The sequence below is a fragment of the Poecilia reticulata genome, chromosome 8 (genome assembly GCF_904066995.2).
Source record: "Poecilia reticulata chromosome 8, P_reticulata-male-v2, whole genome shotgun sequence".
NCBI classification, from domain to species: domain Eukaryota; kingdom Metazoa; phylum Chordata; class Actinopteri; order Cyprinodontiformes; family Poeciliidae; genus Poecilia; species Poecilia reticulata.
Window position 1 is genome coordinate 4,209,557 of NC_088837.1, and position 110,807 is coordinate 4,320,363.

General features: G+C 39.2%; 1 protein-coding gene and 2 long non-coding RNA genes across 5 annotated transcripts; 1 reads left to right on the plus strand and 2 right to left on the minus strand.

Moving 5' to 3' along the window:
* Positions 1-273: 273 nt before the first annotated feature.
* Positions 274-90,434, plus strand: trpm4a (transient receptor potential cation channel, subfamily M, member 4a). Of its 3 annotated transcripts, XM_081609655.1 has the most exons (29): positions 274-393; positions 10,678-10,739; positions 14,062-14,224; positions 15,119-15,296; positions 15,956-16,136; positions 23,003-23,172; positions 23,290-23,467; positions 24,454-24,518; positions 26,263-26,481; positions 30,361-30,463; positions 40,140-40,258; positions 40,591-40,893; positions 45,378-45,479; positions 48,886-49,014; positions 49,213-49,342; positions 51,850-51,995; positions 53,209-53,321; positions 56,251-56,355; positions 56,449-56,498; positions 65,830-66,062; positions 78,870-78,985; positions 83,355-83,487; positions 84,216-84,390; positions 84,949-85,114; positions 85,189-85,370; positions 87,337-87,469; positions 88,368-88,440; positions 88,667-88,760; positions 89,044-90,434. In XM_081609655.1, exons 5-29 carry the CDS (start codon positions 16,004-16,006, stop codon positions 89,067-89,069), a joined length of 3,396 nt encoding a protein of 1,131 aa, XP_081465781.1. In that variant the 5' UTR covers positions 274-393; positions 10,678-10,739; positions 14,062-14,224; positions 15,119-15,296; positions 15,956-16,003; the 3' UTR covers positions 89,070-90,434. The 3 variants fall into 3 exon arrangements, with proteins under 3 accessions (XP_081465781.1, XP_008413217.2, XP_008413218.2); XM_008414995.3 differs by lacking the exon at positions 14,062-14,224; XM_008414996.3 differs by lacking the exon at positions 14,062-14,224 and having other exon boundaries at positions 56,449-56,495.
* Positions 3,690-42,864, minus strand: LOC145552454 (uncharacterized). Its single transcript, XR_014088515.1, has 3 exons — positions 42,798-42,864; positions 28,863-28,982; positions 3,690-4,293 (listed from the first exon to the last, which is right to left on the minus strand). It is a non-coding gene; the product is annotated as an uncharacterized LOC145552454 (long non-coding RNA).
* On the minus strand, positions 20,849-22,326 carry LOC145552453 (uncharacterized). The gene is made up of 2 exons (XR_014088514.1): positions 21,479-22,326; positions 20,849-21,356 (listed from the first exon to the last, which is right to left on the minus strand). It is a non-coding gene; the product is annotated as an uncharacterized LOC145552453 (long non-coding RNA).
* Positions 90,435-110,807: the final 20,373 nt, after the last annotated feature.

Genomic DNA, 110,807 nt, shown 5'->3' on the forward strand with positions numbered 1-110,807 from the left:
TAATTGTAATAGCTGAAGCTATGTGTTGACTCTAGACATCGTTCTTTTTTAGGTCCAAAGATAACTTCAGTTTTGTTAATGTTCAGCTGGAGAAAAAGCTAGTTAACCATGTCTGAAAAGATAATGACTAGTTTTTGTACAGAATGTTTAGCAGTATGTTTTACCCAGTTTTCACGCTTCCTCTGTTACTGTTTTCCTCCTGAGGTGAGGGGTGTGGTGTCTGTGTGGGCAGAACCGGATGGAAGCTGTGGGAGGAGCTGCTGGACAAACAGAGCCGAGTCGGAGCTTTACGATCAGATGATATTCCGACGCAGCACAAGCATGGTGGCTCAGCTGGAGAAAGACAGGGAGGGAGGCGGAGGAAAGGCTGGGACCAAGAAAGACAAGGATCAGGTAGGAGCGAATGGGGCAACATTTAACACCCATCCTGTGCCTGTCTGGGGGAAACAACATCCCATTCCTTCTGAGTCAGCTGCAGACAGGCTGAAGAGGGACACAGCTGGGGTAGAAAAAATGTTTCTGGGCTGAAAGGAAGTTAGAGTGACTTAAGTTAACTCACACAAGGTTTTTTCCTTCACACATATTGCAAAGTAGTTGGTAAGCTTGTTAAAGAAGTTCAATGTATAAACGTAGCAAAGGGCATTGATCTGTAAAATGTTTTTGTTGTTGCTTTAGAGTCCCTGAAAGAAATTAAAGTATTCCATTGTTCTAAAACACTGGAAACTGGGTGATTACTTGTTTTTGGTAGGACCATGAATGTGTAGAATAGGGTTACAAAGATACCTCCAAAAATGTATTTTAAAGGATTTTCACAATTTTCAAATTTTAGTTTCTCATAGCAGGCAAAGTAAGGATTCAACTGGATAACATTAAAAGAATTGAATTCCAACATATCCTCACTTTGTGCATGCATGTCAGCTCTTGTACAAACATAGTCATGTGACTTGGAAGAACTTTGCCTTTGTACAGGTAAAAGCAGAGATGTAAGTACTGTGGCTTGGAAAAGTATTCATACCTTTCAATGAATACTTTCATTTGTTGGAACAGGACAGTTGACTATGATGTGATGTTTGACTTTGCCACATCGCGGCCTAAATTCCCACATCCGGAAAAGTGCCAGTACTGGAGGCCAAGTTCAAAATCAGAACTTTATCCAAGGTGGTAAACTTCCTGCTAGGTGTAGAATATTGGTGCAAGAGAGTTTTCTGTAGGTTGGGGAATTGTACAAGTGTTCAAAATTTCATGCTTCTACAATAAAATAGGGTGAATGCAGACGGTGCGACTTGAGTGAAAACCTTAAAACATGTCAATTTCACATACAACTGATGCATGTAAATAGTCATTAGTAGTCCAATTACTATTTTCAGAACAGGTTTAGGACTACACAGTCAATTTACTTTTGCTAAAAATAATAAACATTTACATTATAAAAGGCCGTCATAGCTCTTTTGCTGCTTGAACTTAGTAAAAATCTGCTTGCAGGTTAGCAGCAGGTAGTGCCAGCAACTGAAACATATCTGTTAGGTTAAAGGTTTTTATGTGAGATGATGACTGAGTGAATGAAACATGTCTGATAGTTGTGTGATACTGCAAGTTTGGAAACTAAATACAGGACAAACTGGTCCAATTGTTGTGCTTATGAAAGGTTTTTCTTCAGCATCATTGATACCTTTTGTAAAGTTCCACGAATCTACTTTCACAGAACACTCAGTTCTGTGAAAACTGAAACAATCCACCGGATGGCATACAGCAGTAAACCGGTAGAACCAGTTTTCAGTCACAGTAAACTTTTAATCATGTCTAAACAAAGTGAAGCTATGAAGCAGTAATAAAAGATCATAGCATGTTAAGAAAAATGTTTTGCAGGCCAGAAATGCATGTGTACCAAAAAAAGCCTGAAAAAACATTACATATTGCCTCACATGAAACCAGTCTTGCCTTTACTTGAATTAGTTGTAAAATGTCTCATTCTGAAATGTTTCTGAACGGTTTGTGCTGTGTGCTGGAGCCACACCCTCCAACCACCCTTTTCTCTCCCGTGTGTGTTCTTTTAAAAGACAGCGGTTGGGTGTGTTTGATTTATGGACTGGGACCAGGGCTGAACCAAGCCACAATTTGAGGCGCTCTATTTCTGCTAATAATGTGGTTGGCTGCAATCAACAGTCAGATGATTAGATCAATCACACTAAACTTATTGCAATTCTGTCAGTGTTCGTTATATTATGTCCTATATGCATGTATAATATAGGATACATTTATTGGCCAGCCGATTTATCTGCACCAATTTTCTTAACTTTGGAGGACCTGTGATCGGCCAAAACTTCCATTCATCTGAACCTGATCTGATCTATTTCAGCAAAGGTTTTAAAAGAATGTATTCTGCTGTGCAGTGAGAGGTTTGACTGACAGACCCACCCATCAGGTCATTCCTGGATGTTTGCAGTTGACAATAGTGACCCCACTGTTGCAAACTGAGTGACTTTATTGCTATATTTAGCAACATATCAGAGAATAAAAAATGGCATCAACCAAAATTTTTTTTATATATATATTTTTTATGTATTTGTTTTTTAAATTACCTTTATTTAATCAGGTGAACCCCATTGAGATCCAGATCTCATTTTCAAGAGGGACTTGGGCAGAAATCTGCATCATGCAGCAACCTGGTTACAAAATAAAAGTAATTAATACATATGCACAAGTATAAAACAATATAAAACAATTTAAAAACAGTGACGCTGTTTAAAAGAATCTCGTTGCCTGTTTTTAAGAATCACTCGAAATGAGTCCAGTGAAACCAGTTCTGACATGTTGAGTTCAGACTGGAGCTGATTCCAGGCTGAAGGAGCATCACACTGACAGCTTGCTTCCCTTTTTCAGTTCAGCAACGTGGAACATGCAAAAGAAAAATGTTGTTAGAGCGTAAAGAATGAGAATTAATAGATCTATGTAAAAGAGAGTTTAAGTCTGCTGGAGCCAAACCCAGTAGAGATTTATAAATCAGGATCATCAGGTGATTGTTTCTCTTAAAGGAGGCCATTCAGCTTCTGCATACAGTTCACAACGATGTGAGAGACTCTGCTACCGGTTACAAACCTTAAAGCACAACGATACAGTATTTAGTGACTGAAGGCATTTGGTCGAAGCTTTCATATATAAAACATCTCCATAATCCAGGAGTGGCAGGAATGTTGCAGCTACCAGTTGACTTCTAGCTTTAAGAGGGAAACAAGATCCATTTGGTAATATAACCCAATCTTCATTTTCAGTGTTCGTAACAAATTTGCTATGTGATTTTTAAAAGAAAGCTTTATTTTAAATTGATCTAAAATAAAACCAAGATATTTATAATTACTGACAAACTCAATTTGTGTCCCTCCAGCAGTGGAGGGATCTCTGATAGTTTCCTAGAGTGTGAAAAAACCATCACCTGTGTCTGATCCACATTCAGAACCAACTTCAGTTTGTAAGCAGGTTTGAACTATAGTAAAAGCAAACACTGTATTACCTGTATAAAATAGCAGTAAATCACTAAATCATCTGCAAAAAAATGATAAATAGCATTTGACAGATTTTCCCACAAGTTATTTATATAAATAGAGGATAAATCAAAATCAGCAAGTAAGGCTTTTTAAAGAGATTGCTTTAATTCACCATCGGACAGAAAACTGCAATAGGTTCACCCCTACTTAAGATGGAATACATACACACATATTTATGACATACTTTGAGTAAATTAATTTCTCTCAGGTGTAATTACAATAGCTAAATATTTTATTTATACCAGGTGAGTCTTTCTCACCTGAAAATGTGGACTGGTACTGGTCTGATTCTGTGGCTTCAAGTAATCATGACAGGAGAAGTTTCACATAACTTAGAAGTGAATGAAAAATGTTTGCTGCTTAGCATGAAAATTCATGTGGCAAAAACAGACAACATACTGCCAGCTACAGCTTAGAGTAGCTCATTCATGTAGTTGCCATGTAGCTTGACATGTTGCAAACTGAGTGAAACCATTTTGCTAGACAATGTCAACATTGATAAATTGTAATTATCAAACATGTGATTTGAACCCCATAAAATCTGAGAAACACGTAGGGCCAACGAGAATAAACTCATTTAAAGTTAATGGAAACTCTTTTGTTTGTCTCAATTCTTCTCTTTGGAGCTCTGCCTTCTCAATGCTCGTAGCTGCTTTTTCCTGAAGGCCATCCATCCAGGAGTAGCTGTTAACGTCGATGGTTCTCCTCATCGATCACCATCATGTCAGCCATGTGTTCCTTCTCCTGTTCCCTGGGAAAATTAATCAAGCACAAATTCAGAAACGCTTCAGAAACGCACAAACGCTTATAGCACAAATGTGTAGATCAATAATACTAATAAACAGACAAGAGTTCTTCAGTTTTGATCAATTTATTTGGCCCACGCTGTGTGTATTTATTTGGAATTGTTCTCTCAGAAGCAGCCAGGCACTGACACAGAAAAACAGTTACAAACTTTCTTCTCCCAGAATTACAAAATTCCAGCTGACCAACTAATACTACTTCCGCTACAAAACAAAAAGTGATAAGATATTCCTTTATTAATCCCGCAGTATTTACATTGTTACAGCAGTACAGAGGACAGAGCAGAACCATCTATAAATACAAAAAAAATACAAGTGGATATAGAATTACTGAAACAGTATTGTATGAAATATAAAATAAATAAATAAATAAATTCCAGGTTGATTGCTTGTTGTGGAGAGTAGTGAACTGCTGAGAGCAGCGGGTGTTGTACAGTCTGATGGCAGCCGGAAGAAAAAACCTGCAGTATCTTTCCTTCACGCACTGAAGGAGCTGCTCAGTGCTGTCAGAGAGGAGCATGGGGGGGACGGGTACTGCAGCATGGGGGGGACGGGTACTGCAGCATGCGCTGGAGCTTCGTCCTCATTCTGTCTGCCACCACCTCCACTGGGTCATGTAGCACACAGCTCACATTCTGTAAAACCTCTGAAGCTGAACAAAGATAACTAGGCAAATAAATATATTAAATAAATGAATAAAAGGAATAAAAGAGCGTTTTATCCATAACTTTTAAAAAATTATAATTTAAATCAAATACTTCTAGGATGCAACACACAGAAGGAATTATTTAAAACAGACATATTACTTTATATGTATACACACATTCTTTTTTTACCACTCAGACATAAACAATTCTAACTGGAATGCTCACGTAAATTAAAGACAAAACATAATTAGTTCAGTTGTAAGTTTTAGACCCATACAGCCCTGGATAAAATGCTACTCTTGTTTTCTTCAAGTTTATTGTTCATTTTTATCTCCTGCACAATAAATAGTTAGTAACTGTTTAATTAGATAATTGATATCTACCCAGGTGAAAAAAAAGGTATACTTTAGTATATTTCAAATATACTTACATTTGTGAAAGTACACTTTAAGTATACTAAGTATTAAGTTTACGACCTATAAGTATATCTGAAGCTTACTAAAAGTATACTTGTACCAATTTTGAAATTAGAACTTTAAACACACTTAAACATAATTGTACAAAAATACACTTTTAGTATATTAAATAAAAGTATACTTTAAGTGAACAAAATATATATTTGCCCAAGTGTAAATATACACTTGCTCAAGTATATTTAAAATATATTTTGTGCATTTTTTAAAATATATGCTCAAAATAGAATTTTTACAATTCACTCAACACCACTTTAGATTATTAATTTCAGTATGTTTTAACTTACACCTCAGTGTAAATTTTAGGCTAATAAAGTATGCCTTTTTAAAATGTTCTTTATTTAATCAGGTGAACCCCGTTGAGATTCAGATCTCATTTTCAAGAGGGACCTGGGCAGAAGTCTGCATCATGCAGCAACCTGGTTACAAAATAAAACTAATTAATACATATACAGAAGTATCTGTTTTTAGGCACCTTTAGTGTGTTTAATGTGATACGTAGTCATACTTTTTAAGTACCTAGAAAATATGAATTTTTAAGTGCCTTAATAATCTTTTACTATTTATTAAAATTGCATACAATAAAAAAATTATAATCATAATGTAAATTTTAAGAAAGTACCCAATCAATTTTCAGATGTGTGATGTAAAACCTTATAATCAACGGCATTAACTCCAGTTCATACTCCAGACCAGATGGTGGCAGTATTGCACACTTTCATTTATTTAAAAAAACGCCACAAAGAGAAAAAAAAACTTGAATGCAGGCAACATAGACATAATATAAGGATAGACGTCTCATGGCCGCTCTCGCCTATTGTCGTTGAAGAGATTTAGGGCGGCCATCTTGGAGCGGTACACCACTCCGCTCAGCCTTATGTGTTTAGCAGCACAATGAAGTATCAATGCATTTAATCGATCCTAACACACTTTTTTGTTACTGGAAACCATATTCAAACATCTATCAAAGCTAAATTTAAGTATGTTTTTAATACATAGTTCAGCATATTTAAATATGCTTAGTGGCTATGACAATAAAATAGGAATGGAATATTCTGATATTGATGAATGATGACCATATTATAAAGCACACAGCCGTTCATAATTTCCATCCATCCATTTTCTTTCACCCTTGTCCCTCAGTGGGGTCGGGAGGGTTGCTGTTTATTACAGTAAATATTACTTTACTGTATTTATGTCCACCGTCGAGATACCAGCTAATATTAGCCACAGTGCTTGGTGTAATACGGGTTCAGCCGCTATGAAGGATAACTGAGATTCTGTAAATCTAAAAAAATTTATTATTCTCTAACATTGACTTAGATTATCTGACACAAGAGCCTATATTAGAAATGAAACAATATAACACATATTATAAAACTTATATTATGTGTTATAACATTCAATAGCAAAGTTTACACAGGTGGTAAAGACTATTATTTAAATGTAATTCTTTCACTAGTAAGATACATCCCAAATCTTCCGTTTTTGTTTGGAAGGTTTCCTAAAGACACGATGTGAGGAAGAAGAGGGAGAATCTATAAAGAGAGACGGATTCACTGCAGCACGGATGAATCTCAGCAGCTGAGGTTGATGACTTTAAAATGTCAGTAATAAAACAAAATATTTGAATTACCTTGGACATCTTGTGTAATTAATCTCTCCATGTAATTTTAGCCTAAAACAATGTAAGTACTGTAGTGTAGTTATGCATGTAATGTACAAAGTATGAATGAGTAATTATTAAAATTGTACTTTATTAGCAGTAAATCAAAAGTAAAAATGAAGTGTTATTTAAATACATTAACATATTTTCTGCACTATAAGGCGCACCTTTAATGAATAGCCTATTTTAAAACTTTTTTCATATATAAGGCGCACCGCATTATAAGGCGCATATAATAGACGGTACAACTAGGGTTGCCACCCGTCCCGTACAAATGTGGATGTGTAATAATAAAGAAGTGGTCCCCGAGTACTTTATATAGTAGTCTGCCCCAGTCATTGTTTCACTCACGATGTTGGTGTTGTGATATTGTGCCCAACTGCTTTCTGGGTAACACAGACCAACAGCTTCCATGACACCTCAGCAGAGCCACAGGCTGATGGTCTCCATGCTGCATTGAAGGCTGCAAAAGGATTCCTGACCAAGTATTGATGCATAACTGAACATAATTATTTGAAGGTTGACCTTTTTGGTATTAAAAACTTTTCTTTTTTTGGTCGGATAAAATATGCTAATTTTTTGAGATGGGAATTTTGGGTTTTCATGAGCTGTATGCCAAAATCATCAGTATTAAAATAATAAAAGACCTGAAATATTTCAGTTGGTGTGCAATGAATCTAAAATATGACAGTTTAATTTTTATCATTACCTGAACTTTCTGACAATATTCTAATTTTTTGAGAAGTACTGAGTGCCACATGCGCCGTTGCTTTGCATTGAGCCCGGACTATTGGTGGTCGGGGAAATGACACAATCAAGCAAAGAATTTCCATAAAGGACGCAGTGTTTTGCTGTTAATTGCAAACTCTACGACTGCAAGATCAGGTCCAAGGAAATCACGTTTCACACGTCATTAAAAAGTTTTAATTAAAAAATAAAAATTGGGGAGTAAGTTACTATGCCATTGTCGTGATCAGTGTTTCTGTGCGTTTATTTTTGAGTTTTTCTGTGAGTCCTGTCTCTGCGTCTCCCCGTTGATTGTCTCCCAGCTCGTCATTCGTCGCATGGCTTTGTTAGCGTCTACGTTGCTTTCCCCTCAGTAGAACTGTTAAGTCCTGAGGTTGTTTGTTTCCATGTCCAGTCCTTTGTCAGTTGTTACCGGTATAAGCTACGTGCTAATTTGCTGCCGTGCTGCCTGAGCCAGGACTGTGTTCTTCATCATTAAACATCATCATCTTCACCATAACCTGGGTCTCAGCGTTTTATCCTCACCACCACCTCAACCACACTCCATGACAGAAGGATCCGACCAAACCGGTGAGGAACGCTCAACATGAACCCGACGGAGGAGGAATGGTCTTACCTGGAAGACTCCATTAAGGGCTATGTGGAGGCCCTGGCCAAGCCGTATTCTGCCTGGCGTCGGCTTGGTTTCACCACCCGAGTGGTACTACAGTTGGAGTACTGGGCTCCGCGGCTGCCGGTTGTGGGCTTGGAGGAGCTCCTGTTGGAGGCAGAATGGGAACGCCAAACAGCTCTGGCCATCATGGCTGACGACCCTCTGCCTCCTAGACCGGATATTCCACGCTTCCGCCCCGCCACTCCAACTACCTCTGCCTGTCCGTCTCCTGCCGTTGCCGCTGTTCCGACCACCGGACCTCCCACGAGAGGTCCACCTCCTGTGCAGTGGTCTGTGTTTGAGCTCCTGTTTGGATTTAGTTTTGTTTTCTGGACTCTTGCCCTCCTGCCGTCGCCCCTCCGCCCACCCTGTTGGGTTGTTTTGTTTTTTGGTTTTTGGACTTTTCTGTTGGGCGTCTGGTAGCCGCCCCTTGAGGAGGGGGTACTGTCGTGATCCGTGTTTCTGTGTGTTTATTTTTGAGTTTTCTGTGTGATCCTGTTCTCTGTGAGTCCTGTCTCTGCGTCTTCCCCGTTGATTGTCTCCCAGGTGTGTCTCGTTCCCGTGTTAAATTATAGACAGAATGGTTGATTTTTGGTTGAGGACGACAACTGATGGTGGATCAACCATCCAATTGTAGCCAAGTAACCAATGTGGAAATTTGTCATTGAATCAATGTTTTGTGGTTGAAATCTAATGAAGGATCAACATCTGTTGATCCAACATCGGAGCTCTGGGTGAAAGCATTTTATTACTGAGCAGGGGATAATCAGGTTTTAAATTAAGCTCTGTTCAGGATAGTGGGTAGTGATTCCTGTCTGTACATTTTCTTAATTGTCCATAAAAATTATTACCGACTGTTTGTGTGTGATATATTGACACAAAAAACATCTACAACTTACTACCAGGAATGAAGCGGTCCACCCACACTATTTACATGAGGCTTGTGGCTGTTGGCCAACAGCTTGCAAACAAGCCTGCCAACACAAAAGGTTGAGACAACCTTTTGTGTTGGCAAAAGGTTGAATTCACGGTTAAGGTTGATGACTGACCGTTGATCAACCATCAAACAATCGTCCAATTCTAGCCAAATAAGCAATGTTGAAAATATGTCATTGAATCAATGTTGTTTTCTGGTTGAACTCTATTGATTGAAATGCCAACGTATAATCCAGTGTGTTTCAGCACTGATCCTCCAGGCACACTGTCCTGCAAGTTTTAGGCATTTCCCTAATTCAGCACACATGATTTTAATTGATGGCTGATTAACAGGGTATTACTGAATTGCACTCATGCAGGCCAGTTTGCCTTGAGGACCAGTGTTGGGGAAAAACTGCTACAGAACTAGCACTAAGATCCGAAATTGTTAACACTTTATTTGACAGGGTGTGCATAGGACTGACATTACAGCGTCATAAGCATGACACAAACTGTTAACATGAAGGAGTTTTTATGAATGTCTAGGACTGTTCTCATGAAGTGTCATTCGGTAAATAATTAAAATTTTAATGCAAAGTTGTTTCAAAATTTGCATTAAAAGGCCATTAAAACTGCCAACTTTGCCTTATTTTTTATATGACACTTTAATGCAAATGGGCACTTTTAACGGACTTTCAAATCCGATTACCTGCCTCTGTAACGAGTCGGCTGCACTCTGTCACAGCCTCTTCCGCATATGGGCATTGTTCTGGGGACAAATTGCCCCGGCTACATATAGATAAAATTAAATATGATTAAACATTTTACAGTTGTTTTTTTGCTTTGTTTTTTTAGTTTTCTAGGGCTAGCAGAGAAGGCCCTCCTTGCTCTCACAGTTCACCACTGTTATTCATTAAATATGCATTTTATAAGGATCACAATCTCCTCTCTACATTTTGGTCTGACTCCAGTACCATTGAACAAAACAACTTCAATTTCAAAACAACTTCAGTCTTCTGTGAGGATAATTGAGAAAACCAGCAATTGAAATGCATTCTTAGCATTGCACCAATTTGGATATCTTTTTGTTTTACTTCATTCTTTAAAATGCCTCTACTTTTTAAAATGTTTCTCAAGTTTCTGTGTTATTATTCTGTACTTTGAGATCAACAATAAAGACTAATTAGCTGTACTATTGAAATCTTTCTTTTACATTGTCTTTATGTTCGCAGAGCTGGATTCCCAAGATCATCAACAAAAGAGTGTGCACAACTTTTGTTGAAAACACTTTGAGGTAATTTTCTTTTAGTTTTTATTTTAATTAATGTTTTACTACATAGTTTTTGGTCTAGAGTGTTCTTGATGAGTGTCACTCATAGCAATCATGTCAGAACACTTCTGTAAAGAAAAGTGAAAAAAATAACTCAAAGGTTAATTGAATCATTTAATTATTAGGTAAGCTGTAAAAGCTTATTCTTTTATGGTTTATCTGATCTTCTCAACCAAATTTTTTGTATTTCACAGTATTTACTACGCAAGCTAATCAAAAAAGCATTTTTATTTAAAGCACTTTTATTCTTCTTGATTTCAAAGTTTCTATAGGTATGGTAAAGATTTTCTAATTTCCTTGTAAATTCTATAATCCAGATCCACATGTGTTCTGACTGTCACGTTCAGGAACTGATGGACGTAGGGACTGAACAGCTAATACAAAAACTGGTGTTTATTTAGGAGATAAACTATTTCTTGGTCAGACAGGCCGGGGTCAAAACCAGGGAATCCAAATCAGGGTCAGGGAATTCCAGATCTCGGGATCAGACAGACAGGGGGGTCAGAGCCAGCAGGTCCAAATCCAGGTCAAACAGGTTCCAGATCTCAGGGTCAGACAGACGGGGTTGAAGCCGGGAGGTCCAAAACCAGAGGTGGGGGTCAGGATCGGGGACAGGAGAGGCAACTAGGCAGAAGGAAGAGACGGACAGGTTAGTTACTGGGCAGTTAGCTCAAGTTACTACAGCAGGCCTGAAAGTGTTACCGCTGAGGGTTTCACAACAATCTGACGCCGTGCAGGGGGAAGATCAGTCCTTATATGGCAGCAGCTGGGGATCCGGGTGATGACGATCAGGTGTGAGTGGTTATAGCTCAGCAGCAGCTGTGACAGGTCCCCCCCCTCAAGGCGCCCCTCAGGACAGCCGTCAGTCCCCTCGACAACTGTGGAAGTCACGGACGAGCTGAGGGTCCAGGATAGCAGAACGCGCTACCCAGCTCCGCTCTTCAGAACCATACTCTTCCCAGTCCACCAGGTACTGCAGGCCATGCCCCTGACGGCGCACATCCAGGAGACGGCGAACCATGTAAACAGGGCCCCCATCAACAATCCTAGGGGGAGGGGGGTCAGGGGGACAAAGGTGACTAGAGACAACAGGTTTAATCTGGGACACGTGGAACGAGGGGTGGATCTTCAAGGTTCGAGGAAGGTCAAGGCGAACAGTCACTGGATTGATAATCTTGGTAATGGTGAACGGGCCAATAAAACGAGGTGAGAGTTTCCTACAGTCTGTTTTCAGAGGTATGTTCCTTGTGGACAACCAAACCTCCTGACCAGGTTGGTAACTGGGAGCTGAGGTCCTGTGACAATTGGCCAGGAGACGATTGCGTTCGGCAGTTCGAGAGAGGGCAGCACGGGTCTGTTGCCACAAGCGATGACACCGGCGAAGGTGATGCTGTACAGATGGTACTGAGAGTTCCTTTTCCTGAGAGGGAAACAGAGGTGGCTGATAACCCAAGGACACCTCAAACGGGCACATACCTGTGGCTGTACTGGTCAGGGAGTTGTGGGAGTATTCTACCCAAGGTAGAAACTGAGACCAAGAGGCAGGATTGTTAATGACTATACAGCACAGGGCTGCCTCCAATTCCTGGTTGACCCTCTCAGTCTGGCCATTGGTTTGTGGGTGGAAACTCGATGAAAGGCTCACTGTGGCTCCTAAACCTCGACAGAAGGCATGCCAAACCTTGGATGTGAACTGGGGCCCCCGGTCTGTGACAATGTCCAAGGGGATGCCATGTAAACGGACCATATGGTGCACCAGGAGATTGGCTGTTTCCAGGGCAGTCGGCAACTTAGGTAGAGCTACAAAATGGGCTGACTTAGAGAACCGGTCAACAATGGTTAAAATAACAGAGTTACCTTCAGATGGGGGAAGCCCAGTAACAAAATCCATTGAAATGCGTGACCAGGGTCGTCCTGGGACAGGCAGAGGGCACAAGTAACCAGCGGGTTGTTTATTGCTGGACTTACCCCGATTACAGATGGTGCAGGAGGAAACATATTGACGGGTGTCTTGAGCCATAGATGACCACCAGAAATGACTCTGCAATAAGGTGAGTGTTCGATGGACCCCAGGATGGCAGGCGAACTTCGAAGCATGGATCCACTGAAGAACCTTAGAACAAACACTTTCTGGGACAAACAAACGGTTGGGAGGACAGTCCACAGGGGTGGGTTGTTCGTGTTGAGCTTGGCTCACCAGCTGTTCAATCTCCCAGGAGAGAGTTGCCACCACACATGAAGCCGTAAGACACTGTCTGGTTCCTTTTCCCGAGCCTCAGGTTCAAACTGACGAGAAAGCGCATCAGGTTTGCAGTTCTTGGAACCAGGTCTGAAGGTTAAGACAAAGTTTAATCTTGAAAAAAACAAAAAACAAAGACCATCTGGCATGGCGTGGCGTTAACCTTCTTGCAGACTGAATGTAAGATAGGTTTTTATGATCAGTCCAGACTACAAACGGTTCCAGCCAGTGATGCCACTCCTCCAGAGCCAGCTTAACTGCTAGTAGTTCTCGGTCCCCCACACTGTAGTTGAGTTCCGGAGGGCTGAGTCTCCTAGAAAAGAAAGCACAAGGCAGTAGCTTGTGTGCAGAGCCTGAATGCTGGGACAGAACCACCCCTACCCCAGTAGCCGAAGCATCCACTTCCACGACAAACTGTTTCTCAGGATCCGGGTGAATGAGGACTGGTGGGGAGGAAAACAGTTGTTTAAGTTCCTTAAAGGCCACTGCGGCTTCCGGTGGCCATGAGAAGGGCTGCTTAATAGAGGTGAGGCAAGTTAGTGGCTGGGCAACTACGCTGTAGTTCTTTGTGAACTTGCGATAGAAGTTTGCAAAACCCAGGAAACGCTGAAGTTGCTTACGTGTACTGGGTTCAGGCCACTCAACCACTGCTTTGGTCTTGGCAGGGTCAGCTCTGATTTGTCCATCCTCAATGACAAACCCCAGGAAGTTAACTGTGGAAAGATGAAAACTGCATTTTTCAGCTTTAACAAACAGTTTGTTCTCCAGCAGCCTCTGGAGAACATGACCGATATGCTCCTCCTTGGTCTGTGAAAAGATAAGTATGTCATCCAAATAAACGAACACAAAATGATTTAAGAAATCCCTCAGAACATCATTAACGAAGGTTAACGGTGTAGTTGTGTCAAACGCTAACGCCCAGGCTAAAGCCTGATCCCTCAGCAGTCCCATGAGATAATATATCTTGGATAAATCGGAGGCAAAAGCCATGGGTTGCTGATTAAACACCATCCGACATTGTAACAGAAAACCCCGGCATTTTGACAGTTCACCTTAGAATGGAGGGGGATCAGGAATATACGGACCTCGAGAATTTACTGGAGCGGGGAGAGCAGGAGGATCGGTAGGTGAGGAGACGGGTGGAGGAACAGCTGCAGCAGGAGCAGCAGCTGAAGCGCCCGACGGTCCTGGACTTGGGGAAAGCATCGAGGTTAGTTTGTCTACCTGTGAGGACAACTGGGCGATTTCCTGATGTCAAAAAATCTCCACGGACGAGTTCCAAAACTTGACATGTCTTTCCAAATTGCTATCATTTTCATCAGCAAATTGGCCTTTATCTTTCACAGTAGGTGTTCCCTTATTTTTATATGTTTGGCTTACAAAATAACATTAACAACAACATTGGTGCTTGGTGTATTGAATGAAAATGATTAGTATTCCTGGTCCTCAGAGCACACTGCTTGGTATGTAATAAACATGAACTTTCTTCCTTCTTTTAAGTGCTTCCCTGATGTCGCAAGTTAATGTGAAACAAGTTAATGTGTGATTAATAGGCTTCTGAAACACATGAAGGCATGCAGAAGAGTAAATGCTGTCATTTAAATCAGCGTATTGGAATTAAGAATCCAACTGAGAATCTGTGACACTTGCATAGAGACATCCTTGATCAGTCTGACTGACTTTAACCTATCTTGCAAAGATTAATGCAAAATCTTAAGTCTGTACATGTTAAAATACCTTGAGCTCTAACTGCAGTGAAATAGGCTGCAGATGGTTCACGGAGGAATGATGAGCATAAATATACAGACACTAGATGTTTACTTGTATAAATGTTCCGAGGCATTGCATTATTTCTATTCCACGTCACACTTCACATGACGTGGAATGACTGTTGGTACATTGTATCACAACTTTTAAATATGAATTACGTAATTTACTTTCTTAAACATCATTTTTTTCTATTTATGTCAAAAATCTCTTTTATCGTTTTATATTTGTCACATCACTGTCCATATACTTACTGGTCAGTATGTGGACAGTTTCTCCATGATGGGAGGCTGTATCAGCTACAGAATAACAGATTTATATTTTTTCTATGTGACAGTAACGATGGGCTCTGTCAGTGTGGTGGGGTGCGAGAATTGCATGACTCCGTGGCAACAGGAGACTACTTCGGAGCAGCAATTGTTACCCAGTGGGACAGCCGGCAGCACTCATCTGAATATCCCACAGATGCTTTTGGAGAGTTGGAGTTTGCTGGAGCTGGACGCAGACACAGCCATGTGTGTAGAATTGTCTCAGTATACACACAAATATTCATACACACAGAGTGGGTGGGCTAATGCAGCGCTATCCAATCAGCACAGGTAGAGATTAAAGCTCTTCTTCTGCCCCTAGATTAACACTAAATGACTCAGTCTAGTGCATATTGTCAGATCTATCAAATAATGGCCGGGCGGCATTAATTTTCTGTACCCAATGTACATTTCAAACCACCAATCCACCTACATGAAAAATTATGTTTTACTGTGATGATAAACAAGACAAAGAACATTTCTAAAAACCTACCCAGATGTCTGTGTCATATGACTCACTATTTTAAACTTTCCACAATGTTGGGAAGCAAAAGTTGCTTCACTGATTATGTTTTTCAAGGTTTAATTCATATCTGTGCACTCTAGAGCAGCAAACTGCTAGAACTCTATCCATCCATTATCATACACGCTTATCTCTAGAGGGGTCGCAAAGGGTGCCAGGGCCTATCTCCAGCAGTCAATGGGCGAGAGGAGGGCTCACCCTGGACATCCCGCCAATCCATCAGACTACTAGAACTCGTTCTCATAATTAGTCCTGGGTTGAAGTTTGTTTCCCTATTATTATTTTTTTACACTAGAGATTTACTTCATCCAATAGTGGATTAAAACTATTCTGTTTTTTACAGTTTCTGCGGCTATCATGTGACACACCTCCAAATATCATCTACAATCTGATGACAGCCCATTGGGGCCTGCCCTCCCCCAACCTCGTGGTATCAGTGGTGGGAGGTGAGGGACATGAGAAGATTAAGCCGTGGGTGAGAGATATCCTAAGAAAAGGGCTGGTCAGGGCTGCACAGAGTACAGGTAAGAAGTCATCACTCTGCATGGATCCAGCTTATGTTTAACGTGGAAACTTTGATTAATTATACATTTATTTTTTATTCAAAATTGTGTTGATTGGTCAGAGGAGGACTGGCAGTCATGTCATGCTTAATGCATTATTCTAGGACCAGACGAGTCAGCCTAAAGGTTGGGATTTAACAGATGTTGGATCCTTTAACAACGCTGTTTAAATTTGCATTTAGAACAAGAGTGTAAACAGTGATGGACACTAAGCAAACCGAGCTTTGAATGAATCCAGAATATCGGTGGATTCACTTGTTGGTTCCCCTGTCCATTGTCATGGCTGATATTTTGTGAAAATCCGGCAGAAATGCTACACTAATCGACACAGAAAAACTCTGCAGAGAGTCAGTCGAAATGAAATTACATATAGAAGCTAAGCACAGCGAGGCTTTGTTTGTGAGACATGCAGTCACGTGATATTTTAGAGGGCGTTCTGGGTGGAGCTTGGTAAAGTCCGTAATTATAAAACCCTAGAAGAAATTATAAGTCAATTAAGCTCCAGTTCCTGCTGTCTGGATGTCCTACCCACACATTTCTTTAAGAAAGTCTTGCCTGTTGTTGCTAATGATCTGATCCAAATAGTAACTCATCACTGTTTTCAGGTGTTTTCCCCCAGGCTTTGAAAACAGCAGTTATCAAACCTCTGATAAAAAGAACAAATCACTACTGCAGAATTACAAGCTGATCTCCAACCTCCCATTCATCAGCAAAATTATTGAAAAAGCTGTTTTTAAACAATTAAATAACTTCCTAACAATAATGAATCGCTTTGACTCCTTCCAGTCTGGTTTTCGTGCTCACCACAGCACGGAGACGGCCCTTGTAAAAGTGTTCAATGACATCCATATAAATACAGACTGTGGGAGAACCACAGTGCTGGTTCTGTTGGACCTCAGTGCAGCTTTTGCACCTGAACATAGTTCTCTGCATTAATGGTCCTTTCCAGACATGCAAGCTGCCCAGGCCACCAGCACTCATGCAACCCCAGACCATCAGTGATGCAGCTTCTGAACGGAGCGTTGATAACAACTTGGGTTATCCTTGTCCTCTCTGGTCCGGATGACATGGCGTCCCAGTGTCCATAAAGAACTTCAAATTGTGACTCATCTGACCACAGAACAGTCGTCCATTTTGCCTCACTCCATTTTAAATGACTCCTGGCCAGTGCAAATGGCTGAGCTGGTGGAGCTTAGAAATTCAGCTGGTAGAGTTTCAGCTGGCAGCGGCGGATGGCCCGGTGGATTGTGTTCACTGACGAGGCTTTCTGGAAGTATTCCTGAGCCCATGTTGTCATTTCCTTGACAGTGGCATTCCTGTTTGAGGTGCAGTGATGTTTAATGGTCCGGAGATCACGAGCATCAGTAGAGTTTTACGGCCTTGACCCTTACGCACAGCGATTGATGATGTTATGCACGGTTGATGATGATAACTTAAAAGTCTTTGCTATTTTACGCTGGGTAACACCATTCTGGTATTGCTGCACCATCTTTCTGCACAACAATGGTGGAATTGGTGATCCTCTTACCATCTTGGCTTCAGAGAGACACTGACACTCTAAGAAGCTCTTTTTATACCCAATCATGTTGTCAATTGACCTAATTAGTGTTTCAATTTCCTTTAGTGTTCAATTTCCTTTTTCCAGCCACTTATTGCTACTTGTCCCAACTTTTTTGGGATTTGTAGACACTGTGAAATTTTTCCTTTAAAATGTTACATTTACTCAGATTAAACTTTTGATCTGCCATATATGTTCTATTACGAATAAAATATTGACATTTGCCATCTCCACATCATTGCATTCAGTTTTTATTCACAATTTGTTTAGTGTCCCAACTTTTTTGGAATCTGGTTTGTACAACTAAAAACCAGCAATCAGCCCGAAACCTGGGAGTAGTGATGGACTCTGACCTGAACCTTCAGAGCCACATTAAGACAGTCACAAAGTCGGCCTTCTATCACCTGAAGAACATCTCCAGGATTAGAGGACTGATGTCTCAGCAGGATCTAGAGAAACTCATCCATGCGTTTATCTTTAGCCGCATTGATTATTGCAACAGCGTCTTCACAGGTCTGACTAATAAATCAAACAGCTGATCTAGATGCTGCTGCTCGCGTTCTCACTAAAACCAGGAAGATAGAGACATAACACCAGTTTTAAAGTCCCTACACTGGCTCCCTGTAGCTCAGAGGATAGACTTTAAAATACTGATGTTAGTTTATAAATCACTGAACGGTTTAGCACCACAAAACCTTAAAGATCTGTTACTGCTGTACCAACCGTCTAGACCCCTCAGATCTTCTGGTTCTGGTTCTGCTCTGCATCCCCAGAACCAGAACCAAACGAGGAGAAGCAGCATTCAGTTTCTAAGCACCACAGATTTGGAACAAACTTCCAGAAAACTGTAAAACAGCTGAAACACTGAGTGCCTTTAAATCTCAACTTAAAACCCACCTGTTTAGAGTTGCTTATGGCTAAATTAGGGTTAGAGTGCAGGTTTTGATGTCTTTGATGTTTTTAATGTTTTTATCTTTACTTTTTATCTATTTATTAATTTCTTTTTATTTCTTTCTTACTGTTTACGCTGTGTTTAGTTTTAATGATGTAAAGCCCCCCCAGAGAGGCGGGTACTGTCTCCCACTCGTAGCCCTATTAAAACGTGGGTTAGAGTCCCAGTTAGACAACGTTTAACTAGAGTCCTAAAAGGGGTGCGGATTTTAATGTTTTTATCTTTTTTTTTTCAAAATCTCTTTCTGCTGAAATGTGATATACACATAAAACTTGATTGATTGATTGATTGATTAAGCCCAAACTTTCTATCACCTAATGACACAAGTTATGTTTGCTTGTTAGCAGTGCATACACACGCACGCACACACACACGCGCACACACACACACCCACACACCTAAAATATTTTGGGAAAACTAAACCTGAACAGACAGAACCCCAACCAGTAAAACTGTAAACCAGGATAAAACTTAAAACCTTTACTGAGAACCAATTAGAACCAAACTAACCCCCCCCCCACCATGTTTCTACTCCCTCCCTCTCCCTCTGTCAACTCTTAACAAAACCCAAACTATTAACCTAACCCCACCAATTTTCTCTAAAAAAACCCTGTCTTTTTTCTCTCTCCTTCTCCCCCCACCTTTATTCCTTTCTTCTTTCTCCCCCCCTCCCTATCCCCTATTCTGAACCTTCACCAATCCTTAACTCTTAACCTAACCACACCTTCCTTCTTGCCTAACCCTAACATTCTCAACCCCCCTATTTTTCTCCACTATTTTCCCCCCCTCTCACATATTCTTAAACCTTCACCATTTCTTAACTCTTAACCTAACCATACCCCTTTTCTGACCTAACCCTAACCCTCTCACCCACACATATGTAAGGGCATATAATATTTTTCTGGGGGGTCCAAACAAAATATTTTTCATAGTTGAATGGGAAATGTCTCCTTCACACATAATTATTGAAATGCCCAAGATCAGCACAAATTATAGGTATTGGAGTAAAATTTACTTTTGAAGACTTATCAATCTGTCTAGTTTACAACAGTCCCAATCTGCACATCACTCTGTCTCCTTGGTGACATCAGTTGAAACAGAATAAATAGATCCCCTTGCAGTGCAAAGAAATTAAAATTTTGTATTTGGCATAATTTGCATTCATACAATGCTTTGGAAAAATGACAAACTATACTGAACAAAAATATAAAAACCCCATGTCAAATATTGTTGCAATGTCGAGTTAACAACTGTAAATGAGCATTTGCTGACATTTTATTGTCATCCATCCATTTTCTATACACCTTTGTTCCTATTGGAGTGGGGAGGGGCGCTGGTGCCTATCTCCAGTGAACGTTTTAGGCAAGAGTACAGCTTGGACAGGTCGCCAGTCTTTCACAGGACAACATTTTATTGTGCAAAAATAATATTTCTCTTGATTTGTGTATAATTTTTAATCCAATCTAGTGTCACTGAGCATTACTCAGCGAATAGTTTTTTTACTCAGGGCATGGATGGGGCATGTCCAATGGGAGATAAGACTAAATGAGCAACAACTGGACAATCCTTGAACTGGGAACCATAAAAGGCCACCCCTAAAAGTCAAATATCGTCACAGGCCATAATGCTTCAGATGTCGCAAGTTATGCAGGAGTGTGACATTAGCATATTGGATGACATTCAAAGGGATGTACAGCGATATGAAGATACGTAATTACTGAGAATATATTTTGAGTTTCTCTATATATTGTGTAACCCACATGTCCATAAAACTCTGATATTTGACATGGGGTATTATTCATATTTTGTTCAGTGTATTAAAACTATGTCTTTCCGGACAGCAAATCCAGGAGGCCCAGATTAACTCTGTCAGATTTGATTTCAACACTTTTAAAGTGTCTATATGGGTCCACACCAGAAAGTGTTAATTTAACTCTTTTTGGAGAGTTAGTACCTTAACTCTTATAAAGTGTCAGATATCAAATCTGGTGAAGTTAATAATTTAACACTTACTAACACTAATTCAGTGTTAGATCTTAATATTAACTTTCAGAGTATTTTTTTACTCAATAAGTTATTTGTAATTAATATTAAATAGGTATTTTATTGTTTTGAACTTTTAAAAATTCTTTGGAAAATAAACATTTAATAAAGAGGCAATAATTTTCTCAAATGCATTTATTTCAAAATATGCACCATAATTACAAAACATATTACAACATGGAATAATGTGCATATTTCACATGTCACTTTCATTCACATATTGCTTATTAAAAGGTCTGACATATCAGCTGTGTAATACAAACTGCAGTATGATTAATACATTTTTCCTCAATACCATATGGATGAAATTGTTCAAAGTACAAGGTGGATAAAGTAAAACAAGCAGTTCATGTGATATGATAGAGTACATTTTCTTTTAACAGGTGGATTGCCAGATATTACTGTACATAACAGACCAACCTGATATTCAGATCCATCATTTCTTATCCAGTTTCTGTTTCTGTTGATAAGAGTCAGTTCCTCTCTGACTCCACCAGAGAGATGTCCACTCTCTAACAGACTGTCTCCAGGTTGTTGGGCTGTTTGTGACGTTTGGCAGGAGACACCAACATTCTCCTCTACTGCATCAGACAGTCTTCAGTCTGAGTAGGACAGTTGGTGTCGGTGTCTGGATCATAACGAACAAAAAACATAACAATGAGGAATGGCACGAAGGAATACATTTTAATACAACTCTAACAACAAGAATCAGTTACAGAAATGTAGAGTTTCAGAGATATTAACACTTACATAATCATTTTTGGAGCTTGAATCTTGAAGAATCCATGGAGGGATCAGGAGGGAGAGGTTAGGCTGACGACTGGAGATTCATCCTCAACCAGACTGGATCTAATATACAAAAAGGCAATAAAAGGATTAAAACATGCTGCAAAACGTATGTAAGAAGACACAACAGCGGGAATAATGCTATCAACATGAAAAAGCCTTTTACATTTTACATTTTTACAAAGGGAAAAAAATCGATCAGAAAGCTTGATAAATCTGACCGATATGCATGTAAACGTTCAACATCATGAAACAACATTCTCCAGATTATTACGGATCTGTTCAAGTTAGCCTATAATTTGACTGAATGTTCACCGGCCTGATTTTTTCCAACACTGATACTCCGCTAACTTTCGGCATGCTAAGCTAAACATGCTAACACCGAGCCGTGTGGCGAACATGACGTCTATCATACAGGTTGAGCTCAACTCAAAATAATAGTTATAAACCATCTCAGAAAAAAATGACTTACCAAGAGCAGTAAATAAGTCAGACATGTGGAAAGTAAATAGTCCTGAAATGACTTGGCTTCTGTCGCTTCGGTGGGAATCTGTGATTCTGGGTGGAGTCAGTGAATTAACTCCTTCAGTGTTAGAGCCGCTGGTGGAGTTCAGAGTTAAGAAGTAAAGAGTTATTGATTCTATTTTAACACCTCTAGATTTGATACGGAAACACTTTGTTTTAACACTGGATTTTAGCTATTAATAATATACACCCCAGACTTACATATACAGAATGTGACTCTATTAGAGTAAAATTAACTCTGCTTTTGCAGAAAGTCTACTGACACCAAAACATTTAACACTTTTGAATTTGCTGTGCACTCGCTAAACAGAGCTATGAAGCCGGGTCAAAAATCAGAATCAGAAGGCTGTTGCTGTGCGACATTCTGATAAAGCTACCCGGCTGCTAGCATGTCCATCTCTGATTTAATCACATTTTGCTACAGAAATAAATACAAAAACGACCCTCCCATACCTACTTGAACCTGGTCACTAACTATTAATTTAATTTGTAGCAGGTTATAAGAGTAATAGAGTGCTCTAGGAAGTAATAATGTTTGCCATGAAGAGGTTTAAACAATTATGAGATTGTAGTAGTTCTTAAAACTGGCATTTTGAGTTTTACTTGGAGAAAACACTTTCAATACTAATCATATTGAGCTATATTTGTTCTTGCTTGATTTTTTTCAGTGCAAAGAGCTGCAATGTTTAATTTTTTCCAACAAACCTAATTTCCAATCGGGGTGAATAATTTTAGGTACAATTGCATTTTTGTACATCCCTAAAAAATCTAAACATCATCACCAATACTTCTGTTTCTTCCTCATGTTATTCTATCACACAACATTCAGAAAAAACATTGACATTTTTGAATGATTCTGCCTTCATGCTTTAGGTTAATGCCTTTAACTGATTACATTGTTTGGTATTTCCTCCATGTTTTTAGTCAAGCCATACTTCCTTGTAACTAACTGTATTTGTCCAGGGGCATGGATTTTGACAGGGGGGTTGAAAGAGGGTGTTTCCCGCTGCGTAGGAGAGGCTGTGAAAGACCATGGGGCTGCAGCTTCAACTGTGTCCCAGAAAAAAGTCATTGCGATTGGAGTGACGCCTTGGGGTCTGGTACACAACAGACAGCAGCTTGTCAATACCCAGGTACTGAATCTATTGTGTTTTGTTCCACTGCAGAGTGTGAAGTGTCTAATGTTACAAACCTCAGCATGAAAACAATGGCTTTGGTAACCACTGGATTCTTGTGTTGCCGGTCTGAAGGGAAGTTTTCCAGCTCGTTACTATGTCCAGAACACAACACATGATACATACTCTTTGGACAACAGCTGCCAAGCTTTCCTCTTGGTGGACAATGGGAGTATTGGTCAGCGAGGCGGAGAGACAGTCTTTCAAGTTAATCTGGAGGACTACATTTCCCATCAGCGCACAGGCATCTGGGGTGAGACGGACTTTTGTGTCTAAAGTTTTTAAAAGAAAAGAGATTGACATACTATTTATTTTGACAAAAGTATCATGAAATTGTGTGGAATTGACATTATGGTATAAAAACCATCAGCTAACCAAATGATCATGTAAACAGCTAAAAAACATGCACACTATTCATACCTCATTGTTCTCATTTCTGATTCTTCTTTGTTGATTTAAATCATAGACACACTGCTTAGACTTGTTAACATTGACCGTGCTGGAATTTGGAGAACTACATTTCAGGTAGTTCAGGAACCAATCAATCAAATTGGGAAGTTATTTTTGTGTTCTAATTATCCTCAGCACAAAAACACCACGGCTTCAAAGGTCAGGTGATCCTGTGGGCTACTTTACTTTAAGCTTCCCTACCAGCATGTTAGCACATCATGCCTATGTTTTTCCTGTGTAAGACAGTAATTAGGAAATAAATCAGACATGAGACATCTTTCCAACTGCTGTTTCTGGATTCTGTGGTCTCCACAACCTATGAAAAGTGATCCAAGGAAGAGAAACAGACAATCCACCCGGTTGTTGCATGATGCATTATGCAACAAAGATAGGCTGTTTATGCCAATCTTTCTAATATAACTTATATATCACCAAAATGTCATTAACCAAATACCCCTTCATAAAACAATTATTGCTTGACAGCAGTTTGAGCTTCAACAGAATATCGTCTTTTGCCATTTCTGTTATGTATTTGAAGAGGGAACAATAAACAAGTTTTAATTATTGACATTGCCTTCAACTTTTTCTGATTTAACTAAAGAAGACATCCTTTCTAACAAATCAGTTTGATCCATTAAGTTTTTGCAACTAGGTCTATAGGACTTGTATTTGTTGCTGAGGGTTACACCCAAGATACAATGAAATGTGGGAAGAAGTCAGTTCCCTGGATAGCTAAGCTTCTTGCTGCATAAAAAATATATATTTTATGTTTTCTTCACCCAACAACAGGTAGTGGCAGTATTGAAATTCCTGTCCTTTGCATGCTTATCTCAGGAGAAACCAGAATGTTGGAGGTGAGGAAACTCATTCATGAATTCAGCACTGCATTTTGTACTGCAAATGATTGTTTCTAAAGGTTTGTTTTTTCAAATATGTGACCTGGAACATTTTTGTCAAAAACCTAAGTTACCAGAACCTTCCACTGTCCTGTGAGTTGTACCCATTTAGATAGTCTTATGAGGGTTACAGCTTTAGAGCCAAGTAAAGGTATTTCATATTTTGCCAAATATGCAATTGTAATAGATTTTAAATAAATCGCGTAGATCTCAACTTCCGTGAGAATGCCTGAAAGTGGAAAAGAGTTTTATTATATTTAATAACTAGGGAAGCTCCGATCAGGTTTTTTGCTGCTGATTCCGATGCCGATCACCCATGAGGGCTGATCTCTGCCGATCACCTGGATTGACTGTTAATTTTTCGCTTTAGACATAAATGCTACTATGTGATCTGGCAAAATGGAAAAATGATCTGGCAATAAATTCACCTAATTTAGACATAAACATGCAAAATACTTGCAGGCACAATGCAGCAGCTATTCAGTCAAAAGGACAACTGAAAAACCTGCAATTAGTAAAATAATATTTAGCAGTATGGTTCTCAGTACCATAAATAATACATAAGTCATATTAATCAGATCATACACTTTTTCTCAGAAATGAGCCAATCGATCAGCACACCTCAATAATAACTTATGGCAAGTTCGTTCAGGCCCCAAGGAAAGGTACAGCAATAATGGAATAAATCAAGACATGTTCTTTTACTTTTGATCTGGACTACAAACACAGGAAGGACAAACTTTGTGCTAGGAAATATTTTCACAAAGTCCAATGTGTTTGGCCCACGGGGGATTGTTCCCCCGTGGGGAATGATGCATTTCTCATCATTGACACTTCGGGCCACACTCTGCAGCTATCAGCAACAGAGGAGGTCACCACAGACAAAAACTACACAAAAAAGTCTGTGTCCTAAGGAGGCTAGGAATAGAAAGTACATAAATGACTGGGTATACGATGGCTGCAAACCCAGGGTACTGGAAGTGGCACTAAAAACTGATGGGAAGAAAATGTCATCTTATTCTACTTTCAGATGAAAATTGTTTTTGTCCCACCTGTCTTTAAAAAAGTGAGAGAACATGCGAGTCTGCATTGACAAAATGGCTTTGAAACTTGATCCAGCTACACTGGTCCGTGACTATTTTAGAATCTCTACATAAGTTATATTAACTGGAGAGGGCAAAGCTAAACTGAATATCTCTGGTCTGAGCAGGAATTTTTAAAACATTTATGAGACCTTCATTATGGGAAAACATAAAATGTTCATTTCTAATTTACCTCTAAAACACACAAGCATAAACAAACAATATATGGACCAGTTAAACCTGGACCAGACTAGTCAGCAACAATAACAGTCTTTGAAAGAAGGATTTTTCTTTTAATTAACACTTAGAAGGGTTGATTAAAATTCCCTAAGTATTAGGAATTTTTTAGATTCCCCAGAAATATTAAAATCTTGTCTCATTTGGTAACACTTGTCTCCTCAGCTAGATGCACTGTTTAAACACTAGTTAACAGAGCTTTATTCTTCAAAGTATCATAAGATGTCTGCTGTCAAACATTGTTTTGGGGATTATAACACTTTTACTGAAAATGTCTGACATTACTTTAATCATGCTAGTCCTGCTTGTTCTCTGTTACACTCCTCAATTTGCAGTACCCTGTTGTAGTAATTTGATGTGTGTTTTTTCATTAACTGGCTCAGAGAATAGACACATCCCTCAAAAAAGCAACGCCCTGGTTGGTTCTTGCTGGTTCTGGTAAGGCAGCAGATTTCATCACAGCAGTGGTCCTCAGCCCTACCCCTCCTGCAGCAGATGGGGAGGCTGACAAGAGTGTCAGCGCAGAGTTCTGTGACTGGGTTCGTGAGAAGGCCCGGAAACACTTCCCAGCTGAGGCCGAGTTCGAAAAACTGGTCGATACTGTAAGTTCCTAGATTCTAGATAACAGCCATAGAAACCCATGCTTTCTAAGAAAACATGTTGAGTTTTCTTAGAAAGCATGGGTGTTGTCACAAATGCAATTGTTAATTACAGGTGAGGCAAACAGGGCAAGGGAGAATAAATAACTATGACTCATTTAGGAGTGGAAGAAATTTGTTGCCACATGTCCATGAAAAACTTGAACAAAGCCCTTAACTAATCTTTATTTGCTTTGGCATTTCTATTTATTTTTGTCATGAGGGACTGTTGCCATTTCGGGTTCTCCCAATTTTCTTTTGTGTAGCTGAATTCAATTCATATCAATATCAATTCAATGATACCCTGAGCCTCAGGAATCTTTTGCAGGTGTTTAGAGTTACTGCGTTGATTCAGATGATGAGGTTAACGGCTCGTTCAGAGAACCTTTTCATGATATGCTAATTTTTTGAGATAGGAATTTTGGGTTTTCATGACCTATGCCAAAATCATCAGTATTAAAACAATAAAAGACCTAAAATATTTCAGTTGGTGTGCAATGAATCTAAAATATATGACATTTTAATTTTTATCATTACATTATGGAAAATAATGAACTTTATCACAATATGCTAATTTTTTGAGAAGGACCTGTACTCCTAGATGATTAGATGATAGATCACTGGTGAGACCAATCAGCAGGCACCATCTAGCGCAATGTTTCTCAACCCTGGTCCTCACCGCCCCCCTGTCCTGCATGTTTTAGGTATTTCCCTTCTGCTACACGCATGAATTGTATCTCTGGGTGATTAACAGGCTTCTGCAGTACTTGATGGTCATGCAATCATTTGAATCAGCTGTTCTGGAATAGAGGCACATCTAAAACATGCAGAGCAGGGGCGCTGTGAGGACCGGAATTGAGAAACACTGATTTAGTGGATGAAGGGGGAAGCAGCAGGCAACAGAAAATCCCCAACAAAGAGCCAAAACCCCGGTTCCCAACACATATTTAATAAATTAGAATGAGTTAAAAATAGTCTTGTATGTCAGATTAAAAGTACTTTTTGAAAATAAGCTTTAAGCAGATATTAAATATATTTTTTACTGTTGATGTATTATTCTAATCTTAAATATCATGTTTTCATTAGTTGTAACGAAGAAATCATGATTAACACAAATAAAAGCTTTAAAACACCTGTGTATGTAATTAATCTATAATGGTTTTATGAGCTGAGATACTGAAATACTTTAACTTTTCATTAATATTCTTACTGATTGAAAATGAGTGTAGATGGAAAAAGAACACACATCAGCATTAGCTTACCGTGCAGTATCTGAACAATTGGAAAGAAACAGTAAGGTGAATCTGGATTGCTTCCCATGTAAAAAGCACAGCACAATGGGAGAGAGCCAAACACAACTTCCGAAGGACCTGTGTTTATGCTCTCAACATTTCTCTCCAGAAGACTTTATGTCATTTGTACAAGCATAACTTACGAAGGCTCTACAATACCTTCAGAAGCTAAAAACAAATGAAATTCCGACAGTTTTTATCCACAAACCACCTAAACCCCCTGCCACCGGCTAGATGGCAAAAAACGCTGGGAGAAACATCAAGGACAGGCAGCGGTGAAGGCATTTTTAAATGCCAACAGAGCTTGCCACTGCCGCCGGTACTGAATGTGAAACCACTGATCCGACGCTGCACTGAAAACTAGACTCTAAATACAATTTATCAGACTGGACACAGAGCTACAGACGCCGGGAAAAACATCAAAGACAGGCAGTGCTGGAAGTTCTTTTAAGTACTAACAGAGCTCTGCGGCAGCAGTGCCGGCAGCACTACTGCCACCCCCGTGTATGTCTGGATGAAGACTGGACTCTAAACAGCTGTTACCGGACTGGACACAGAGCTATAGAACTACTTACCCGGATCCCCAGTCTGATCAGAGGTATGCATCATTCATTGTTTCATTTACGAAGTTAAGATTCATCCGACGGTGGCATCAACACTGGAACCCCCAAAGGTCATCCAGAGGCCTGGCAGGGACCCTTTGGCAGGCTCAGGGACACTGGAAGGCTCTTAGAGAAGCCATGGGGCTGGCTGTGGTAAAGCTCGGACAATTCATGGAAGCGGAACCGGGGGAGGCAATCTGAGTTGTCAAAGATTTGGAACCGGAGGCGGCACAGAGCTGACTTCAATGGCAGCATCCCAGAGCTTGGCCAACCCTCGTAGATAGAATGTGGGGTGTTGGTACTGGTAACCTCCAGATAGAGGAAATTCAAAGTGTTGACCACTCATACCCCCAGAGGTAGGCTTCCAAAGCAAGAATGGGCTCCTGACCATCGCAGTGACTTTGTGCAGAGTTGGGAGCACACCACACAGAAGTGCACAAAATATTCCTACCTCTCCAATTCCAGGGTCTTCTGTCTTCCTCTGAAGGAATCACGAATCTCATCTTCTTTGGCTGAATCCTTCTGTCATGAAGTGGGTTATTGTTGATGAGGACTGAATGGCGATCAGACCCTGGGGTAAATGGAGAAAATTAGCTTAATGATGTCCAAAGCTGTATACAACACCAGGAACCACAGGTAAGGAACAAGACACTGTCACAAACTCAGGTAAACTAACAGTGACAAGCTATGGACAAACTATGACATGACAATGACTAGGATCCAGGGGGGAACAAAAGACGTGAAGTTAAATACAGTTAATAATCAGGGGCTTGACACGACAACACAGGGGCTAAATTGCCCCTTTTCCACCGGCTCTACTTCAGAGTGACCACGTTTCCACCGATCTGGCTCGGCTCTGTAGCAGGGTGATGCCTCCTGTCTGTGGGAAGTATAGTGCCCCACCTCCAGGCGCCATGTGCTATTCTTTGTTACCATGGGACCTAACACAAGTTGTTTTTTCTGCGACAAAAGAAGAAGAGAGAGCTGAGCTATTGTTTTGTAGGCTGATTGTGATTTTTCTGAGACTTCAAGAAAATGCGCAGTAGGAGGAATGATGCGATTGTGGCGAGGACAACAGCTGATCTCATGTGAATAACAGCAAAATGAGAAACAATCGAAGCATGATTCATGCAACAATAAAACATAAAAAACAAATGAAGGGCTACAAGCTGTACAATATTGACAGTTATTTATAACTGAGGAATGTCCAACTGAGTATCAACAGAAAATGTCCATGTTTTGTTTGAGCAATAAAATAAACAAAGTACATTCACAGAAAACCCACATCCTCACATCATCACTGTTTTGGCTGGACGCCAACTCAGTCTGACCAAGCAGACATCCCTTACGCAGAATGCATTGCAGCTTGAACAACATGGCGACATTCATGTGACGATATTTTATTAAAATATGTAAAAACAATCAATCAAAAATAAATATGCACCTCTCTCTGACAGCACTGAGCAGCTCCTTCAGTGCGTGAAGAAAAGATACTGCAGGTTTTTTCTTCCTGGTTTTTACATGTAGATGTATTAAACTACTCAGGACACACCACCCTCTGTTTGAATGTTAAACCCAAATGTCTTCAGTGTACAACACAAATGAAGCATGAGAACAGTATTGCCTTGCTGTTCCAATACCTTTGGAGGTAACTGTATATTTGTGCTTTTATTTTTAATTATATCAGTTTTGGTCCTCCATAGTTTCAGTGCTTTGCAGGGTCATAATTTCTGTTCCCTCAACCTTTTAAAATTCCAAACCTAAATTTTTAAATATAGGTTGATTTTAGATTAAATTATAAGTTTTGTTTGTTTTTTTACCATAAGACGGTAATATTAACTGATGATTTATGGTGTGTGTATTGGGTTAGCTGAATACATAGGCATTAATGATAAAGTATTACATTGTTTCAAATAATGATTGTTTGCCTTTTGTGTTTGTTTGTCCAGGCTTTGAGTATTTATCAGAGGAGAGATCTCATTACTGTTTTTCATGGAGAACAAGAGGGCTCTGATGACTTCGACACAATTCTCCTCAAAGCCCTGGTGAGAGGTAAGTGATGGGGAAATATTCAGGGGATTGTTTATCAATTACAACACCATCCCTTATAAAAACAACATATATTTGGAAATCCATTGTAATAAATTCTAATGTATTATCTCCCCTTTTAAATTTCTAATATATGTGGTAAATACATTTAATTATATATTGAAGATTCATGTATTATAAAATATTATATATCCATGTAATATTGATATGTATTGCAAAATATACAAATGAGTGTCACTTTATATATATTGCAGCAAATTGAACATAAGTATATAATGTCAGGGTTGACATATCCTGACGTAAATGTTCATAAATTTTGCATTTATGAACATTCACTATAATTTATTACAATTTAAATGGGAAAATGTAATGGTAAGATATATAAATATCAAACATACATGTTTGATATATTCCATATATATCAAACAATATAATTTTAGAAGCATAAATTATATATGCAAAAGCACATAAACCTATATATATATATATATATATATATATATATATATATATATATATATAGCTGACTGTATAGCTCAATAGGTAAGTCACCAGTCTTCCACCCGGGAGACCCGGGTTCGAGGCCAGGCTGGGGGCTGGGGCAAAAAGTTACAACGGTGACATTGAGCTGTCAGTGTGGGTCCTTAGGCAAGACCCTTGGAGCTATATAGCCTACCTCATACCATGAGAGACACAAATAAGCATGACATGCCGGCTCAGACGTCGCCCGGTCAAACAAGGTCTGCGTCAGGTGCTGGGGGACCAGAGCACCCTGATGAAAAGTGGGCTACTGGAACAAGACGGAAATGGGCAAGAGGTGAAAACATGGATCTGTTGGAATGCTACTACTCAAGTAATCCTAGTCAGAGGGGCTACATGCAAAGACTGTGGGAGGAATGGTTAGCTCGACATCCCCAGTCAACACTAACTGCCAAACAACTAGTAGCTCAGTGTTCCAACATCCGCAAATGGCAACTGCTGTCACAACTGGAGATTGACGAGGTACGACACAAGTGCTACGGGAAGGAGCCAGGATGCCAGGTCAGAAGGGAGTCAACTACAACTCCCCGCCCAGAGACTGGGTATGTAGCCCCAGTAATGAACGAACCATCTGAGCTGAATGAGGCAGCAACTGACCTGAGAGAGAGAATCATGGTCCGAATGAACACCAGACGACCCCGACGCCAATTACAACGGCTGAGTGAAGTACCATCAGAAAGTCTCATTGAAAATGTGAATTCGGCATTGAGAACGATCCCTACCACCACCATAACAGAAACCAATGAGCTGATATACAACTCAGCATCAGTGATCCTTGAGATGCTTGGTTATAAGAGCAACAATGAGACCCAATACCCACCATGGAAAAGACGGTTAGAGGCTAAGATCAAGATAACAAGGAGGGAAGTGCCCATACCTGAAGCACTCGAAACTGCCAAACAAAGGCTCCAAGCCTTGGCCAGCCGCCTAAACAGATACACGAGAGAGAAAGAAGCCAGGAGGATTAACCGGCTCTTCGCCACCCAACCAGCTAGAGTGTACTCTCAATGGCAGGGTAATAACAACAGAGCAGACCCACCCAGGCTGGAGACTGAACAATACTGGAAAGGCATATGGGAAAGGGAGGCGTCCCACAACAGCAATGCACAGTGGCTAACCTCTCTACGAGAGGACCACAGCAACCTCCCTGAACAAGCCCCGGTAACCATCACTGTGGCAGATGTCCAAGACAGAGTCTCGGGTATGAAAAACTGGACAGCACCAGGACCTGACATGATCCATGCCTACTGGCTTAAGAAACTCACTGCCCTCCATGAGCGACTGGCAGCTCAACTGAACCAGCTGCTACAAAATGGGACTCACCCTGAATGGTTAACTGAAGGGCGTACAATCCTGATACTGAAGGAACCCTCGAAGGGTTCAGTCCCATCCAACTATCGGCCAATAACCTGTCTCTCTACAACATGGAAGCTCATGTCAGGCATCATAGCGGCTAAGATAAGCGGGCACATGGATACATACATGAGCAAGGCACAGAAGGGCATAGGCATAAATAGCAGAGGAGCCAAACACCAACTCCTTGTAGACCACACAGTTGCCCGAGACTGCAAAACCCGACACACCAACCTGTGTACCGCTTGGATTGATTACAAGAAAGCCTATGACTCAATGCCACACACTTGGATCATTGAATGCTTAGAGATGTACAACATCAATAGGACTCTAAGAGCCTTCATTGCAAACTCGATGGGGCTGTGGAAAACCACCCTTGAAGCCAACTGCAAACCACTTGCACAAGTGTCCATCAAATGTGGCATATACCAAGGAGATGCTCTGTCCCCACTGCTGTTCTGCATAGGCCTGAACCCTCTCAGCCAAATCATCAACAAGACTGGCTACGGATACCGACTCAAGAATGGGGCTACGATCAGTCACCTCCTCTACATGGATGACATCAAGCTGTACGCCAAGAGCGAGCGAGACATCGACTCACTGATCCACACCACCAGGATCTACAGCACTGACATTGGGATGTCATTCGGACTAGAGAAGTGTGGTCGGATGGTTACAAAGAGAGGGAAGGTCGCCCACACAGAAGGGGTCTCACTCCCAGAAGGAACAATAGCAGACATAGAGCACAGCTACAAGTACCTGGGAATACCACAAGCAAATGGCAACCTCGATGAGGTCACAAGGAAAGGAGCCACAGCCAAATACCTCCAACGAATAAGGCAAGTCCTGAGAAGCCAGCTCAATGGCAAGAACAAGATCCGTGCAATAAACAGCTATGCCTTACCAGTAATCAGATACCCTGCCGGAATAATTAGCTGGCCAATAGAAGAGATGAAGGCCACGGATGTTAAGACTAGGAAGCTACTAACCATGCATGGAGGGTTCCACCCCAAATCCAGCACCCTGAGACTGTACACGAGCCGTAAGGAAGGAGGCAGAGGACTAGTGAGTGTGAGAGCCACTGTCCAGGATGAAACATCCAAGATCCATAAATACATCAAGGACAAAGCCTCAACAGACGATGTGCTCAGCGAATGTCTCAGGGAATGGGGAACAGAAGACAAGGTGCTGGAAGTACCATCATGGGAGGACAAGCCCCTACATGGGATGTACCACCGACAAATAACTGAAGTGGCTGATGTCAGGAAAACCTACCAATGGCTGGAGAAAGCTGGACTCAAGGACAGCACAGAGGCTCTCATCCTGGCCGCCCAGGAACAGGCCCTAAACAACAGAGCAATAGAGGCTCAGATCTACCACACCAGACAAGACCCAAGGTGTAGGTTGTGCAAGGAGGCCCCTGAGACAGTCCAGCACATAATAGCAGGGTGCAAGATGCTGGCAGGGAAAGCGTACATGGAACGACATAACCAAGTGGCGGGCATAGTGTACAGGAACATCTGTGCAGAATATGGACTGGAAGCCCCGAGATCAAAGTGGGGAACACCCCCAAAAGTGGTGGAGAATGACCGAGCTAAGATCCTGTGGGACTTCCAGATCCAGACAGACAAGATGGTAATGGCGAACCAACCGGACATTGTGGTGGTGGATAAAGAACAGAGGAAAGCCGTTGTGGTGGATGTAGCAATACCAAGTGATTACAACATCAGGAAAAAGGAGCATGAGAAATTGGAGAAATACCAGGGCCTCAGGGAGGAACTGGAAAAGACCTGGAAGGTGAAGACCACAGTGGTGCCTGTGGTCATCGGGGCCCTCGGGGCAGTCACCCCCAAACTGGAGCAGTGGCTCAAACAGATCCCAGGAACAACATCAGACATCTCAGTCCAGAAATGTGCAGTTCTAGGCACAGCCAAGATACTGCGCAGAACCCTCAAGCTCCCAGGCCTCTGGTAGAGGACCCGAGCTCAGAGGATGAAACAGACCACCCGCGGAGGGTGAGAAGGGAATTTATTTTTTTTATATATATATATATATATATATATATATATATATATATATATATATATATATATATATAGACAGAGAGAGAGAGACATACAGTGCCTTGCAAAAGTATTTGGCCCCCTTGAACTTTTCAACCTTATGCCATTTTTCAGGCTTCAAACATAAAGATCTAAAATTTTTATTTTGTGAAGAATCAACAAAACGTGGGACACAATCGTGAGGTGGAATGGAATTTATTGGATATTTTAAACTTTTTTAACAAATAAAAAACTGCAAAGTGGGGCGTGCTGATAGATATTTTTCGACAACCTACTTAAAATGAACCACAGACAACTAATGTGAGTTTTTACCAAGCTGTCATGAAAGGAGAAGACGCAGCGGACCGCTCCAGCGAGCTGCCCACCACATGTTCTGATAACTTCCAGTTAGAGCTCGTCTTTTATTTTCAGAGAAGGGAGGGATAGACAAAAGAGACAAGTTATCAGCAAGTTCTACACACACAAGTTCATTTCGTCTTTTCCCTTGGGAGCGATTTCTCTCAAGGGCAGAGGGCTGTTATCAGTGTGAGAAGGTCTTCAACACAACAGTCTGAATTTTTAACACAGACAGTGAGAGGCCAACACTTCTAAGTGAAAATCACAATAATCTATAGTAATACAAGACTGCTATGGTAAGATCAATAATCTATACACATGTGATAACAACACATAATATTTCCAACACATGCAATATTAGAATAGAATACTCTTTACTGATCCCAAAGGGGAAATTGCTTATTTGTTGATAGCTACTCTATCTTACATAATGAGTACAAAGTTTGTAAAAAAAAAAACTTTGTACAAAACTTTGTGTGTATATATATATATATAAATAAATTCCCTTCTCACCCTCCGCGGGTGGTCTGTTTCATCAGGTCCTCTACCAGAGGCCTGGGAGCTTGAGGTTCTCCTCCAGTATCTTGGCTGTGCCTAGAACTGCACATTTCTGGACTGAGATGTCTGATGTTGTTCCTGGGATCTGTTTGAGCCACTGCTCCAGTTTGGGGGTGACTGCCCCGAGGGCCCCGATGACCACAGGCACCACTGTGGTCTTCACCTTCCAGGTCTTTTCCAGTTCCTCCCTGAGGTCCTGGTATTTCTCCAGTTTCTCATGCTCCTTTTTCCTGATGTTGTAGTCACTTGGTATTGCTACATCCACCACAACGGCTTTCCTCTGTTGTTTATCCACCACCACAATGTCCGGTTGGTTCTCCATTACCATCTTGTCTGTCTGGATCTGGAAGTCCCACAGGATCTTAGCTCGGTCATTCTCCACCACTTTTGGGGGTTTTTCCCCACTTTGATCTCGGGGCTTCCAGTCCATATTCTGCACAGATGTTCCTGTACACTATGCCCGCCACTTGGTTCTGTCGTTCCATGTATGCTTTCCCTGCCAGCATCTTGCACCCTGCTATTATGTGCTGGACTGTCTCAGGGGCCTCCTTGCACAACCTACACCTTGGGTCTTGTCTGGTGTGGTAGATCTGAGCCTCTATTGCTATATATATATATATATATATATATATATATATATATATATATATATATATATATATATATATATATATGTAGGATGAGACTTGTCCAAGATGGCCTGCATCTTGGACAGGATCCTTCTTTTTGACACCACTGTCAGAGTATCCAGCTCCACTCCAACAACGTTACAGGCCTTCCAGATCAGTTTGTTCAGCCTGTTGGTGTCCTCCACCTTCAGGTTGCTGCCCCAACACACCACAGCCTACAGGATGGCACAGGCCACCACAGATTCATCAAACATCCTGAGCAAAGTCTGGGAGATATTGAATGACCTCAGCCGCCTCAGGGCGAGTTTGGCCCTTCCTCGGGCTGACACTGTCAGGCTCTGCAGCCTTGCAAGGGTGGTGTTTCACCAACTGTCATTTAACATCTTCGGCGGTGATGTTTCCTCTAAAGTAACGGTGGCCAGCTGAGGGGTGGAGGGATGGTCACTGAGTAGTAGAAGGAGGTGTGAAGGTGAGATGAAGGACTCTGAGGAGTGGGATGGGAGAGTTATTGGACAGCAGCAGTGGCATTGATGGGAGTGTGAGCAGGGGACGCAGTGGCACATCTGTTGAAAAACAGGTTGAGTTCACTGGCTCTGTCAACGTTGCCCTCAACCACTCCACAACAACCTGCTGATCTAAACCCGGTGATAGTCCTCATCTCTCTCCAGACCTCTCTCATGTTTTTCTGCTGAGAGGGGTCTGGTCTTATAGAGGTATTATAATCTTCCTTAGCTCTTCTGATCTTCACCTTGAAGCACCTCTGAATTACTCTCACATCATCCCTGTTGCCATCTCTGAAAGCCCTCTTCTTCGTATTCAGGATGGTCTTGATCTCTTTTGTTACCCAGGGCTTGTTATGTGGGTAACGGTAAACTGTCTCAGTAGGGATGATGGAGTCAACACAGGGAAGATGGTTAAAATTGATGGAAAGATGGACGGAGCCAAATACAGAACCATTGTGAAAGAAAACCTGTTGGAGTCTTTAAAGACCTGAGACTGGGACGGAGATTTATCTTCCAACAAGACAACGATCCCAAACATGAAGCAAAATCTACAATGGAATGTTTCACAAATAAACATATCCAGGTGTTAGAATGGCCAAGTCAAAGTCCTGACCTGAATCCAATGGAGAATCTGTTGAAATAGCTGAAAACTGCTGTTCAAGAGCGCTCTCCATCCAACCTCACTGAGTTCCAGCAGTTTTGAAAGGAAGAAAGGAAGAATTTGAGTCTCTCAATGTCCAAAACTGATGGACACAAAACCAAGTGACTTGCAGCTGTAATCGCAGCAAAAGGTGGGGCTACAAAGTATTAACACAAGGCAGCCGAATAACATTGCACGCCCCACTTTTGCAGTTTGTTTAAAAAGTTTAAAATATCCAATAAATTTTTTTCCACTTCACGATTATTGTTGTTGATTCTTCACAAAATAATAATTTCAGCTCTTTATGTTTGAAGCCTGAAAAGTGGCAAAAGGTTGAAAAGTTCAAGGGGGCTGAATACTTTCGCAAGACACTGTATATATATTTAAGTATCCCTCATTCGAGATTCTTAAATTCCTCCACTTGGGGCAGGACATCCTCCCTGACCAGAAAAAGGCACTCTACCCTTTTCCGGCTGAAGTCCATGGCCTTGGATTTGGAGGCACCTAGAACAGATGTACCAGGAGAGATTTTGGAACAAGTTTAAGCCAGGAAGAATATAAATTTGTATTGTATTAACCCTACTGAGAAGTGATTTAAATCAGTGGTTCTTAACCTGGGTTCGTCGAACCCCAGGGGTTCGACGAGTCGGTCTCAGGGGTTCGGTGGAGCCTCTGCCGTGGAGGTAAAGACACACTTGTGTAAAGTCGTGATGACGCCCTGCTTTGCCATCACTTGCTGCAGAGGATCACGTTACATTGCTTAGCCAATCAGAGCTGCGGAGGAGCCCTGATTGAAGGAGATCCACTCTCAGCAGGGATTTGAACTTGTGTCTTTATTTACTTCAACCAAGCTCACAGTTTTTACCACATTCTGTAGCTTTCTGTGTTCTTCTAAATCTGCTCCTTGGTCGCATCTTTTCGGGGTTGCTACTGCCTCTAGTGGCGTGGGGGTGGTAACACAACCAATATAATTACATTACTAAATCAGAATACCGCAAAGTCTTTATTATTTATTATTAATTTTTCATTCTCTTAAGAATGTAGAGCTAATTAAATGATCTAAACAAGACCTTAAAGTGGTTCCAGTTTCTCTTGATGGCCAACCTGTTGAAACTGGCAAATTTGAAATACCTTTGGTCGTTCCTGAACAGTCAGCTCAACTTTGCTGAAAACACTGACTATATTTTGAAGAACTGTTATCAGAGACTCTACCTTTTAAGAAGAATTAATGATCTTCTTAAAGTATGTCTTGAATTTGGAAAAATGTATTTATCACTATAGAAGGGTTCAGTGAATGCGCATATGAATCTGATGAGTTCGGTACCTCCAAAAAGGTTAAGAACCACTGATTTAGATAAAAGGGATATTTTCAACAAATCATTGTTAATTTTCAGAAGTAGGGAGGAGTAGTTATATAAGAATAAGTCAGAACTAATAAAGATGACCAAGTATTTGGAACCTCTTTCAGATATGTGAAAAATAGGCTGCAACACCATATCTTGAGGGTCAGTGAAAAGAGAAGAAAAAGCTTTATCTAAATTAATTTTATGAAAGGGCACCAAATTAACATACATTTTAAAAGACAGTTATCCCAAACATTGACCAAATGTATGTAAACCTTTGAAATTGAGGAAAATTACCAAAAAATTCTAGAAATGTTCACACCAAGTTTTCTGGCATTGAACAAAAAAAACGTGGTAATTCTAACTGACATAAAACATGAGGGGTTTGGTCAGATTTTACTTTAGACTGAGATTTTTTATTTTTTTGTCTTTTTATTCAGTGTATGTAAATATCTGGTTTCAATTGTATAATAATTAGAATGAACACAAAATTAACTGATGCACCACATTAATGCATTATATTTTTTAAAAAGTGTTACCTTCACATTTTGCAATAATCATCTTAATTTTTTTATATTACATATGTGGCAGAAAGTATTGTAAAATGCACTCAAGGATTTTATTACATTTTGCACCAATAATGCAGTTTTAACAATGTTTTTATTATATTACTTTACTACGTATTGTGTTTTATGATAAGGCTATCAATTTCTGTATTTTTCAGGATTTGTATAAAATCCTCAATTACAATGGCCTTATCTGTATTCAACACACATTTAAAAAAAAAAAAATCTGATCCAAAAGGTAAGAGTAAGTCCCTGGTGGATAATACAAAGCAATAAGCAGAAGTGATTTTGGTACAATTTAGATAAGGAAAACAAAAATTTAGATGTTTAAAATAACTAGCTATTAATAGGCTTGTGATTAATCAGTAAATGTAAATGAAAATGGTTGCTACTCCACCTCACCTTGTAGCTACTTCAAGGAATGTAAAAATTGTAATAATTTGAAGAGCGTTAGTCATTTATGCCAACATAATCCTCTTGCTAAACAGACCTAAAATCAAACCTAAATAAAGCCATTAAATAAGATAAGTCTTTGAAGAGAAACGTCTTCTGCTCAAAAAACCACATTTGTTTTATTTTTCTGTTCACCAGTATTATTTTTGAGATTTTCATGATTTACCCATCATACGGCACCAGCACCAGGGTACAACCTGGACAGATTACCATACTATCATTATCAATACCAATATTATATTTATTTTGGATCAATACCAATTATCACTCTATATTATTCCATTACGGCCTGATATAACATATGTAGCAATTTTGACAATGTTGGTCACATATTGTCCATACCGATTTATCACTTGATGAAGAAATCAAGGTAGTATAATTTTGTTCAAATCTGTATAATTTACCAACCTTACCAGCGACAATGCATCCAGGGTGCCAAGCGACCACATCCCCTGTCATGAACTAGTCTGGGGAAAAATTCTTCTGGTAGAATCCTTAGCATGGTCTGAAATTCAGTGCAATCTAATTTTATAAAGATTGCAAACTTTGTTTTTATTTTGTCGCATGAAGGTCATTTTAAAGATGATAGTTCTCATGTATTCTATCATATAAATGATTATGCAAAACTATGGCAATGTATTTTTATCATTTCTATCACTCTGATATTGTTGTTTGTCTACTGTGTTTGTGTTAAGCTAGTAAACGTTTGAGCAGTATGGCCAGTGAGTGCATAGAGGAGCTAAAACTGGCTGTGGCCTGGAACCGAATAGACACTGCAAAAGCTGAGTTCTTCAATGGAGACATACAGTGGAAGGTAGAACACCAGAGTTCTAGTTTGGCTCTAGTTTCAAACGCCTTGCTCAGGGGTTCTCAAATGTTATGTTCAAATATCTAAATATCTGATAAGGTACAGATAAGAATTTATCTGGTCCTTATCAGATGAAGACAGAAAACAATAAGAAGTGTGTTAAGAGGCTAATGTTTTCATTTCGTATTTTATTGTACGTATTAAGATGTGTTATTGCAAGGAAATTTCTAGTTAGGTGGTCTGCTAGTGTTTGCTAGATGGGTTAAGTCGTCCTCTGCCAGAAAAAGTTTGAAAAACACTGTTATACATTATTGCTTGACTTTTTTTTCCACTTTCAGTATGAGGACCTTGAGGACTCCATGACAGATGCTTTGATCAATAACAAGCCCCAGTTTGTGCGTCTCTTCTGTGAGAATGGTCTCAACATCCTGAATTATTTGACAAACAATCGCTTGGAGAGCTTGTATAGCTCATTGTCAGATAGCTTGCTGGCATACATTCTACTCCAGAGGCGTCTGAGTGAAAGAAAGAGCCTGGCTGGATCTCATCTCTCTGTGGACAGAGCTGCACCAGGTGCCATGGAGACTTTGCATATGGAAGTAAACACAAGCGCTTCAGCAATGGATCTTAGTTTGTTTGAGGTGAGTTCAACACTTGAGCAGCAGGCAAACGCTTGGTTGAAAAACTGAGGGAAAGTAGTAGTAAGGTCAACAAGGAACTCAAACGTATTCAATATCCAATCACTAGTTTTGTAAAGCCCTGACCTACTCATATTGATTATAGCCAATTTGTATTCCACATTAAGAAATATTATTTAACAATGTTCTTTTTACTTTCTGCATTAACTTAAATTTGTTTGTCCTAAAATATAACTGATATGCTTCAATAAAAGCCTGAAGTTCTCTCTCATATCTACATAATTGAAAATGTGAAAAAACAACAAGATTCTCCAAGGTAGATTTTCTGTCAGATACAACAAGCTTTTAATACTGGACAATCCATCTTGTGTGATTTAAAACACACTAACGATTAACTTCTAGTATTTCCCACTGCGACTCAATTCCAAAGCAACTCAATGCTACATGGAGTGTTGTTGGATCCAGAATGCATGCAGAGTAAGAGGCAGGAGATAGAATGAAGATAATTAATAAATAAATGCAAAACTCTCAGAGGCACCAAGGAATACAGGACTAGAAACAGGCAAGTAAGCATAAGGCAGAGAGCCCTAAAGCCAGGTATACTAATGGAAAGGAGACTAATGAACATGAGAGGAAGCTGAGGAGAATGTGAACAATAGGAGACTAAACACTAATCAAAGAAAGTGCAAGAATATCTTAGCATCTGAATATGAAGGAATGAACTGCAATAGCAAGACCTAGGCTGAAAATTAATTAACAAGAATAAACATTAAAAAAACTGACGGATCACAAAATTCCAGGATAATGACAAGTCAGTGAATCTTCTGCCCATCAATACTTTTCAGAGCTTTTTAAAACTGCCTGCAAGAATGCTGGTGACTAGTAACTAGGGCTGTATAAATAAATCGATTCGGCGATATATATCGATATTTTCCGCCCTCAGAAAGTATCGATTTTTCATCTGCTAGTATCGATCCGTTAAACCATATAACCATAGAGCCTTATAGCTCTTTTTAACATCTAGTTTGTTACGGCGTAGCAGCGAGACTCCGCCTCCCTCAGTCTCACTTTCAACTTGAGCTTAAAGTGCACATTATAAACTACACACCAGTTTTTAAATTGTGTTAATAGACCAAGAATAACCGGAATTATGCTAAAATTAGTAAATCATATTTTTCCAAATATCAGAGAAATGTCAAAAGCGCCGCCATTCCCGGCTTTTCCGATTATGTGAGAGGGAATGAGCTTCCAAACGTACAAAACATAAGATTCCTGTGTCTTTGGAAATGTAAAATCTTCAATAAATAACGATGGGCTGTATTTTGTTGCTGAGAAACGAAGTAAAGTTGCGCAAGTAACCGTGATAGAGAAGCGGAACGGAGCAGCTGCAAAAGCAGTGAGATCGCGAAATTAATGCGAATTTCGACTGGTAGCATTCACTTCGTAATTAGTTTTTAGCTTAGCGGTTTCTGCTCTGCATATAAAGGATTACCTGAAGAATGAACATGGGTTGATAACATCCGCAGCGGCGCTGTGTTTTGAGCAGGAAGACGAAGAGGATTTCCATGGTAACAATGGCTGATCGATCATTCTTATTAGCAACAGACAAAGAGTATCAGAGACTGAGAGAACGATGAGATCCTGGCAGTCTGAGGCAGCTACTCAGAGATGCAAGCAGGGGAATAGCGGCGCTGCGTAGCTGCAGGGAGTCGATCACTACGGGGTGATGCGGAGCCACGACTTTAGCAGCTAGTAGTAAACAGCTTACAGCCACGGCTAACTCCGGGAGCCAAGGTAGAAAAGCCTTTTCCCCCATAGTCCAAAAGACTGCATTTGTGGCTGCATTTTTACTCCAAAATGCAGCCACAGTGTCCAAAAGAAAAAACATAAGTATACTTTTCTTTTACCTGGGCAGGAACATGCTCCAATAGAACGGCAGTTAGCGAGAGGTGAGCCACTGGCCGCACGTCACTGGTTCTGAAGTATGTTATGGCAGTTCCCAGGTGAAAAAAAAGTATAGTTTAGTATACTAAATTTTAACATACTTTAGTATACTTTTATCGATGTAAACTGTACTATTTTGGAACAACTAATTTTGTGCTTAGTATACTTTAGTAGTATTTAAATAGTATTAAATTACAACTAATAGTATATTTTAGTATACTATACGTACTTTTTTGGAACAACTTCAAGTGTACTTAAAGTAAACTTTTTAAATATCATATTTCAGAGCTTTATTATTATATTTTGACATATTTTGAGTAATAATTCTGTCTCAATTATATTAAAAATATATAATATACTTCAAATATATTTTAAAATATACTATTAATATATTAGTAATGTATTTAAATTATACTTAATTTTTTTTTTTATTTCCTGCTATTGATAATAAACTACAATTTTAATAACCCGTGAGTCTTTATTCCTACGTACCTGTATTGTAAATGACATGACACCTGTTTTCATATATTGTATTTTCCGGTTCCGGTTTTCCGGATTTTTCTTCTCTTTAGCAGGAAGTGCGTCCTGTAAACTGTGGTTGTTTTGTTTTGCATGGTTGTTTGCTAGCGGTAGAGTAGATGAACACGTGTTTGTTATGAACGCCGCATTCCAGATCGAATTCTTCGAACCAATGCCTGTAAGTAGCAGCTTATACTTCAAAACGAGCCTTTATGTTAACATATAAGGAATTCATATGTTAAAGTTACTTTCCCTCAATGGAATATATACTAGTCAGTCCCAGTGACCGTTTCAGTAACGGTTTTTGCCCATGTGCTTTCTGGGTAAAAATCAATCGAGTAACGCGCATCGTTTTAACCCTAACCCAGAAGGAGAGCGGCGCTCAGAAGCTCGGCAGATGGAGAAGTGAAACCACGCAAAAAGATTCTCGTAAAAGCGCACTCCCGTACCGCACAGGGTAAAAAGCTCGTAGAATTCAATTGATCGGTTTGGATTAGACAGATCCAACTGAGCGATGAACCAGCGCAGATTTTTCTGCAGATGCGAACCAGGAGGAAATTGTGCAGCTGTGCGTTCAGACCGCAGCAGGTGAAGTGCTGGTAATTTAAGAGGAGTCGTTTAATTTATTATAAGTTATTGGTGCCACAGTCAGTGGTTTGAGTCACTATGGAAAAAAAGTTAGATGCGTTTATCTGCTTTATGTGTGATGGGATCTGGATTCACGGTTCAAGTAGGTGAATATTAACTAACCGCACAAAAATGCGGCTAAGCAGCAGATGTTAATATGATTATAATTTGACGGGTAAAAATAGTACATCACCGAGTTTTTTTTAATGCTGTCGGTCAAAACGACGGGGAACAAAAAAGTCAAATATTTATCGACATATTACCTTGTGCCAGCCCTCCATGAAGGTCTACAGTCGCTCTGCTGCACATCTCTTGAGGTTCTGCAGTAATAACTACTATTCACAGCCACTCACCTCCAGCCCAGATCCTGTCAGCAGTGGGGCAAACTGCCTGGTTGTAACACCAGGTTAAGGAGAAGCAGAGAGTGAACAGTGAGGAGGCGGTACCAGGACTTTGAAGTGCATCACAATGACAGCTGGTTCCGTTTCTCTATATCAGGATATCTGATTCTGTCCCACAGCGGTGGGTCCGACTCAGGCTGCCTGTAGTGAACCGGGCATTTAGTCCAGCACTGGGGCAGAATGACAAAGTTAAAGTCAAAAGATTTCTCTGCAGCCAAACTATTTCTGTGTTTGGGGATCCTGTTTTCAAGATCGATTACAACTGTGAGTTTTAAAGTCCTCGTCTCTGTACACACCAACACTCTGAGTGTTTGCTAGTACGGCCAAGTCCGTCACAAATTTGTCTAAGCCAGGGTTGATGGTTCTGCTATTACAAGGATGAGTAATGATAATCCTCTTATGTGAACCTTTATCATTATGTTTGGGTCAGCAATGAGTTTCTATAACACAAAATGAAATATAGGAATAAGGTGGATATTGGGTGTAGCTACTTGGCCATTAAAATCAATTCCATAAAGGTCAGGTTAGTTCTTCAGACCCCCAATGAAGTTTGGGGGTCTGAAAATAATGGCTCTACAGAAAATGGTGACGTCTGTGCACTCTGCATTTCAGTATCTGCATCTGCATAAGTTACATCCTATTATGTTATGTTTGAATTTACAGAGGTTCTGTGAGCGACTCGTTCTTTTACAAATGTTTGTAGAAGCACTCAGTGTGCCTACCTACTGGATTTTATACACCAGTCGCCATGGAAGTTATTGGAAAACCTGAATTCATCAAATTCAAGTGATGGCCCACACTTGTAGCAATAAAGTGAATTTTTCTATGATTAATCTGTGACTCATTACAACCATAATTGATTTAACATATTTGATTTCTTTCAGTATGCTTTGCATGTTATGCTAAAGACCACTTAAATAATCACATTATGTGTAAACAAATAAGGGAAGCAAACTTATAACACATGTCAAAGCAAAGTTTGTGACTGTGCTTCAGGTATCCCGCCTGCTGCAGGATCTCTTAGGTGACGTCTGTGAGCCTTTCTACTATGGAGCTCTGGGTCTTGACCCCAGGATGGGCACTAGAAGAGCACTGAAGGTCAGTGAGTATAGAACTATTTGTACAAGAACCTGTTTACAGGTCATTGAGGTGGCAAAAACCTTGTTTGACTCATTACATACCTAAAAAAATAATCTGACATTGTGAAAATATTTGTCTGCTTCTCATCCTCAAATGGATTTATGTAACATGTGCCAAAATATTCAGACCAAAATCTCTGCTTTAAATGTTATGCTAGAAAAATGATTAATCTGTACAGTGACAGTCTCCTGCAATTGTAAAAATGAAAAGTAACCAACGCTAATGTAGTCTCACAAATGACTGTCGTGGAAAAAAATTACTTAAACAAGAGTTTGGATGAGAAGAAAATAAGAAATGTATTAAAACCTTGCAAGGTGAGAACAGACATATAGACTCAAAGGAGTCTGTCAAGTCTGCTCTGACCAACAGTGGATCTGGTTTCCTTTTATAAGTTCTGGTCAGAGAAGAGAGAATTGATTGGACTAGAGGTGTGAATCCCTGACTGTCATGTACCAGGGATTCTGTGGAGCCCAACACAGATGGTCTTGCCATTTGTCTATTGTTAAGGAAAGGAGGATGTTCTCTGATGCTAAAGAGGGCAGATAAGTTCTACAAGGGGGAGTAGCACTTAGTCTCCAGGATCAACGATGTCCCCTGCTGTTATATGGCACTGTAGAAGTCTATAGGAGAGCAGCTTGACCAATCTCATGATGAGATCATGCAGGCACAATATAAAGCACAAGAGGAGTGAAGAGCACATTATAAAATGTTCCATTATAATGACCATGACAATATCATTACTTTGTTGGATCCTATGACTGAATTGGTTTCAGGACTGTGGCTATTAACCACCACGTTGCCGACATTTTCCCCTTCTCTCATACTGTCATCCTCAAACAGTTAAAAATAAACAATAGTCATGGTAAAATAAAGTCCTCCTTTGGTTTTAGGGTTTTAAAGGTGGTAGGAAAATTTCTCAAATGATATGCAGCTTTAAAATTACAATGGTTCTAGGCTGAAAGTAGGACTTGACAATAAATCATGTAAGCAGAGGAAAGACTTAAGCCACTGATTCTCTCATGGACGTGAGTGGCATCAACTAACTAACGTACTGACTCTTTGGTTACCTAGAAACAACCTGTTGAGTAACTTGCACAGCAATTTAAGGTTTCACCACCAGTGTAGCTACTTTAAAATACACAACAATGGCATGGAGTGAAAATTCTGGATAAAAGACAAGCTCACACCACGAGTTTGGCAGTATTTCAGATATTTAAAACAAAGAACTAATCAATAATTATCAGTATTGACTGATGGTAAGGTAAGGTAATTTTATTTATATAGCACTTTTTCAGCAAAAAGGCAATTCAAAGTGCTTTACATTCATTTAAAGGAAATACAAACAAAATAACAAACCAAAGGAAAAGAGGAAAGGACACATTAGGTCAGATGGCAACATTCAGACAAAACAAAGGGGTAAAACAAAGACTTGAGTGAAGGCGGTGACGTCAAAGGGCCATGGAGTCAGGTGGCTGTGGTCCCTGGCATAGTCCGACAGAGGTGTTTGTTATCGAGGAATGATGTCCTTAGGAGCGCTCAGCTCCACAGCTCCATGGAAACAGGAGGGGGTGAGGTGGGAAGGAGCATTATGTTTACATATCTTCAAGGAGATTGGAAATATGCAGCCTTTCCAAGGCCACACGGGGACAGCCAATTCAGATACAGAATGTCTTAGATCGGGAAGATTATGAATTTCAATCTTCCCTAAAGTCTCTCCGATACATCTCAGTTCCCAATCATCCAAATTAGTTTGGTCGTTCCATTGAGCTGAAATGAGCAACTTTTCCAAGATTGATTACAACTCGTTAGTGAGTTTTAGAGTCCTCGTCTCTGTCCACACCAACAGTCCGAGTGTTTGCTGGTTCGGCCAAGTCTGTCACAAATTTGTCTAAGCCAGGAATCCACAAGCTCCAAACAGCATATATTCAGGATGAATCCTGCCGGGTGTGTCCCCACAGGACAAGAGGCTCTCCTGTGGCCAGACTTCTTGTTGAAAATTTGATCAATTGCATTGAGAGATCGGTTGACCAGATCCATAATTTGTAGATTTGGATGATGTGCAAAGAAAGGCTCCAAAAATATAGAAAAAGACAGGACAAAAACAAAGCAAGCAGGACAGGCATGGGCAGGGAGGGAGCAGAGGAAAAAAGCGTCCGCCTTTGCCGAGAGCAAGACTGATATGAAATGCTCATATTGTGATACACTTTTCAACCTTATCATACATCCCTAACTGAAAATTTTTAGGGTTTTTTGTGTTAAGCATATATTTTAAATCCCATGTAACTTTTCCCATCTATAATGTTGGTCAATCACATAAAATCTCAGCAAAAAACGTAAAACCTTTTGGGGAACTTACCGACCGATGTCTGCCTCAAGTCCAGAGGGACAGACCATACATCCGTATGGATGTATGGAGTCTGTGTATGTGTCTGTGTCTCTCACACAGACACATACACGGGTGGTTTGGATGTGTGTGTTTACAGATACGCCATCTTGGGTTGTAGGTGCCACTAAATACATCTTGTATTAATCAGTTTTCAGTGTTTTCTGTGACATTGTTTTTCAGGGTTTACCTTTTTTCTCTCAATGTTTGTAGGTATAGAAGCAGGTTTCTAAGGTTTTTCACCCTAGGGCAGTGGTCCCCAAAGTTGGTCCTCGAGGGCCGACATGTTCTAGTTCTCTCCCTGGTGGTAGTAACAACCTTTTCAGCTTGTCAATGTTCTTCTTAGGCCTCTAACGAGGCATCATTTGATCCAGGTGCGTTAAACCAGGGAGAGAACTAAAACATGCAGGATGCCGGCCCTCAAGGACCGACTTTGGGGACCACTGCCCTAGAGTATTTTCTTGTATTATCTACCAGTTTTTCTTTCCTCTTACAACTTTTTGAAAGGGAACTTTCAAAAAGTTCAAAGGGGACTTTCAATTTTTTGCCCCACTGCTGTTCCTCTTTTCTCTTTTTCCTTTTTATCCACTGCAATGGATAAAAATATAGTTTTTATACTGTATATGTGCAGTATAAAAAATGGAGAACCAGACAAAAAATAAAATAAATGAAGAAAATTTAAAATAAAGTTTTAAAAATAATTTTTTAGGTATAAAACAACACAACAGAAAAATTTAAGTACTGTGAATAGTTCTGTGATATGTGTTCCTCACAGGACAAGACAAGGAAAAAAATATTACAAGTGTAGTTAGCTGGATCATTAATGAGTTTGATATAAAAATGTCTGTCATGAAAGATATCTATTGTTTATTAAGCAATCTTATAGCTAAAACCAACATGTAAAATCATATTGTGTGTGGAATAATAAGAGATGAGAAATAAACTAACTGTTTACTCTGATATGTCTTTTCCAAACTTCAGCAAGTCAACAAAATCCTGCAGGGGGAATGTGCATATCGCAACCAGCAATGCCATTCACCCTGGGCAGCTCTCTTCATTTGGGCTGTTTTACAGAACCGCAGTGAAATGGCTATATACTTCTGGGAAATGGTGAGAACATGTTACATTAAAATCTTTAGTCCAAAAGTGTGAACTTTTTAGCTTAGCCTTGACCATTTGAAGATGATGACTGTTCTTTCAGAACCAGTAGCATTCATGTGCAAGTCCTAATACTACCTTTTTCTAAATTGCCTTTAATTTAGCTTCATGTCATTGCACCTCAATTGGCTTGCTGTGTCTCCGTATCAGGCAGGGGAGTCTGTGCTAAGTGCTCTTGGTGCCTGTAAGATTCTGAGGGAGCTTTCCAAGCTGGAGAATGAGACAGAGAGCAAGCTGGCCATGAAAAAATTGGCACAGAGGTTCGAGAACCTGGCAAATGGTGAGTTTGCACAGAGAAAATATTTATCAATTAGTTCCTTGATGGATGAAGGCTTGAATCTTTACCTTTACATATAGAAGTAAACATCTTGGTAACAGGCCTGGGTTAGAGGCTTAACCCTAACTAGGCCAGGTTTTGAAATGAATATGGAAAAGTTCATTTATTCCATTATTTTATTCCCAAATGTAAAAATCTCAGGCATTTCAGTGACTGTCTGCTGGTCCACTGACTGGCAGTAGTCAGTCACCATTCTTCTTCATGAATGTGTGGGCCACAACCATAGGCGTAACTTCCTGAAGGACTGGTGTGGACATGTTCCCACTAACTCTGGCATGAAGGGGACAGTCCCCACCAATATTTCCTGTATCTTTTTTCTTTGTGCCTGAATCAAAGCATTATTGTATTCAAAGCATTAACAACCAGGTATAGGGTTGCCACCCGTCCCTTAAAATACGGAATCGTCCCGTATTAGGCTGTTAAATATTTGTTCCGTATTTCTATAAATGTCCCATAGACATGCTTATCACACATCAAGACTACTTGTAACAATAATGACCAAAATAAAACACAGGATATATTACGGTCAGCTAAATTGTTGTGGTGTGAGCTAAAGCAGTGGCGGAGCTAGACTTTTAAAGTTGGGGGGGCTAAGTGGGGGCCAGAAATACACACACACACACACACCTATATATATATTGCGACAGACTGGCGACCTGTCCAGGGTGACCCCGCCTCTCGCCCGGAACATTAGCTGGAGATGGGCACCAGCAACCCTCCCAACCCCACTAAGGGACAAGGGTGCAAGAAAATGGATGGATAAAAAAAAATATATATATATATATATATATATATATATATATATATATATATATATATATATATATATATATATATATATATATATATATATTTGGTGATTTTTTTTTTAAACAACTGGAATTTTTAAGCCCCTCCGTCATTTTACAGGTTATAATTAATACCCCTGATACACAAAGCATCGGAGGTGGTGTCGTAAAGCGCTGGACTGTAGAGCAGCAGGGAAGTGTTCCTGGAGCGATGATTCATGCCCCTCTGTCTTGCAACCCAGCCGACAAGTCTGGGTTTGGCAATTGTCAGGAAAATGGTACTCGCCAAACTGGACTGTGTCAAAAATCAAGCTTTGTGCAGAGAGGATTATAGAGTGGCGGTTTTTCTTAGTTCCAATGAAAATAACTCTTGATCCATTGTCACGTACAACTTTTGGAAAATATCATTCGCCCTTGTGGGAAAATGTCTAGAGATTGCACCTTCCTGTGCACACCAGTACTGTTGCAAATGTGCAGATATTATTGACTTTATCCAAAGAGCTCATTGCAGAGGCAACTAAAATCAATCAATAAAAAAAATCCTTTCTGAATATCATCTCATGGGACTCTGAACTAAATGCGTCTTTCTGACCGGGAGCTGACAGTGTTATGGACCTGAGGCTTTCGAGCGTCTATTTAGGAAGCTCATTGCGAAATGGCGCCTTTAACTCCAGTCTCCAGTACTGAACAGAGAAAACTAAAGAGAATGCAACATTGTTTTAATCCATTTATAGTCTAAACAGAGGAGCCAGCAGTTTATTTTGTGGAAATAAATAAAGGTGCAGAAGTGAATTAGATCCATGCGCAGTGCACTGCATAACCAATACGGACTCGGCTCTGCCGCTGCGAAGAATTAAACTTAACTCGCCCTGCAGTTTTAGCAAATGGAGATGAAGATGCTACCCTCCCACACCCAGAAGGAGAGCGGCAGACATAAAATCTGTCCGTTTTGGAGAAGCGAAACCATTCAAAAATTAATAAATAAATAAAAACAAAAAATCCTGGCAAAAACGCACCACCGAACCACAGGGTAAAAAAAAACACTCGCAGAGTTCAATTGTTCAGTTTGGATCAGAATGCTAATTTTTTGAGAAGGACCTGTAGATTTATTAGCAGAGAGAATATATATATTTTACATATCCAAACACCAGCATCTCAGCTTTAAGCCACATTTTATAGAATCCAGTAATATCGATGATCACTCTACTGCCCCAAGCAGACCCAAAAAAGGTTTTGCGCCTTTATTATTTGCTATATTAAAGATGCATCATATCTCATCGGCTGTGTGTAATTCAGCAGGACAAAAGGTTTTGCCAACCAGCTGAGGGACAGCTGTGGAATCAGAATGACATAATAGAAAAATACAAAGTTTGTACTGACCAGGATTCATTTGGTTTACACAGAAATTACTTATTCTGTTTTTAGTCAATCAATCCATCAATCAATCACATTTTATTTGTATAGCGATTTTAGCATCAAAGCATTTCAAAGTGCTTTACATAATTGAAATAAAAACAGCATGTGACATTGAATAAACAGTGACAGATTTCAAAAAAAGAAAAACATTAAAACCTAACAAAATGAATCATAGATTTGAACTTGGTGTTAAACCGGCCAGCTTATATCCCAAACTTTCATGTTCTGTTTGTCCTGTATTTTCAGATGTATTTGCTGAGTGTTACCAAAGCAGTGAGAGCCGCTCCTTCACACTCCTTATAAGGAAATCTCCTGTGTGGGGCGGGGCTACATGTCTGGAGATGGCCACAGCAGCCGATGCCCGACTGTTCTTCAGCCATGATGGTGTTCAGGTAGAAAAATACATAGTTCCAAAAATCAGTGACTGAATCCCATGTTTTCTCCTTATGACGACAATGATTCCCACCATGCTTCCCTTGTGTTCCAAAGCCTAAGAAAGTATTTGCTCTATGCATAAATTTATCACCGTTTGGATGAGTACATTTCTCCCTTGTTTATGCCCATTACTCAAAGCTACTTAAAATCACTCTGTGTAAGAAATGCAGGTGCTCTATGTGAGAAATGATGGTGAAAATAAAGCAAACATGCACCAAATTCAAATCCAATCTGTTCTCAGTTTATTCCTACGTTGATTTTGCACTAAGAAAATTATGTTATTTAGTCAAATTATTCTAAGGATCAAAGTTCCCTGATTATCTTGTGTTTAACCTTTTTCAATACTATAGTCAACCTTCTTAGTACTGTATTCCACTCCTCCACAGAAACACAGGGATGTTAGAGGCAGCTGTTTCTACCATCCAGTAGCTTGTCACCATCAGTGTATGCGTGAATGGGTGAATGACTTCATGTAGTGTTTGGGGTCCTCTGGACTTGAGAAAGCACTATAAAAGTAAAAGCCATTTACCATTAGTACTCATTGCAACAAAGCTGTATTTTAGACAGAATACATTCTTGTCACACAATGTAGTTTGTTCACTTTAACAACAAAGTATGTGATCACAAACAGTGAAAACCAATCATAACTTAATAAGAAGGTAAAATATTCCTAACACCTGTTACTGAAATGGTTACTACAGAAGAGATGTTCAGATCTAATAAACAAAGATCTGAGTTTATTATCAACAAGTATGATAAACTCAGAAAGCTGGTATCATTATCAGATCTTTGTCTACATTTGGAAGTCTTGAATGGCTAAGTTATGCCCCAGATAACGGTACATAAATTACATATATGTATAGCTAATTGTATATGCTTGCATTGCAATAAAGTGCAAGCATTGCATAACTCCAACATCTCAGTTCCAACTGCCCTCCTCACACACAATAATAAGCATTGTCTATGTGTGTTTATGGTGGAAGAAATAAAAAAAAAAAATCATTACTTTGACTTGAGATTTGACTGAAATTTTTGGCCTACTTCACATTTGTCAGGCTTCCCAGTGTTATTATTATTATTGTTATTATTATTGCTGTAGATACAGACTGAATATCATCAGTCTGTCTTCTGTCTTTGATAACATCGTGACCTTGTGCTGCTCTGCGATAGTCTCTGTTGTCTGCGATATGGTGGGGTGACATGGAGAGGTCTACCGAGGTCTGGAAGCTGATTCTCTCTTTCTTCATGCCTCCGCTCATCTACACCGATCTGATCAGCTTCAGGTTAGTCTTCCCTTATTGCTCAGCAAAACTGAGAGCTTAATATCAAGGTTTGTGCTTGCATTAATATTTGATTTGAAATTGATGGTTTCTCTTCTCTTTTTTACTGTGAGAGAACAACACTTTATTGAGTTTGCTGAGGCTTTTTTTTTTTACATTGTAATGAAATAGAGAAGTAATGCATCAAATAGTTTTTCTCAAACAGAGTGTAAGTTTAGTTTTCCTCCATAAGTAATTGATTTGGAAATAAGAATTCATTGTTTTTGTCCTCAAAATTTGTGATTATGTATTTATAACCAAAGTCATTCTAATATTTTCACAACCAATGATGCATCTTTTTAGTTCAGTTGAATTTTCTCCAAGGCTCTTTCTCATATTACAGATTCTTAACAAAGGTCATTACATGTACACAGATGTCAGAGAAGAATAAATCAAGTCAAATGAAAATGAATGAAAATTGTTCTCATTAGAGTCCAGTTCATTCCAATTAGCATGTTGATAATGTTGAAATGGTCATTTTGAAGTTCTTGTACCCTAAATAAACAAGATTTCATCCCTCGTTCCTGAGTCTTGACTAATAGTACATCAAAGAACTCTGTTTTCTGTGTTTACGGATCTCTAGCTAAACTGATCGTACAGAGGGTGGCCATGTGTATATTACCTTAATCTTATTATTTTGAACTCGGGTAGGATTAGCCATAGGATATTACTGAAGATTATTTTGTCTCCCATAACATTGTAACAAGACACATTTAACATCTTGAACCTCAACTGCATTAGGCCTATGGAGGAATTTTTCTGCCATAATCCAAGAGCACACATTCTCAGTCTGAAAGCAGGATTTCCTGTCTTTTGTTCTCAAACGTTTAGTACTTTTGCTTACATTTTTATTTTGAAAGCAGGACTTCATTTCTTTTGTCTCAAAACTTATAATGCTTGTACTCAAAACTTCTCCTTGCGCTCAGACATACTCTCTGCTTGGACATTGCTCGCTTAAAATACATTTTCTGCTTGCTTCTGGAACAAAAATGCACCGTTGCCTGGCAACCTCCCAGCCAATAGAATGAAAGTGTTGTACTGGGTGTGTTCGTCTCCTTCTAGTGGGTGTGCCTGTGTGGCTACTATCAATTGCAGCAACCTGCGCCACCCACTGGATGTAGGGAGAAACAACGACCTCAGCTTTCTGCTTCATGTTGCACTAAACATCGGCCAGCAGTGTACTACTGATCGCTAACAGCCTTCTGATATTAGGGAGGAGTTTGTTCAACCAACTCCCTACATCAGGGAGTCAGTCAGTCAGTCCTCAAAGGCCAGCATCCTGCATGTTTTAGGTCTATTCCTGGTTTTACACACCTGCATCAAATGATGCTCATTAGAAGGCCTAAGCATAACACTGACTTGAGGAGGAGGTTGTGACAACCACTAGGCCCTCGAGGACCGACTGTGGACACCCCTGCCCTACATCCAAAGGGTTGCTACAATCAACACACAGGCACACCTGCTAGAAGGAAACAAACGCACCCAGTACAACACTTTCATTCTATTGGCTGAGAGGTTGCCAGGTGACGGTGCCAAAAGGCAGTTCCAAAGCAAACAGAGAATGCTTCGTAAGCAAGCTGAGAGTTCTGCAAGAGCGCGAGGAGAAAGGTTGGGGTAAACATTACAAGTTGTGAGATGAAAGACATGAAGTCCTGCTTTCAAAATGAAATTGTAAGCAAAAGTATTAAAAGTTTTGAGAAGAAAGACATGTAGTCCTGCTTTCAGACTGAAAATGTGTGCTGTCAAATTATAGCAGAAAAATTCCTCCATAAGGACCTGGTTTGACATCTATCCCCACTAAGCCTGGTTTAACCCTTGTAAAGTGGATAAATCAATATGCAGATCACGGTATGTCAAGCCTAGCTTTATCTTTTATCCAGAGGCCTGCTGCACAAAACCAGGATAGCGGATATTTGAATATCCTGGCTGTAAGTTCTGTCAGGTTGGATGGTAAATGTTGGTGGAGCCATTTTCAGGTCTCTCCAGAGATGCTCAATTGTATTTAGGTCAGGCCTCTGGCTGGGCCAGTCAAGAATGGTCACAGAGTTATTCTAAAGCCACTCCTTTGTTATTCTAGCTGTGTGCTTCGGATCATTGTCTTGTTGAAAGGTGAACCTTCGACCCCGTCTGAGGTCCTGAGCACTTAGGTTTTCTTCCAGGATATCTGTACTAGCCGCATTCAACTTTCTTTCAATTGCAACAGTCATCCTGTCCCTGCAGCTGAAAAATACCCCCAAAACATGATGCTGCCACTGTCATGTTTCACTGTTGGGATTGTATTGGGCAGGTGATCAGCAGTGCCAGGTTAGAATTAACGCTCAATATTAAAGTTCAATATTTGTCTCTATAGACAATTGTGTGCCTTTCCTAATCAAGTCCAATCAGTTTAATTAAACATACACTGGACTCCAATGACGGAGTAAAACCATCTCAAGGAGGATCAGAAGAAATGGACAGCATGCGAGTTAAATATGAGTGTCTGAATACTTATGAGCATGTGATATTTCATTTTTTCTTTTTTAGTAAATTTGCAAAGATTTCAGTTTTTTTCTGTCAAGATGTGATGCTGAGTGTACATTCATAAAAAATAACATTAACTTTTTGTTTCATTGCATGGTGGCAATGAAACTGAAGAATTTAAAAGGGTCTGAATGCTGTCTGTACCTGCTGAAAAGCATAGACAAAAACATGTTTGTGCTTTTCCTGCTTAGTGCTGCTCTTACTCCTCTTTCTGCTCTCTTGATTGGCTAGCAGTCCTTCATTCATGGTCTTTATTTTGTCATCTCTGGAAGAATGTGAAAGGGAGATATTACAACAACGGGGTTTAGTTCTTGTGATATTTTTTCCTCAGTAGACCCTTAAAAGCAGATGTGATGTTTTTTTGTGTGTTCAGGGAACCAGAAGAGGAGATCAAACCTTCTGCAGTTCACATCAGAGACAATGACAGCGTAGAGGGGAATGATGCCACTGTCTTCTCCATTGCCGACATCATACAAAAGTAAAATCAAACAATATATAAATCAAACTACTGTGTTTGATAATTATATTATTATTTGTAACAATAAAAAAAAAATGCTTGTTTTAACTGCAGTGAGGAAGAAATGGAAGAATTGAAGACCCTGAAGGAAAACTTAAAAGGCAGTATGTGTGTTCCAGTATTTGAAAGGCATGTGCTAATGATGTAAAAAGAAAAACAATCACAATATAGAACTGCAGAGGTTAGCAAAAGCCAACAAATAAAAAATAAACAAGTCATGAATAAGTTAAGACTTCAACTCAAATATTGTTCTTTTTTAATTATTATTATTATTATTATTATTTTTACAAGAAACATACTCTGGCTCAGGACAATGTTAAAATTGCCAGAAGATGTCAGGGAAACATTCATACAGCATATTTTGCCTCACAAGGTAAGAGTGTGATGACCAAGGGCACAGGAACAAGTTTATCAATGGGGCGAAACGCATATCGGAAACCTGACAAATCCATAAATAACTTGAGCAGAAATGTTACAATGGTTTCATCAACACATTACTTAGTAAAGCATTACTCTAATCTAATACATTAGATTAGTAGCAACTATTCTAGTAACAAGTAGTACTTACTTGTTACTATTTACAATCCAATAATCAGAGACAAAATAAGTCATTTTCTATGCTTCTCTCATGCAGTAGTTTAATGCAATGAGGAGAGAGGGTGAATGCCACCTAGTGAAGTATGGATTTTTCATTGAATAATCAAGTTACTTTTTTTAAAGTAACTATCCCATCCCTGGTAATAAATTAATTGCAGTGTCTATCATATATATGTAAATATACGTTTATCTAAAGGTGGCAAATTGCTCAAAAAAACGTCATTTCCATTTCCTCTTGAACAAAATGACTTCAGTCTTTAATCAAGCAAACTGTCTGCACACTCACTTTATCATTTGCCTCACAACTAGCAAGCTAAATAGTCAGGTAGAACACACAAGTTTGCTAGCAGCATTTTGTATGTATTTTATTGGTCAAAATGTATTTACATATGTTGACCATAAAAGAGATAGTAACATGCTCCTAAACGTACAAAATATAAAATGGCTTCAGAGATGAACATCTAAGGTACAGCTGCACAGCATAAAATTTTTAGATCCAAACAGGAAGAATAAATTCACTACAGAGAAGCATTTCACTATATAAATGGACAGAACGCTAGTGGGGTGTTTTACTGCAGCTAATAACCTGATCATAACCATTACCGGCCAGTGCAATGACCTTTGATTCCCCAGTTTCAACTGCCCAGTCGTCAAACGAGGTGGGGGGATCATCGAGAGAGAATTTACTAGTCTAACCATGACTTTATAACAGATAGGTACATATGTACGTATTTAGACTAATTTAACATAAAGCATGGATACCTTAACAGAGGTGTAGTGCAATAAATTCACTTGAAGTGATTACTAACAGCAAATTTTAACTACATAACTCTAACATTCTTGCAATCATTTCCAATATTGAACATTTTCACATTTTGGCTACAACTCTCCTAGATAGTATTTAATGAAGATGTCAAGTTATTTATAAAAAAAATGTAAATGGTATCAATAGCTGTTTTCTAACTCTTCTATTTGTTTTCCCTTTCTTATTACGTTTTATATTGAAATTCACGACTCTTCTTATTACTAAAATATCTCAGAAAGTCTCCATTATTAATTCCACAGCGTCGTCATTCCTGTGTTATCACAGTATTTTTCTGACTGCCTGCTAGCTTAGTGTTAGCTTCCCCTTTCCTCACACACACCTGCCTGATGAAACGCTCCCTCTTCATGAACATTTCCCTCCTTCTCATGAATTTGCTCCAGCGGGTAAAGTTTGTGTGGTAAACATAACAGTTTGACACATTTTTCTGAATGGGCTTATGTGCTTTTTTGCTTTTGTTGTCATAGTTGTTCTGACTCGCCTCGTCTCGTATCCGCTCACTTTTCTCAATGACGCTATTTATAACCTTAGTGGAGAGGGCGGGCCAAGTGGGACTGAGGGATTTCATTGGATAAGCCCAATGTCTGTCAATAAAATCTACCAATGGGCTGTCGCGGTCAATAAAAATTATATAGAATATACTATTTTTGTTAAATTATGACAGCGTAGGGCCGCCAGGTATGGACAATAAATGCATCAGTCTGTAGTCCAGACGGTCAGTCCTCCCCTGGACAGAAGTTCAAACTGAATCCAGCCTTTTTTTTCTGTTCAAATTGCCAACCCACCACAATGGCGGGTGCGTTGCTCTGATTTACCACTTCCGCCAGTGGCGGGTGCTAATTTCCATCTCTGCTATTAACATTCAATTTTAGTAAGTTACCTGGACTTTGTGAATGAAAAGTCTCACTCTACTTGAGCTTTGTTAATTTAGAAAGAGGTTTTTTTTTGTTTTTTTTTTGACAATTGCAATTTTTTTTTCTTTCAATTTTGGAATGTACTTTAACAATACTGCATCCAAGTACAAGTGCACTCTGGCTTATCGGATCAAAATCATGGCTTTCTATGAGGAGGTTAGGTAATAACAAAAAAAAATTCAAATAATATTTTGATGAATCCTGCCCTATTTATCTTGGGATTATATCCCAGTGGTCGTAAATATAGCCAGAAGAACCATATTGGCATAGATATGCTTTTATTGTGTGCCAAACAGAAAATCTATTGCAGTTTTATGGAATATACAACTTTCCTGTAAAGTGAGAACCCTGTCAACACAGTTAAAAAATGTTTTATGCAATATTCAGTTCGATTCAAATAAAAAAATTCATTATTCTCAAAGAGAAATTAAATAATAAATACATAAATAACTACAGTGACATGTAAACAAAATGACAATGACTGACTTGAGTGCATAGTGAGGTAAACAGTCTTTGTCAGATAGATATTTACACACTTTTATCATCAGTTAAGATAGTTTGACCACTTTTCTGAGAAATGCATGGAGAGAAGAATTCCTTATAACTGTGTGTGTGTGTGCGCGTGTGTGTGTGTGTGTGTGTGTGTGTGTGTGTGTGTGTGTGTGTGTGCGTGTGCGTGTGTGTGTATGCGTGTGTGTGTGTGTGTGTCTAATAAGTTGTTTCTCACCAGTGTTACCACATTGGCACTGCAGCCAGCAATGGGACTGGCTGCAGTTGTGGTTAAAATGTACAGTGGCGGACTTCCGGTTTGAGCAGAGCCATGTGAGGACACGTTGAACTGAGCTCCGACTGGACCCTCAATTTTGGCACAAAAAAACACAATTTCAGCGCTGGTCTTGCATTAGACTAAGATCATTACTACTTAAGGGAGCAAAAAGGCAGGCATACACCAGCAATATGCCCAAACAGCGTAACCCCCAAGTCGAACCTCAGGAAGCTAATGCTAGCGGCCATGATGAAGTGCTGACTGCTATTGGTGGACTGCGCGGTGAACTGATGGCCACGCTAACAACTACGGCAAAGGTACACACGGATAAACTTCAAGAATTACAAAGTGCACTGGGAAAGATAGAATCCAAAATAGATGACACCATGGGCCGCGTTGCGGAACTTGAGACTGCTGCTGCGGCCCACTCGGATTCGATCCATGCTATGGATGTAGACATATCGGCCACGAAACAAGAGCTAGCAACCCTGAAAACTCGCTGCGAACCTGAAGGCCAGATCCCGTCGCTGCAATCTGCGTATCGTGGGTGTAAAAGAGGGGCGCGAAGATGGGAAGCTTATGTCAGGCTTTGTGGCTGAACTTCTGAAGGAGACATTACAGCTTGCTTCAACTCCACTCCTGGACCGGGCACACCGCACTCTGCGCAGTAAACCAGTCGGCGGAAATGCGCCTCCACGAGCCATCGTGATCAAATGCCACTACTTCAACGAGAAGGAGGCTATTTGGAGGAAAGCAACAGGGGGTAAACGACTTACCACCAAGGACGGCGACAAGATTTTGGTTCTCCCCGATTATACCATGGCTGTCAGTAAACAACGTGCAGCTTTTAACGAGGTCAGGTCTCTCCTGCGGGGTCTTGAGCGTGTATGGCCTTCTTTTTCCGGCTACGCTCAGGATCACCACCCCGGAGGGTGAAGAGCATCGCTTCAAAGACCCTTTAAAAGCAAAAGAGTTCATATCCACAAAGCTCTCTCCGGGGAAATGAGTATTGTCCTGGCCGGACGAGCATGACCGCTACACAGTTGAAGGGTTTTGTTCTTTCTTTCAATCAATGGGGATCCAGTCGGGTCCAGGCTGTCATGGTATGCGGATACACTTTTGGGTGTAGAAACTGTAAATACCGGAATTCTGTGGGAAGCTCACATGGAGCTCCCTTCCCCCCCTACCCGTTCCTGAGATTTAATGTTTTAATTTGGATCTGTTTGAGGGGGGTCATGAGTACGTCAGTTTATGTGTTCCAAGAGTTATGGAGTTTGAGGATTTTGAATATGTTTTTTGGTTTGTTTAATTTCACACATCCATTATTATATTCAGTGTATTTTCTCTGTTTTACATGGTTGGCTGCTTTTGTTGCATGTGATGCTGAACCGGGATTTGACAAATATACAAGATGGCTTTACAACTTTATTAATTCAAAGAGATATGAGTGTTTGCAATAGGTTTGAACCAGGAGTAGAATGGGTCAGTTGGAATGTGAGGGGTTTCAATAATATAATTAAAAGAAACAAAGTATTTATACATCTAAATAAGTTGAAGACCAAGATAGCATATTTGCAAGAGACGCATCTGTTAAACAAAGAACATAACGGGCTTAAAAAAGGAGGTTTCACCCGGGTATACCACTCTAACTTTAATGCTAGAGGCCGTGGGGTAGCCATCCTTATGCACAGGGATGTTTCTTTTGAAGAAACTTCCGTCATCAGAGATAGGGATGGTCGCTTCATTATTGTACAAGGTAATCTATTCAATATTCCTGTTGTTCTTGCTAATATTTATGCTCCAAATTGGGACGATATGCAATTCTTTAAAAACATGTTTTCGCTTCTCCCATGTTTGGACTTGCACAATGTAATCATAGGTGGGGACTTTAATTGTGTTTTGGACTCTTCTATTGATAGATCAAATCCCATACAGAGGACTGGCCAATTGAGCAACAAAGCAGCTCATTGCATCAACTCATTCATGCAGACGTACGGCGTAGCTGATCCTTGGAGAGTTAAAAATCCAACCTTGAAAAAGTTTTCATTTTTCTCCCCCCCACACAAGTCTTATTCAAGAATCGACTACTTCTTATTGGACCTTAAACTCATGCATATGGTGGCTTCAGTTGATTATGGAGCCATAGTCATTTCAGACCACAGCCCTGTTATAATGAAAATGCATTTCACTGGCTACACAACACCTCGAAAAAACTGGAGGTTTAATGCCAGATTATTGACAGAACAAAAATGTGTGGATTACATTAACACTCACATAGATGTATTTTTTGAGACCAACAGCTCTCCGGACATTAGTTATGGAACACTGTGGGAAACATTTAAGGCATACATTAGAGGGCAAATTATATCCTACAGCGCAAACGACAAAAAAAATAAGTTTCAACGCATGTCTGAAATTAGTGACAGGCTATTGACCAGTGTCAATCATCCGCAGCTTCAGACATCCACTGGGAAGAGAGAGCGCTCCTTCAAGCAGAATTCGATCTCATTATGAATGAAAAAGCGATAGAAATGCAGCTAAATCTGAATCAACAACACTTTGTTCATGGTGAAAGAGCAGGTAGGATGTTAAGTCATCAGCTAAAACAAAAGACTGCAGCAAGATTCATTTCAGCTCTCAAAGATGAGGGAGGGGAAATAATCACAGACCAAAAGAAGATCAATATGCAGTTTGTGTCATTTTATAAAGAATTATACTCTTCGGACAGTTCAGATCCAAACATGATACATAACTTTTTCAAGCATTTGAGGTTGCCTACGTTGCAAGAGTCAGACAGGACCACTATTGAAGGGGACATACAACTGGTAGAAATTGACCAGGCAATTCGGAAAATGAGAACGGGAAAGTCTCCAGGCCCTGATGGCTTCCCGATCGAGTTTTACAGATGCTTCTCTGCTAAGCTTTTGCCCCACCTATGTAACGTCTATACAGAAGCATTTAGAAAGAAGGCTCTTCCACCTACAATGACACAGGCTATATAAGATCCACTCATATGCGAATCTTACCATCCTATAAGCCTACTCTGTGGTGACTATAAAATACTCACTAGGATTCTGGCAGACAGATTGGAGAAAGTGCTCGACAAGATTATTCACCAGGACCAAACTGGGTTCATGAAGGGCAGAAAACTTTATAGTAATCCTCGTCGTTTGTTCAATATAATGTATTTGCCAGGCAGAGATATTGTGCCAGAGGTCATCATGTCATTAGATGCTCAAAAAGCATTTGATAGAATTGAACATAGTTATTTGGTGAAGGCTCTTGAACATTTTGGGTTTGGGCCGTGTTTCCGTTCATGGATAGAACTTATTTATAGATCTCCACTGGCTGCAGTTCAGACAAATAGTATCGTGTCAGGTTATTTTCCTCTTTCTCGTGGGACGAGACAGGGATGCCCTTTATCCCCACTGCTGTTTAACGTAGCTATAGAACCTCTAGCTGTTGCACTCAGGAACGATCCAGGGGTGATAGGAATAAGTAGAGCAGGACGAATCCATACTGTGTCATTATATGCTGATGACCTTCTCTTTCTGGCTGACCCATGCAAATCCATGCCTAAAGCTATAAAATGCAGAGGAATTTGGGAGGATATCGGGATACTTGATTAATAGATCAAAATGCCTTATTTTTCCTGTCAATGATAAAGCCAACAAGATGCCCCTAAACTCTCTTCCGCTTACAGTGAGTCCTGACAAATTTACGTATTTAGGAGTGAACATAACCAGAAATTATAAAGATCTATTCAAGCATAACTTTGTTACTGCCTTCAATCAGTTTAAGCAGGATATGGAACGCTGGTCATCTCTCCCTCTGTCTCTGGCAGGAAGAATAAATTCAGTTAAAATGGTTATAATGCCTAAATTGTTATTCCTTTTTCAGGCAATTCCAATATTCATTCCTAAATCATTTTTTAAAAAGCTAGACAAGATAACCTCAATGTACATTTGGAATAAAAAGATTCCTCGTATCAGAAAAGAGTTTTTAGAGAGGCGACGAGAGGAGGGGGGACTGGCCTTGCCTAATTATATGCACTTTTATTGGGCTGCTAATGTCTCTAAACTTTTTTTCTGGTTTAAGTCTGCAGAAAATGAGGCGGTGCCCATTTGGTCACTGATGGAACAAAACTCTTGTAAATCTGGTCCGTTGGCCTCAGTTGTTTGCTCGCCACTGCCACTAGATAAACGACTAATTACAATTAACCCAGTTACTTTGGGGGTAATTAGGATCTGGGAACAGCTTAGGATCCATTTCAAACAAAAACAAGGTCTCCTAGCAGCTCCCATATCAATGAATGCTTTGCTCCCTCCTTCTCTAATTGACTCCGCTTTCCATGCCTGGGCAAATAAAGGGATAAGGACTGTAGGAGACCTGTTCAAAGACGGGCATCTTGTGTCCTTTCAACAGCTGCAGAAATCATTTGGCCTACCTTCTTCGAACTTTTTTAGGTATCTGCAGTTGCAGAGTTTTGTTAAAAAACACTTCTCACAGACGCTCCAGACTCCAGCCTCCAGTTGGATTGACGAGTGCCTGGAGGTGGACCCCAAGCAGAGAGGGGCCACATCGAAGGTATACGCATTAATTCATACAGCGGCTGCACCCTCATTAGACAAAATTAAAGAACAGTGGCAGCTGGAGATGAGATTGAGAATAACTGAGTTAGAGTGGCAGCAGGCAACAAGGCTTATTCATGATTCATCAATATGTATCAGACATGGTTTAATACAATTTAAGGTGGTTCATAGACTTCATTTGTCAAACAGTAAACTCGCAAAGTTGTTTCCAGGATTGGATGAGGCGTGCCCAAGATGTAAAAGCGAGAAAGGCACTCTTGGTCATATGTTCTGGGAATGCCAAAAACTGCAGACCTTCCGGAGAGCTATCTTTAAGACCCTGTCGGAAGTGTGGATTATTAATATTCCGCCGAACCCTCTTTCTGCAATATTTGGGGTTGTTCCTCGGACATGTTGTGTGTCCACCCGACAAGCTTCAGCTGTAGCCTTTTCCACATTGGTTGCTCGTCGACTCATACTTCTATCATGGAAAAAAGAGTCACCTCCTTCCCATAAACAATGGATTATGGGAAGGAGAATTGCTTTCAATTCTCAAAGTTGAACAACAGAGATATGTGGTGCGGGGTTCTGCGGACAAATTTTACAAAGTGTGGCGGCCATTCTTGTGTCACATTGAGGGACAGTTTTATAGTATTTTATATTTATATTATATATTTTTATATAGACAGTTTTTGTACAAATGTCTGTATTTTATAAAATACAGACAGTTTTCTCTGTATTTTGCTCCATCCATCTTCACACCAACCATCTTGCTGAAGAGAAGCATCACGAGGCCATGATGCTGCCACCACTATATTTGACAGTGGGGATGGTGTGTTCAGAGTGATGTGCAGTGTTAGTTCTCCATCACGCACAGCGTTTTGCATTTTGGCCAAAATGTTCAATTTTGTTGTGATGTGACCACAGCTCCTTCTTCCACATGTATACTTATGGTTTTCTTTAACAATGACTTGTTCTTGCTACTCTTCCATATAGACCACATATTTGTAGTGATGACTAATAGTTGTTCTGTGGACAGATTCCCCCTGAGCTGAGGATGATCTGGTCCAGAGTCACCATGGGCCTCTTGGCTGCATCTTTGATCAGAGCTCTGCTTGTTAAGCCTGGAAATTTAGGTAGACAGCCTTGTCTTGTAGGTTTACAGTTAGGCCAGACTCTTTCTTGATAAATCTTTCTCTAGCCTAAGTCTGCTTTAGACTTCTCTACAGCTTTCTCCCTGACATGTCTGCTGTGTTCCTTTGACTTCATGATGCTGTTTGCTCCCCAGTATTTCTCCAAACCTCTGAGGTGTCAGATCAGCTGGATTTGTTCTGACATTAGATCACACACAGGTGGATTATGTTTAGTCATTAGCAGTCATCAGGCAACCTGTTGGAATTAGTTGCACTCAAAGGAAAGGAATACTTTTGCACACCACACTTTTCAGTTTTTTATTTGCATAAGTGTTTTGAATCATGAATAATTTTCTTTCTACTTTACAATAACACACTTTGTATTGGTGTTTCACATAAAATTTAATTGAACTATATTGTTTGTCGTAACGTGACAATATATGCAAAAATTCAAGGGGTATGAACACTTTTACAAGACACTGCAGCTTACCATCATTAGTGCATGAAGGTCATAGTCTAAAGAAAACACCACTCCGAATAATATAGAATGTTAGTAATATTATTCTGTTATGTATTTTTGTTGGTTGGCACTGACTTGACTTGTTGTGTCTTGTGCTTCTTTTTCAACCAGGCTCTATGCAGACTAATTCCAAAAGACCGTTTATTGTGTCAAGGTGGAGGCAGTTTTGGTATGCGCCTGTGACCTCATTCCTGGGCAACGTGCTGATGTACTTCCTGTTCCTTTGCCTGTTTGCCTATGTTCTGCTGGTGGACTTCAAACGTCCTCCCCCGGACGGCCCCTCCTCTCTGGAATTTGTGCTTTACTTTTGGGTCTTCACATTAGTCTGTGAAGAGATCCGACAGGTTGGTTATTTACACACAAATTTGTCTACACTGACACACAGTATGTGGTTACTTCTTAAAACCATTACAGCTAGAAAGTTGTGGAAAATAATATTTATTATAATGGTGTCTTTCTAATACCATTACACCCCTTCAACTTTTTCACATTTTGTCCCATTATAAGGAAATAAGACTTATTGCTTTATTGAACATTATTGAAGAGAAGTTTAAAACAAGGTTATATCAATCAATCAATCAAATTTTATTTGTATAGCATATTTCAGCAGCAAGGCATTTCAAAGTGCTTTACATTATAACAAACACTAAAACACAAAGTCATGCAACATAGAATCAACAATCAAAACATTACATTAAGTCAAATACCATCATTAAATTCATAATTGATTACGTTTCAAATACAACTCTAAACAGGTGGGCTTTAAGTCGAGATTTAAAGGAAGTCAGTGTTTCAGTTGTTTTACAGTTTTCTGCATAGAAGCTGAATGCTGCTTCTCCTCGTTTGGTTCTGGTTCTGGATGCAGATCAGAACCAGAATCGGAGCCTGAGGGGTGTGGAAGGTTGGTACAACAACAGCAGATCTTTAATGTATTGTGGTGCTAAATCATTTAGTGATTTATAAACTAACATCAGTATTTTAAAGTCTATTCTTTGAACTACAGGGAGCCAGTGTAGGGACTTTAAAACTGGTGTTATGTCTCTAAATTATTTCGCTCCAAAGAGGACATGGAGAGAGAAAAAAGCAATCCCGACTTACTTTCTAGAGATTCCGAGAAACTTTTTGAAAAACCTGCATTCCTTTTTTGGATTAAAGGGCTGTTTATACACTTTCTGCAAATGTATTGGTGGAGTCTAAAGAAGAGACATGAAGTATGGTTTAAAACATTTCCTATGGTCTAGAGATGTCCTACATGATGATATTATGCTAAGAGACACGAAGCTGAAGTTGGTTTCTGATTGCAGCTTCTTATTCGTCAAACTGCTAAAGGGCGATTGCACCTATTTTTTCAGTATCGTCAGTATCTTTCATCTACTCTAGTTAATTACAACATTTAGATTCTTCAAGCCTTGACTAGAAGGGCGATTTCAGCACTTTATTTGCATCTGGACCACATGAGAACTGATCTCCTCCTTCTCTGAAATTAACATTATTTTGCTGTTTTCCACTTTTGACTTTCTGTTTTCTCTCATTGTTTTTATATTCAGAGTAGCAAACATTGGTCTTGTTTTCATTTGATCTCTTTTACCTTCCCAAAGATGGGCATCAACTGAGATGCTTTCAACAATTTATGTTTTCTTATTTTATTAACTTTTTGCATGTTCAGTTTTTTATTAATAAAAATTAAAAACTGTTGGTCACAAAGGAGGTCATAGTCGGCTGGTCACCCTGAGCCAGCTTCTGTGGGAAGTTTCTTCCAGGTTAAAGGAAGTGTTTGCTCTCCGTTGTCTCTACATGCTTGCTTGCTGTAGGGTTTGCTGCAAAGTTAAAGACAAATGTAAGTGATTACTGGGTTTCCTTAGTTTAGTTCTAAGGAAACCCAGCAAAATGCATTGAGTCACTGACTTGCAAACTTCAAAGCTCTTGTCCAGCAGGTAGTGACAGTAGAAAATGGAATGGCATGCGTTCAGGGGCAATAAAAGAGAGTAAAGTCAGAAAAAATATTTGCAAAGATGGCTTAGTATGTGTATCAATATGAGATGTCTGCAGTCAGTTTTGGACATAACACTGGCATCCATAAATGCACTGGAAAATACAAAAGCATAACCAGGACTGAGGCAGAGGAACATATTGAGCCTGGCCAAATCGAGGAGCGGTAAGAGAATTAAAGCGACTGAAGCAATGTGAGCATCCAAAAATAATCATGTTTACAGAAAAATAATTCAAATGAATCATAACCAAAATTTTTTTTTTTTGAGTGACAGAGAAGAGTTTCTTATTCAACTATGAAAAGAAATAGATTGACGTTCCAATCTCTAAAATTAAAGAAATGCTGTGAAATAAAAATGTTTCCAAGTTTGAAAATTTTTATGGTTTTAACTGGAACTTCTTATACTAACACAAAATGGCCTATTTTGACTCTTCATTCTCTTCAAATTATTTAATCAGTACATAATCTTGTCCATATTTGAAATGTCCACCTATTGTAGTTTTGGAGCTGGAGCAGTTGTAGTGTGATCCAAATGCATAAAAAGTAATGAAATTGCCCTTTATTGCAGTTTCACAAATCACAAACTTGGCTTAAATATTCTGCTATTAGAGAAGAAAAATTTAGTCCAAGTTTAGAAACTGTTGTAAATTGTGCTCCATGTCTCTCATTTAGACTCCACCACCACTACCAGCTTTGCAGAAACTGTGTGAACAGCTTTTTCACCCAAAAACGGAATGCACAATTTTTCTAAACGTTTCTCGGGCTCCTTACTAAATAGTGCTCTTAATCGATTAAAACAGACTAATCAGATTAATCATACTGACACTGTGATTAATCACGATTAATCGCTATGCCTAACTGCATCTTCTCAATGTAGACTTTCAATTCCAGTTAACTGTTGCATTTACTGCGACAGTATATGCACACATATTATGGGTAACATAACGTCAGACACAGGACTAGATGAGTTATTGTTCAGCATTAGCTTATGCTAAATGACAAATGATGTTCATGCCGAACAACAATACAAAACATGCAAGACAGGTGATGTATTTACTGTCCCCTCCAAAAGTATTGGAACGGCAAGGCAAATTTCTTTGTTTTTGTTGTACACTGATGACATTTGATTTTAACAACAGAAGATGAGCATGAGACGAGTTCAAAACGTCAAGTTTTATTTCCCGGTATTTACATGTAGATGTGTTAAGTAAATTAGGATATGTCACCATTGTATTACACCACAGCATTCGTAGATGAGCAGAAGTAAAGGAACAAATAAACTTAATATTTGGTGGCATAACCCTTGCTTGCAATGACTGCCTAAAACCTGGGACATCACCAAACTGTTGGAAGTGTGCCGATCGATCGGTCACCGATCATAATCGGGCTGATTTTCGTGAAAAAGTGCATGATCTGTGATCACGGTCTCTTGTTGCCAATACCGATCACCTGCATCTCATTTCTCAACCTGCCTGTGCAGCTGGTCTCCTCTTTCCTTCACACTGCGCAAACGCGCAGCAACAAATCCTAAGTGATGTTGAACTATAACGCACTGAGTGAATGGGGAAGTTTGCGTGTTGTGGCGGAAAATTGAAGCAGGTCAAAATGCATCAACACAACGAAGCTAATACGACATAAAAACAATGTTATACTTGACGGAGTTTGGCTACATCAAGGCTCACTGCAGTAAAAAAGACATATGGAGGATCAGATAGCAGGTAAAGCAGCGCACAGCTACAAACACTCACCCGGATTAGCATGACGGTCAGAAAGCTAAACAAATAACCCGCAAAATTATTTAAGTCTTGGAGCTGCAAAGTAAGACGCTGGTTCTGCTCTCGCTGTTGAATCGCTGCTACGCTACAGGTAGTAATATTTCACAGACGGAGCGCCGCTTCTGCTCCACCTGGTAGTGACTCTCACACCGAACCTCTGCTTAAAGCTGCATCATCCAACTTAAAAAAATACATTTTACATACGTATTAAAACTTTCGCTGTCCTAACATGAGACAGATAATCTCTGAAAAAATAATCAATCTCCTCCTAATTAGTCCGCTCAGTCAGAAACAGCCACTCAGAACTAGCAGTAATCAGTTAGCCGCCATGCTAACAGGAAGTTTTCATTCAGTAACTCTGGATTGTTTATTGTAATGGATCCTGTATTTGCCTTTGAATGTTAAGTTTTATACTTGAATATTTTTGGCAATGTTGAGAGGTTTTATTTGGACTCTTTGCATTATTTAGCCTCTTCAGAGCCTTCATATGTTATCAGTCTGTTAAAGATAGTATTATCAATATTATCAATAGCAGTACAATTTGCACAATGCCTGTTTTGTTTAGTTTTCTTCTTGGAAAAAGTTCTTAGTTATTAAAAACAAGTTTTTGTCTAAATTAAGGTGAATTCATGGTTCCTTTTTTCACATAATGTAACCGGTAGTGTTTATGATAAAATTAAATAACTAATAATTATGTGATCGGTATCGGTGATCGGCCCTCATGTCTGATCGGTATCGGCAGGAAAAAACCTGATCGACACATCTCTACAAACTGTTCTTTATTTGTGATGCTACTCCAGGCTTTTACTGCAGCTTCTTTCAGTTCTTTTTTGTGGGAGTTCTCCCTTCAGTGTCCTCTTCAGGAGGTGAAATGCATTCTCTTTTGCATTTCACCTCCTGGGTTAAGGTCAGGTGATTGACTTGGCCAGTCTAAAGCCTTCCACATTTTTCTTCTGATGAAGTCCTTTGTTTTGTTGGCAGTGTATTTTGGGTCATTGTCCTGCTGCATGATAAAATTCCTCCTGATCACTTGGGATGAATTTCTCTGTAAATTAGCTAAATGTTAGGGTTAGGGTACCATTATCAGTTACATCAGCAATAAAAAATTAATGAGCTGTTCCAGAAGCAGCCATGCACACCCAAGCCACTATGCTTCACAGATGAGCTTGTGTGCTTCCGATCCAAAGCAGTTCTTCTCTTTCTCCACACTTTGACCTTTCCATCACTTTGGTGGAGATTAATATTTATTTCATTAGTTCATAAGATTGTGTCCAGGAACTTTTCTGGCACATCTCTGTACTTCTTTGCAAATTGTGATCCAGCCTTCCGATTCTTACTACTGACAAGTGGTTTGCATCTTTGGGCGTAGTCTCTATATTTTTGCTCTTGGAGTCTTCTTTGAACAGTGGATTGTGATACCTTCACTCCTGCACTCATTGGTGATATCTCCTTTCCACGTGATTAATAGGAGCTACACCGCTAAAACTCCACTCTAGGTTTCTGTGGTTACCTGCAAAAATGTACCAGTTATGGCATATGTGCAGTGGTAGGAAGTAATGAAGTACAAATAATTTGTTACTGTACTTAAGTACAATTTTCATGTATCTGTACTTTACTTAAGTAGATTTAATAATGGATACTTTCTACTTTTACTCCACTACATTTTACAGTAAGTATCTGTACTTTCTACTTCACTACATTTCTACAAAACTGTCGCGTTACTCGTTACATCCAAGTCGCGTTGCTCTTTTCTTCCGTTAAAATGTGACGTTCAGGGACTTAAGGTGGCGCCGTAAAATCCGAGCAATAACGTGACTTAGTGTCTGTTGTCACCCATCGGCTCCACCTTTAATATCTAGTTTTTTATGGGAATGTGGATCTTTCAGATCAATTTGAGAAGCAATTTTGATAGGTAAAAGTACATTTTTTGTGTCACGTAGCACGAGGTGCTGGTCTTGACTTGGTCTTGGGTAGGTGGTCTTGACTACAACTCTGCCATGTGGCTCCTAGGTTCCATGTCCTCTCCCGCCCACCTTCTTTCCATCCCCTTTCTGTTGGATTTCTTTCAAAATAAATGTCACTAGTTGCAAAAAAAGTGAAGTTCATGTTATGTTAGGACAGGAGATGAGATGTTTCCATCCCTGAAATTATGATGCATAGAATCATATATCTAAACCAAAATAAACCAACTTTATTTATAAAGCACTTTAAAACAACCACAGCTGATACAAAGTGATGTACATTAAAACACAACATAATAAAAATAAAAACTTAGTTTAAAAACAAAAACATACAATTTAAAACTAGATCCTGCTGGTGTTGAAAGCCAAGTAAAATAGATGGTTTTAAGACGAACTTTAAAAGTGGACAGTGAAGGGGCCTCTCTGACCTGCAAAGGCAAGTTGTTCCATAACTTTGGGCCAATGACAGAAAGCCCTTTCCCCTCTGAGCTTCCTCCTGGATCTTGGTACCTCCAAGAGCAGCTGATCTGCTGACTTGAGAAACCGAAAGGGTACGTAGGGGTGAAGAAGCTCAGAGAGGCAAGATTATGTAGTGATTTAAAAACAAACATATGAATTTTAAAATGAATCCTAAAGTATAGAGGCGAAGTGAGGCCAGGACAGGGGTCACAGGCTCCCTCTGTCGAGTTTCTGTCAGAAGTCGTGCAGCAGCATCTGAACCAGCTGCAGACGTGAGAGCAGCGACTGACTGACTCCCAGATAAAGTGCGTTACAGTAATCCAATCGAGTTGAAATAAAAGTGTGGATCACTGTTTCAAAATGCTGCCTGGAAAGAAAAGATTTCACTGACGCCAATCGCTTTAAATGATAAAAGCTGGACTTAACCACGGCTCTGATTTGGCTGTCCAATTTAAAATCACTGTCCATCTTAAAACCAAGATCTGTAATAACAGGTTTAAAATAAACCTCCATAGGTCAAAGGTCAACAGAGGAGGACTCACAGGAGCCACTGGGTCCAAACACCACCACCTCTGTTTTCGTTTCATTAAAATTTAAAACATTCAAGGCCAACCAAGCTTTAATATCACCTAGACATGCCAGGAGGTGTTTGATGGAATGGACATCCTCTGCTTCATGAGCAAATAAATCTGACAATCATCAGCATAACAATGAAATGAAATCCCATGTTTCCTGAAGATAAAACCCAGAGGCAGTAAATAAAGTGAGAAAAGCAGAGGGCCCAGAATTGAGCCCTGCGGGACACCATAAGGCATTGAAGCAGCAGATGATTCAGAGTCACTAATTTTTACTGAAATAGTTCTCTCCTCCAGGTAAGACCTGAACCATTTAAGAACAGTGCCATCAATACCTACAACGTGGTGTAATCGCGATATTAAAATGTCGTGGTCTACAGTGTCAAAGGCAGCAGTTAGGTCAAGTAAAATCAGAACAACATGGTGACCAGAATCACATGCAAGAAGGATGTCATTAAAAACTCTTATTAAAGCAGATTCTGTGCTATGAAGAGTTTTAAAACCTGACTGGAAAACCTCCAGAATGCCATTGTCATCTAAAAACTGTCAGCTGACAGTACACAAGTTTTTCTAAAACCTTAGAAAGAAAAGGCAGCTTAGAAATAGGCCGATAATTAGCCAGAACAGTAGGATCAAGGCCAGGTTTTTTAAGCAGTGGCTGCACTACTGCATGTTTAAAACTAGCAGGGACCACACCTGAGGACAGACTGCTATTTATAATTGCAAGAACAGGCTGCAGTATGCTAGATAAAATATCTTTAAAAAATCGTGGAGGGACAGGATCACGGGGGGAACCTGATGGCTTAATGCAGCCAACCATGTCCTCTAAAAGTGAGACAGTCACAGGCTCAAACTGAGTGAAAGCAGCAGAGCAAGGGACCAAAACAGAAGGGTCAGAGTCAGGAGCTGTGATAAGAGCCCTGGTACTGCCAACCTTTTCAATAAAGAAACGCAGAAAATGATCACACATGTCAGGAGAAGCTTCCAAACAGGCATTCTGTGGAATATTAAGTACAGAGTCAATGTGTTAAATAAAACATGTGGGTTATGGCTGTTTGAGGAACCGCCCCCCAGGGAGCGTTCAGAGGATGGCAGGGGGCGCTGGCTGACATTTTTACAAAAGGGGGGCGCTGAGATTCCTCTGGGGGGCGTTTGGTCGAAGGTAAACTTTACACCTTAAATGCACAACAATGCCAGTTTAGACTTTGAGCAACTTGGTAAAACTATTGTGTAACATTAAATCATGCTTGGCTGCAACGGTATTGATGGCAGCTCTTCTTCTATTCAGTGTTTGTTAGCTTCTGTTAGCTTCTTGGCGCAGCTCCATTCTCCTGCTACTGTAGCTTCACCACATCAGCGTTACGCCGGCTGATGACAAAGCAGCAACTTATATTAAAGTGTTTTCTGTTTGAAAGCTGCCTGCTTCCATGGAAGGACAACAGAAAATCGCTCTTATAAACATGTAATTACTAAAATCACTATACCCTAACTTTGTATCCCTCTGAAAAATGAACCCATTTAAATAAAGAAATCCCTCCACGTGTGATACCACGATAGAGAGCGTTCATTTTATAGACCCAGAGAAGAGACAGGAGAATGGATTTATCCTGGACTGGTAGGTGAGTCCCACATTACAAACCGCTCTGCGTAACATGCGGCGACCGGCTGCTAATGAGGCAATGAAGCTTGAAGCTGCTTGATCACGTAGAGATGTGCTCAAGCAACACAGCTCAGATGTTATTGTCTCCCATCACTCCCAGATGGGACCGTGTCGTTGCAGAGAAAGAAGCTCAGGGCTCCGTTAGTCATTATCGTGAGTTAAAATTTTTACGAAAGTAAAATGTTCGTTTTTGTGACGCCTTTGTTATTTTGAAGTGATATGTAAACGTTACCATAGCGACTGCAGTCAGAGCGTTTGGGCAGTGGTCCAGAGGAGATGAGTAGAGCTTGTGAGTCTTAAGTCTGGTTTAGACGGCAAGATTTAAGAATTGTCTCCAAACCTCTGTGACCACAGAGCTGATAAAAATATAACAGGTTGGATCGGTTCGTGTCTCCAAGGCAGGAGCAACACAAACCGATTCCAGTTACGAACATCCCGATTCCAGAGGATAATCCAGTAAAACACCTAACGTAGCGGGAATTTAGAATAACCAAACACGGATGACGATGTAGAAGTGTAGTGTGAAGTCATTTAAGAGATAAAAGACGTAACAAAAAGAAAAGGTGGTGGATAAAAGACGACAGGAGCAGCCGCTCTCTTTGCTGCACTATGATTTGGAGGTGAATATGTTTTTTCATAATTAACATTTTTAACTGACTAAACATAATAATGATCTTTAGATTTAATAACAAACATTTCCACATATCATCTCCGATATCTACCTGACTCTCAGTTGTGTGATATGTCAGCTGTTTGAGATTTCTCTCTGTTCTTACGTCACCGCGCTTTCTGATTGGCTACCTGTCACATTCAGCTGGTTGTATTCTCGTTCAGGGAAAACCCCACAGGCTGCGATAAAAGGGCCAAGACGACGCAAATTGGGCAATTTCAGTATTTAGTGGGAACACCAACATGCAGAAGCCTTATCTGACTGTTCAACCCCCCCGGGCCGCAACAAAATGTCCAAGTCTTGACCGGTCCACGGTAATAAAAAGGTTGGGGACCACTGATTTAGCACATACTAGTAGCAACACACAGGTTCAGCACTTTTACCGTTACAGTTACTGTTCGGAAACTACCGTAATCAGTTCAGTTAAATCTAATCTTGGAAGCTTTTCTCTTTTTCAACCTAATAAATGTGATATTCAATTGACCTGTTATGACTCAAATTTTGGGTGTCCTCCCCCCTCTGCTGCTGCATCGCTGTGGAAAACCTGGAGCGGCAGAGATATCTGCGGCTTATATGTGTATGTTTACTGGTAAAAAAAAAAAAAAAAACTTTGGGGTTGTGGCTTACAGTCCAGTGCGGCTCATAGTTCGGAAAATACGGACTAAAATCCTTCTTGGATTTATTCTGTGAAGAACCCAGAGAGGGTTATTTGATTGTGCTTTTTGGAAAACAATATATATTTACATTTAGGCACACTTTTTCTGTTACAAACTGACTCCAGCCACCCACCAGAGAAGGAAATCGTTATGTGGCCCTCACAGGAAGAAGTTTGGGGACCCCTGATTTATATGCTCCCACTGGCTCAGGTTATAACAGGAAATAAGATCAGCTACCATTACTACGCGGATGATACACAGGTCTACATCACGATGGCACCAGGTGACTCTGAACCAGGGCTTAAAGAGTTCCGGCCGGGGGCCGGATTTCCGGCTTTTGACCAAACGGTCCGCCTCAACCAAACTGTAGTCTCCGGGCTTAAAGAGCTCCGTCTACAAAGATGTCTGCCAATTGTGTGATACGGGTGTGATAGAACAATGGTACCACAGCACTTTTAAATGTCAATAATCAGAATGCAGAAATTGTTTCTGTTGTTTTAAAAGGTTCATGTCAGTCTGCCTTTTCCCCATCAATATGCTTCCCGACCACCCTGCACTATACGGGGTAAAAAAAAAAACCGAGGCACACATTGCGCAAAACTCTGAAACAGGAGAAGCAGGACATAAAACGGAGCGACGATCTAGATGTGAATTATGGCATAAAAACAGAGAATCCGACGCTGAACAGTGAAAAATCAACACATGATGTGAAACACATGATGATTAGGAGGCACAGCAGGTGATGAGTGAAGATTACTGATGGTCAATAAACGATAAAATAAATGTAGCAACAGGAAAGAAACTAAAGTGGACATAGCAATAAACCAAGAGAGGATAAAACTAATCAAAGGAAACTAAATGGAAATGAATGAAGAACAAAATGCAAGAATAAACTAAGAAACTAAAGTAAATACAGAGGAATAAACTGGTATGGCAAGACCTTTTGAGCAATAATTAATACAGAGACTGTATGGCAAGAATAAACAGACACTATTTCCAGATCCATCCATTCATCCATTTTCTTGCACCCTTTTTCCCTCAGTGGGGTCGGGAGGGTTGCTGGTGCCCATCTCCAGCCAACGTTTCGGGCGAGGGGCGGGGTACACCCTGGACAGGTCGCCAGTCTGTCGCAGGGCTATTTCCAGATAAAAGGTTAAATAATATTGTTGAAGTGTCATGGGTTTGTTGAGACCACATCTAGTACTGAGAATAAATATATCTTACAGACCATAACAGTAAATAACTTATCACTTATTTATGTTTTTAATTAGATTTGATATATTTATTTCTTCAATATTATTTTTCATGTCAGTGTTAATGTCATGAGGCTGATGACTCCATGACACTTTCAATTTGACTCATTAGGATTTAATTAAGAACCAGATTTGTTCTTTGTAATTTCTGTCCAGTAAAACTATTAATCTATAATCAATAGACATGTCTATATAAAGATATAATCCATGTTTCTGTCTCATATTTCTATGGCATTAAAAGGATCTGGAACTTTTGTTTTTCCACTGAAAGCTCTGGTTTGAACAATAAATGCCATGTGGGTGAAGTTTTATGGATGATGCTCTGATGTCCCATTCTCCTGAAGGCAGCACAGAGCTGCACCACCAGAAACTGACAAACACTGAAGAGAAGAAGAGTTATGATTAATGTAGTTACAGTTCTATCCATGTTTTAATGCTGCAGCTCAGTCGTTTTGCAAATAGTTCAAAGTTTAAACTGGCATGTTGAACATCTTTTATCTGGTCATTTTGTGGAATATTTAACAACTAGAAAATGGCACAAAATAAGAATATTGTTTCCACTCTGATTGGCTGCTGTTAGACCTACAGATTTTAACTTGAATGTTCATTGCATTTTTCATAGACACCTGTGAAAATAATTTCTATTCCCATGACCTTTTTGTTCTCTGGGAAATTATTTTTGATGATAAATACAGAAACAAGCATAAAAGTCAAAACATCTACAATAGTGATAGTAATATTAATGATAAAATAATAGTCAGTGCAAAGTAGCCTGCAAATTCTTTGGTGGGGGTGGTGAGGGGCCTGGATAAAGACTAGGGGGGGCTGGGCTGAAAAAGGTTGAGAAACTGATTTAGTTGGTAATGTTGCATGTTCTAAATTACTTGCAAAAACATTGACTGAAAGGACTCTGATTTAATGTTGAGGGATTTTTGCCTGTAAGTCAAACCTTTAGGGTACAGACATTTTACATTTTGGTTTGAGTTGAAATGTACTGAAGTCTTATTTAAGTTTGAGTGTTTAGCTTGTTAATTGTGTAGTTAGAAGCAATTGTTTGCACTATTCAAAGACACTTTTTATTAAACTGTGGCAATAGCAACGCTATAGTTCATTTCTATCAAACAGCTGCAGCTGATCCAGATGCTGCTGCTCGCGTTCTCACTAAAACCAGGAAGATAGAGACATAACACCAGTTTTAAAGTCCCTACACTGGCTCCCTGTAGCTCAGAGGATAGACTTTAAAATACTGATGTTAGTTTATAAATCACTGAACGGTTTAGCACCACAAAACCTTAAAGATCTGTTATTGTTGTACCAACCGTCTAGACCCCTCATACCTTCTGGTTCTGGTTCTGATCTGCATCCCCAGAACCAGAACCAAATGAGGAGAAGCAGGATTCAGTTTCTAAGCACCACAAATTTGGAACAAACTTCCAGATAAGTTTGTTTACTTACGTTGAGTTTTAAGTAAATCTCAACTTAAAACCCTCCTGTTTAGAGTTGCTTATGGCTAAATTAGGGTTAGAGTGCAGGTTTTGATGTCTTTGATGTTTTTGATGTATTTTTTTTAATCTCTTTAATGTTTTTATCTTTACTTTTTAATTTCTTTTTATTTCTCTCACTGTTTCTGTTTTAATGTTTTCTTACAATCTCTTTCCTTCTCACTGTTTATTCACTGTCACATGCTGTTTTTATTTTAATTATGTAAAGCACTTTGAAATGCCTTGCTGCTGAAATGTGCTATTCAAATAAAATTTGATTGATTGATTGATTGATTGATTGATTGATTGATTGATTGATTGATTGATTGATTGATTGATTGATTGATTGATTGATTGATTGATTGAAATATGTGCAACAAAGGTAAAAAGTGATATTTTTCCAAATAAAAGATTTTTAAAAATTAAAATACTCCAACATACTGCACATGGGAGAGAAAAGCTCCCATGTGCAGTATGTTGCACATGGGAGCTTTTGGGGGCTAATGCCCCCCAAATGCTCCCAACACCCCTGGCAAAAACCCACTAATCTGTCGACAGGACAACTACTAAAAGGGACTTTTGTTAGCTTAACACATTAATGTGTTTAATTTTAAATTTAAATGAACCAATCACATGATGGATTTAATCCCTGCTCTGTTCTTTGTTCACAGACCTTTTTGGGGGGCAGTTTATTTTTGCTCCAAAGGATGAAGAAGTATATTCAGGATCACTGGAACAAGTGTGACCTCACAGCTATTCTTCTTTTTCTTTTGGCTCTAATCTGCAGGTGATTGTTCTAACAAGGCCAGCAAGGCAACTGCTGGAAGTGATTTAGCTATATTTGCTTTAGCACATATAGCTAAAGCCTGATAGGCTTTAAAGTCCTTGACTTTACAGAATTTTTTGTCCAGATGTATTCCTTTTGTTCCCAGCCCACATCTGTCTGTAATAATGAGCGCAACTGTCCACAAGTTACAATGCACAGCACCAGTAAACAGGGATGTGCCAATTGGCCTATTGTGGTAAACAATTAGTCGCACATAAACTAAAATGAGCTCGATAATAATTGCTTGTTTGTTTTTGTTGTCTCTCTTTCTACCTAAGAGACTGCATGACAAAAAGCTTCACTCTTCTAGTTACTCATTTCCAAGAGCACTCAGAAACAATAACGGCTCAACACAGATGATCAGTTTTCCTCCACTCTGGGCGAAGCCAAACACAGGACACGATAGCGATGACAGCAACAAAAGTTGAACAATTTTCAGCTTTCTTGTGTAGCATTGCTAGCTTGTGTGTGCACGTGTACGAACTCAAACTTTCACATGCACACATTATGCTGTTCGCTCAGCTAGATGAAAGTTACTCAGACTTATTTTATTGCATTATTTCTTTGTTTATAGTTACTTTATTGGTAAGAGACTGTGTCACTGCTCAACTCCATAGGAAATGAATGTAAAGTAATGAGAGCAGCGCTGTCTCCCATCACCATGTCAGTGACAGAAGACAGTTACAATTAGAGGTGTTTAATTGACAAAACACAGAAGGCCAGTGCAAAATAGTGCACACTAAAAGTTTGCTTGTAGAGTTTGATACCTTTTAATCTAATTGAAAAACCAGCCTTTCGAAAAATGATGCAAACATTTACAGTACACAGTAGTGAGTTTACACTTGTTTTCCTACAAAGGTCCTAACTGGTAGTATTGCCTATTTGAGCCCAATAATGAATATATTTTTAAGGGTAAGTTTGTTTACAAAGACCTCATAATCCAATTCAATTATTTTTGGATATTTAGAATGTGTTTAGAAATTAGTTTATTGGTCTTTGAAAGGTGCGTTGTTATGGAATTTTCCCTCTGTATGCAATTTTATGCTATTAGTCTTAAAACAACAACATTATTGTTTATTGTAATATTTTCTGGGGCAATTAATTGCCCAGCAAAATGTGTTATTGTGACAGGCCTCTTCCTCAAACAGAATTGGGTGGCTAATTTCTCAGTCATTTTTGTAATGCTCTGACCTGTCAATATAAATGTGTTTGCAGTTTCTTTAAGAACAGCCTTAAAAACTCAAACACATTAGTAGCAAAGGCAACATCATCTTGTGTGAGTAAGAAAGCAATTCCTGTAAATAGCCTTATTTGGAGGGAACATCTTAAACTGGTCTAAGCATTCTATATTGGCAAGGAATGTGGTTTGCAAAGATAGAATTTCAAACACAAAGAGTTGTTTGCATGTGTATTCCTTGGATAACTTTTTTTCTTTCAAGAATAACCCCTTAAGATGTACAGTCTCATTTTTGTAGGGGTAAAACATAAATAAAATCCATAATAATACAAATCATAATAAGTAATAAACATGTGAACAGAGACTCTCACATTATGCTCAATGCTTCCCCCAAACCTAGTCAGTATATAAAAGAATACTTATACATATCAATTGAAACCAATTATATGATACATGCACTCAACATCCAGACACAAAAGAAGAAAAATAAAAATGATTTTTTGTTGAAATTCAAAGCAGCAGCAAGTTGTTTGATAGGGGGTAGTAGAGACAAATCTAAGTGACGAAGGCAAGTTATTCCAATCTGATGAAGCTTTAAACTGAAATGCAGGACATTTAATTTCGTTCCTAATTCTTGGTGTGGAAAAAAAATGCTAACCATTATTTCTCAGGCTTTATGGTGAACAAAGGCGGATCAAGTATTGTTTTGAATACAGAGGAGAATTAAAATAGATACATTTAAAAGTAAATAGCAACCAATGACTGCGACAGACTGGCGACCTGTCCAGGTGACCCCGCCTCCCGCCCGGAACGTTAGCTGGAGATGGGCACCAGCACCTCCTGACCCCACTGAGGGACAAGGGTGTAAAGACAATGGATGGATGGATGGATGGATGGATGGATGGATGGATGGATGGATGGATGGATGGATGGATGGATGGATGGATGGATGGATGGATGGATGGATGGATGGATGGATGGATGGATGGATGGATGGATGGATGGATGGATGGCAATCAATGAAATTTTCTTCTCGTCTTGGGAGCTAACCAGTTCAAGTCCTGTATGAACCTAAGTTCTTTTTAAATGCTTTACTGATATTGAAACTCTCATTTTGGGTCTTCTTCTTCACCAGTGACTGTCTACATCAAGGGTACTCAAAATTAAACCTTGAAGGTCCACAAAGACATTTTTAAAATGGTCAAAGATTCATTTTTCATAGATGGTCAAGAAACAAACCAGAAACTGTTATATTCAAAGGTTTCTTTTCACACAGAATAATAAACATATGGAAACAAAGTGTAATTAAGTTTTATATAAATTTTCATAAAACAATAAACTCCTGCGGAAAAAAAAGAAAATGTGAGGAGGCTTAAGACATTTTAAAATGAATACAAATGCAAAAAGGGGGTGAGGAGGTGGATTAATTCTAAGGTGATTCAAGGAACTCAGGAATTGAGCTTCTTTTGCTTACCTGTGGGACCCACCCTTCTCTGAGTGAGCACTCCTTTGCTTTTAGTTATTGAGGAAAGGCATTTTCAAAATACCTTAGGAGGTCAAAGGATTGCTCAAACACGCATGAAGGACTCAAGGCTACACTGCAGGTATGTAGACTTGCAGTGTAATGCTCTGACCTGTCGATGCATCCAATGCTATAATTTGCTGTATTACAGCTTGATGTATTATGCTATAACACATCAAATTATAACACGATGTAAAGCCGAAAAATATCTATTTTACATGGTACTGCCCAATATTAGGCACATTGGTTTTGTGCTGGTTGGAGGTAGAATAAATAAATCGGGTCTAAATCCGTGCTAAATCAGAAACGGACAGTCTAACAGAATCTCATCTTTCAAGTTCTTCGCTATGGCTTTGCTGTCAGGGCACAGCCCTCCTCCAGCGTGTAAACTACTATGAAGGCAGGCTGCACAGATATCTTACACTTACCTTTATCCAGTGGCGTGCCATGGTGTTTCAGTCAGGGCCTTCAATAGACAACAACTGTATCTGAACAATACACACGTTGTGCAAAAACTATGCACCACACCAAGCAACAGTCATCCAATAATATGCAAATAAATAAAAATACGGCAATTAAAGCAACAATGCAGCCCAACAATGCATATATCAAGTAATATATCAATGTATATTTTAACAAAATACACAGGCAACAGCGCACATAATTCAAGAATCAGCTCTATCTTCCTGGTTTTATTCAGAACACCAGCAGCAGCATCTGGATCAGCTGAAGCTGAACGATTGATTTGTTAGGCAGACCTGTGAAGACACTGCTGTAGTAATCAATGTGACTGAAGATGAATGTATGGATGAGTTCCTTAGTTGTTGCTGGGACATTAGTCCTCTAATCCTGTAAATGTTCTTTATGTGACAGAAGGCCAATTTTGTAACTGCCTTTATGTGGCTCTGAAGGTTCAGGTCAGATTTTAGCCAGATCGCTCGTTTCTAATTGTAATAACTGAGGCTATGTATTGACTACATTGTTCTTCTTTAGGTCCAAAGACAATAACTTCAGTTTTGTTTCTGTTCAGCTGGAGAAAGTTTCAGTGTATATAAATATCTGGTTACAACTGCAGGTAAAAATTGACTAACTGAATTTAGCTTTTAAGTATATGAAAAATGTCATGAATTGAGGTGAGATGAGGTGAGAGAGAAAGCAGGCAGGACCCAGGTTGAAGTTGAATGGTGATTTAATGAAGACCGAGCAGCTCGAACAGTCCCAATACAGGCGGCACACAGAGCGGAAGCTAAGGCTCAACACCGGTAGCTACTGTATCTAAAAGACTGACACACGAGAGCTGAAGTCGACACAGGACTTCTCAGTACGGCTGTGACGACTAACTGACAAAAACAAATGACTTGAACTGACTCTATGTATTTAAGCCCACCGGCTTAAATACATAGAGGGTAATCAACCAATCTAAATAAACACGGAAAACCTAAAGTGAACACACAGAACTCAAATCACGACAATAAAGGGTTCCTTCTCCCCACGTAACTTTTTTTTACCTAGTGGTCTTGAACTAGATTTGTTCCTGAACATGCTTTGTTTTTGGAGCTTTGTTTTTGTGTTGGACTGTAATATAACTTTATTGCCTTGAGGAAAATAAGAACAATAACTTTTTTTTGTAGAATGTTTCCTTGGTCATTCAATGTTGGACGAGCTGTTATGGCCATAGACTACATGGTCTTTACACTTCGTCTGATCCATATCTTTGCCATCCACAAGCAACTTGGACCCAAAATCATCATTCTTGGAAAAATGGTAATGGAACTGCTCACAAAACACCTAATTTAAATCATGATTGTATTTAGAAAAAGATCAAAAGCAGTCTGACTTTAGAGTTCTCAATAAGCATACTGCATGTTGATAATACATAAAAACACAGAACAAATATGGCCAATGTGAAAGGCTGTGTCACACGTTAAAAAAAAAACTAAACCCACAAAATGTCTTTTGGACAGATGAGACCAAAGGGTGAATGTTTGTCTACGATACCTGCACAGCTCCACACAAGGCGTCTCACACTGTCCAGCCTGGTTCTGGAGTTTATTTCATTGCAACTGGGTCCAGGAACCTTACAGCTTAGTGAACTTTGCTATAAATTCAAGTATATCAATTTCAATCTATTTAGTTGCTCAAGTTTGATAAGGACTCAATTCTAATAATTATAATATGTAAAAAATATCTTCCACTGGTAGATTATTTAACTTTTAACTAGTAGTGTTTCATCAGGATTAAGGATTTACTGACTCAAAACAAGTTTGTATATTGTGCTAAAAAGTTACTTGCAAGTTAGTTTTGTCTTACTTCAATAGTACCAAGATATTTACACCAGAATCTAAACCAAAAATACTTTTTAAAAATTATTTTTTTGTTTTTTTTGGAGTGCATAATCTGGGCCTTATTTACACGCATGAATTACCTCCTGATGAAATCCCTTACTGTAACTCCAGCAATCTTCCTCAATCATCTATTTTTGTTTTTCACAGGTGAAAGATGTTTTCTTTTTCCTTTTCTTCCTGGGTGTTTGGCTGATGGCCTATGGCGTCGCCCATCAGGCACTCCTCTTTTCATATGACCCCCGGTCTAAGTGGATTTTCCGCAGAGTGTTCTACAGGCCATATATGCACATATTTGGACAAATTCCTATTCATGAAATGGATAGTAAGTATTTTTATATAATTATGATATTTATTATGTGATCATATTGTATTTTCTGTCATTCTATCTTACAATGAAATGCCTTTTTCTAAATTACTTCTGTCAAACTAAAAATGAAAGATGTGTCAAGTATATGAATATTAGCTCCTATCCAACAAAATGGTGCAGTTACAATGTTGACATTTTAAATGAGAAAGGTAACATTTGTAAAACAGTAGCATTGTATCCCTACAAATAATTCAACCTTTAGTTTAAGAATGAGAATTTCAAACAATCACCTGACAATGTTCTTAAATGTTTTTTGGCTTGACTTTAACTTGCATAAATTCTTTACATGAATTTTGACATATTCTCCCAAAAGTTATTTTAGATTGCAAAAATGCTTGTTTACTCTGTTGTCCAGGTTGAAGCTAACCTGATGTGTTAGCTTCTCTTTGATTGTCGTTATATTTTTGAGATTCCTATGTCACACAAAGATTAACTAGAAAGAGCAACTTGAAGAACTAGATGTCACTAAATGACAGCCATTTTCTAACATTCCTCTGATGTTCTTCATTCAAGCCGACAAACTGGAAGAACGGAACTGCACTTATAACCATTCAGAAATTGAGGCAGGAGCAGAACCCTGCCCGAGTACCTATGCAAACTGGCTGGTCGTAATCCTCCTTGTTATCTATCTGCTGTTTACCAACATAGTGCTGGTCAACCTTCTCATTGCCATGTTCAGGTACCCAAACATCTGTTCATTGTTCTACAAGTGTAGGATCTATTTTTCTCCATGTTTTGATGTTCTATCTGCAGCTACACCTTTTCCAAAGTTCAGGGGCACAGTGACATCTACTGGAAATTTCAGCGTTACAACCTCATTGTGGAGTACCACTACAGACCATGTCTGGCACCACCATTCATCATCTTCTCCCATCTTCACATTCTTATCAAGAGACACATCCGCCAGATTCCTTCTGCCAAGAGTCAGCACTTTGGTGAGACATGGGAAAGTAGAAATGGGTAAAACGCGGACATGTCTGAAAATGGACTAATATCTAACTGTATAAAGAGAAGTTCCTAAAAGTTAGACTTGTGTTGAATATCAGGCTCCTGCATTGGCATGTATTGCAGGTGAGATATCTTCATCTCCTTGTATTTACCAGGTAAAAGACGGGTTATCATACTTTGCATGTGAACAAAAGTTAAATTCTGGTGTCGGTTAACCAGACACAAACGTTACTCCCTATAAGTTTCCGTTAACAAGGCCTTTCTTCTTGTCAGGTTTGTGGAATGCACAATAGTTATCATGTGAGCTGATTCTCCCACCTATCTTCAGCTCCTCCAGAATTATCATAATCCTCTAATAGCTGATTCTTTGATTAATGTTCTCCTTGCTCAGCCAGGCAGTTTAGGTTGACATCTACATCTTGGTAGGTCTGCAGTTGGTCTATGCTCTTTCCAAGTTCAGATGATGTATTGAACAGAGTGCTGTGAAATATTCAAAGCTTGGAATATTGTTTTAAAAGGATCCAGGACTAGTTGAACATGTTGGACCAAATATGTTGCAATTTTCCTATTACCTAAAAATGGCTGTTTGTGATATGCCAAAATACATAATTACTTTTAAAAAATGTACATCTTTTGATATATTTTTCACCCATGGAAGTCGCCATTTTTTCACTGATGGGTTGATGATGCGTTTTGGTCCATTCTGTACTGGAGTCTACAGGGTAAACACAGGAGGGCTAACTTTACCCCAGTGGTTATCATATTGGATTTGACTGGTGTGATTTTAGATAAAGCCACACTGTGTCACTATTGGCTGTAATTAAAAAATAAATCAAAATAAAAATGTAGGTGAATCTGGATAATTTCTAACATGAAAGAAAGGAGAGCCGGAGTGGAACACAACTTCCGAAGGATCTAATCTGGACCCTGGACATTTCTCCACAACACTTTGAGTCATTTATATCAACAGAACTAACAAAGGCTCCAACAGGTGATTGTTACCTTAACAATCTAAAAATAAATGCCATGCTCCTGCCGAGACAGGAAAAGCTGGATGCTCTTTGAGATGCTAACAGGAGATCTACTGCTGTACTGATATCACCGATCCGACCGGACCCAAATGGTGGTTGCTGTTACCACCACACCGAACCGGACACAGCACTACAGACCCTGGGAGAAATGTCAAAGACAAGCAGCGCCAATGGAGCTATTACTAAGTATGCTAATGGAGGCAGAGGACCGGTACTGAATGTGAAACCACTACCAACACTAAACGAAGTGTTGGTACGGCAACAACCAGACACAGAGCTATAGAAGTACTTACCAGATCACACAGTCCGACCAGAGGTACGTGTCATTCAGTTTTTCATTTACAAAGCTGAATGAAGTAAGTCCTCAGAAGCAGCAATACACCAGCTGCTACTGTCCTCTTCCTCTGTTTGGTCCTCCTCCTCATCATCACCTCTTGTTATTTCTATGTCCCGATTTATTTCAATGCGCTCCAGTTCAAATTAAAAAAGCTTCATAACTTTACTCATCTCTGTTTTGACTGGAGGAGCCAGGCAGTTGGACCATTACACATATTTATCCAGAATGAATTGCAGCGTGAACAACATGGCGACATTCTTGTGAAAATATTTTATTAAAATTTATAAAACTAAATACCATCGAAAATAAATATTTCCCAAATAAGGTCTATTTTTATAACTAATCGTGGATCCCTTTAAATTTTCCCATAACTTTGTCACTGACATGTCTGAGGTCAGAAACAGAACATCTGCAGCCGTACTCAGATTAAATTGCACACAGCTGGATGGTGTTTAAAAGTATGACACCTTTTTTTAAGGCCCTATAAGAAAAGCTGTATCATTTCACACCGTACTTATGATTCAACATGTCCGCCTCTCTTCTTACCACTGTTTAGCTGTACTTACTGATTTATTTCATACTTAGCTGTGGAGCTGCAAGGCAGGAAGGCAAGCCATCTGAATACATGGGAGGCTGTGCAAAAAGAGAACCTCTTGTCTGCTCAGAATAAGCAGCAGAGAGAGAGCGACACATCACGACTTCAGCGGACTTCTGTTAAGTAAGTTGTCGCTTGGATTAAAATATAAACCTGTAAGAGCTGATCATCACTTTCATCACATCACATAAACAATCCAGAGTTACTGAATGAAAACTTCCTGTTAGCATGGCGGCTAACTGATTACTGCTAGTTCTGATTGGCTGTTTCTGACTGAGTGGAGTAATTATGCAGAGCAGGGAGGAGATCGATTATTTTTTCAGAGATTATCTGTCTCATGTTAGGACAGCAAAAGTTTTAATACGTATGTAAAATTAATTTTTTTAAGTTAGATGCTGCAGCTTTAAACAGAGGTTCGGTGTGAGAGTCACTACCAGGTGGAGCAGAAGCGGCGCTCCGTCTGTGAAATATTACTACCTGTAGCGTAGCAGCGGTTCAACAGCGAGAGCAGAACCAGCGTCTTACATCGCAGCTCCAAGACTTAAATAATTTTGCGGGTTATTTGTTTAGCTTTCTGACCGTCATGCTAATCCAGGTGAGTGTTTGTAGCTGTGCTGCTTTACCTGCTATCTGATCCTCCATATGTCTTTTTTACTGCAGTGAGCCTCGATGTAGCCAAACTCCATCAAGTATGGCATTGTTTTTATGTCATTGACATATCGCAGAGCTTTTTGTGTAAAAAAAAACAACAGAAATTTCCAGCTTTTTTGACTACCATTGAAATAAAAGTATTGACTACTGAATAAGAAATCTGACAGTAAGATTTTAATCACCTACCCTAATCGCCATAATGTTTGTCCTGAAGGTTTTCTTGCTTAACTTTTTCTGAGTACAGAGCAAAAATTTAGTCTAACATCATGTTTAGTATGTGCAGAGTAGAAGTGTAAAATAATATACTTTCATGACTGTTTACACCATCAAAATTGATATAGCAAATTTATATTTATGCATGTTTGTGTAGGGTGGACGGTGTTCTGAAGCAGATGGCAGAAATCCGAGACCACGACCGAAGGCTGCGTCTACTTGAGACGCAGGTCAGCAATACCTTAAAGAAGACATACTTTTTATGTCCTCCACAAGTTACCACAGTTTCTTGATCACACAATATAATTGAAATACCATACATGTGTGCTATTACCTGTCTGTTTTTAGCTTGTACTTTTATATTCATAAACAGCCCATGTCTACATGTGTTATGCTGTATGTTTTCTGTGTAGCTGTCATTTCTGCCTTTTCAGTATTAATCCATCTCTCTCTCAGCTGGATTACTGCTGCAGCGCCCTCTCCTGGATGACTGAAGCTATGTGTCAAAGTAATGTGGTCACAACTAATCGGCCTCCTAAACTCCACAAAGGTAATTCCAAAGTTGTTGGACATCCAATTAATTTTTTAAGCACTAAATCCCTTTTTTTTCCCCTGACAATTACAGTGTATAATAATCAGTAAATGGGAAAATTCTGTACATTTTATCATAAACAGGGCATTCAAGCTTTGTCAATCAAGCATATATTATGCTGCAGAACTATTTTACTTTGTGGATGCTTTTAGATTTTTTTTTCTTTTTCCCAGCACGATGTGACACATGTCTTGAAAGTTTTACCTACTTACTATTTTTAATGTCTTTCATTTTGTTATAGATGTTACCCAACTGTCTTCAACCTGAACTTCAGGGTAACGTGCTGAAGCAGAATTACTTTTGTATCATGGGCATTTTAATTCTGTGGACCACTTCTGAACACAACAATCTCTTGTTTAACCCTAACCCCCGTTCTGGCTAAACATAACTATCTGCTTAAACACTAATCGTGGGGCTTTTTTGGTAACCCAAAGTCATGGATCAGTGAATGTTTACTTTGTGAAAGACTCAGGACATTTATGTTGCAAAATCTATAGTTTCCTATTCACATGTTTTGTTGCAGGATGTATCTATATTTTCTATATATAGTCTATATTTTCTGCTGCTTAATGGAAAGGCCAGCATGCAGTCCAACTCTTTTACTTTTTTTTTTGGTTTGTTTTTAGAGCTAAATTATGCACTGGTTTTTTGGTCATTCTCACTAAAACCAGGAAGATAGAGACATAACACCAGTTTTAAAGTCCCTACACTGGCTCCCTGTAGCTCAGAGAATAGACTTTAAAATACTGATGTTAGTTTATAAATCACTGAACGGTTTAGCACCACAAAACCTTAAAGATCTGTTATTGCTGTACCAACCGTCTAGACCCCTCAGATCTTCTGGTTCTGGTTCTGCTCTGCATCCCCAGAACCAGAACCAAATGAGGAGAAGCAGGATTCAGTTTCTAAGCACTACAAATTTGGAACAAACTTCCAGAAAACTGTAAAACAGGTGAAACACTGAGTGCCTTTAAATCTCAACTTAAAACCCACCTGTTTAGAGTTGCTTATGGCTAAATTAGGGTTAGAGTGGGGGTTTTGATGTCTTTGATGTTTTTATGTTTATAATTTCTTTTAATTTCTCTTTCTCACTGTTTCCGTTTTAATGATGTAAAGCCCCCTGGAAAACGTCCCAGTTAAACGACGTTTAACTAAAGTTCTACAGGGTTTAGAGTCCCAGTTGACTGCGTTCAATTAAAAACCTAGAGGTTGGAGTCCTTGTCAAACGGTGGTTTTGACTAAAGTCCCAGAGGGTTAGAATCCCAGTTAAACGACGTTTAACTGAAGTTCTAAAAGGGGCGCGGGTTTTAATGTTTTTATCTTTTTATAAAATCTCTTTCTCACTGTTTATTCTGTTTTTATTTTAATTATGTAAATCACTCTGAAATGCTTTGCTGCTGAAATGTGCTATACAAATAAAATTTGATTGATTGATTGATTGATTGATTGATTGATTGATTGATTGATTGATTGATTGATTGATTGATTGATTGATTGATTGATTGATTGATTGATTGATTGATTGATTGATTGATTCAAGAGCAGCTATAACTAGTTATGCTACCAAAGATTGCCATGTAAGAATAAATTGAAATATTCATGGTCATATGAAATAAAAAGGGACCATCTCTGGGTTGTCTAATTTATTATTGCTTCACTAAAGAATTTCTTCTACATGCTGGAAACTACTTTTATGTAAAACGTGTTTCTGGACAGTTTTCTTGTGTATACCCCAGGGGTGGAAATTAAACATTTTCTCCACCAGCCACAGTGACTGGTGGAGAATTTTTTTACTGGCCACTCAGACATTTCGCCAGCCACTGGTTTTTTTTTTTTTTGCTCCAGCGGGTAAAGTTTGTGTGGTAAACATAACAGTTTGACACATTTTTCTGAATGGGCTTATGTGCTTTTTTGCTTTTGTTGTCATAGTTGTTCTGACTCGCCTCGTCTCGTATCCACTCACTTTTCTCAATGACACTATTTATATTTATAACCTTGGTGGAGAGGGGCGGGTCAAGTGGGACTGAGGGATTTCATTGGATAAGCCCAATGTCTGTCAATAAAATCTACCAATGGGTTGTCGCGGTCAATAAAAATTATATATAATATACTATTTTTGTTAAATTATGGACCGTCAGATATGGACAGTCTGCACAGCAAATTCAAAACTGTTAAATGTTTTGGTGTCAGTACACTTTCTGCAAAAGCAGAGTTAATTTTACTCTAATAGAGTCACATTCTGTATATGTAAGTCTGGGGTGTATATTATTAATAGCTAAAATCCAGTGTTAAAACAAAGTGCTTCCGTATCAAATCTAGAGGTGTTAAAATAGAATCAATAACTCTTTACTTCTTAACTCTGAACTCCACCAGCGGCTCTAACACTGAAGGAGTTAATTCACTGACTCCACCCAGAATCACAGATTCCCACCGAAGCGACAGAAGCCAAGTCATTTCAGGACTATTTACTTTCCACATGTCTGACTTATTTACTGCTCTTGGTAAGTCATTTTTTTACTGAGATGGTTTATAACTATTATTTTGAGTTGAGCTCAACCTGTATGATAGACGTCATGTTTGCCACACGGCTCGGTGTTAGCATTTTTAGCTTAGTATGTCGAATGTTAACAGAGTATAGCTGTGTCCAAATTCAGGGTCTGCATCCTCGAAGGACTGGTCTATGTAGGACGGGTCCTTCGAAAGCCGGGAATAAACTAAACCCGGAAGAAAAATATCTGTGAATTCGGACAGGTCTAGCCATAGACATAATATAAGAGTAGACCCCGCATTGGCTGCTCCGGCGCAGGAAATACGGCGGCCATCTTGGAGAGGTCGTCCCTCCTACTTTGCTCAACCAAAGCAGCAGAAGATTCCTCAGCACTGAGGGTTATTGTTGTTCTGATCTATGGATTATTGATGTGAGGCTCCATAGACAACATTTCACAAGTTAGATGGACATATTCTGTATATATTGTCATTATAATATTACTTTACTGTATTTATGTCCACCGGCAAGATACCAGCTAATATTAGCCACAGTGCTTGGTGTAATACGGGTTCAGCCGCTATGAAGGCTAACTGAGATTCTGTAAATCTAAAAAATTTATTATTCTCTAACATTGACTTAGATTATCTGGCACAAGAGCCTATATTAAAAATGAAACAATATAACACATATTATAAAAATTATATTATGTGTTATACATTCACCAGCAAAGTTTACACAGGTGGTAAAGACTATTATTTAAATGCAATTCTTTCACTAGTAAGATACATCCCAAATCTTCCGTTTTTGTTTTGAAAGTTTCATGAAGACACGATGTGAGGAAGAAGAGGGAGAATCTATAAAGAGAGACGGATTCACTGCAGCACAGATGAATCTCACATCGGATTTTGAACTCAATCTCAGCTGCTGAATCTCTGAAGCTAGAACTCGTCGCTCCTTCACCCTGACGTTCCTTACCTCGGATGAATGGGGGGGTGCACCGATCTATGTTTTCGCATCCACCTGAATAATGTGTAGTTGCGCCACTGCCCCCAAGTGCCTTTTTGGTCATTTTTTAAAAATTATTTCCTAAGCCCTCTTCTGACACATAAAAACATGTGCTAAAATTATTTGCTTTTTCGTTTCTTTTTTGTATAACATAATAAGCCGGTCACCTTGTTACCTTTGACCTTTTGCCCGTGACGCATGACGCAATTGCCTCTCGCGCAGTGAGATAAAGCGGCTAACTGCGGAGCTCAACGTAGCGAACGTTCCAGATTACAGAACAGTTTTTGGTGAATTAAAAAAATGTTTTTGGTGAATAAAGTGAAGTAGTCAGATGACGGAAAACGTTGAAGTATCGTTTCTGCTTCAGCTTAGAGTCGCGGTTTAAGCAGAGAGGTAATGAAATACAACAGACACTGACAGGCCTCTGCGTCTGCCTTTCTCTGAAGAACTACTGAGGGGAGGAGACAGTGAGGTGAGGAGAAACTGTTCTTATCTATTGATTCAGTATTTTTATTATGCAGACATTAGGCTGTTGTTGTGCTATTAGCTAGTGTTGAGACGCTTTACCAGGTCGAGAAAGAGTCACAAGCGTGTGTAACAGCGGTTAGACAAAAGGCCCATAGTAAAGAGTTACATGTTTGATTCTGTCAGACGCGAAGGTCCATTTCTCACGAAAAAAAAACATTTTCCCAGGCCACAGAGACATGGTGTGATTTCAGGGAGTGTTTTCAGTCCATATAATCAGCTACCCTCCTCCTTCTCCTCAGACGCTGCACAGACTTTTTAGAAACTCTTCTCGAATGTAATGGTAAAAGCGTCTCCTTTCAGCGCTGAAAGTGAATAAATTAAGTAAAGTCTGAATGCTTTTCTTGGCTGATTTTATGCTCTGTGTGTCAATACAAATTATGATTCATCGATCGGGATTTTCATTCCCAAAACTAGCTGCTAGCTAACGACTTTGCTATCAGAGCTAGATAACTAAAAAGCTTCTCCCCTGTATCTTTAATGATTTCAGTCATTCTTTAGTATTGCTTATGCAATAAGGGAACATCGCCCGTCCAAAACTGATCATCTCCATAATGGATATATGTCAGATCTTCTAATTTCTTTTGCTGCATAATGTACATTGCATTTATTCTAGCGTTAGGTAAATGTATCTTGAAGGCTTAAATAATAGTCCAACTAGGATATTCATTTAGAATTAAAAATAACTCACCCTGAATTACCATGATAGATATAATGAATGTAATAAAAGTGACATTAATGAAGGGAAAAACTCAACCCAGACTTTAAGTTTAGTTTCTGGTTCACAGAGTATGAAGTTAAATTTGTTTCCCAATTATTCAATGGAGAAAAAAACGAACTCAGTTAAGTAAAATAAAATTGTAATCAAAACTTTTAGAATTGTAATGATTCCTTAAAAAAAGTTTTGTTTAAAAGGCTTTTTTTTATTAACTCATTTTTACCAAACATAAACATTTATTTGCACACATCAGAAATATTTTGTTGTGATTTTAGACCCTGTTCAAGACGTCATGTGAGAATCACAAGCAAAACTTTGAGTCACAAACAAAAACTTAGAATAGCAAGAAAAGATTTCTGACAAGCGCAAATAAGTTTGTTTTGCAAAAAAGAAAGTTAACTTCATGAGTGATTTAAATTTTTTTTAAAAGTTTTTTTAAGCTAAACTCAGTAGTCTTTTCTCATGGTGACATTCATTAACAATTCAATTTTTGCTTTTGTTTTTTTATTCTGCAGTTCCACGTTAAAGTTTGCTGCAGCTCTGCTTTCCTGAATGGACCGTCTTCATCTCCACTGCAAGTGTAGCAAACAGGAAGCTCTTTGTTTTATAGATTACAGTCACTAAAAGGTTGCATTGAGCCCTTGTTTATATTTTAATAGTGTAATTCTGTGAAGACAAAATATGTCTGGTGGTCCAGCTCTGATTTACATATCCTGCTAAATTGCAGGTTTGAATATTGCAATACTTTCCTATAACAAAATAGACCTGCAGAAAGAAATGACTAATAAAATATCTTACATAGGCATAGTGTTATGCTCTATATGGAGATGTTCAATTGTATATGTCACATTTTTGTAATTTATCATTGTTTATTAAACTCTGAAAGCTGAGTGGCTGTTAATATTCTGTCCTAGAATGTGGTTAGATGGGCCCTTTGTTGTTGAGCACCTGCCCCTTTAGTGGTCTCTGCACGGCCCTGCAGAGCAGTATTGCAATTAGGTGATGTATTGATGAACCGAGCAGATATTTGAGATTTACACACTTACATTCTCGCCTAAAAACGTTGTACCAAATCACGTTGTGACATTTAAAGTGTTATATAGCTAAATAACGTGTCGCTATTCACCGTCATTGATGCTCTGCCAGAACGCCCAGTTGGAACCCACAATGAATTATGGGATATCGTGGACCGTGAAGGATATAGACATAATATAAGGATATCTTAAATTATGTCTATGGTGAAGGATACATCGGACCCATCCTTCAAATCTGGGGAAAAGAAGGACGCATTTGAAGGAGTCTTTGAATTCGGACAGGCCTTGTCGCCACGCTATGACTTAATCGGCCTACACATCCGTCCTTCGAAGGATGGAGACCCTGAATTCAGACATGGCTTATAAGTGTTGGAAAAAATCGAGCCGGTGAACATTCAATCAAATTCTTCGCTAAATTGAACAGATCTTTTTCACATTGATAGCATTATTCCCGCTGTTGTGTCTTCTTACATACGTTTTGCAGCATGTTTTAATCCTTTTATTGCCTTTTTGTATATTAGATCCAGTCTGGTTGAGGATGAATCTCCAGTCGTCAGCCTAACCTCTCCCTCCTGATCCCTCCATGGATTCTTCAAGATTCAAGCTCCAAAAATGATTATGTAAGTGTTAATATCTCTGAAACTCTACATTTCTGTAACTGATTCTTGTTGTTAGAGTTGTATTAAAATGTATTCCTTCGTGCCATTCCTCATTGTTATGTTTTTTGTTCGTTATGATCCAGAGACCGACACCAACTGTCCTACTCAGACTGAAGACTGTCTGATGCAGTAGAGGAGAATGTTGGTGTCTCCTGGCAAACGTCACAAACAGCCCAACAACCTGGAGACAGTCTGTTAGAGAGTGGACATCTCTCTGGTGGAGTCAGAGAGGAACTGACTCTTATCAACAGAAACAGAAACTGGATAAGAAATGATGGATCTGAATATCAGGTTGGTCTGTTATGTACAGTACATATCTGGCAATCCACCTGTTAAAAGAAAATGTACTCTATCATATCACATGAACTGCTTGTTTTACTTTATCCACCTTGTACTTTGAACAATTTCATGCATATGGTATTGAGGAAAAATGTATTAATCATACTGCAGTTTGTATTGCACAGCTGATATGTCAGACCTTTTAATAAGCAATATGTGAATGAAAGTGACATGTGAAATATGCACATTATTCCATGTTGTAATATGTTTTGTAATTATGGTGCATATTTTGAAATAAATGCATTTGAGAAAATTATTGCCTCTTTATTAAATGTTTATTTTCCAAAGAATTTTTAAAAGTTCAAAACAATAAAATACCTATTTAATATTAATTACAAATAACTTATTGAGTAAAAAAATACTCTGAAAGTTAATATTAAGATCTAACACTGAATTAGTGTTAGTAAGTGTTAAATTATTAACTTCACCAGATTTGATATCTGACACTTTATAAGAGTTAAGGTACTAACTCTCCAAAAAGAGTTAAATTAACACTTTCTGGTGTGGACCCATATAGACACTTTAAAAGTGTTGAAATCAAATTTCCATCCATCCATCTCCTCTCTCTTATCCGGGGTTGGGTCGCGGGGGCAGCAGCTTCAGAAGGGAGGCCCAGACTTCCCTCTCCCCGGCCACTTCTTCCAGCTGTTTGGCTCAGTTCACTGTCTCTGTCTGCTCTGTCAAATCTGACAGATTTAATCTGGGCCTCCTGGATTTGCTGTGTGTGCATCAGTCTGTAGTCCAGACGGTCAGTCCTCCCCTTCAATTCAACTGCATTCAATTTGAATAGAAGTTCAAGCTTTTCCAGGTGAAAAAAAAGGTATACTTTAGTATATTTCAAATATACTTACATTTGTGAAAGTACACTTTAAGTATACTAAGTATTAAGTTTACGACCTATAAGTATATCTGAAGCTTACTAAAAGTATACTTGTACCAATCTTGAAATTAGAACTTTAAACACACTTGAACATAATTGTACAAAAATACACTTTTAGTATATTAAATAAAAGTATACTTTAAGTGAACAAAATATATATTTGCCCAAGTGTAAATATACACTTGCTCAAGTATATTTAAAATATATTTTGTGTATATTTTAAAATATATGCTCAAAATAGATTTTTAAAAAAAATTCAATTACTACTTTAAATATTCATTTCAGTCTGTTTTAACTTACACCTCAGTGTAAATTTTAGGCTAATAAAGTATGCCTTTTTAAAATGTTCTTTATTTAATCAGGTGAACCCCGTTGAGATTCAGATCTCATTTTCAAGAGGGACCTGGGCAGAAGTCTGCATCATGCAGCAACCTGGTTACAAAATAAAACTAATTAATACATATACAGAAGTATCTGTTTTTAGGCAACTATAAAGTACTTTTTATGTAAATTTTAGGCATATTTTTAAGCAACTAAAAAGTATGTCTTTTTAGGTGCCTTAATAACCTTTTACTATTTTTGTTAAAATTGCAAAGAATAAAAAAAATTATAATCATGATGTAATGTTGTTTAAGAAAGTACCCAATCCATTTTCAGATATGATGTAAGACAGTGGTCCCCAACCTTTTTATTACCGGTCAAGACTTGGAAAATGTGGCCCGGGGGGGGGGGGTGCGGTGTTGGTGTTCCCGCTAAATCCTGAATATCGTGTTGCTCCTGCCTTGGACACACGAACCGATCCAACCTGTTGGACTTTTATCAGCTCGGTGGTCACAGAGGTTTGGAGAATCGGCCGACAATTCTTAAATCTTTCCGTCTAAACCAGACTTAAGACTCACGACCGCAGCCCAAACGCTCTGACTCTGGTCGCTATGGTAACGTTTATATATCCCTTCAAATAGATACAGATGCGCCACAAAAACGAACATTTTACTTTCGTGAACATTTTAACTCACGGTACTGACTAACGGAGCCCTGAGCTTCTTTCTCTGCAACGAGACGGTCCGATCTGGGAGTGATGGGAGACAATAACACCCGAAGTGTTGCTTATATCCACAGCCTGCTTGGTCTCTACGTGGTGAAGCAGTTTGAAGCTTCATTGCCTCATTAGCAGCCGGTCGCCGCATGTTATGCAGAGCGGGGTTGTAATGTGGGACTCACCTACCGGTCCGGGATAAATACATTCTCCTGTCTCTTCTCTGGGCCTTTTCCCCTTTGCAAAGAAACTTTCCAAAGACATCTGATCTGTTTCTTACTCATTTTTTATGTTTGTGGGCTCGGTGTTGGCGCGCAAGTAACCGAGAGAATCTGGTTAAAGGATTTTCAAAATAAAAGATCCTCCAGACTCAAATAATACATAAAACAGAAATATTTCACTTTCTTGCGCGACCCGGTACCAATTGGTCCATGGACCGGGGGTTGGAGACCACTGATGTAAGATCTATAATCAACGTCATTAGTTCCAGTTCATACTCCAGACCAGATGGTGGCGGTATTGCACACTTTCATTTTTTTCAAAAAACGCCATGAAGAGAAGAACAAACTTGAACGCAGGGGAAAAACAGATGCTGTTCAAATTCGCCATTTTTACTCGCATAATGCCTTAAAAGCAGAGAGGGCCTTGACAATAGTTACTAATTTTGGTAAATTCAAAATTAGTAACTATTGTGACGTCCTAATCCAAGTTAGACGACAACACAACGGGACAACAACCGATGGAAATGAAATGTGTCACAAAAGGAGCCCAGAGGGATGAAGGCTGCTAAGTGTTGCTACCTGGTGGTAAGTTTGCTTATTAATTATCTTTGTTTAATTATAATCAGTGCAGTAAAGATATATAACTATGTTGGTTTTATAAATAATTATTTTATCAATTTTATTGTGACTTGTATGATTATTACTATAACAATCATTCAGCTTCATGTTATAACTGCATGGAGGCTGTTTGTTGCGACTTGTACTTTAATTCATAAACTAACCTGGTTTTAATTAAGCTCAATAAGACAGAGAAACTTTGATATTGTGAGGTTGTTGTTCTAACTCGCTCATCAATGATTTTATCTTCAACATATGTTTGCAGTCTAAGCAAATGAAGATGAAAGAGGAAGCCAGAGAAATCAGGTGTTAGGAAACTAAAGACTTTGTCTCAGAAGAAGCTCTGACTCCACCAGATCACCAACCAGCTCTGAGGATGAACCTTCACATCGTCTTCATGATGTAAGTTTGTTTGTTTTTTCAATGAGGAGCTAGCTACATTTTCAACAACAAAAACTGCTGTGTTACCAACACCAAGTGCTTAATAAACATGATTTGATTTAAAGATAACTGGACAGAATTTATTCTCCTTGTTAATCTAACATTTCTCTTTCATACATTTTATTTGTTGTTGGCTTTCAGGGCCCTGTGATGGACTGGTGACCTGTCCTTGGTGAACCCTGCCTCTCATCTGATGGCTGCTGGAGATGGGCACCACCAGCCCCCCTCACCATCCTGCAAGATCAGTGTGTTCAGATCATGGATGGAAATATTTTAAGGTAGTTTGTCTCCTTAAGTCCACACTTAAAACAGCTTCATACTTAATGCCAACATCAACGGATTCTATGACATTGTTGACTATTTTTTCTACTTCTAACATAAAGTATTATTTTTTTATATGCCATTTTCATGTATTCTTTAAAATACAAATACTTTCTATGTTTAATTGCTCTATTGTTCTTTTTTGTAGGTTCCTGTAAGGTGCAGTGAATGGGAATGTTCTGTTTTTGATCCTCACTCATATTAGGAACATACCAACAGTGTCATGTGATAGGTATTTTCCTAGAACCTACATAAAAGAACCACAGACAACGTATATGAATTTATGACTAAACTTCTGCGCAAAAGGAAAATACTCTGTCAACTGCTCCTCCGAGCTGTTCAGAGCATTCTGAAAATCTTTGGGTAGAGCTTGTCTTTTATTTTCAGACTTCAAAGAGGGAGGATAGGCGAGATAGACAGCAGAGGAAAAACAGCAAAGGTCGTAAAACAATTTACCTAAACAAAGCAAAGGTCGTAAAACAATTTACCTAAACAACTAGCAACCCAGTTCCAGATGCGATATCTGATTTACGGCCTGAGCCCGGTTCAAATCTCGGTCAAACTGTTTCACCTGAAGATGAACAGGCAACTGTGACCCCCAGCTCAGTTAATACACACACTAAAGAAGAGAACATTTTAAACTGCTCTAACATTAGACTGAATATAAAGTAACAACAAAATGATAATACCAAAAAATCTCTAACATTCCCCCCTTTTTATCATCTTACCATGTGTGTAAACCTCATTCAAAAGCCAAGCATAGAAAAGAAAAGAAATAAAATAGTACCAATAAATACAAGAATGTTTTTTTTTTCCTAGTCTAAACATAAAATTACACAATGACTAAATTAATATAATGAATAAATGAAATGAACAAAAACAAAAGAAAGAAACAGCAAAATAAATCAAATGCAGGTTTCTCATAACTAACACCACTTGTTTTCACATTTTCGGTGTAGGAATCATTCAGCAAATGAATTAACCTGTTTATTGATTACAGAACATCATCATTGTTCAGAAAATCGTCAGAACCTCGAAACAAGTCATCTTCATTGGTCTCATAGGATGCCTTTGCTAGCTGATAACTGACAACAGTTGTGTTAATTGTTTTAAACAACATACTTCGTAGGCAAGGAATAATGGAACCCGTAAAAAGACAGAACAGAACCAAAACAATCAGAATAGGTGTCACGAGCTTTAACAGTAAAGTCCACCATGGACCAGACATGAGCCATGAAAACAAATCAAAAAAGGATGAGCCGCGTGTTCCACTCTCCACATATTTTTTTTTTTTAAGGTCTTCCAGCTCATATAGAGCATCAGAAATAGTTCCTCCAGTTCCTGTTTCATCCGGCACAAAAGTGCAGCACGTCGGGCCAATAATTTTGCAGACCCCACCCTGAGGGGCAGTGAGGAAATCCAGAACAACACGATCTTGCATAACCATGTTTCTCAGTTCATTCAGCTCTTTCGCGGTGCCATTTGCCAGCTGGTATGTGATGTTGATTAGTCGCAGTGATCCATGTCTGTTAGTTTCAACGTGGCTTCGAACCTCTCCTAATCCAACTCCTGGAAACATGCTCTGCATGAACTTTTCTCCTCCGGTCCAAATCCTGAATTCCCATGGAACTCCAGTGTCTGTTGTGAGGTCTCCCCAGCGTTTGACCTCAGGCATAACTTCACGCTTGGAGCGGGCAGCCAGAATGTGTCGTCCTTTCCTGATGAATACAATCGGGTACAGGAAGTACCAGTCTGCCATCACCCGTGTACCATAGACTCCTGGCACTATGGTACTGCACAGCGTTGTCTCCTGTCGTCCAATGTCCGATCTGTGATGTTGTAACTCCTCTCCTGAAGCATGTTGTCACAGTCTGGGTTGTCCTTCCAGACTTTGCAGTGTGGAGTCATCCTTTGACCCCTGCAGGCGATGCAGTTGATGTAATCCGGTGTCGTTTCGCAGTAGGTGTAAACTCTGTTACACAAGTTCCAAGGTAACATCCCAAGAGAAACGCGTCCGTTGTTGAACACGCAGCTCCTCAGAGACCCGGGTTTAGCTCCTGCTAAAGAAATGGTCTCTGGTATTTTCCATGCGGTTAGTGGAAATGGAAATACGTCAGCATTAAAGGAACAGTTCATAGATCCAAAAAGTTCCTTCGCGGCATCTCCTATCCGAAGTAGAACAGAATAGTCATTTTTACACCATTTGCATCCCTTTGGCATGGGGACGCTGAGTCGTGGTTGTGTGCTCAGGCCATAGAGACACATCTATTTGTCATCCGTGATGTGTCCTACACGCAGACCTGAGTTGTGTGTGGCGATTGGCAGCTGCGCACACACATAGCAGTTCACAGCATGTCCCTCGTACGCGGTTCTATTCATTAGTTTCCACCACAGGTTGATGCTGCAGTCACAGCGCAGTAGAAGATCCATCTGGCATATGGAGTCCCCATTGCTGCTCGGCGCACAGAGATGTCAGAACCCCCAAACTAAAGACGGGGGAATCTTAAGCGTTTCTTCACCGGGTTTGAGACGAGCTACCCTAAAAAATAGCCCCCCTTTGAAGTCCGGCCTTCCTCCCTCCGCCTACTTAGGGGTTCAAACACTCTCTGCAGCTTGCAGTGACTTAGATGTATCCAGCTGGGTCTTTACGACTGTTGGTGTGGTCATCAGCACCTGGAAGGGTTCTTTTATGACCTTTATGTAGACCCAGTTTCCTGGCTGGATGGGGGTGGTTTTATTTATTTCCTGTAGAGGAGAACAGTCAGACGGCAGTAAATTTGCATTTAACACCTCTTTCTGTTTCAGGATCCTGATCATATAATCTACCAATGTTTGTTCTTCATCAGCTTTCTGTAAGTCTGGAGCAAACAGAGGCAATATGTAAGCTCTCCCATAAATTATGTCAAAAGCAGGCTTTGCTGGAACTACTTCAACTCTTTTAGAAAAAGCATCAATCATCACCAAACAATATTTATGTGGTCCACTTTGTGTGAGTTCAATAAAGTCCATATGCATTGTTTGAAATGGATGAGGGTTTTGGGAAACTTCCTCTTCTTGGTCTAAAGTTTCCTTGAGGATTGTTTCTGACACAAACTGGACATGCAGTACAAAAAGTTTTTAAGTAAGAATTGAATCCATATGCTGTTGTAGCATAGAGACCATCCCCCCTGTTGACACATGACATTGTCCATGTGTCAAAATCGCTGCCGCTCTAAATAGAGACTTTGGAAGGACCGGCTTCTATTTACTGAAAAAATGTTATCATCATTCAGTGTCGCCCCTTTAGTTATCCACATTTGTTTTCCTGCGTTTGGAGCATTATCTTGCATGTCTTTTAACACAGCTTTGTCTATTACTTGAGGACCTTCTGTCTGTATTGAGAAATTGTCTCCCCCATGCTTCCCAGTTGCAGCTTCCTTTGCTACTTTATCAGCTAATCTATTGCCATTTGAAACCTCATCCTGTCCCGTGGTGTGCGCTGCACACTTACAAACTGCTAGTTTAGCCGGTAAATATATGGTCTGCAAAAGATTCTTAAGCAAGGATGCATGGGTGACTGGTTTCCCTGTAGATGTTATCAAATTCATCAAAGCATAACTCTTCCTAAATAAAAATGACCATCCTGAAATTAAACCAAAACCTCAAATCCTCTAATTTTCCATTTCTTCTTGAATTTATTGACTATCAATCAAATCTGGATTAAAATGTTCTAGACTGAAGTCTAGAAAATGTTGCTTTTAATCACAATCATCAGTTTTTAGTAGCTGTTTACAAGGTTGCTTAAAGTCTCAGACTTTCCCTTAACCTCGCATTTCAGACAAGTTAACAATGTAAGTTTTTATATAAAAAATTAAATGGTCAATAATTTTATCCGTTACTCAATTTAGCAGTAAAATTTCTCTCTTCTCAAAATAATTGTCATTCATCCCAATATAAAACACAAACACAATCCCAATCAATTTGTAGATTCTTTATAGAATTAAACTCTAAGTTAAATGTTTCAGTTAAATGCAAAGAAATACTTCATAGTATTTCAACACCGCAATATCAATTATTTTCAACACTTAGAGATGTTTAATTTAGTTCCAAACTAGCATTTATTATAAATAAAACATCTGCAAATCATTATTAGCTTTGAATCTAATAATTTTTAGTTGGTGTAATTTAGCCATATCACACTCAGTTCTTTTTTCTTAACTTTTAACCATTACAGTTTTTTTCCTTCACAGTTTCCCAATCTATGGCTCGTGGGCCCTAAGAGGATCACTGGTCCTTCTGTTAAGGACTGAGTTAATGGGTACAAAATGAAAGATTTTTATCTAACATTGTACCTTAAAACCTTCAAAATGTTCTTTTGATAATTCCTATATGCAAACAGGATTAGTAAGCACATTCTCTTATCACAGCGGTGTGTGTATAACTTATCTGCATTTCTCCTGTCTTGCTTCTCGCTTCCCCCTCCTGCTGCTAGCGTCACTGCAGCTGGTCCTCCCTCTGCCCCTCCTCCAGCTCCCTGTCAGTCCAACTGGCTCTGGTGTTGGATTATTTATAAGTTGTCCAGACCGTCCCTTAGTCCACCAATGAAACAAGCGGCAAACAGTTCAGTTTGCTGTCTTTTTCCAAACGTCTAGCAGGACTCCATACAGTAGTTTTGCTGCATGGCAGTTCCCAGATGTCAAGGAATTAGGACCAGTGGACACTTTATTGCCTTCAGTGTCCAGTTGGTAGAAATCGTCCTGTCCTTTTTCGCTTCTTTATCAACTGGCTGGTGATAAAGGAGGGACGTCATCTGATTGGCAGGACAGATCCGAGCTGAGGTCAGAGGTCAGACGCAGCGCAGCGAGGCTCAGACAGAGGAAAAGGAAAGAAGCAAATAAGAGTCAATTAGTGTTTGCTTGCTTTTCTGTGTTCTTTTTTTTTTCTCTTTATACACAAACATTTTCCATATAACTTTCTTTTCTTTTCATCGTATAGCTTTTAGCCACTTATTATCCAACTTTTTAAGAAGTCATAAACCATTTCCTTATTCAAACACATATAAACATGAAACATGTTAAAAGCTGTAGTCTCTTTCATCATGTTCACCATTAACTTGTAAAATGTAGAATGTACGTTTAAGTTAACTTCATCTAAGACACGTCTCACCAGAGAACAATGGATTTCTCTAAATTTGTTGATCTCAGTGCTGCAGACTGTGAAGTCAGCGGGCAGTCCTCCTCTCAAGGCCTAAGAGTTACGAGGCTGGACAATGTCCAGGTCGGTACCTTACTCTGACCGCTGACCCCTCCAGATAGAAGCCAGAGGATCGTTTCACCAAGTTGGTTTTATAATCTAATTACGACGCTATACATTAAACATTGTTCTCTGAGGAGAATTTTATTTAGTTTTATTTTTCCTGCTTCAGGAAAGTCATGATTCCACTTTTAGCATACAAAGAAGTTGTTCCCATGTTTTATTTCAGTGAGACCTCTCTTTACTGGTTTTTCTTTAAAGGTGTAGGAATGCTCAAAAAAGAAAAACAAAAACAAACATCAGTATTTCTTAAAACAAATTTCTCACTTGTGAGGTTTACCTAATTATTAGTAGCATTAAAAATTATTTTGCATACACTGATTTCTTACAGGAATTCAATTTCTTTTATGGTTTTACTTAACGTCTTAAACTGCATGCACATGTCTCTAGCATTTCATTAATTTGGACTGGTGGTTTGTGTTTTTGGGGTGTGGTAAAGTCTGATCATGCTGAGGATTTCTCCTATTTGTGGTCTCCTCACTCCACCACCCCTCTTGTCGCCCCGTGCAACATTCTTTGAAGGGCAGTTTCTTGCCCAGTGACCAATATTGCCACAAATCCAGCAGCCTTTTGAATACCGTGGATTTTGTGGGGTGTTATTTTGGGGTCGTCGCCTATCGTGACTTCCTCTGCCTCTGTCTCTTCCACGGCCTTTTGTCCGGTCGTTGGAAAAGGCAGAGGTATATAAACCTCCAAATTTCTCCAGGTGAAAAACATCTGATCCTTTCACAGCCTTCCTGACCTCTTCTAAGGTACAGGGTCTAAAGATATATAAGTTTTGTGTCCCTTCCTCTAGTGAGGGATACAGTCGTGTTGCTGGAACAGCAGCGGCTGATACTGGGGCAGACGGAGCTGCTGAAGCAGCCAGGGGAGAGGTGGCTGCAGGAGCTTGCTCTCCCTGCACCGCTACAGCATTCCGTGTGCTTGGAATTACTTTATTTTCTTCCTTCTCTATAATTAAGTTTTTAGATTCATTTAACCATAATTTAGCACACCTCAGCTCATTCTCCTTTTTAGATTTTTTTATTCCCATTTTTCTTTCTACACTACTCTCCAAAATTCCCACAATTATTTGCCATTGATCAATTTTTAGCTTTCCATCTATTTTATATTTCTTTCTCCATTTTTTCATGTGTACAGTGCTACCAGGAAACCTGGACAGCATGTACTTTTCATCTCCATCGGGGCCCTCAATAAGTGAGGAATTACAAGAATGTTTGTTTCCCATATGTAAAACACTTGCAATTTCAGCTTGAAAATATTATTTATTTGAATTTATTTAAATTTTGGTCCAGGTTCGTTGACTCCTAGGGAGTCCTATGAACTGGAGCTCTTTTCAGTGGGCCAGCAATTAAAATACCTTGTTGTGGTATTCCCCGCTTCGACTCTTTCGAGTGGGAGAATCTTGCCTATTGCATCCACAAGAGGTTTGCTGTTTAATTCCACTGTTTTATATGAGGTAAAATACAGAGCAGTATTTAAACCTCCAATCACTCACACTATTTTTTCATGCACACACACACATCAAAACAGCAGTAGTAAACCAGCAATATCAGCAAATGACTCCATGATTTAGCGCAACATTATCTGTTTTTGCCTTGTAAGTTGTACTTTCAGAAAACTCAGCACCAGTCATTTTTTACCCATCAAAAACTCAAAACCACTCAGCAATGACAAGCTTCCTATCCGCCTGAGGACTTACCCTTAAGGGGTCTCCCAAAAACAGGAGGCTCTGAGAGCCTTTCCTTTGTTTAGTTGAAACGACGTCAACAGGGACTTCAACCCAAAAGCATTTAGTTGAATCAAGTGCCAATGTCAACTGGGACTCCAACCCTCAATTTAGTAGCATTTAGTTGCAACTGGGATTCCAAACCTCAATTCTTAGCATTTTAGTTGCAACTGGGACTCCAACCCTTTATTTATGTCGACTTTAATTTAGTATCATTCGTTTGAAACATTTTAAAATTCACTTACGTTTCTGTAGTTTTCGCACTGTCCGGTTGGATCTCGTCATTCCGCCGTTGGCAGACAAAGTCGGACATGTGTCGCCGGCCCAGCGAAGAATTTTGCTTCCTGGGTCTTTCTTTCCAGGTCCAGTTGACTCTGGCCGTGCACGGATTCAGCGCGTCTTCCTCTGCCTGACAGCGGTCGGTATGAGAGATCCCGGGTTTCGGCACCAAAATGATAGGTATTTTCCTAGAACCTACATAAAAGAACCACAGACAACGTATATGAATTTATGACTAAACTTCTGCGCAAAAGGAAAATACTCTGTCAACTGCTCCTCCGAGCTGTTCACAGAGCATTCTGAAAATCTTTGGGTAGAGCTTGTCTTTTATTTTCAGACTTCAAAGAGGGAGGATAGGCGAGATAGACAGCAGAGGAAAAACAGCAAAGGTCGTAAAACAATTTACCTAAACAACTAGCAACCCAGTTCCAGATGCGATATCTGATTTACGGCCTGAGCCCGGTTCAAATCTCGGTCAAACTGTTTCACCTGAAGATGAACAGGCAACTGTGACCCCCAGCTCAGTTAATACACACACTAAAGAAGAGAACATTTTAAACTGCTCTAACATTAGACTGAATATAAAGTAACAACAAAATGATAATACCAAAAAATCTCTAACATCATGAAGTGTCATTCAGTAAATAATGACAATTTTAATGAGAATTTGCTTAAAAAGTTGGATGAAAGGTTTTATGTTTATGACAGTGTCATGTCAGTCTTTTGCACATCCCATCAAATAAAGTGTTACCAAAATGGTAATATATTGAAAGCACAATGTAATTATAAATTTTGTTCTTTAAAGTAATAACTTCCATGTTTTATTGTCACACTTAAATTTTCATGTTCATGTTTTCAATTTTGATGTGTAAACTGATAATTTATGTGAAGTTCATAAAGTTGTGAGTAAAAGTGGACAATTTTAAAATGTCGGTAATAAAACAAAATATTTGAATTACCTTGAACATCTTATGAAATTAATCTCTCCATGTAATTTTAGCCTAGAACAATGTAAGTACTGTAGTTATGCATGTAATGTACAAAATAGTAAAGAAGGAATTTCACGAGTAAAGTTTTACTTTATTAACAATAGCAGTAAATCAAAACAAAAAATTAAGTGTAATTTAAATACATTACTAATATAATAGTAGTATATTTAAAACATTAAAAGTATATTTTTAATATAATTCTATGACAATTAGTACACTTAAAATATGGAATATTTATCTTGAATACTATATAAAAAAGTATAGTAAAAGTTGTAATAAATACTATTTAAATACTACTAAAATATACTAAGCACAAAAAAGTTGTTCCAAAATAGTACAGTTTAAGTACATCAGTCAAAGTATTCTAAAGCATGTTAAAATTTAGTATACTAAAGCATACTTTTTTTTACTTGGGTTATTTCTGTTCAAATTGTCAATCCGCCACAGTCACTTGAATCGGGTGCGTTGCTCCTATTTAGATGCCACTGAATACTTTTACCTGCATTTGGCCAGTGGCGGGTGTAGGGTTAGCACCCATCCGATATTATACGGAATCGTATTTTACGGGAACATTGGCTGTCAAATGTTGCGTCCCATATTGAACCGATACGGGATGCGATTTGTTCCATATTTCTATAATTGTCCGACAGACACGCCTATCACACACATATTAACATTAAGTGCAGGGCCGTGCAGAGACCACTAAAGGGGCAGGTGCTCAACAACAAAAAAGGGCCCATCTAACCACATTCTAGGACAGAATATTAACAGCCACTCAGCTTTCAGAGTTTAATAAACAATGATAAATTACAAAAATGTGACATACAATCAAAGCTAACAAACATCTCCATATAGAGCATAACACTATGCCTCTGTAAGATATTTTATTAGTCATTTCTTTCTGCAGGTCTTTTTTGTTATAGGAAAGTATTGCAATATTCAAACCTGCAATTTAGCAGGATATGTAAATCAGAGCTGGACCACCAGACATATTTTGTCTTCACAGAATTACACTATTAAAATATAAACAAGGGCACAATGCAACCTTTTAGTGACTGTAATCTATAAAACAAAGAGCTTCCTGTTTGCTACACTTGCAGTGGAGATGAAGACGGTCCATTCAGGAAAGCAGAGCTGCAGCAAACTTTAACGTGGAACTGCAGAAAAAAGACAAAAGCAAAAATTGAATTATTAATGAATGTCACCATGAGAAAAGACTACTGAGTTTTCACAACACAACAAAAGATTTCTGATGAGTGCAAATAAATGTTTATATTTGGTAAAAATGAGTTATTTAATTTAAAAAAGTCTTTTAAACAAAACTTTTTTTCAAGGAATCATTACAATTCTAAAAGTTTTGATTACAATTTTATTTTACTTAACTGAGGTTAGTTTTTTTCTCCATTGAATAATTGGGAAACAAATTTAACTTCATACTCTGTGAACCAGAAACTAAACTTAAAGTCTGGGTTGAGTTTTTTCCCCTTCATTAATGTCACTTTTATTACATTCATTATATCTATCATGGTAATTCAGGGTGAGTTATTTTTAATTCTAAATGAATATCCTAGTTGGACTTTTATTTAAGCCTTCAAGATACATTTACCTAACGCTGGAATAAATGAAATGTACATTATGCAGCAAAGGAAATTAGAAGATCTGACATATATCCATTATGGAGATGATCAGTTTTGGACGGGCGATGTGCCCTTATTGCATAAGCAATACTAAAGAATGACTGAAATCATTAAAGATACAGGGGAGAAGCTTTTTAGTTATCTAGCTCTGATAGCAAAGTCGTTAGCTAGCAGCTAGCTAACGACTGAATCTAGACCCTGAATCTATCAGGGTCATCAACAACAGCCTAATGTCTGTATGATAAAAATCCTGAATCGATAGATAAGAACAGTTTCTCCTCACCTCACTGTCTCCTCCCACTCAGTAGTTCTTCAGAGAAAGGCAGACGCAGAGGCCTGTCAGTGTCTGTTGTATTTCATTACCTCTCTGCTTAAACCGCGACTCCGAGCTGAAGCAGAAACGATACTTCAACGTTTTCCGTCACCTGACAAGTAGCAAGTCTCCACTTTATTCACCAAAAACGTTTTTTTTTTTTTTTATAATTCTCCAAAAACTGTTCTGTGATCTGGAACGTTTGCTACGTTGAGCTCCAGTTAGCCGCCTTATCTCACTGCGCGAGAGGAGAGGCAGCTGCATCATGCGTCACGGGCAAAAGGTCAAAGGTAACAAGGTGACCAGAGGGCTTATTATGTTGTACAAAAAAGAAACAAAAAAGCAAAGAATTTTAGCTCGTTTTTATGTGTCAGAAGAGGGCTTAGGAAACAATAATAATAAAAAAATTTAAAAAATTGACCAAAAGGGCACTTTGGGGCAAGGAGTAAAAAGGGCAGGTGCTCAAGCCCCCCTAGATCCCCCTCTGCACGTGCCTGATTAAGTGTAACAATAATGACCAAACTAAAACACAGGAAATATTGAGGTCAACTAAATTCTCGTTGCGGAGCGAAAGGACCCCAGAATGCTACGGACCGACGCTGTTGTCACGGTTGCCTAGAGACGGACACGCAGCGGCAAGAAGACGCGGGGGGGAACCGTATCTGATGGGGAAACGCGGATTGACTCTACACCTGGTCTTTTTAAAACGTCCTTGACCAGATACTCCACTGTCCTTAGAAGCAAAACCTCTCGTAAAGATGCATACCTGAGTGGGAAGACGCAAATCCCAGGCTAAATAATGTCAGTGAGGATGAATAAGGACATTTTTAAAAAAATTTGTCCATCGTGGCGCAGTGTGCTGTATGATACTAGACAAAATGGATCAGTAGAGGAATTGCAGACCCATCAGAACCTAAGCAACCAGAAATCAGCATCTCTTAATCCCTCAATCATCTCCTGAAGCTGATATGGTGTAGAATATTTTGCTATGATTAAGTTTCTTATTGTGCTTTTAGTCGACTATATTGGTCTGATTATTTGCTTATTTAATGTATAATAATATCAGTCAAAATAATACAAATGATCATTTAAAGAACAGATCATACAAATAGATTAACAATAAATACATAAATATTTCCTACTTTAAAAGGTTTGTTAGGGCTTTCTATTTATTGTTTTATTTTGAAATGTTGATATATTTTATGAATTCAGTGTTCAGTGGTTATTTAATGTATTTTTAATGCATCAGACACAGACCTGCAGCCCATGGGTGGTTCTAGATGGGGGTCAACGGAGTACCGAAGAAATTCTACTAAATAAATGTCTTATGTTAATACTCAGTGGTGGATTTGTTTTAACCTTCACAATTTTACTTTAACAATGAATTACCGCATTTTTCGTACTATACTTTGCATGATTTTGCCCATCCATCCATCCATCTCCTCTCTCTTATCCGGGGTCGGGTCGCGGGGGCAGCAGCT

What these genes read in the sequence shown, in the direction of transcription:
- trpm4a (XM_008414995.3), top strand. Translation starts at nt 298, where the DNA reads ATGATATTCCGACGCAGCACAAGCATGGTGGCTCAGCTGGAGAAAGAC. An exon ending in ATGGAGACATACAGTGGAAG is followed by an intron (nt 40,259 to 40,590) that starts GTAGAACACCAG and finishes TTCCACTTTCAG; the next exon opens with TATGAGGACCTTGAGGACTC. An exon ending in GAAGGAAAACTTAAAAGGCA is followed by an intron (nt 56,499 to 65,829) that starts GTATGTGTGTTC and finishes TTTTTCAACCAG; the next exon opens with GCTCTATGCAGACTAATTCC.